At 37.3% G+C, this 144,179-nt stretch overlaps 1 protein-coding gene and 1 pseudogene across 10 annotated transcripts; one reads left to right on the forward strand and one right to left on the reverse strand.

Annotated features, from left to right (window-relative positions):
• Positions 1–11,315: 11,315 nt before the first annotated feature.
• LOC149818670 (calcium/calmodulin-regulated receptor-like kinase 2) lies at positions 11,316–118,869 on the forward strand. Of its 7 annotated transcripts, none has more exons than XM_089985041.1 (10): positions 11,322–11,425; positions 11,591–11,699; positions 55,857–56,213; positions 76,285–76,438; positions 81,560–81,686; positions 84,216–84,301; positions 84,382–84,453; positions 111,078–111,281; positions 113,231–113,311; positions 118,744–118,869. In XM_089985041.1, exons 3-10 carry the CDS (start codon positions 55,906–55,908, stop codon positions 118,852–118,854), a joined length of 1,143 nt encoding a protein of 380 aa, XP_089841167.1. In that variant the 5' UTR covers positions 11,322–11,425; positions 11,591–11,699; positions 55,857–55,905; the 3' UTR covers positions 118,855–118,869. The 7 variants fall into 7 exon arrangements, with proteins under 7 accessions (XP_089841163.1, XP_089841167.1, XP_089841166.1 ...); XM_089985040.1 differs by lacking the exon at positions 118,744–118,869 and adding an exon at positions 115,438–115,699; XM_089985037.1 differs by lacking the exon at positions 118,744–118,869 and having other exon boundaries at positions 11,316–11,425; positions 11,591–11,683; positions 113,231–114,081.
• Positions 118,870–133,141: 14,272 nt separating this feature from the next.
• On the reverse strand, positions 133,142–140,298 carry LOC149818671 (phosphatidylinositol 4-kinase gamma 5 pseudogene; annotated as a pseudogene). 3 transcript variants are annotated; one of them, XR_016427378.1, is made up of 3 exons: positions 140,027–140,277; positions 138,991–139,085; positions 133,142–135,833 (listed from the first exon to the last, which is right to left on the reverse strand). The product of XR_016427378.1 is annotated as a phosphatidylinositol 4-kinase gamma 5 pseudogene, transcript variant X2 (transcript). The 3 variants fall into 3 exon arrangements; XR_016427377.1 differs by adding an exon at positions 138,638–138,759 and having other exon boundaries at positions 138,991–140,277; XR_016427379.1 differs by lacking the exon at positions 138,991–139,085 and having other exon boundaries at positions 140,027–140,298.
• Positions 140,299–144,179: the final 3,881 nt, after the last annotated feature.

The following is a 144,179-nucleotide window of genomic DNA, read 5'->3' on the forward strand; positions in this document are numbered from 1 at the left end:
TCTTCTCAACCCCAAACCATCTCTGATTTTTTGATTTTTGACAGTAAAGCCACTGTCTGTAAATCATGTTTTTAAAGGTTAATATTGAGTCTAGAAGTAGTGTAATTGTTGTTTTCTGTGTGGTTGTTCACTTTGTGAAAGTTAATGAAATCGTCTAGAGTTAATCTAGCTGATTGAGTGGTCTTGGTGGTTGTTTCATGTGTTCAGATTGAGTTCTGTAATTTTCTAGCAGACTACAGTAGCTAAAGATAATGTTTTTGATCCTTTTAGGTCGAGTTTTAATTTGGTTTAGAGAGTCAAGTTGTTTTGTGCTTTGTATCTAGACTAAGTGGTGAAAATCGGCTAAGGATAGCTTAGCCTATCCTTAGCCGATTGTAATGTTGTGTCCAATTTTTATTCTGATATTTTTTTTTGTTAACAGTAGCTTAGTTTAGTGTTTTATATAGATTAGAATCATATACAGTCGTAGCTTAGCTTAGACTACATTAGATTTTTTTATTACCTTTGTTTTGTTAGTTGAAAAATTAATTTTTATTTGTAATTAGAGAAGTCGGGTTCAGTGTGTCAATGGTTGTTGTCTTCCTCATAGGAGAAGGCAGCCATGGCTGTAATTCAGGAGTTTAGCGGGTTTAGGAAATTCATTTTTAGGTCTAGATTCATTGAATTGCACTTGAGTCAATAGTTAGCTAATTAAGTTTTATAATCTTTTTAGTAATGTTTTCACAATTTTTGTGTTATTCCTAGGTAACCCTTGTATTTAGTTAGGCATTATAGTTAACATATAAATTAGTTCATCATTTCCGTTTTAGAATTTTGAATAAGGGGCATGAAAGGAATCCCATGTTAATGGGTGATTTTGATCTTAAGGGGGTTTCCATCTTTCGTGAGATATTAACTTGGTAAGTTTGGGTCTTATTTGAAGACCCAACCTAAAAGAGATTGCCCACCTTGCATTTTAGGCAAGTGCATTTACTTATTAAATTCGTTGCCTTAAATTTCAAAGGTTTGAATTAGAGAGAAGGTATCTCTCGAATAAGGATACCATCTTCTCAATTGGGAAGGTTAGTCAAACAAAAACGTTTCAGCCACTTGGGGTTGATGCTTTTGATTTTGAATAGCCAAGATATTTTTAAGGTAAGCATATAGAAAACTTGCCTAAATACCTTTAGCCTATGTTAAGTCATTTATTGCCTCTTCTTTCAAATTAGGTTAGTCATTAGGAATTAACCAAAGTAGTGTAGTGTAGTGTCTAATTAAGTAAGTCTAATATTTGCAATTAGTGGTCCATCTAGGAGGCGCATGGGCCTATGTCAAAGTCAACTTCCAAACCCTAATCCATCCCCTTGACTAACCCTAGTTAGTTAACTAACTCTAGTTAGGTCAACTAACCCTAGTTAGTTAACTAACCCAAGCTAAGTTCGTGTTAACTTTAATTTAAAGTTAGCTTTAGAATTAATTTTCGTGCTTTTAGTTAATTAGTTAGTTTACATTAATTCAGTTATATTAGGTTAGTTGATTTCATCAGTTTAAACATTTTAACTCTTAGTTGTATGTTAGCTTAATATAGTTTAGCATTTGCATGTCTTTTGGAATTTTGTTCTAGAAGTAATTCATATTTCTTGCAAGTAATGTAAGTAGTGCTTTAGATTTCATTTTCTTAGCACAATTAATTTAAATTATTGTTATTTAGTTAGTCTTAGGACTGAGAATGATTGGATGGCATATACTTAAATTAGCAGTGCATAAATGGATTTATTGAAAATGAATAGTGCACTGAATTCAAAATCAGATTTTTGCACCAACTTGCACTCATCATTTTATGTGCAATTTTTTTGAGTTTTTCCAAAAAAATTATTCTATTCTATTTATCTGGGTGTTAAGTGACTGCAAACCAAAAACCAGTTCATTTTGAGTTGATTTGGTTTGATTTTTAAGCGTTTTGCAAAATCAAGTTTTTCGCATTTTTAAATTCCAAGACAAGCGATCTCCAGAATTTTTATGAACTTGAAACACTTATATCCGGAGCTTTCGGATGAGTTTTTCAAATCCGTAAAGTCTGACAGATTCTTGAATCTGTCGGGAACAGAAAAAAAAATCATTAAAATAAGACTTCGTTTACCCCTTCAAACTCACTATTTTTTAAAAACCTATCAAAATTCCATTTTGCACTACAACGAGGGCAAAATAGGCATTTACTTAATTAATTGATTTTCGGTAGTTTTTCTCATTTTCCTGCATAATGTTGGTATACTTATAGTAGATAGTTTAGTTAGACTTTATTTAATTAGTTAGTTTAATTAGAAATTACATTTTTAGTTATTTTTGTTTTTTATTGTAATTTAGTTTAATAATTAGTTTAGAATTAGTGTTAGCGTAATTTCTAGAATTAATTATTGAATTGCTACTGACTGTTTATTTCTTTTGTTTAGGTTAGTAAGTTTACTTCAAGTCAACAGGTGTATACATGACGAAAGTGTGAATACACCTGTGGTGAAAAGATGAAAATACCCGATCCGGAGAAGACTTAGCAATCTGTTTTAGTTTATTTTTAATTTTAGTTTGTAAACTTCATTAGATTTGCAGTATTTAATTTAGTTGTAAGCATTGATGATATTAATAAATTACAATTTTTATAAATAATTTTGAATGTATCCCCTTCTCTGAGGATTCGACCTGTACTCGCCACGAAAGTGAAAAGTTGGCTTTTATATTTTTGGTTGACGATTTTCCAAATGATTTTATTGGAAAATAATGTTTTAAAAATACCATTGCAAAAGTTCAACCACTGATGGTCAAGGATTATCTGTTTAGAGAATTCAGGTGTTTCGGGTACCCAACATTATGTTATTTTGGCTTCCACAGTCTAGGAAAATAATGAAAGTTATTCTAAGGCTAAGGAAGGGTTGTAAAGGTAACCTAAAGGTCTATAGTAGGCTACGATATAATTTTCCAACTTAGACACATGATCTATAACATAGAGATGCCACTTGGCTTGCCAAGATAGCAAAGCGCGCAGACTGGGATGCTAAGGGAACTCAGGCTCCAAAGAAGGGATGGACGTCCAAACTTTGTAGGCCTGGTTCACTTATGACTAGAGACGTCATGAGAGAGGAGTCAGAGAATAGAGAGAGAAACGAGGAGAGAAGAGAAAGAAAGACGTTAGAGAAAGAGAGAAGGGGACGACTAGAGAGAGAGGTTATGAGAACTTTAAATCAATTAATCAATGCCAATAAACCTCTCCAAGACCTCTATAAATAGAGAGGGTTGGGATTAAGTCGTACTTACATAAAACTTTATTTAATTATAAAAGCTAAGAAACCAACTAAGCTAGGACTTCTACCTAACTAAGGATTCCATACTAATTAACCAAATCAATTAAGGGCTCTTAAAGGCAATTAACTAAACTTCTAGAGGAGCGATGTCCTCTAAGACTCTTCTGTCCTCCTCATGTGGGCCCCTTTACTAATTGACCTGCCTACTAGTGATATTAGGTGTTCAACTTCTCTTCGTTCTAGTTTGAACTTTAAACAATTAACTTTTTCATAATTAGAGAAGTCATATCAACTGCCATGTCATTAACTTGTGACCCACATAGTGTTGGTCAACCTTTAAAGGGCTCTAGAGGTGGTGTCCGGATCCTAGAAATTGAATTTGCATTGCCTTCTAAATTTTAGGTTGTAACACTCTTTGATATTTTCTCGATTGATTACACACTTAGGTTTAGATTTCTTTGATTCATCACCACATGATTTTGATAAAGTTGCATCATTGGATAGGTTAGATAAAACAAAAACATGAGGTTTGACAAAATCTTCCTTAACCTTGTTGACAAGAATAACATGCACATGTAACGAAGATAGCTTGGACCCTAGAAAAGAAAAAAAATGAATTTTCTCAGGTTTTTTATTTTTTAGATTTTTAAAATATTTTTATTTGTATTTTATTTTTAAAACTTTTTTTTTTGAGATTTTTCACTTTTTTTTTGTTTTTTAAAAAACTATTTACATAATCTAGGTTTTGTTGTCTTACCTAGGGCCATGTGGTCTTTTCTCCTCCATACCCCTGCAGTTATATTTTCACATGTCACAATCTTGCTCTGTACTAGATGATTTTCCGCAAGAGAGCGAGTAGAGTTCAGGTGGTCTCCCAAATTTTAAGGTTGAAGGCTCAACTCACGCAAAGAAAGTGTCAATCTGGTGTCATATGATGTAACTAGACCTTCCACTAGAATGATGGTGATGGCAATTTTTAAATGATCCTTTAGGACCCATGTAAGCTTTCTTTTTGCCTTTCTTTCTCTTAGGCCCCTCATAACCAAGTCCCTAGGTTTCCACTTTGAGCACTATTGTGAGAGGCGTCCTTATGCCCTCTTGGTTCTTTACTAGTCCCTTAAAATGCTGGTATCCCATGCACAAGGTAATTCTCCACTCCTTAATGTACTTTAACACTTGTTGATATTGTGGGTGGTCCCTAAGATGAGAATTACTTGTCTGTCCTTGGAGCTTGAATATCTTAGGCCTTTTGGAATTATCAATAATTGTCACTTAGCCTGAACTGGATGATGTTGCACTCATTATTGAGCTTGATGAGGGGGTGTTTCTTCCTTCACCCCCTTCACGTCTAGCTAGGTTTGTAAAACTCAAGATTTTTTTTTGGCAATTAAAATGAATAAATGATGAAGTTTATGTGCATCCATGACATGAGTTCTATTTCTTATTTTTTTTTAATTCTTGAATTATTTTTTTTATTCTCTTGATTTTGAATTATTATGAAATTAAGTCTCAAGTTATGAAAAACATTGCAAGAATAATTATAAAATTTAAAATATGTAAACTAAACAAGAAAGTAAATAATTTGTATATGTTTCGATTATGGATATTGGATTTGGATCTTAATCTTAGCATTTGGGTCTAATATGAATTTAGACCTTAAATTAGGTAGTAGATTTAACGAATAGTATTTGGATCCAACCCAATTAGGTTAGATATAATTCATGACATTTTGATCTAATTAGGGATGTATTGGACTGGATATAAGTCAAGATATTTGGATTTAATCTCATTGGATTGGACCCATAGGGTAACAACATCATTATTATTTCAATAAAAAAATTTGGTGGATCGATGGCTGACCTATTAGATTGGAATTGACCTTGACATTTATCATTTTGAGAGCATTGAAATCGACTATCTACACGCTCAAATTGGTGTTGATTTGAGTGTTTTATCATTGACCGAAGTTTATGCCTAATTGTAGGTCGAAAATCAACATTTTTCAACGTCAACTAAATTTTATTATCGATTTGTATGCGTATGATTAAATCTAAGACCACCGTGATGATTTATATTTCAAGGGGTATCAAAACAACTATTTAAACATCTAATTCAATTAAGTATTTGGGTCTATAGGCCTCTCAGAAGATTACCATGTCACTAAAGCCCAAGCCAGGGTAAGAAGTTTTCACTTTTCTTCTCTAGCTTAATTAATTTTGAAATCTTATGGATTAAAATCCATAACTTATTTTCTTATTTAATTAATAAAAAAGATTAATAGATATTAACATCTTATAGTAGAGATGAGACTCTTGCCTAAGTTCATTTATAAGTAGGGGACCTCATAAAGAGGATTAACAAGATTAGTTCTCTCTCCCTCTCCCATTTTCATTAGAATTTTTCTTGTTTTTCTTTCTTTTTCTTTCTTAGAGTTTTTTCAGCACTCATTGAAGCTTCTCCAAGGTGTTAGGATGGGAGATGAAGGTGATGGTGGTTTCAAAAATGCGTTTAATGTAGGATTCATCCTACTCATAGCATAGATCGAATGCAAACGCATAAACCATGCATCTTGCAGATTCTACGGGTTGATCCATGGTAGATCAAATCTAGAATAGGTTTAAAAATAGTTTTAAAAGTGTTTTTAATTCAATACCATACTTTAAAATGGATTTACAAAATTATTTTTGGTAAATGTATACCCAGATGACTAAACCGAGAAATCTGGTAACCCGAAACACATAGTTTTGTGTTTCTATGTAATTTTAAATGGTTAAATCTTTGTCTCCAGCAAGTTTGGTGTATATTTTCTTTCTTGCATCTGTTTATAGTATGAATCATGTTCCTGTTAATTTATTTTATGAGTTTTATGGTATTTTTACAAGCTAACATCTCAAACTAGTTATTCTATGTAAACATCATAATTTATTTTGATAGTTTAGATTCTAAAGCATGTATCATGATCATATGACGACTCTTTATGACTATAGATAATATTTAGATGTTTTTTATGTATTGATGCATGATTAAAAATTGATATTCCATGTTTATACTTGAATTTTCTCATGATTTATATTGTATTTCTCATGTTGTTTTAATTTTCTTGACCGATCTATTGTGGTAAAATATATATAGCTCTCAAATCAAATCTCTAATAGCCAAACCCTTCTATGGAGACCTTCTAGACATTTGAGAGGTGTCTTAGAAAAAAACTGGGCCTCATTGGTGGTATGAAAGTCAGGGTTATGACTGTTGCAACCCAAGACAAAATTTTTGTCATGTATGCAGACCGATTCTTGATAGTTGATTTTGCATGAACTGTAATAAATCAATGATTTCGAATTTATAATTGATCTTTGATATGTTATGCACATCCTAAAATAGATCTGAGAAAAATAAAATAAAAATACATTTTATTTTCTATAAATTTTAAAGACACACAAACTGTGAAAAATTCCAGATTCTGCAGAAAAAATAGATATTGAATTGTCTGAGATAGAACCGGTCTAGAAAATTTAGAAAATTCATATGATAGATTTTTTTAGCAAACTCAAATGATCCTGAAAGCTAACAAGGATACTTTTCACTCAAAAATTTGAGAGGATAAAATCACTCTCGAATTTGGTCTGGTGGCTACTTCTTTGGGAAGCAAGATTCTGAAAGGTTCTGTTAGAATAGAAAAATAGTTTCGGGTCCGTGAATTTCTATGGGAAAACAGATTTTTTTTTTGAGATCTACCACTTGGATTTGAAAGTTAGTAAGTAACCTCTTATATTATTGTAATTTTTTATGGAGTTATATCGGTTCATTTTGATAGTTTGTTAGACCCATGAACAATATGCAAATTATGATATTATACAGTTTTTATTTTTGAGAATATCTTGACTTGTGAATTTATTTTTCTATAATCATGTGCTTGCTTATGATATAAGATGTTAATAATGTATATGTTGATGTGTGATTTGCCATGAATATGCTATATATATGCATGTGGATTAATTGTGCATGATGGCATATGAGACTGCATGTTAAACATGAGAATTAAGCCAAGTAGTGTGCATAATCATGCATGTGTTATTCTATGAAATGTATAGTTCATGTTAAATTGAAATGAGTCTTATTGCATCATGGGGTGTAGTATGTGACATGTGTTATGTTGTAAATCGTGTGAGACATGCATACATGGGGCTCGAATGTGAGTCAGGTTCGGTGAAACCAATAGAGTGCTTGTGAGTATCTTATTTGGCTTTGTTAAATATACTCATATACACACACTTTAACTGGACTCATGGGTGCTCCTTACTGAAGAGCACATACCTTGAGTTGGGTTCAAATGAACTATGTTAGGACACCTCAATGATTATAGGAGGGTATTGGTTCTTACCTTGTGAGGCCATGGTTGGAGCTGCTTATAATGGAACTTGGGGTTGTTGAGCCTTGTGCGGAGTGCACCTAATGTATAGTTTAACCTATTATAAATAATACCTAATAGCTCATTTGTTCAAGTGCCCTACTTTGGAGAGGGTAAAAGGTACACTCATTGATTGACACATTTTGAGGGTATTGACACCTCAGTCATTAATGTAAGTGGCTGGGACTGCCAATTTATCTTATGTAGACAGTCAGAATCTATAGAGTAGGAACTGATTCCTTGGACCGCTATTAAGTTTTTCTCTCAATTAAAGACTGTTTCAGTAGATGTTTGACCTGCCGCTTTGAATCGATGAGTTAATTAAAATACAGAGCATAATAAACCCCCATATGATTGTTAAATAAGGATTAGGTCCTCAGTGTGTACCTTTCAATAAAGAAAATAAAAACAATACATTATATTAGGTTCACCAGTGGTTAAATGATTCACTGAATATTGCCATAAATTTCTATGCATATCATGTATAATATTTAGTTTTTGCATAAATTGGCGTACATGAATCGTTTTGATTATTGTCTTGAATACTAATGATATGATGCAGGTACGTTACTTGATGGCAAGAATGGATTATTGTGTAATCCTGCATGCTTAATTTATTATTGTTGTGATCCTTAACTGTGCTGAGTTTATATACTATGACATGCTATGATTTATTTGCATTGAGAAAGATGTATGTTTTATGTACTTGTATTATTTTCATGCCTATGTTTATGGTATTTTTCTACTGGGGTTGTGGCTAATGTCCCTACATTTTAATATTTCAGGTAACAAATAAGCTAGAAGGCGATGACAGGAGGCTCAGGTTGGCGTCAAGAGAGTCACATTCTTTTAGGCTTATTAAAAGGATTAAGCGATTTTATTTACTTTATTATTTTTCTTTAGTCCAGTAAACTCTGATATTTGAAAGACTTGTATTAAATTTGTTGTAATTTAATTAATAATTTGATTTAATTATTTTAGTCTTTCAAGTGTGTGTTGGTAATTGTAACCCGCCCAAGGTTTGAACCGAATCTAAAAAGAGTTTCTGTTGTGTTTTTAAAAAATGTGTAAAGGGAATTTAAAAATAAAAAATAAAAATTTCAGTTTCAAAAATTGGGGCGTTACAAGGTTGTACAGGGATGTTGTCTTTTTTTGTGATGACATCTTTGAGATAGGACCCTTTGAGAAGAACCTTGGTACATTTATTGTCTGGTGGATCCAAACAGATCATACTCATTTGAGGGTCATCTCGTAAAGTTTCTTGGATCTCCCAAGGAATTCACAATATGATAGTTTAAATTTTTCCAAAATTGAATGGTAAGAATGATGCCTTTATAAACCTACCCAACTCTTATTTTTAACTAGGGATGTATTTGATTAGGAGTAAAAGTTATAACTAATAACTTATCTAGGTGAAGCTTGTTGTCGAGACGAAGTTGAAAGTTCCCCCACACCAACCTTTTATCCACGTTTTGAAGTAATAAACTAGGAGAATAACCACTTTAAGGGCACAATTGGAAGTGAGAAAAATTCTCATAAGAAAAGAAAAGTTTTGATATGATAAGTTTTCTAAAAGAAAACTTCTCGCATGTTTGTGTAGCATGAGAAAAAGAGGCGGAAAATGAAAGAGATTTTTTTTTGCTTGTTTGTTTGTGCATGAGAAAATTTTCTCATGCTACTTAAAAAGTTGGTTATTCGACAATTCGGGCTCAGTAACAACAATTGCACAAAACAATTGGTCAACCCGAACGAATATAGCAATATGAAAAGAAAAAAGAATTATAGCAAAAAACCAAACAACTTAAAAACAACATTAAATTTGATATATATATATATATATATATATATATATATATATATATATATATATATATATATATTATGAAGAACCGATTCACAAATTTCAGATACATCTAATGAACGACAACAAGAAGATCCTGGAGTTAAGATAACACACAATTATGAAATATAAACAAGGGCCATATACAAAAGCAAAAAACAAAGCAAGAACCTAAAAAGGAATTTGTTAATAATAATAATAATAAGAATAATAATTCAAGCATAAATTGATTCAATTTAGAATGAAAACATTGATAGAGTCCATGAATGGAAAATTAGGCAATCATAGCAATCCTATATAAAATAAAGCAAAACCTAAAATTGTAAGTTACAAAAAGGCACTACATCGATTAACAAATTTGCATCATCATAGTTCCTAATTAATACCAGAAAAAATCTCCAACAAACAAAAACCAAACTATCAAAAACCTTAGATATCAGAAAAATGGGAAGACAAAACAAACCCAACGAGGACGAGGCGATCACAGAGCCACACCCAAACGTCTAGGTGTCAACGATCTTCCTCGATGCCTCATCAACCTTGATTTGGAGCTTCATCATGTCATGAAAGACATGGGCAACAATGAGACCGATGCTGACAGAGGGGTCATTCTTGTCCAAGGAGCTGCCCCCTTCTGCCACTGCTAATTGCGGTTGAGCGGCCAGGAGAGAAGAAGAAGTGGCGGGAGGATAGGGCACTGGCGAGGTCGTGGGGGAGGGAGGAGGAGGTGCTTGAGTGGGTGAGAGAGGGGGGTGTCTCTCCTGGTAGGAAAGTCTCCTATAGGAAAGATTCCTCCATCACCCTTGGAGGAGTCTTTCCTATCAAAATGTGTACCTTTTTAAAAAAAAATTAGAAAAATATTTTTGCTCGTTTGGAAAGGTTGAAAAATCGTACATTTTTTTGACCTCGGTTTAATTTTCTTAGAAATTTTCTGTTTTCTGAGAAAGATTTAGGAAAAGTGATGCAAAATGAAAAAACCATACTCTGACCCTTCCAAACTAGAGAAACTTTTTTGCTGAGAGAGTTTTTCTAAAAAGTACATTTTGTTGATAGAAATCATTCCTCCATGAGAGAAATGTTTCCTAAAAGGAGAAAATTTATTTTTACTCTCCCCAACACCCATCTCACCACATCTCACCCTATCTCAGCTTTTCACATTTTTCCACTTTATTTTTCTCATGCTACACAAACAAGCTAAAAACTTCTCATATCAAATATCAAAGACTCACATAGGCAAACTATCTTTTCCTATGAGAGTTTTTCTCTGTTCCACGTGTTCATGCGTTTGATGGTACGTGTAACACACAAAAAAAAGGGATAGTTTATTTTCAATAGAGAAAATTTCTTTGAAGACGTTTTTTTTCTAAAATCTATTTTACGGTAAATTTGAATAGATTACAAGTTACCGTCAAAATTATTTCACCTTCAACATTCTTTGGTCAAAATCACCACGCCTGCCCCTCACTCTCTCTCTTATTTTTTAGACAGGCATTTAGTCAAAATGGGGGGCTCTTCCTTTGGGAATTGAAGTCGAAGACAAGACAACAACAACCAAGTTAGACTTGGTCTTCACATCCCTCTCTCTGTGTGTGTGGATCTGGACCTTTATCAAAACCAAATATCCATGGATCCTTAGTGCACCTAGATTTGTATTGATCTTTCAAAAACACAACAGCCACCAAGTTAAACTTGGTCTTCACATCTGTGTGTGTGTGTGTATCTGGACCCTTATCAAAACCAAATATCCATGGATCCTTAGTTCCCCTAGATTTGTATTGCCCCTTCAGCAAGGCTAGAGCAACCAAGTTAGACTTCGTCTTCACGTCTCTCTCTCTCTCTCTCTCTTCCTTTTCCTCTTCCTAAAGCCCTAGTGAGAGAGAGAGGGAGAGAGAGGGCATGCTTCAGGTACGAATTTCACTCGAAGTCGGCATTTCCTTCTGGGCATTCAGAGCATTCATCAGAGCTCTTCTTTTTCTTCTGTTTTTGATTTTCTCTTTTTTTCTCCTTATCTTTGATTCCTAGCTTATGGGGAATTTTACTGTATTCTTGTTGATCTCTTCGAAAACATAGGTTATTGGATTCGGTGAGGCAGAAATTCAATGGATGAGATGAAATTCCTTGACGATTATGGTGCTAGCTGAAACGTCAAGAGGGTTCTTGTGGGTGATGATTTTCTTTGGTTGGTTCTTTTATATTTATTATTGTCAGATTTTGAGTTTCGTGGGGTTCTTGACCTGACGTTTCAATTTTAGATATCGAGTGCGCGCTGTGATTTTTGATGTTCGATCTTGAATTTTGTTTCCTGCTGCTTGATTTGTGTTAACAATATTTCTCGATCATTTCTATATCGAATGATGAGAATCAATGTTTTTCTTGTTCCAACTGTTTTTTGAACTCTTATTAGGTTAAAAAACCAAATGAAAAGTCGTTGCTTCCTTTTAAATATACTTCTGTGTATGTGCGTGAGTGCCCGTTAAGATGGGAGTGTGCTTCTCTAAGCTACATTGCTGTGAATCAACCAATAAATAGTTTGTTGTATGTCAGACCTTCAAAACACAATAGTTTGTGTATAAACATTAACATCATCTCGTGATGAATTAGCACCAGGGAAGGCATAGAAAAATGCATATGTCATAAATATGCACATCACTGCCCAGACAATTATTCTGGTCATACACGTTGTGAGATCAATATGGAGATCACTTATATGAATGTTCAAATAAAAGAAAAGAGTTAAACCTGCTGCACATAAAATGTGTATGGGCAATAAAACATGGATGTGTAGCACATAGTAAACTGGTAGTTCTTCAAACTTGGTATGTATTTGGGAGAATATTGGCTACCCTCGTCAGTACCCTCTAGCCGGTTTCCAACATTGTTTCTTTTTCTTTATTTTTCTTCTGTATAACAAGGCATGTATATATCATCTACATGGTTTTTTAGTAAGATCATGTTTTGGACTGTCTGATGATAGTGTATGCAAGTTTTTAAGAGCTTAAAAGATCAATATACAAAATGCACTGAAATTTTATAATTGAAAACAAAACATGTTTTTCTACTTGAAACTGCTTCATCAAAAGTGGAATTCCTAATAAACAAACCGTGCTAAATACATAATGGGTCAGATTGATCAAACAAAGCCACTGACCTTATATATTTGGTATCCCAAATCACAACTGAAATAATCTGAACCTAACCTATTAAAGACAAGATTAGACTTAGTCATTTGGTTAGGGTCTTAGTGGGGACCAAGTTCTACGCTGGATCTGAAGTGGCTCCAACCCAATTAGTTGGATCTAGGTGTTAAACATTTGAATAATGGTTTGAACACAATAAACATGGTTGGGTCTCTATGTTTTTGAAGAAAAAATAGATAGGTAAATATAAATAAGGTAAAAACTACACTTAGTCCAACCTGTTTTATCCCTTCCATTTTTTAGGTGGTGGGCCTCTTGACAAGGGAGGGGAAAAGATGCATTGGAGAGAGAGAGAGAGAGAGAGAGAGAGAGAGAGAGAGAGAGAGAGAGAGAGAGAGAGAGAGAGATGTAATATACGATAAAAAGATGGTGTACTTTTATTGCATGTAAAATTGTTGAATAAATAAGTGAGAAACTTGGGACCTATGTAAAGTTAGAGGGAGAGAGAGAGTACCAATGGAGTAAAAGAGATTACGTGAGGTGAGGAAATGAAAAAGCAAAAAAAAATTGAGAAGTGCGTAGGGCAAGTAAATGGGAGAGAGAGAAGGGAGGGAGGGCATTGGGAAGAGAAAAGGTTACTTGTGCATAAAGAAAGAGAAGGCTCATTAATATGAAGAGAGAAAAGAATAGAGGTGAATGAAAGAAGGGAAGGATATTGCTTGTGTGGGATAAGTAAATGAGGGAGAGGAGAGTAGTGCATGGGAAAGAGTAAAGTGCTACACATTAAGATTTTATAGGTTGGGAAGAGGGGTTTTAGTCACTTAAAATTTTGAGCCTCTCCAAAACATTGGGGCTTACATTTCATGGCGATCAACAAATTATTTTTTCGTTGGTAACAATCAATTATTCATTGTCTACTAGTCATAGATAGACCAAAGGTGATTGCTCATTGTAAGAAAGTGAAAAATACGCTACAACAAATGTCTCTCAACAAGTTCTCATAAATACACCATAAGAACCACAAAGGTTCACAAAGAGAACTTAAGAATACACACAACCCGAAACGGGTATAAAAATGAAAAATAAACAATTTTATTGATTTGAGATAAAAACCCAAAACAAGAGTAAGTCTTTACAAGGGGAATAACCCCATATTTATAGAGAGGTAGAGAGAAGCCTTAAGAGAGCTGTTGGACTCTCCAACGGCTCTAATAGAGCTGTTGGGGAGTCCAACAGCTCTTTTTGGATTTACCTTTTTGACTAGTCAAAAAGGTAAAGGCCAAATCAGTCCAATGATGGACTGGTTTGGCTAATTCTAGTTGTATTTTAACTAGAATTAATTAAACGAAAAATTCTAACTAGAAAGGAGATAAAACATTACATGTCTATGAGATTACATATGAGATATTATATGAGATTACATATTTTAACACTCATCACTTACTGATTGCTTAGGCTACTACCTACTACGTTGAAAGGCAAACATGCAAGCCCTTCAATGAAAAAGGTATTATGAACTCTATCCTTCTTAGATCCAGCATGCTCTCACTATTTTGAATAAGGACGACGAATGCATGAGATGAAAAACATTCTATGACTAAGATGGAATAGACCTGCTACTATTCCCAAGGTGCTGCTGCAATATGATGAGAAGCTATTCCCCTGGGAACAAAAGGACCAAAACTCTTTGCGCTCCACGAAAGACTTACAGGTTGCACTTTTCTGGTTAGCCCATAGGGATCAAACACCCATATTTCAGGGCCGTACAAACTTGTTACATGAAATGCACCAAACCCAAAGCAAGCCATCCAAAGCAAATAAATGAATTCCAAAGATGGAAGTAGGGCAGACAAAAAAAATGTCTCTCAAAGAATGACTCTAAAGTTCGATATTTCGATGAAAGCAATGTAGATGCTGTTAAATATCTCTCTCTCTATATATGTGTGTGTGTGTGTTTTTCTTTCCCTTTGTATTTGTATATATATATATACATATATTTAGATTGTATTTTAGGTTATTGTATGTATTTTTTTCTTTTTCTTATTTATTTATTTTGTAGTTTGAAATGCCTATTATGGGCATTTTTGTACATTGCATTTCTAGCCATTAGGCTAGCTAACGGCTAGCTCAACTATTCGTTAGGCTTATCTAATGGCTAGTTAAGCCTTCTATTGACTCCCTTCCTCTTGTATACATAAGGGGTCTCTCCTCCGCATTTGATATGCTTCTCTTAAGCATTTTGAGTTAATAAAATTATTTATTTTTTATGTTGTTGCCCTTTAGTGGGTTGTGCTTGTGCTATCTTTGGCGATCTTATATTTGCACCCACTTTTGTAATTGTGTAGCACTTAGTGACATCTATTTGTGCACATTCTTATTTCATTGCATGGTATCATAGCCAATAGGCTCTTGATCCTAGTGGTGGACCATCGTTGTGCTCGCGCCTCTTCTTGGAGAATGTACCAAAGCTTGAAGTGACCATCCTTCTTCATCACCTCACTTGTTCGTGATGGAGAAAGAGTCCGTGTTCGTTATGCTCATCAAGTTGAATGGGTCAAACTGTCGCACTTGGGCTTCCACTATGGCAAACCATATCTTGTCCAAAGGCCTCATCAAATACATTGAGGATGATTGTCTGGAACTTCAAGTCTTATTCACAAAAATTGTGGATGAGAACATAAGGTTCTTAAAGATGAAAAGGTCGCCGCCACCCTTGAGTTCGGGAAAAGACACATGGAATGGCAGATGTACAATGCTAAAATCTTAGCATGGATCGTGAGTAATGCGGATGTCGCCATACTTGATAGTGTGGCCCAATTCAGAATTGCAAGGAAGCATGGGAGTTCTTAAGAGACATGTATACTATGAAGGACATGATTCATTGATGAAATCTTCACAAGAGAATGATGTCATTAAAGTAAGGTGACAAAACCATCTGAGACTATTACAATAAGATGACACTCTTATGGAGAGAACTTAATCTCTTGCAACCTAAGTGGGAGACTCCCGGAGACCTTCACCTTAGACAAGAACAACTGAACAATTATTCATGTTCTTTAATGGTCTAAGGCTTGAGTTTGAGGGGCTGAGGACGATGTTACTCCGTAAACCCAAAATTCCTTCTCTTCATAAGACCCTAACCGAGTTGAGTATGGAGGAGGGAAGATTAAAGGAGGATAAAAAAGACAAAACAAATGACACCATTCTTGCCGCCTCCAAACTCGGTGCCACCACCAAAATATATAGACCTATATACTTTGGAAAACAAAATAATGGATGTTTAAGGAAGATTATTTATTATTTTTGCAATGAGCCGGAGCACATCAAGTCGGCTTGCTGAAAATTGAAGACAAAGGTGGCTTCAGTTGGAGACACCTCCTCTAAAACAAGCAATAATGCCAAAGACCTATCTATTGCAAAATTGGTAGAGGTTCTACAATTTTTGAAGACATCTACCTCTACTTCGGGTGTTGCGGTCTCATCCTCTTCTCCTCCGGGTATGTCACCTTGGATCCTTAACTTGGGTGCCTATTTTCACACAACTCCTAATGGGTCCCTATTATCTAATTATCACACCAATAAATTTTTTTCTAGTATTTCTACCACCGATGTAATTTCTTTAGAAATCACTAGCATTGAGGATTTAAAAAATGATTCTAAAAATTTCTTTGTTCCAAAAGTTAGAGTTATTCTTAAATTAAACTTAAAATTACTTTTTTGTTTCTCAAATATTTGATCATAGGTTTTAAATCTCCTTTTCATCTAGAGGTTGCTTGGTGCAATATCGCCAGTCAGGGAAGTTGATTGAGGAAAGCCATAGAAGAGAAGATTTATACTACATGTACTTTTATGTATTCCAAACTCTTTTTGTAACTATGCCCAAGAAAAGGATATTGAAACTTGGCATAGAAGATTAAATCATCCAAGTTTATTTAAACTATCTCATTTTCCCTTGGAAAAATTTTGTAATGAAAAAGAATTTGCTTGCAAAGATTGTATACTTGAAAAAATGAAAGCTTTTCCTTTTCCTTCTAGATCTTATGAGACTAATAAACCCTTTGAATTGGTCCATTCTGATGTATGGGGACCCACTTTAGTAATGTCTAAAGGCGGATTCTGTTAATGTTACTTTCATTGACGATCATACTAGATATACTTGGATCTCCTTAGGCAAAAATCAGAAATATTTTCTTGTTTTAAGGATTTTCATAAGTTTGTTAAAAATCAATTTCAAATTAGCATTCTTATTTTTTGTTCGGATTCAAGAGGCAAATTTTTTTCAAATGAATTCAAATGTTATTTAAAAGAAAATGATATTTTACATCAAAGATCTTGCCCAAAACCCCCTCAACAAAATGGTCTTCCAAAAAGAAAGCATAGACACATTATAGAGAGACTAATATAACATTACTTATTTGTTAAAAATGTTCCTAAAAAGTTTTGGGCCCAAGCCACTCTTACCGCCATTTATTTAATAAATAGAATGCCGTCTTTCACTTTGAAAAAACATTTCTCCCTTAGAAAAACTTTTCAATATTAAACTGAATTTCAAAAGATTAAGAATTTTTTATTGTAGATGTTTTGTTCTTTGTGAAAGAAATGATAAATTGTCTCCTAAAGCCATTAAATATATATTTTTATTATGGGGAAATCAAAAGGGGTATATATGTTATGACTTCAAAAATAAAAAACATTATATTTTTAGAAATGTTACTTTTCTTGAAGTTGAAAATGGATTTGAAAAAGAAGTTACTAAGGAAGATATTATTATTCTTTCTTATTTGATTTATTGCCTAAGGAAAATAATGAATCATCTAACATTAATGAAATTCGTATGAACGATGTTGATGATGATTGCATTACTAATGATCCTAGCAATGATAATGATTTTGATTGCATTACTATTGATCCTAGCAATGATAATGATTCTCCAAATCTTTCTAGAAATGAAGACTATTAACAAAACCAATGATGTTCAAGAGTTTAACGTCAATTCCCGACGTAACAATGAGGAACATCCATGTGCACTTGATAAGTTCATGCAAAACCAACCTATAGATAAGACCAAACTTAGAAGATTGGATCGTGTATCTAAGGCTCCTAATAGATTTGTGTTATATGAGTCTTTTTATCCAAAATATAGAGCTTGTTTATTAGCTATTCATGCCTTTCATGAGCCTTCTATATACAACCTATTTGGGACACACCCAATGATGCTCGTCTAAGAAAAAACAAATCATGGAAGAACAATTTTTTCAATTTATGCAAGGACTTAGACCCGAATTCGAACATGTGAAGGTCACCATCACTCATCGTGAGAAAGATGACCTCCACCTCTTCATGAAGTGTTGGCTGAAGTATGTATGAAAGAAACTAGATTGAAGTCCATGTTGAAGCCTAAGGAACCCAAAGACAATGTGTTGGCTGTCTCAAGACCTGGAGCCAACACCAACACCAACACCAACACCTATAAGCCTCCTTATTTCACAAAGTCCAATTTCATGAGGCAACGTAGTGATGAAGGGGGGAAAAAGATTGTATGTCATAGTTGTGGAGAACTGGGGCATATTAAGCCTTATTGCTTCAAATTTAAAGGGATGAGCGAAGAGCGACGAGTCTAGATGCATCACAAGAGGATAAAATTGAGACCAATGAGCATTCAAAATTCATTGGAACCATGTCGTTGTCCCAACTAGTGGAGGCTTTACAATCGCTTCTCAAGGGTTCATCCTCCTCCATTTTGGGTGTCGTGGTCTCCTCTAGGTAAGATTTTTTGGCTCTTGGACTCGAATGCTTCCTTCCATATGACTCAATAATTCTTTACTTATTGAATATAAAAATAATTCTAAGTAGATCTAATGTTTTTATCATGGATGATTCTTCTCTTGATAACAAAGAAATCGGTGATTTAAAAAAATTCTTCAAAATTTTCTATACCTGAAATTTGATTTGTTCCAAAACTCAATTTAAATCTTCTTTCTATTTCTCAAATAGTTGATCATGGTTGTAAAATCTTATTTTCATCAAACCAATGTTTGGTGCAGGATCTCCAGTCCAGGATGCAGATTGAGGAAGGACGTATAGAAGGAGATCTTTACTACATGGATCACTTGATCATTCCTAAAAATATTTTTTTGTTTCAATGTACAAGATTTGAAAATTTTTTGTGGCATCAAAGGCTAGGTCATCCTAACATATCAAAATTATCCAATGTACCACATTTGAGAAAATTTTGTAATGAAAATTTTGATTGCACTCATTGTATCCTTGGTAAAATGAAGGTCATTCCTTTTGAAGTGAGAACTTTTTTTTTGCTACTAAACCACTTGAATTAATACATTTGGATGCATGGGGTTCAACACCAATTGTATCTAAGGGTGGTTATGCTTATTATGTGATCTTTGATGATTATTCTCGTCATACTTGGATTTAGTTTCTTAGGCACAAAAATAAAGTGTTTGAAAATTTCAAAACTTTTCACAATTTAGTTAAAAATTTATTTGAAACTAATATAACTATTCAAAAACTTACAAAATTTCCCCTGATTAGCCTAGATTGAGATTTTTTTGCAAATGTTTTGTTACCATAAAAAATGACAAATTTATCTCCTAAAGCTATTTTTTGTGTCTTCCTCGGATATGGAGAAGCTTAGAAAGGTTTTAGATGTTATTATCTCAAAAATGATAAACTCTATTTCTTGAAATATGAATGTTTTGGAAAAAGATAGTTTTTTTATGAAAATGTGCCTAAGAAAACTAGTAATTACATCTTTCTATTTGAATTGCTTCCTAAAGATAAAGAAGATTCTTTGTGCATTGATATTATGAACGAAAAACCTCAATTAAATACTCTTGGTGATGAGAACCATGTAGTAGATGTAAATGAATTGTCAGTGATTCAATATAGAAGAATGAGCATTGATAGTGGGCCTAGTGCTTTAGAAAAATTTTCTAGCCTTAAGTCGCAGGAATCTAGTACCTTTAGAAGATTCACTAGGGAATCTAGATGTCCAAATAGATTTGTATTTTATGAGTCATTTTTCCTTTAATATAGAGCATGCCTGGTGAAAATTTTCTCCTACTTTGAATCCAATACGTATAAACAAGCCAAAGATATTCCTCAATGGATATATGTCATTAATATTGAGCTTAAAGTTTTAGAAAGATCTAATACATGTGCAATAAAAGATTTTCCTAAAGGGAAAAAGACCATGGGTTGTAGATGGGTATACAAGGTGAAAACCAAATGTGATGGCTACTTAAAATGATGTAAGGCTAGGATATTAGCTAAAGGTTATTCATAGGAATATGAGATTGATTATGATGAAACCTTTGCGTCAATTCTAACGCCCCAAAATTTCGACTTGTGATTTCGAAAACCTTATCGAAAAACCTTTCAAAGATTTAAAGTTTTAATTTTTAAAACTGACAGCGGAAGACATTTAGAAAGGAACACAAGTCAACAATCCTGGGTACGTTAGCTGAAAAACCATCATTCACATGTACAACACTTAAAGAAATTTAAGAAATAAGGCAATAGATTAAAAATCTGCAGTTTATTACAAAATGAGCATTTTATTCCAAAGTTCAATAAATCTAAAGAAAACTCCAAAAAAACCCAGAGCCAAGCCGCCAGCAGAAAGAAGATGAATCTTGATCCATGTTGCACCACGCCATCGGCTGCCAGTGAAGTCCTACTCCTCACCTGCTCATGAATTGGGTCAGTTTCATAACAAACCAGTAGGTGCACGAACAAATAATTAGAATGAAAATAAAACAGGACATTCATGAGATAAGCAGTTATGATATTTAAGCAATTAAAACAATTGTAGCCTATTCTAACAAATGTAATATGTGCAAAGAGCTGTTAGTTGAAGCAGTGTAAGTCATCTACAACTATTCATGAAGATATTCTTTAAGTTCTGATATTAACTGGCATGTGGGTACGCACAGACGCGAAACGTAGAAACAGCCGAGACCGATCCAGGGGTTTATTATGTCAGGTGTTTTCATTAACCCGGATGGCTGACTGAGTCCGCTCCTAAGGAGACGGTCAGTGACCAAGAGAGTAAATCCCCAAAGGCATTCGTGGCCCATGGATGCATCCAACTTCTGCAGAAGTGCCTGGGAGTTACCACCTAGGATAATTTATGGTAATCCTAATTCCCCTAACTCCGATGACTGGGGAAACCGAGTCTTTTGCCCGTGGGGTGGTTGTTAACAATCTGTCCATCGGAGTCTTTATACCATCCATCCTCTCCCTTGATGAACCGTGAAGATCGGATGAGTACGACGGGGGTTTCTTAACCGCCGCCCCATCCTGCATGCTCTGGTCTATTAGACCCACTCGAGCATCTTGCCTGTGAAGGCGAATGGTCACCATTTATGTGATCTCAGCATTGTGCTAATTGCACTCATTGAGGTTGCTATAACCTCATCCTCCAACCATCGCAACCCACATGGGACGTACTTATCCAAAAGTACGGTTGTACCTCCCTAGAGGTACGACTACGATGAGAGGGCAACAAATAATGTTTTATGATTCTTTTGGTTCATATATGACATGTATTGCTTTTCTGAGCAATTGGCCTGTGGAGGCCGATAATATCACATCAAAATCAATAAAGTGTTGATTTCCCACTTCAGGATACTCCATGACCTCACCTAAAATTCATACCGTACATGACTTAAGGTTCGGTTACAATAGCAATTGCAGTGGTGTTCTTTCCAGAATTGAGTCTATTCACAAAGTCTACCTTAAGTATGCAGTTTCAAAATAATAAGCATGCAGAACAGACAATCACAAGTTAAGTAATTCGACACGTAAACAAGTATGCCAATTAAACTACTTGATTCTTTCTAGAATGAGTCTAACCACAGAATTTACATCGAGCATGCAATTTCAAAAGAATCAAAATGAGTAAAACTCTGACCAGCCAATACTTCTTCAGATAAGCAGGTATGTAAAATAACTATTCTATCTCAGAAGTCTTATTTTATTTTGTTCATACAAACTTTTCGTGCGACTTTCCCCTACCTCGGGATGTCGTGCAGCTGCGTGCGTCTACGCGTGTAGATGATACGAGGCTCGGGCCGTGGAGCCAGAGCGGGGGGTCCGATGCGAGGTCTGCAACAGTGCTACGTTAATTATTATGCGGAGAAATAGAAAAACAAGCCTGCCTATAGGAAAAAAAAGAGAGGCAGCAGGGGTGTGCCCCTGCTGGCCGAAATCAGAAAGACGACAAGGGGTGAGCCCTTGCCTGCAGACAACCGCGGGGTGACAGGGGCTGAGCCCTCTGTCGAAAATAATACCGAGGCGGCAGGGGGGTCAGCCCCTGCCAATCGCAAAGAAGCGGCAGGGGCTGAGCCCCTGTCGGCAAAATAAATGTGGCACCAGAATGCTAAAGTGGCAGGGCTGAGCCTCTGCCAGAATAATCAAGTGGCAGGGGCTGAGCCCCTGCCAGCAACAGCCAAGTGGTAGGGGTTGAGCCCTTGCTAGAAACGGTTAGGTGGCAGGGGCTGAGCCCCTGCCTGCAATAAAAAGGTGGCAGGGGCTGGGCCCCTGCCGGCAAAAATGAATGTGGCAGGGGCTGAGCCCCTGCCAGAACAACCCAAGTGGCAGGGCTGAGCCTCTACCAAAACAATCGAGTGGCAGAGGCTGAGCCCCTATCGGCAACAGCCAAGTGGCAGGGGCTGAGCCCCTGCCAGAAACGATTAGGTGGCAGGGGCTGAGCCCCTGCCTGCAATAAAAAGGTGGCAGGGCCTCGACCCCCTGCACAGCGAATAAGAAATGGCAGGGGTCTCGGCCCCTGCCTGCCACAAAAAGAATGGTAAGGGCCTTGGCCCTTACCTGACGAGAATGGGGGAAATGGCAGGGGCCCCAGCCCCTGCCTGTCGAAAAATGGGGAATGGCAGGGGCCCCAGCCCCTGCCTGAAGAATTAAGGGATGGCAGGGGCCTCGGCCCCTGCCAGAAACACCTACGAATGGCAGGGGTCTCGACCCCTGCCTAGCAAAAATCATGGAGCCGCAGGGGGTGTCCGCCCCCCTGCGTGCCGAAGGTCAAGAGCAGCAGGGGGGGGGGGGTATTCCCTGCCCTCCCAGAGGCCAAGAGGCGGCAGGGGCAAGCCCCTGCCTGCCGGAAAATAGAAAACGGCAGGGGCATTGCCCCTGCCTACCGGAGATCGAGAGGCGGCAGGGGCTAACCCCTGCCAGAGAGAGAGAGAGTTCAGGACGGGGGTGACAGGGGGCAGCCGACCTCCTGTCGGATTCCCTATCACCCCTAGAGGTGAGGGAGTGTCGCAGCGCCATTGGTGCCCTGCCGGCACTCCGGCGCACCCCCAGAGGGAAAAGGGGACGAGAGGGGCCTTGCAGGCCACCTGTCGGCCCTCCGATGAGTACCGGAGAGGCGAGAGGGCGCGGCAGGGGCCGTGCGCCGCCTGTCGGCCTCCCGGCGAGGTGACAGAGAGAGGGGGGGGGGTGAGGAAGAGAAGAGGGAGGAGAAGAGAAGAGAGAGGAGAAGAGAGCGGCGTACCTGGGTGTGGTGGCCGGCGTCGGCGGCGTGCGCAGCAGGGAGGAACTCGGCGCAAAAGGGGCGAGGGCTGCGAGAGGGAGGCGTGACTCCCCTCGCCCTCCAACCTCTCTCTTAAAGGCCCAGGGGGGCAACCGAATGGGGAAACCCTCGATGGGTTTCCCTAATTTGCCCGGAAGCGAAGGGGGAGAAGGGGGGGGGGGGGTTGCGGTGCCCGAAAGCTCGGGTTTTTAAAACCCTAATAAAAAAAAGGGGGCCGGGTCGGGTCCGGACCCGACCCAGCTCGGGTCCAAACATTTTTTTTTAATGGGGTTTTACACCAATAGCCAAAATGGCTAAAGTTAGAACCCTTAAAGCTATAGTTGCTATTAGGAACTAGCACATTTATCATATGAATGCCAAAAATGACTTCTTAAATGGGGAATTGAAAGAAGATGTTTACATGGATCCTTCACCAGGATATGACATTCCAATAGAAAAGGTTCTTCACTTAAAAAATACTGTATATGGTTTAAAACAGGTTCCTATGGCTTGGTATGATAGATTTAGCTGTGTTACGGCTAAATCTTATTATATTGAAACTGTTATATTTGTTAAGAAATCTGATGCAGGTGTTGTTATCCTTCTTCTCTATGTTGATGACATGATTATTACTGGAGGAGATAACTTTAAAGTTGGTTATATAAAAAATATTTTAAAAAAAATTTTTGAAATGACAAATCTAGGTTTCCTTAGATATTTCTTAGGGATTGAGGTAACATATTCCTGCATGTGATTCTTTTCTAACTCAATCCAAGTTTGCCACTGAGATTATCCACATGTCCGATATTAAAGATGAAAAAAGGGTTGATACTTCTGAAGTTATTAATGCAAATATGAAGATCAATGATCGAACACTCTTGGAAGACCTCACTCCTTGTAGGCAAATGATTGAGACTCTTACTTATTTGACTATTACCCAACCTGACATTTCTCATATTATGCATACAACAAGCCAGTTCAACATTCACCTACAAGTTATGCGCATGATTAGATATTTATAAAATTTTGTTTCTAAAAGAATTTGATTGTCTTCCTCCTCTCCACTTGAATTAATTGCATATACTGAATCTGACTGGGGAGGAGATCCTAATGATAAATGTTGAACTATAGGTTTTTGTGTGTTTATAGGTGATTCGTTGGTATCTTGGAAATACAAGAAAAAACATAGTGTTTCTATCATCAAATGAAGCTAAGTATTGCGTTAATCGTGTGGTTGAGAAGATTGTTGAAAGACATGGAGGTGCATATGCAATTACCCTCAAGGTTATGCTGTGACAATAAGGGTGCCATATACATAGCCGACAATCATATATTTCATGAACGTGCCAAGCATATCGAGATGGATTGTCACTATGTTCGTGGAGAATACCTTAAGAAGACTATTATCCTGCCTCCGAGTTTTAATGGTTGATTTCTTCACAAAAGTGCTTTCTTCTCCCCAATTTCATTTCTTACTTGACAAACTTTCGGTGATCATATCGTAAGTTTGAGGGGGAGTGTTAAGTTGTAACATAAGTATAGATTTATACTTATATATATGTATATATACATATAAATATATATGTTTATATTGTTGTAATAGGTAAACCCATTAAGGGTATTTTAGTCAATCCCTCTTAGTGAATCCTTCTTCTCTAATATGTATGATCATTTTTCCTTTTTCATTACAAAATCAAAACCCTCGATCAAGCATTTTGGAAAAAAAATGCAATGAAGATGACCCAAGGGGGCACAGAACGATGGATGGTCAGACGGAGTTCGACAAAGTTTTAGGAGAGAGGACCACAAGGCAAGGTCATGCGCACCACCGTGGATGCCGCTAGATAGGCTACCGGAGTTCTGGAGTCCTCAACGTTGGACAGCAGACCGCCACTGGTGCACACTGTTGAGAGAGAGAGAGAGAGATTTGGGATTGGGGGTGAAGGGGGAGGGAGTTAAAGGGGTCGGGTACAGGTGGGCCACCCTGACCCTACTTTACACAGGGTGGGGTGGGCACTGACCACTCTAATCCGAACCTCCCTATTGGGAGAATTTTTGGGTCAATATGGCTCTGCTCCTGATTGGAAGAAAATGAAGACTTATCTAAAATAACCAAACTATAATCCATATGTGGACCACTTTCAGTCTCAAATTTGCATAGTTAGAGTGCTCTAATGTTGGGTGTTATTGAAAATGTATCATGAACATGTGCCAAATTATAAACAAGATCTCTCAATGAAAGATCAATGAACATGTGACCTAACTTTTTTGGTAGGATGATCACTGTTTATATATGTATATATATATATTGAGTAATGGGTAGGTGCTTAATGACATATGCTTAATATACTTTCTTAATGGGTTCTTCAAGATTTTTCGTTTTATTTTTAAATTCTGACCGTACAGATGTGATCTATGTACTTGATTTTATAGGGATCAGCTCTTGAAGTGTTCGATTCCGACACATGGGTGGGTTTTTATAAGGTTCGAAAAATTAACGGTCCAAAATCTTTGTAAAATTTTGAGGCTCCAAATATCTTTTTTTTCATCAAAAACACATGATTCAGGTGTGGATTCCTCATTAATCGACCATGCCCAACACATTTATGGGGTCAGAACTGCGAAAAAAACATCAGAAAAGCAGAAAAACCCATTAAGCATGTATCATTAAGCATATTTCATTAAGCACCTACCCATTTCTCTCTCTCTGTAGAGGAATGAAAACCTCCCCAATGAAAACGGTCCAAAACCTACCCAATAGAAATTTTTTGATGTTTTTTCCAAAATTCTGACCGTATAGATGTGTTCAACATGATTGGTTTACTAGAAATCGATACTTGAATAATGATTTTTGGATAGAAAAATGGTATTTAAAGCCTCAAAAATTTATGAAAATTGTACCCCGTTGATTTTTGAAACTTATAAAAACCTATCCATTTATCGGAATCAAATGCTCCAAGAACTAATTTCTATAAAAACAAGCATATAAATCACATCTATATGGTCAGAATTTTGAAAAAAAACACAAAATATCCAATAAAACGGCCATTGGGTAGGTTTTCATTTCTCTCTCTCTCTCTATATATATACACACTAGAAAAGCCTAATAATGTTTCCACTCCATTTTCATTACCAATATGTATCACGTCAAGATTCATTGCTAAAACCGAATCACACTATTATTATGGAAGTTCTTGGATCATGTGAAATCAGAGTAGTTCCAAAGCCATTTGCACCCTCTTCTTTCAGAAGCCAATATTGAAAATTGGCTATGGATATTTCACACGGTTAAAGATTCGTATAGACATAGAGGGGTTTGACGAGAAAGTTGTTTTGATCCAATCCATTCTTGGGGTTTGATAAAGAAAGAGTATTTTTCAGTGACCTAGCATGACAAAGCACTCTCCGGGGGCATTTTCTGTCGAAGATGGCATCTGTAATGAAATAAACGTGTGCACAAATAGATGCCACTAAGGGCTACATAATTACAAAAGTGTGACCTAGCATGACAAAGCACTCTCTGAGTGCATTTTCTGTATAGAACATGTCGAAGATGACGTTTATAATGATATAAAAGCGTGCACAAATAGATGCTACTAAGGGCTACACAATCACAAAAGTATGCACAAATTCAAGGAGCCACTTATGGGCAAAATACAAGATTACCAAAGATAGCATAAGCACAACCCACTAAACGGCAACAACACACAAAATATAAATAATTTTATTAACTAAAAATGCCTAAGAGAAGCATATCAAATGGGGAAAAAAGATCCTCTATATATACAAGAGGAAGGGAGCCGATGGAATCATTATATGATCAAATATCTCCAAGAAAAACACAATAACATGTAGTAGATATACAATTATTAAGGTTGTCTCCGAGAGACGAAGAAGAGGATAAGAAAAGCCTTTTAGTTATTGTGCTCTTTAAATATCTAATAATTCTCATAGCGGCAGCCATGCAGACTGAGGTGGGCACATGTTGAAACTAGCTTGCATTGTGCATTGCATGTGCTATGTCAGCTCTAGTGATAGATAAGTACATGCGAGATCTAATTAGTTGACAATAAGGAGTAGGATCTTCTAATAGAGTGTCATCATTGGTCCTTATTTTTTAATTGATTACCTCTGGAATATCTACTACCTTTTCATCTGTTAGACTTGATCTAACAATTATTTGAGATGTCAATTTCATTTGTGAGAGTACAAATCCTCTTGTGGATATGCAACCTCATTACCTAAAAAATATCTTAGAAAACCCAGGTCATACATATCAAGATTTCTTTTAAGAATATTTTTAATATCATCAATAGCCTTTTTATCACTTCTAGTGATAATCATATCAACATATAATAATAAAATAATTATACATGTTCCTGCATTTTTAACAAAAAAAAGCAGTATTAGTATAGCATAATGACCTTATTAAAACGATCATATAAGACTTTAGGGGAATGCTTAAGACTATACAATTTTCTTAAGTTTTAAAACTTTACTTTTATCAATGTCAAAATCGAGAGTAGGATCCATGTACACTTCTTCACTAAGGTCACCATTAAGAAAGACATTCTTGACACCTAATTGCAAAATTGTCATTTTTAAATAGAGGCTACGACTATAAGAGTCCTAATATTTGTCATTCTAGCTACCGTTGCAAAGGTTTCTTCATAATCAATCCTATTTTCTTAGCATTCCTTTTAGCCACTAACCTAGCCTTATATATTTCTAAAGTTCCAACACTCTTGGTTTTAACTTTAATTACCCATCTACATCCTATATTTTTCTTTTCTAAAGGAAGATTCACAATTTTCTAGGTTTTAGCTCTATAGAGGACATCCAAATCAACCTTCATTGTCTTTTATAAATAGTTATTTAAAAAAAAATAGAAGATAACTAAAAAAATGGAAAATAAAAATCCAAAAAATGGAAAAATAAAAAAATTTTAAACTAAAAAAAATTCTTTTTGTTGCAATTTTTTTATTATTTGAATGTATTTTGCCAAAGAAGTCATTGCATTTATGAGAAGTCCACGTGCACTTGATCTCTTATTGCATCATTAACAATGGTCATCTTCTTTTCATTTATTGTGAAGAGGATACTCGAAAGTAGAGCTCTTTATGAGAGGGCAATGTAAAATGATTGGTGAAATAAAAGGATAAATCTCTTTATGAAGCTTAAAAATAGCAAAGGATGAATCATACAAGAGTATGTACAAACTCATATTCTGTGGTTTAAGACCATGATGATCCACTTAGAGAAAAAACTCTTCAAATGAAAAGATGTCAAGACTACTTTCTGATTTGTTTTTGCTTCTCATCCTCTCGTTTGGTCAGTCTTGTGGACTTATTCATCTTTTGCTCTGTTACCTTTTGCTCTTAAGTCTTGTTTTTAAAGACCCATAGTACTCTTGCATGCTTTTGTCACCTTGCGTGCACTTATAGATCTTGTTGTGTATTTCCCATTTATGAGAGGCATCTTTTTGGGTATACATTTGCTTGATAAAAGTCCAAGCTTTATTCGCTCTTTCAATTTCTAAGATATTCTCATATGGTTCCTTACACATGCTTTCCATGAAGAGAGAAGCACTTTAGCATGGCGTACTTCTCATGCCTTATAGGTATTTTTGTAATCTAACAAAGCTTTATCTCTCTCTTTTCCTTTAAGTGTCTCCGCTTTAGTTACATCTTCTCCTACAACATCCTTGGTAAGATTAGGTTGGGGTTATGGAGTAGAACCATCAACCAAGTGCCACAATTCCTTCTCCGCTAAGATTTTCTTCACTGTGGTGACCCACTTGTTGTAGTTGGTCCCATCAAATTTGATGGGAACAACAATTATAAAGAAGAGAGAAAGAAATAAAAGGAGATGGTAAAGGAAGATGAAGTCAGATGATGACACACTTCCCGAAACAACGAACCAATGTTGCCCCGATCTCACGGTCCACCACGCGATCTTCAAATACAAATTACAATAAAAGAGCACCAAGGCTCTGATATCATGTAATGAAAAAGGAAAAATGACACAAGTAAATGCCTTTTATGGGCTTACAAGAACACAATAACACAATGACCACTTATGGGTCAATACACAAACACATGCATATAAGCCATTAGAAAGCAAATACCCAACCCAAGGGGAGTACCCCTTTCTATACACACTGGAGGCTCTATAGAGCCGTTGGGATGCTCCCAACAGCTATATTGGGCATTTGACAATAATGCCCATTACAAAAATATAATTTACAAAAAGCAGAAAAATAAAGGAAAAGAAAAATGCAAAATGACATATGTGCCCCTAATGGGCACAACTTATTACATATCAGTGAAATGTCTAAAATACCCCTAATTGGTATTGCCTAGTGCAACAATATGAACATACATATTTATACTTATGTTACAACTTAACACATTTTAGGGGTTTTGCCAGTTTTTTTTTTCAATTAGCATAATGTATTGTTAGGGTTTAGTTTTTTTTATTTAGTCTTGTTTGAAATAGCATGAATGTTTAATTAAGGTTTTAGTTTTTTTTTTCAATTAGCATTAGGCATGAATAATGAATTCTTGATTTTGGTTAGATTATTAAGGATTTTATTTTTTTTAATTAGCATAAATCTATGATTTTTTAGGATTTAGGGTATTGATTTGGATTTTTCCAAATGACATGAATTTGTAATTAGGGTTTTAAGATTTTATTTGTCCTAATTTCTTTTTAGTTATCATTAAGCATGATTTAATTAATGAATGCTTGATTTTGGTTATGAAACCCCTAAATTTGATTTTTGTTGGGATTTAAGTATTTTATCTTAGTTTTCCAAATGACAAATACTAAGTTTTTTTTTTCAATTAGCATTATCAACGAATGATGTTTGTTAGGATTTAGGGTATTGATTTGGTTTTTTAGAATGACATAAATGTTTAGTTTTGTTAAAAATGTAAATAAATACATATGTACGTATATATATATATATATATATATATATATATATATATATATATATATATATAACTAGGTTAGGATAGTTTGTTTTTTTAATTTTTGGTTAAGGTTGGACTAGTCAATACTTGTTGACTAGTCAACAAAAGAGTCGTTGGTGAGGTCCAACGACTCTTTTTAGAGTCGTTGGACCTCCCCAACGACTCTTTGGAGCCTCTCATCCTTGTGTATTCCTCTCAAATGTATGATTCTTGCATGGTTTATCTTCAATAAAATATTACTTTTTATTCTTATGTTGGCCACCTTTGACGGATTTTGTGTGTTCACTTTTTTGTATTTTGGTGGAACTCTTTTAAGTGTCCACTTTGGTGATTTGGTAAACATCTTTTGCGGAACTCATTTCCTTACATGGTATCAGAGCTTGGTGATCAAGCTGAAATTATTTTTGGTGCATTGGGAAGCATGCTACTCAAAATTTGAAAGTGTTGAAGTTATTTCACAAATCGTATTCAAGTGCTAGTGAGATCGTGATTGTGCTTCAAGTGATAGATTGGTGGTGCTTACTTGGTGAAGGAGTGTTTGTGCTCGTGATTGGTGTTGCTTGCTTGGTAGTGGAGTGATCTTCACCTTGTTTTTCTTCTCTTCTTTTCTCTTTCTATTCTTTTTCTTGTTCTCTTGCCCTTGTAAAAATGGATGACAATTAAAATGTCACTATAAAAGCCATCAAGCTTAATGACTCAAATTATGTAACATGGACTTCAATCATGAAGCACCTCATATGGGGAAAATGATTGTGGGGACTAGTGGATGAGATCAATCCAGAACCCAAACTAATCCTTGCCAAAGTAGAAGGTGAGAAAAAAATACCCCTTACGGAAGATGAAAAAATCAAGGCAATGGATACCTATGAAAAGAAATTGAAGGAATGGAGAATGGGGCATGCCAAGATTGTCTTGTTATATTAAGAAGTGTTCTAATCTAGCTAAATTAGAACATGCAAATAATACATGAGATTATCTCAAGAAAATGTATTTTCTTAAAGATATTGCACATGTGTGTAATTTGCAAGATAACATACAAAATATAACTTAAGGAGACGAGTATTAGAGAATACTATAATGGATTGTCTGAGCTTTTGGAAGAGTTAGCTTTCTTGAACAAAAGTGACATTATCTTGAAGCTATAGAACTCCGTCAAAATCAAATAGATGCAGAACATTTTTACCAATTCATTATCAAATTGAGATCAGATTCTAAATCCACCAAATCCGCTCTTCTTCGTTGAAGGAAAGTTTCCTCAATAAAAGACACTATAGAGAAATTAAGTATGGAGAAAAATAGGCTTAAAAAGAGAATTTTTAAGAGTGACGATGACTCGGTTCTAGCCGTATCTAGACTAGGAAACTATGTTCATACCTACAAACCGCCACACTATGGAAGGCCAAACGATGAACATTATGGAAAACAAGGAAATGAGTATGAGAGAAACAAAGTTATTTGTTACTATTGTCGAGAATTGGGATACGTAAAAACCTATTGTCCTAAGTTGAAAAAACCTTATGGGAAGAATGTTGCCTCTATTGGACCTCCACAAAAGTCAAGTGATGTAAAAATCACACAATATTCATCCATTGAGAACATGTCCTTGACATAACTAGTGAAGGCTTTTCAACCTCTATTTAAAGGAGCATCCACATCAACCAAAGTCGTGGTTTCTTCCTTCGGCTTCTCTGATTCTGGTAAATCTCTTTGGCTTCTTGACTAAGGTGCCTGTTTTCATATGATACCAAATGGTGATTGTTATCCGAATGTCATAACTCAAGCGAATAAAATGTGTTCACTGCCGATGGGACATCTCTTGAGATAAAATGAATAAAAAATTTCAAAAACATTTCTTAAAGTTTAAAAAGATTTTCTATCCCCAAAATTAGATATATTCTTAAATTAAATTTAAATCTTTTGTTTGTTTCTCAATTATCTGACAATGAGTGTAACATTTCCTTCTCCTCTCATGGTTGTCGGTTGCAGGATTGCCAGTCAAGGAAGCTGATTGGGGAAGGCTATAGAGAAGAAGGCTTGTACTACATGGGTTTTTTGAAAATACCGAAGAATACATTTTGTTGTAATGTTAAAAAATTAGATTTGGATTTATGTCTTAAAAGGCTTGTCCATTCTAATGTATCAAGATTCAATATTTTTCAAAGATGAAAAACTTTTGTAATTATGAAAATTTTACATGTGAAGATTGTATTTTTGGCAAAATGAAGTGATTATCATTTCAAGGAAGCACCTTTGTTTTTTCCCGACCATTTGAGTTAATACATTCAAATGTTTGGGGCCTATCTCCTATTATATCTAAGGGTGGTTTTGTATATTATGTAATTTTTGTGGATGATTTTATAAGGCATACTTGAATCTATTTCCTTAAACACATTTGAAGTTTTTTTATATTTTCAAATATTTCACAATTTGGTAAAAATAAATTCAAAAATAATAATTTCATCTTTTGCACTGATTCAGGGGGAGAGTTTTTATCCAAAGAATTTAAAGACTACCTAGATTTAAATGTTATTACATATAAAAAATCTTGTCCTTAAACAAAATGGTTTAGCAGAAAGAAAGCATAGGTATATTATAAAAACAACAAAAACTTTGCTTATTACAATCCAAGTACCTAAAGAATTTTGGGCTGAAGCCACATTGACTTCGGTTTATCTCACTAATAGAATGCTGTCCTCTTTTTTTAAAAATGTCACCAATTGAAAACCTTTTCAAACTAATCCCTAATTACTCTAGATTGAGAGTTTTTGGGTGTAAATGTTTTGTGTTTACCGATAAAAATGATAAACTTTCTTTTCGTGCTATTTCTTGTATCTTTTTGGGGTATGTAAATAATAAAAAAGGTTATAGATGTTTTGATTTTAGAAATAAAAAGCTATATATTTCAAGGAATGTCTTTCATAAAAAAAGAGGGGATTTTTTAAATTGAGAAGTCTAAATAAATAACTGAGCATTCTTTTCTATTGGATCTAATTCTAGAGTATGACAATTTTAATGTTGATGGAGATTGAGAACTTAGAAATGATATAGTTGAAAAGAAGCCATTATTCACAAACTGGGTTTGGATCTTATCCAAACTCAATTCGTATTTATCTAATTACAGATTTAAGCACATGTTCATTAATAGTATTAATGGCATATTGTAAATTACCTTTGTTGTATGATGGGTATTTTCGTACCCTAGTAATTGTAACACTGTGTATTTAATGGGAAGCCCAATATCGCAGCCTCCAATTGAGGATTCTGCAGCAGCTCTCACGTATTCTCCCTTCATTGCTTATTCTTGTGTATGACAGAAGGAACCCATGAATTTTATCATGGTATCAGAGCAACAAGTTCAAATTTAAGGATCGTGATCTTCTTATGAACATCCTGCAACGCTTCTTCATCCGGTAAAGCTTCTCCATCTCCAAGATTTTCTTCTTTCTTCTTACCTCTTCTTACCTCTTTCTTGATCATCTGTCACGTATTATTCCTTTCCTTTCTCCTACATTCTTCTTGTCTCTTGATATTAAAATCCAACGTATTCCTCTTCCAAAACTTGGATTTGCTCGCGTTAGCACATTTTTGATATTTTGTTTGCCTAATATTCTTCTTTTCAAGGCTTAAATAACATATTGCTGATTCTCTGTTCAAGTTTTCATATCATCATATTGCTGCATGTGATCTTATATATTAACAATTTAAGTAATCACGCAAGACCGGATTTGATTCATTTGATCTCTATGTGATTACAAAGCCTAAATAGGATCACGTCAAATTCTTTTGCTCATTGACGACACATTAGATTCAAATCTGTAAGTGATCTCAGATCTGTCTTGGTCAATATTTTGATTCATTTTCTATATTCCTTTCTGTTTTATACTGCTCGTCTATATTCTCACATATTTTGAAAGGAAATACGTTATTTTCAAAATAACGTGCTTCTTTGATTAATTTTTTAATTCAGAACAGATCTTTACTGCGTAGTTCTGGTTTTCTGCCTCGAGGTTATAAAAAAAAAGGGCGGTAGCAACAGAAATTGCTGATCTTAAGTTTCTGTTTTGAATTTTATAAGAATTCAATAGTAATTAAACCTTCTTATTCCTTCTTATTTTGGCAACTTCTTATTTTTTTGGCTTTGATAGAGTATGAACTCATTTCCTCACTCTCAGTCTGGTCTTTCCTCAAACTTCCTTAGTCAACTTGTGTCTGAGAAACTGAACAATTTCAATTTCCTAACTTGGAAGCGACAAATCATACCATTCATAAGAAGTCAAGATCTTTCTGGACATCTGGATGGTTTTTTTCTTGTTCCTCTAGAGTTCATACCACAAGAAGAAAAGAATGGCGAGGGAGATCTTTCGATTACCTATGCTAGAAATCCAGAGTATGTATCCTGGATGAAGCAAGATCAGACACTAGTTGCATATATCACTTCTACATTGTCACAGGAAGTACTTGTGGCCATTCCAGATGACTGCTTTGCCATGTAATTATGACATCGACTGGTTCAGACATATTCTCAAGTTTCTCAAGCCAGAGTATTATTTTTAAAGAAAGAGTTTCAAATGCTGAGGAAGGACTCTATGACCAACATGGAGTACTTGAACAAAATGAAGACCATTACAGATCAGTTGGCTATCGTGGGATGCGCAGTTAGTGACAAAGATATGTTGCAACAAACTTTGAGTGGGTTGCGATCGGATTATCATATGACAGTTACTTCTTTATTGTGTTTGCCAGATTTACCTACATTTGAAGATCTTCGTGCCAAGCTTTTACAGTATGAGATACCTTGAAAGGGTTTTCTGAAAATACTCATGTTCAAGTTGGAGCACACGATGTCCTTGCTACAGGAGTTGGCTATGGGCGAGGAAGTGGTAGGTATGATTTTTGGGAAAGAGGGGGTGTAATAACCTAAATTTTTAGGCTTTTATTTAAAAATATTATGGTATATATTTCATAACAATGTGATTTGGGCCCGGGATTCAAGTCGCGGATCCGGGATCCATAACGGGGTCTTTATATATGTATTTATCTCGTAAAACATATATGTACTTACATAAGTGCAAAATTTTTCAATTTGGCAAATTATTTAAGAGATAACTACGTATATAATGTATATATGGGCTTGGGATCCACATTTCGGATCCGATACCCAGATAGGATCCATATAGATATAGGTAAAATACCCTATATACTCGTATACGGGATTAAATATATATAAAAATATATATAATACATGAGTATTTTTAGGGGGATCCACGATTGGATCCATTTGGATCCAATCTATGGATCCATACCTAGTGGAAGTCAAGGGTCCGGTCGAGTTTGGATCCCGAGCCGCAGGTCGCAGACCCGGACCCGGCCCTCTCGATAAAAGAAAAGTATAAATAAGATTTAATTTAGAAGGCAAGAAGCTCTTGGACCCGGGTCGGACCCGACCTGGATCCGTAACCCGATAGGGTTTCTTTAAAACCCTATATCGGGCTGCTTTTATTTTTAAAGGGGGAAAGATCAAGAATCGTGCCTAGGGCACGATTCCTGCAATACCCAGCAAGGAAGGGGGGGGCTCGGCTGGCGTAACTGATCCCCACCCATCTCGGCATGGAAGGGGGGGGGGGGATCAGTCGATAAAAGGGAGTAACGAGGGGGTCTCTCCCTCGTCTCCCTCATTTCTCACTTCCCTCATCTCTCTCCCTTGATATCTCTCTCCCTCTATCGCTCTCTCTGTCGAGTTGGGTGGGAGGAGGTCGCCGGCGAGCTGCAGCAGCCCACGTCCACCATTGCCGACCTCCAGCGATCTCCCCGTCACGGCAGCAACAAGGAGCAGCCCAGCTTACCGTGCCTCCAACCTCCGACCGCCGGAAAGATCGCCGGAAAACCAGCGAACAAGGTACGGGCTCTTCCTCTTTTGAAATCGGGTGAGAAAATGGGTATGGACTGGATTCCCTGTAACCTTTTTGGGGAAACATCATCTTGGAATTCCTGTTCTTGTTCTCTTTTGGACTTTAAGTGGGTTAGATTAGAAAAAAAATATATATATATCTACGTAAGGATCACGGTCCAGATTTGGCATGATTTAAGGTTTTGTAAATACTGAAATGTTAGAACGATTTACATTAAGATTTGGGGAGAAGTTCTTATCTGCATCAGCACCTTGCTCACGCTCAGGACACTCATCATACACCTGTACAATGTCCCAAAAATTGATGTCCTTGGTTTATGTTCTTATTTGTTATTTCTTTTTCCATATAACTATAACAGGGGTTTGCATCTGCATGAAAATCAGAGTTACCTTGGACTTTTTGCAGCATCTTGATGGCTGGATCTGATATACATTTTTGAGGCTGAGAAATAAAATGAAATCTTAGATTGGTCCTTTTAAATTTGCACGGGTATATATATATATATTTGTGGGAAAACACAAAAAGAAAGTCTGTTAAATACCAATCTTTTTGGGTTGCTCTCGGTGACCAGTAGTAATAACTCCCGGTATGTAGAACTCTTGTGTGTTTATTAAAATAGGTCTGTCAACATACCAATTCTGGTATATATATATATAAATATATATATATATATATATATATATATATATATATATATATATATATATATATATATATATATATATATATATATATACACACACGCGGATCAGCATGTATATGTATATGTATTCAGGGCTGCAGTTAAAGTTTTCTGAAGTTTTTGATGTGATGATTCCTTGACTAACGATCCTGATTTTGTTTTTTTTTGATATACATTGCTTATGTGCTGATACTTGAAAATGGTTTACCTTGTGTTTAGTATAATTATGCGTTGCTTATGTTGTTAATCTGGAGATAGTGCATTGACTGTCATGCTTTTAAATCTGGTTATAGTTTCATGTGTGGAAAATTTCTCTCTCCAATCTGATAAAAAAAATTTATTTTGTTAATAGTTCAAAAAAAAAAAAAAATTTCTGATTTCATTTTGATTTTGGGAAGCAGGTTGAGGGCCTGATGTTAGGTATGCCATAACAATCTGATTTCTGACATGTAAAAGGGCTGTGGTTAAAATATATATATATATATATATCAAATTGGAATCTAAAATTTTAGTTGCCAATAACTTTGTTCTCCATTAGGGAGTGTTAAAGTTGATCAGTCTTGGACAGTCACTCAATCTGCAAGAAATAGATGTTGAATGTAGTAACTATAATAGTCTATGTATACAACTATCCCTATACGTGCTAAAGAATTAAATCTTTTCCCACGCCCCTATTAGTCATAAATATGCTGAATTAATGTAATATGACAAGGCTGCATCTTCTGCATGGGTGTACATTGAAATTATGCAGTTGGCAAGCACACCATAGCATGATTGTTCAATTGTTCATTTGAGAAGATTCGTAGATAGAGCATGAAATTGGCATGATTACATGATCATATGCATATGAGAATTGGTTTATTGCACAACTCAAAAGTTGCATACATGATTGTACATGAAAAAAAAACAGGTGGAAATTATTGCATAGGGGCATGCGATTGATGAGTTTTGCTTGTGAATGCATTGATGGCCAAATTGGTGTTAAAACATATGTAATAATACCATAATACCCGATAGGGGTATTATGGTCATTTCACAAAGTACCCCATAGGGGTACTTATTTTGTTTCTCGTATTTCACTATTTTTTATTTTTCTTTTTATTTTTCTTTTTGTATTTTTTGGATACCGAAAAGGGGCCCCACAATGGAGTCGTTGGGGCCCCCAACGGTCACATATGTGACCGTTGGGGGCTCCCAACGACTCTATTGGGAGCCCCTTTGGTCTCCTCTTCTTATAAATAGGGGGAACCCCCCATGTATGAGGTATGGCTCTTGAGAGCTTCTCTTCAATAATAGTGATATTATTTTTCATGTGTGTAGCCTTTTTATAAGGCCCTTTGTATATCCCTTAGTGGATTTTCTCTCTTGTGCTTGTTGCATTTGTCCGTGTGGGACATAGTGAATGCTTTAGCATTCTTGGTTTCTTCCGCTTATTTCATTACATGGTATCAAAGCCATAAGATCTTCTAAAGGTAAAATCTTGTCTCTCTCTACTTCCTTTCTTTCTCACATCTTCCTTGTGTAGCAATGGAAGTCAAGATCGATCTATCATTCAAACTCAATGGAAAAAATTACATGATGTGGGCATCCGCAATGGAGAATAATCTCAAAGGCAAGAAGCTTTGGGGTTATGTAATGGGAACCGTTCCGGAACCCCAACTTAAGCTCACAAAGATGGAAGGAGATCAAGAGAAAGCACTTGAAGGCGATGCTCGTCTCAAAGCCATTGAAGATTATAATCATCAAATGGAAGATTGGGAGAGCAACCATGCAAAAATCCTTGCATGGTTTATGAATAATGTCGAACTTAAGGTATGTCCAAACATTGCAAAATTCCGCCGGGCAAATGAAGCTTGGTTTTTTATGAAGGGTATGTTTACCCAAAAGGATCTTGCAAGAGCTTATTTCTTGCAAGAAAAAGTAAGAACCACAAAACAAGGCGACATGAGCATACAAGATTACTATAGTGCTCTAAATCCTTTGTGGGATGAATTGGCTCTTTTAGAGCCTAAATGGGTATCTATGGAGGATGTGGTTCTAAGACAAAAACAAATGGAACAAGGTAGATTGTTTCAATTTTTATTTGGGCTTCGTCCCGAATTTGAACAAGTGAGATCCTCACTTCTCCATAGATCCACGTTTCCTCCCTTAGAAGAAGCTATTGCCGAGATTACTCAAGAAGAGACTAGGCATAGCATGGGTAAAAGCATAGAGGAAGTTCTTGCCGTATCTAAACCCGGCAATCATGTTAAAACATACAAACCACCTCATTTTGGTAAGCAAGGGAGTGGTGGAAGAAAAATGATTATATGTCACCATTGTTATGAGCCGGGACATATTAAACCCGTTTGCCCAAAGCTAAATGGGGCATTCAAGCCAAAGGTGGCTTCCGTTGAAGAATCCACCACCAAAGAAGATGACGGCAAGAACGGGGATCTCAAAGACACTCTTGGACAAATCTCCTTGGCTCTTCAACAAATCTTAAAGGTCACTTCTTCCACCTCCGGTGCCGCCATTGCCTCATCATCACCTCCCGGTACGTACTCTTGGATTTTAGATTCCGGAGCTTCTTTTTACATGACCCCTCATGAAAATGCATTAACCAATGTGCACACCAATTCAAAAATGTCTTGTGTCTCTACGGCCGATGGAACTTTTCTCAAAATAAATGGTGTTGGAACTCTTGATTCTAAAAATGTTCAAAATTTTCTTGTTCCAAAAGTTAGAATAGTTCCAAAATTAAATCTTAACCTCTTTTCCGTTTCTCAAATAGCCGACCATGGATGTGAAATATCTTTCTCATCCCAAGGGTGCTTTGTGCAGGATCTCCGGTCCGGGAAGCGGATTAGGCAAGGCCATAGGAAGGGAGACCTTTATTTTATGGATAATTTAATGCTTCCAAATACCTCATTTTGTACTTATGTCCAAGACAAAAATATTGAAACTTGGCATAAAAGGCTTGGACATCCAAGTTACTCTAAAATGTATCTTTTTCCTTTTGGACACAAGTTTTGTAAAGAAAAAGATATCAATTGCAAAGATTGCATTTTTGGCAAAATGAAGTCTACTCCTTTTCCTATTAGATCCTTTGTGACAACAAGACCTTTTGAATTGGTGCATTCCGATGTTTGGGGGCCATCTCCGGTTCTATCTAAAGGTGGTTATTCATATTATGTTACTTTTATTGATGATTATACTAGATATGTATGGATTTATTTTCTTAACTTTAAATCGGAAGTTTTTAACTTCTTTAAAGAATTCCATGCAAAAATTCAAAATCAATTTCAAAGTCAAATATCCATTCTTAGATCCGATTCGGGTGGAGAATACTTATCAAATGATTTTCAAGCATATCTAAAACAACATGGCATTTGTCATCAAAAATCTTGCCCAAGAACTCCTCAACAAAACGGTCTAGCGGAAAGAAAACATAGGCATATTTTGGAAACCACTAGATCCTTACTCATTTCTAAAAATATTCCTAAAAATTTTTGGGCCGAAGCCGTGTTAACCTCCACCTATTTAATCAATAGGATGCCATCTTCAAAATTGAATAATATCTCTCCTTATGAAAAACTTTTTAATATGACACCCGACTACAATCGTCTTCGGATTTTTGGGTGTAAATGCTTTGTTCTTTTACATAAAAGAGATAAATTGTCACCTAAAGCAATAGAATGTGTATTTTTAGGATATGGTGAAAATAAAAAAGGCTATAGATGCTTTGATCATAAAAACAATAAGTTATTTGTCTCCAAAGATGTAACCTTTTTAGAAGATGAAAATGGATTTGACATATTGGAAAAATCAAATGAAATTGATTATATGTTTATCAATGATCTTTTAGAAGATTCAAATGATGACTCTTTGAGTCATCCGGAAATTTTAGAAAATACTCTTGATTCTCATGATAATGATGTATCATCAACTAATGGTGACAATCTTCAAGTATACACTCGGCGTGAGGAAGCCCAACCTATTAGTGCTTTAGAAAAATTCTTGCGGCTTAATGAGCCCCTAGAAGAAACCTCCCTTAGGCGTTCTTCTAGAGAATCCATTCCACCAAATAGGTTTGTCTCATATGAAACTCTTTCACCTAAATATAGAGCTTGTCTAATAGCCTTGCATTCTTACTATGAACCCTCCCATTATAATCAAGCAAAAAGTATACCTCATTGGGTTGAAGCAATGAAAGTTGAACTAGATGCTTTAAATAAAGCTAAAACTTGGGAAATAGTTCACCTTCCTCCAAATAAGAAAGCTATAGGATGTCGATGGGTCTACAAAGTCAACACCAAAAGTGATGGTTCCCTAGAGCGCTATAAAGCTAGATTTGTTGCTAAGGGATACTCACAAGAATATGGCATCGATTATGAGGAGACTTTTGCTCCCGTGGCTCGCATGACAAGCGTTAGAACTTTAATTGCGATAGCATCATCTAAGAAATGGCCTATATTCCAATTAGATGTTAAAAATGCCTTTCTTAATGGTCAGTTGAATGAAGAAGTATATATGGATCCTCCACCGGGAATCAGTGTTAACCAAGGTCAAACCCTTCGGTTATTAAAAGCCTTATATGGTCTTAAACAAGCCCCTAAGGCTTGGTATGATAGATTTAGTGCTATCATGTTACAATTGGGATTTCGCTCATGTTATACTGACACTGCTCTTTTTGTTAAAACTGTAGGTAATAGTATCATCATCCTTCTGCTTTATGTTGATGATATGATCATCACTGGCAATGATGAAAGCGGTATTCTTAAAGTTAAAAATATGTTAAAACATAATTTTGATATGTTTGATCTGGGTTTTCTCAGGTACTTTCTTGGCATAGAAGTTGCATACTCTCCTCGAGGGTATATACTGTCACAGATGAAGCTTGCTGCAGACATATGTTCCAAATCTGGGATTTCAGATGATAAAAATGTGGAGACTCCCAAGGTTATCAATGCTAAACTACGACTGAAGGATGGAGTTCTGCTGGACGATCGTACGCCCTACAGGCAACTCATAGGCTCCCTCACCTATCTGACTATCACCAGGCCCGATATTGCTCATGCTGTGCACTCTGCAAGCCAATTTCAGCATGCTCCTACATCTGTGCATATGAGTGCTGTGCTCCGGATCATTCGATATATTAAAAATACTTTGACTAAAGGGCTATTCCTATCCTCAATCTCTTCCTTAGATTTACTAGCTTATACTGATGCTGACTGGGGAGGAAACCCAAATGATCGAATCTCAACTACTGGCTTTTGTGTATTCCTAGGAGATTCGCTAATTGCTTGGAGGTGCAAGAAACAGCAGAAAGTCTCATTGTCTTCTACTGAAGCAGAATACAGGGCTATGGCAACCACTACAATGGAGCTGGTGTGGCTTCGAAGTCTTCTTCAAGATATGGGAGTCGAAATTACCGGGGCTTCGAAGCTTTGTTGCGACAACAAAAGTGCTATCTACATTGCCAGCAACCACACTTTCCATGAGAGGACGAAACATATTGAAATGGATTGTCATTATGTACGTGATGAATATCTTCGTGGGACAGTAACACTGCCATATGTCACTTCAGAATATCAACTTGCTGATTTCTTCACCAAAGCCCTGCCTGCTCCTCGCTTCTTGTTCCTCCTTGGCAAACTTTCGGTCATTCCCCCGTAAAGTTTGAGGGGGGTGTTAAAACATATGTAATAATACCATAATACCCGATAGGGGTATTATGGTCATTTCACAAAGTACCCCATAGGGGTACTTATTTTGTTTCTCGTATTTCACTATTTTTTATTTTTCTTTTTATTTTTATTTTTGTATTTTTTGGATACCGAAAAGGGGCCCCACAATGGAGTCGTTGGGGCCCCCAACGGTCACATATGTGACCGTTGGGGGCTCCCAACGACTCTATTGGGAGCCCCTTTGGTCTCCTCTTCTTATAAATAGGGGGAACCCCCCATGTATGAGGTATGGCTCTTGAGAGCTTCTCTTCAATAATAGTGATATTATTTTTCATGTGTGTAGCCTTTTTATAAGGCCCTTTGTATATCCCTTAGTGGATTTTCTCTCTTGTGCTTGTTGCATTTGTCCGTGTGGGACATAGTGAATGCTTTAGCATTCTTGGTTTCTTCCGCTTATTTCATTACAATTGGATCATCAGGGGCTGGGTGAGCCTTGAGAACCAGTTGTTCTCTGATTTAGTTAATTTGATGCATTACAACAAATCAAATGTGATATTAATGTTTTACCGCACTGTTCTATGTTGTCATGGGCTGTGGTCCCGTGAAAAGCTTAGCATGCTGATGTGCAAGCTTATGTTATTAATTCTGCATGTAAATTAGCAAATGTAAAAGAAACGAATTAATAACTAGATAAAAGAAAATAAAGAACAGTGTAATTCACTTTCTCCTTGATGTCCCCGCTTTAGTGTGGGAATCTTGGATGCTGCGGTTTAGGGGAAACCGTGAGGATACAAAAACTCCGTGTGCGTTTTGTTGCCCCTGAACCCGATATTGAGGTTCTTCTCCTGACCATGGTTTTAGGGAGAACCCGCCACTTTACCCGGGAGTGGTGTGTTAGTCACAGCTGTGAGTTTGTTTTGGTATACCAAGAAAGTGGCGCCAGTGGATGCTGTTTTCCCTGGTGTCCCCGACTTTGGATGCTGTTTTTCAAGGTTCCGATGGATGGTGCTGTTTCCTGATATCGGTCGAGGGCTAAGTTTGGAACCCGGTAATAAAATACAAATTGTGTGAAGCTACCCCGGGAACCCTACTTAACCTCGGGGATTGTACCCGTTTGGTGTATCCGCGGGCCACTGTAATTAAAAAGAGGAACTTAAGGATGTGTGCATTTAATAGGACATGCATATGGAAAGAGGAAAACTTAAATGGAAGATAATAAATGGTTCATGCATTGCACACAAATCATGCATATTCCTGCTATGCATTAGTTCATGCATATTTACCTGTTCACTTAGTTGTTTATGTTGATCATTGTATGATGTTGATCTATTTTACATTTAATTGCCTTATTGATTAAGTTATGATCAATGTTGCATATTTCGTGTTCCCTCCTGTTAACTGTTTAATTATGCATGAATGGTTAATTGACTTAAGAATTGAGTATAATTGTATTTCCTCAAATTATTACATGGATCTTATTTATGCTCTTTTTCTTATTTGATTCATTAGGGAAACTTGTACGCAGAATTCTTCGAATTTCTGACCCTCTTATTTTATTGGTTTTTCCCAGGCACAGGTGATCAGTGAAGTCGACTAGCTTCTGAGAGATACGAGGGTCACATTTGTTTCAGACGACTTCACTTACGGACAGAGTGGCTCTACTGTTATTTTCTTTTAGTTCTTCTGATTTCCTGTAGTTTGATATTTCATTTTTGACATGGAACATATTACCTTTATTGATTCATTAATAAAAGAATTCAGTGGATTGGTTATGATTGATAAATGTAAGTTGTTTTGTGGTGTGTGGTTATCCAACTGAAATTGGAACTGTAGGGACCCCAGGTCTCTGGGAAGTTTTCCGCGACTCTTTAAAAAAAAAAAATATTCCGCATTTTTCAAAGGTAGGAGTTGGGGTCGTTACAGGGGGTCAAGAAAGAAATGGACAAGGAAGTCGTGGAATATTACCTACACCCAATATTCTTCCAAATGGTCAGAGACAAAGATCAATACCCACCTGTTTTCTATGCAATAAAAGGGGGCATATCAAAGCTAATTGCTGGTTTAATCCCCAAAATAAAGGCAAACAACCAGAGACAAGAAAGGGGTCAGATAAATTGAAGAACAATGACAAAGTCAAGGAGTTGTTACTATCTATTCTAGCTGAATTGAATTTAAAACAAAATGATCAGGGCACTTGGTATGTCGATTCTGGTGCAACCACTCATGTCACTGGTGATGCTGGTAAGTTCCTAACTCTTGTTTCTTATGCTGGTAGAAATAGTATAGTCACTGACGATGGATCTCACCATCGTATTTCTCACATTGGAAACTCTGTCATTCCTATGTCTACTTCTCTTGCTCTTTCAAATGTCATTTATGCTCCGAATATCAAGAAAAATATTGTTTTTGTCTCTAAGCTTGTAGATGACATTAATGCTCTAGTTGAGTTTACTCTTTTTTTTGTTCGTGTCAAGGACCTTCACATGAGGGAAACATTCGTTGAGGAAAAATGCCAAGGGAATATGTACGTGTTCCAAGAGAATCCTTCCACCTTGAAGCTCACATCATCATCTTCTTCAGTCCTTCCTAAGAATGTTTTTAGTGTTTCTTAGTGTAATAAGCTGAATCTTTGGCATGGTCGTCTGGGTCATTGTAATAGTCGTTTCATTGAAAAGCTTGTTTTAAATGTCAATGATAAAAAATGTTAAAGTTGTCTCCAATGTAAGAGTCACGTTCTTCCATTTCATTCTATTAATAAAAGAGCTTCAAGACCATTTGAAATCATTTGTTCTGATGTTTGGGGTTCGACTTTAGTTCCCTCTATGTATGGCGTCAGATATTATCTTATTTTTGTTGATAGCTATTCTTGGTATACATGGATTTTCTTTATGAAATGTAAATCTGAAACATTCAAGTTATTTCAGAATTTTCATTCCTTTGTTCAAAATCAATTCTTTGATAATATCCTTTGTTTCCAATGTGATGGAGGCAATGAATTCTCTTTAAATGACTTTATTAATTTCCTCCAGACAAATGAAATACGTAGGCATGTGTCTTGCCCTCATACACCTCAACAGAATGTGATTGCTGAACGAAAGCATCACCATATTGTCGAGAGTGCAATGAGCATGATGCATGATAGTAACCTTCTAGTTACTTTCTGGGCAGAGGCGTTTCATTCAGCAGTTCATATCATAAACCGATTGCCCATGAATATCCTGGAAAACAAATCACCCTGCTTTTCTTTACATGGTATTCATCCAAATTATCATGATTTGCGAGTATTCGAGTGTGTATGTTATGTTCATGTTGACAGTTCAATGCAGATACAAGTTTTAGGATAAGGCCTTGAAGCGCAAATTTGTGGGTATGCTGATGATTATAAAGGGTACAAATGTTATGATCCCGTGAGCAAGCGTATCAAAATATCCAGGAATGTTGTATTTGATTAATTGAATTTTGACCACAATGCTAACACCCTTCCTGCAATTGAAGTTTATCATCCCTGATTGAACTCTGATCTCTTTTCTAGTATTGATGATGTTTGTCCTTCAGAATGTAATCACAGAGATGAGGGAAACATATCTGATGCTGCACAAAGGACTCAGGAAAGTGTCATTTCTGATCATCTCTTGCCTTTCGAAAGATATAAAGGCATTGTTTACTCTTGACGTGAGAAGGGAATTCTCCCCAATTCTGATCAGGAGATGCATTCTTCTGTTCCCAGAAGATCCACTCGACCTCGACATCCTATTGATAGATGGGTTGTAAAAACCAGTAAAAAAAATTAAAAGAGATCGGACCCGGGTCGGGTCCAGACCCGACCCGGATCCAACCCGTGCCCAGCCCCTCGAAAACTCCTTTTTCAGAGGGGCTGGCAGCCCACGGCAGGGGGCTTCTCCGGCGACACAGGGGGCGGGCCCTGTGTGCGCCCCCTCCCTATTAAAAGGCGAGAGGGGAGAGGGGAGGGCCTACGAGCCTCCCCCGACCCCCGACTCTCTCTCTCATCTCTCGTCTCTCTCCCCTCTGTCTCTTCTCTCTCTTTCCCCCTGACTCTATCTCTCGCCTCTCTCTTTGCCGACGCCGGCCAACCCCCCTTCACGGCACGACCTCTCCGGCGAGCCCCTCTTCACGGCAGCCCTTCCCGGCGACCTCATTCCCCTCGGCAGCCCAGGTAAACACCCCCCCTCTTTTCTTTCGTAGATTCGCCGGAAGGCCGGCAGGTGGCCGGCGGCCCCTGCCGAGCCTTCCTCCTCCTTTTCTCGACAGGCAAGGGGCTCCGCCCCCTTGCCTTCCTCTTTTCTCGACAGGCAAGGGGCTCCGTCTCCTTGCCTTCCTCTTTTTCGACAAGCAAGGGGGCTCCGTCCCCCTTGCTTTCCTCTTCTTAGCAGGCAGGGGGCCCCCTGCCCTTTTTAACATTTTGGCAGGGGCCATGGCCCCTGCCCTTCCCTTTCCACGTAGGGGCCGATGGCCCCTACCCTTCTCCTTAAGAGAGGAGGTAGGAGCCAAAGGCTCCTACCTTACCCCTCGGAAACCAAGCAGGGGCCATTTGGTCCCTGCCCCTCTTTTAACCGACAGGGGCCAGAGGCCCCTGTCTCTTTTTCTGTCGAGCAAGGGCTCGGCAGGGGCCTTTGGCCCCTGCGCTCCCTCCTCCCTACTCGTTCCATTGGCAGGGGCCATCGGCCCCTGCCCCTTTCTCTTTTAAAAACCTGACAGGAGCCGAAGGCTCCTGCCCCTCCATTTTCTTTTAAAAAATTTCAGCAAGGGCCTCCTAAGGCCCTTGCCCTTTTCTTTTTTTGAGACCCGACAGGGGCCTCTGGCCCCTGCCCCTTTTCCTGTCAAGCAAAGCTCGGCAGGGGCCATTTGGCTTCTGCCTCATCTTCTGAGGGCCGCAGGTGTGCATTTGGCCCCTGCGACCCCGTCTCTCTCTCTCTCTTTTTGCCTTCCGATAGGCCAACAGAAGGGGGTGGGAAGCCCCCCTTCTTTTCGAGGTTGGAGAAGCCGAGTCTCCTCTCTACCTTTGCTCGTTTATGCCTTTTAAAATCAATTTTTTTTGCAGTTTATGCAACGGAGCCCGTTCGCGCCCCGCGAACTAAACCGACGATCACCTACGTTCGTAGACGGCTTCATTCTCGCAATACCCCAAGGTAGGAGAAGTTGCACAAGGACTTAAATAATTAAATCAAGCTTAAATAATTAAAGATCGAAAGGACTTAATGATATATTTATATACATATACGTATATAAGTACACTTTTTATTCAAGGACGCGGTTTCGCGGTCCTTGTCCTTCGCTTTCGCATTTCCTATTTCTGTTGCCGTCGCGCTTTGCGCCCAGGCTTTTGTTTTACCAATTACTACTTACTGTCTTTTAATTCAAGGACGCGGTTTCGCGATCTTTGTCCTTTGCTTTCGCATTTTCTGTTTCAGTTTGTCGTCGCGCTTTGCGCCAAGGCTTTTACTTTCGTATTTACTGCTTACCGTCTTTTAATTCAAGGACGCGGGTTCGCGATCCTTGTCCTTTGCTTTTGCATTTTCTGTTTCCGGTTGCCGTCGCGCTTCGCGCCCAGGCTCTTGCTTTTCGCATTATTGTCTCTCATTTTTGCCTTGCCATAGACTCAACGTATTCGGGAGGAATACCTATTCCTCTTTTTACCCGATATGTTTTGGGAAAACCCTTGATCTGGGGCAAGATCAAGTTGTTGGGTGATGGGTTCATTTGTGAAGCCCATTTACCAAAACCAGTGTCGTGACTTACATAGCACCCAGACACTGCATCATCGGATGTCAGATTCGAGAAAATCACATGCCATATGTTGGCAAGTTGTGTGTCATTTCGAAAGATTTGAAATGTTAAAATAGCTTTTAAAAACATTATATCTTTGCGAAACACACTCCCGAGGCTCCTATTAAGGACCTGTATCCCTTTCCTCGTAAGTGTACTTCTTGAACATGCGAGACATGTTAGTACTACGACGATTGGATGAGAGAGTCTTATGACCTCGATTAATGCTTAGTGCATGTTGTTGAAAACACATATAAAAGTGAGATCGCCTTTATAGGCAAGATGCTCGTTTCGGTCTAATGGACCAGAGCATGAAGAATGAGGCAACAACTAAGAAACCCCGTCGCGCTCATTTCAACCTGGCTTCGTCAAGAGAGAGGACGAAGGGTACCAACTCCGATGGACAGTCCATTTATGGCTTTCTTAAAGGGCAAAAGACCCGTTTTTCCCTAGTCATCGGAGGTTAGGGGGAGGGATAGGGGCTACATAAGTTAGCCTAACACTTCTGCAGAAGTTGGATGCATCCCTATCAGGCCTTGGGGACTTACTCTCTCGACTATCGGTCGTTTCCATAGGAATATGATTCAGTCAGACAACCGAGGTATACTAAAATACTTAACATAATGAACACTCGGCTTGGACTCGACTGTTTCGACTCACGTGCCATGTATGAACCAACATGGCCGGTTATCAAGTAATAACTAAATTGAGCATGCTCACCCTTTTCAGTTTGTTGTACTTAGCTTATTCCTCCAGTCTATCTGCTTAGTTTGCTCGTTATTACCTGCTGCATAAATTATCTATGCCTAATTTAGTTCTTTCTGTCTTTGTACTCTCCTGCTAGTTTTTCGCAAAACTAACCCATTTCATGGGTACAGGTGACAATTAGGTGCATCAGGCGATGGCGCGACTGCGAGATGATTTAAGAATCCACTGTTTCTGCTCGTAGTTCTTCTCCTGGACATTTTGTTTTTTTTTATACTGTTTTCCCTTGAGGAAATCCAAATTTTGTACAAACTTGATGCTCACTTTAATAGAAGAAATGGTTTTCTAAGTATTATTACAGATCGTCCATGGTAAATCTTTGTTTTCTCGCTAACGTGCCAAAGGTTGTCAAACCTGCCCTTTTTCTTTTAAAAGAAATCGTTTCCGCTGATTTTTAGAAATAAACTCTGTAAAGAAAATGAATTTTCCAACTATTTCAAGGAAATTATAAGGTTCGAAATTTTGGGGCGTTACATGGGTAAGTTATGAGAATTTCACTATGGATTTTCAACTCTTCTTAACCTCTTTAGGTAAGGAAGATCAACCCACAACATTTTATCAAGCCGCAAATTCTAAGCGATGGATTGAAGCTATGAATGAAGAAATGGAGGCTCTTCATGAATGTGGCACTTGGAAGATTGTTCCTAGACCACATGATCGAAACGTGGTTGGGTTCAAGTGGGTGTATAAAATAAAGTATAAACCGGACAGTACTATTGAGCGATATGAGGCTAGACTGGTTGCCAAGGGATTCACTCAGGAGTAAGGACAAGACTATGATGAGACCTTCAGTTCGGTTGTGAAAATGGGTACTATTCGCATCATCCTATCATTGGCTATTGAGAATCAGTGGATTATTAGTCAACTGGATGTAAAAAATGCATTCCTACATGGAACTCTGAAGGAGGAAGTGTACATGGAGCAACCCACTGGGTATGCAGAAGGGAATTCCAAAGAATATGTGTGTAGATTAAATAGAGCTATATATGGTTTGAAGCAAGCCTCTAGATCTTGGTTTGATAGTTTTTCTCTTGAAATAGAGAAATATGGTTTTAGTCGATCTCTTCTTGATCATTCTCTTTTCATATTCAAATGTAAAGACACAGTTACCTTGTTATTGATATATGTAGATGACATAATCATTACAGGTAACTCCAATGAACATATTAAGCGGGTCAAAGAACTCCTGAACCATAGGTTCAAGACGAAGGACCTTGGTAAACTGCGATATTTTCTTGGAGTAGAAGTTGACAGAACTATTGAAGGCATGACCCTTACCCAACATAAGTATACTATTGATGTTCTCAGCTAAGCAGGTATGAAAGATTGCAAGCCTCGAAGCACGCCTAGTGTACTTCATTAGAAACTCAGTTCCCAAGATGGAGATTTGTATGAGGATCCTACAGGATAGTAGGGATTCTTCAATATCTCACCTTTACTCGCCCTGATATTGTCTATTCGGTCAATCAAGTATCTCAGTTCATGCATGAACTGCATATTGGACATATGGAAGCTGTTAAACGCATTCTCCGATATTTGAAATGAACTATTGGGGATGGTCTTTTGTACAGAAAGAGTATGAGTGAACATCACATGCATAAACTTCTTGTTTACATAGATGCAGATTGGGCAGGAGATCCAGATGAGCGCAGGTCAGTCTCAGGATAGTGTGTTTTCGTTGGCCTAAATCTTGTCTCTTGGAGCAGTAAAAAACAAAGGGTTATTGCCAGGTCGAGCACAAAAGCTAAATATAGGTCAATGGCAGCTGCTACAGTTGAAGTAACATGGATCAGACATCTATTGACATAAGTAGGAGAATCGATATCTAAATATATTCTCTTATGTGACAATCAAAGTGCCATCAACATGTTCTTCAATCCTATCTACCCCAGTTGTGCCAAGCATATTGAAATTGATCAACATTTTGTAAGACAGAAAGTCGAAGAAAAGGAAATTGAACCAAAATTTGTTCGGACTATTGATCAAGTTGCAGACTTGTTTACCAAAGGGCTTATCAAGAACAAATTCTAGATGTTGAAAGGCAAGTTGTTCATGGTTCAAAACCATGTACAACTTGAGGGAGGATGAAAATAAGCCATCATTCATAAACTGATCCAAACCCAATTCGTGTTTATCTAATTACAGATTTAAGCACATGTTCATTAATAGTATTAATGACATATTGTAAATTACTTTTGTTGTATGATGGGTATTTTCGTACCCTAGTAATTATAACAATGTGTATTTAATGGGAAACCCAATACCGCAACCTTCAATCGAGGATGCTGCATCAGCTCTCACGTATTCTCCCTTTATTGCTTATTCTTGTGTATGATAGAAGGAACCCATCAATTTTATCAATAGTAAGTGAAGAACAATCTGGTGATAATGGGAATAGAGGAGCAATCTCGTAAGGATCAAAGTTGTATACAATATTCCAGTCGTAGTGATTCAAAACCTTCATGTACGTTAGAAAGATATACTAATGATGAAAACCAAATGGAAACACAAATTAGATCATCTAGAGTTTCAAAACCTCATGAAAAATTTGTGTTATAACTCATTTTCATCTAAGTACCAAACTTATATTGCACTAATACATTCATATGTAGAACCCTCAACCTATGCTCAAGCAAAAGAAAACTCTCAATGGGTAGAAGCCATGAGGGTAGAGCTAGACTCTTTATAAAGAGTAAATACTTGGACTATTCAAGACATTCTCATAGGAAAGAAACCTATAGGTTGTAGATGGGTGTATAAGGTTAAAACCAAGAGTGATGGAGCTGTTGAACGATACGAAGTTAAATTAATTGCCAAGGGGTTTTCCAAAAGTATGAAATAGACTATGAAGAAACTTTTGCCCCAGTTGCTAGGATAACCACTGTTAGAACCTTAGTAGCCTTAGCCTCTGTGAGAAGATGACCAATATAACAGGTGAATGTTAAGAATGCATTTCTTAATGAGAATTTGGTTGAAGAAGTTTATATGAAAGTACTACCTGGGATAACTATTCTTAAAGGAAAGACTCTTCGTTTAGATAAAGCCCTATGTGGTCTTAAAGACTTAAACAAGCACCAAGGGCTTGGTATGAACAGTTTAGTCAAATTATGCTTGATGTTGGATTTCAGTCTTGCCTGACTGACATAGCTTTGTTTATTAAGATTTCTGATGTAGGTGTTATTCTTCTTCTCCTCTACATGGACGACATGATTATCACTGAAGGGGACAGACAGGGAGTTGAACACATTAAAAAACTTCTTAAAACACATTTTGAAATAACTGATTTAGGTTTTTTAAAATATTTTTTTGGTATTGAAGTTGCTTATTCTTTTAGAGGGTATTTGCTGAATCAATCTAAATTTGCTCTAGATATTGTTGTTAGGTCTGGAACCTCAAATAATAAGAAGGTTGACACTTCTGAAGTTGTAAATACCAAAATGAGAATTGATGATGGAGAACTACTTGAAAATTTGACACTCTACAAACAATTTATCAAAGCACTATCTTATATTCAATTACGAGACCTGACATAGCACATGCAGTTTACACAACCAACCAGTTTCAACATGCTCTCACCTCTGTTCATATGGGAGCAGTTTTATGCATTATTAGATATATCAAGACTTTCATTCATCGAGGCATTTTCTTATCTGCTTTTTCATCTTTAGATTTAACTACTTATATTGGCGCTGACAGGGAGGTGATTCCAATAACAGACACTCAACCACATGTTTTTGTGTTTTCTTAGGTGAGTCATTGATCTCGTGGCGATGTAAGAAGCAACCAAATGTCTCTCTCTCCTTGACTGAAGCGGAGTATCGAGTCATGACTACGATCAATATTGAGGTAGTCTGGCTAAGAAGATTGCTAGCAGACACGAGCGTTCAGTTTAAAGGAGCATCACAAATGTGCTGTGACAACAAAAGTTACATCTACGTCGCTAACAACCGGACCTTTCACGAGCGAACCAAACATATTGAGATGGACTTTTACTATGTACGAGAGGAGTATCTACGTGACACTATCTATCTTCTCTATGTTACTTTAGAATATCAGTTGACAAATTTCTTCACCAAACCTTTCGTTGCTCTTAGATTTCACTTTCTCTTAGGCCAATTTTTGGTTATCCAACCGTAAGTTTGAGGGGGAGTGTTAAAAATGTAAATATATATATATATATATATAACTAGGTTAGGATAGTTAGTTAGTTTTTTAAATTTTTGGTTAAGGTTGGACTGGTCAACACTTGTTGACTAGTCAACACAAGAGTCATTGGGGAAGTCCAACAACTCTATTTAGAGCCGTTGGACCTCCCCAATGACTTTATAAAGCCTCTCGTCCTTGTGTATATATAAGGGGTGAAACCCCTCTCAAATGTATGATTCTTGCATGGTTTAACTTAAATAAAATATTATTTTTTATTCTTGTGTTGGCCACCTATTTGTGGCTTTTGTGTGTAAGCCTATTTGTGGCTTTTGTGTGTTTACTTTTGGTATTTTGGTGAAACTCTTTTGAGTATTCACTTTGGTGATTTGGTGAACATCTTTGGAGGAACTCATTTCCTTACAAGTTTGTGGTTTTAGTTTTCTTTTGTTTTTTTAATACCATTAGGCATGAATCTATGAATATCTTGTGATTTGATTTTGGCTAGAATATTAAGCATTTTTTATCAATTAACATAAGTGCATAATTTATGATGTTTGTAGGAATTAAGGTTTTGATTTGTTTTTTTTAGAATGACATAAATGTTTAGTTTTGATTTTAAGATTTTTTTGTGTTTTTTTTAATTACCATTAGGCATGAATCCATGAATATTGATTCTATATTAGGTTTGATTTTGATAGAAAAACCATAACATTGTGATTTGATTTTGATTAGAATATTAGGTTTTTTCTATCAATTAGCATAAATGCATAATTTGTGATGTTTGTAGTAATTAGGGTTTGGATTTAGTCTTTTTTAGAATGACATAATGTTCAGTTATGGTTTGAGGGGTTTTCTATGTTTTTTTTTCAATTACTATTAGGCATAAATTCATGAATATTGCATGATTTGATTTTTTTTAGAATATTAGTGGTTTTTTTATCAATTAACATAAATGCATAACTTATGATGTTTGTAGTAAGTAGGGTTTTTATTTTTTATTTTTAGAATGACATAAATATTTAGTTATGGTTTTAGGGTTTTTCTATGTTTTTTCAATTATCATTAGACATGAATCTATGAATATTGCATGATTTGATTTAGTTAGAATATTAGTTTTTTTAATTAGCATAAATGCATAATTTGTGATGTTTGTAGAAATTAGGATTTTAATTTTGGTTTTTGCTCTAGGTGTGTTTGTATGCTTATATAATTTAGTTTTTTTATTCTGTACTTAGCAAGGTTTTAAAACTCGCCGAGTCAACTCGGTGACTTGGCTGGCTCGGCCCTCCCACAAGTCAACCCGGCAAGGTAAACTCGGTTTGCGAAGACTCGGGCGAGTTCTGGGCACTTTCGTTTTGGGATCCTATTGGTATTGATGTTTCTAAATGGTCTGAATCAGAGTTACCGGAAGCACACTTCCCCGATACGCGCTTCGGAAGCGCGAAACGTCGCGCTTCCAAAGCGCGTGGGGAAGCGTCCCCCTTTTTTGGGAAGCGCGCTTCCCTTTTATGGGAAGCACGCTTCCCCACGCTTCCCCCTCGCTTCCGGTTCGCTTCCTAGGTCGCTTCCGGTTCGCTTCCGAGACGGTTCGTAATTTTCTTCTAAGTGGTCCCCCGCTTCCTACATTTTTGAAAGTGCCTCGCTTCCCGCTCCCGCTCCCGCTTCCTTGACTGGTAACTCTGGTCTGAATCTTTTACAGCTACTTAACAGTACCTGTTTCAATTATTTTTAATTTAGTTTCTAGCTACACTCAATGTCTTATTTATCTTTCTATAGTCTGAACATTTTGGTCCAAAATTTCAGTTGGCTTTAGGGCCGGTCTGGAAGTTCCTAATGTGATTTTTTTGTCTTTGAGGAGTCTCAATGAGGCTGCAGTTAGAAACAAGCCCACAGTTGTGTTTGTGTATGTCCATTGTTGTGCCCTTTATTTTAGATCTATTGGAATGAACTCTTGATGATGCAAATAAGGGGACAGATTTCAAAAAAAATGAGTGTATTTTCTATTGAGTATAGATTCATATCTGGATTCTGGAGTGTATAGGGGCATTTTTTTCCCGTTTGCCCATGTATGCATTTCTGTCCACAGAATAACTGATGGTTACTGAAACTCAATTGCTCCCCTGCATATATTGTTATTTTACTTATTAATCAATTAAACTAGTAATTAAGTCATTCTACAAACCTTTATATGATTAAATGATAATTTATATATTGTTTTTCTTTTAAAATCAAAAGTTAACAAAACCTAGTCCGAGTCACGAGTCAATAAAGAACGAGTCGAGTCCCGAGTCACTGGGTTTTAAAGCCTTGGTGCATAGTTAAATTCTAGGTGCATTTTGTGCCCACCCTAGTTTACATTTCTTTCCCCACTCCTGCATATCACTAATCCTGTGATAACTTTGTTTTATAACTAATAACTATAGATCCAAATAACTGAGTTTTTATGCATGATTGGTATCACAGCATTTGGAGAAAAAGTTACTGTTGGTTTTCTTTGTAGAACTACACATCTGTTTCTTTGGTCTGTTTGGAAGAAGGAACTTTCTTTCAGATATGCATGGTACACAAACACACCACACACGTATGTGTGTGTATGCATGTCATTTGTGCGCATGCATCCACATCTTTTTGTGCATTCTTTTGGTCCTTTCAGTGTGCTTTATTGACGTGATCTTTCGTACATGATTGTTTTTGACATACGGCGACTGTGGCATGCAGCGGAATTGCAAGATGCTTTCTTCTCTATACCACCAAAAGATACTGAGGAATGGAGCAACAAATTAGTCTGATCGTAGGCATTTGTGTCGGTGTGGGCATTGGACTTTTAATGGCAATTTGTGCATTCATCATCATCAGGCTGTATAAAAGGCGTTCTCGGCTTGAACATCATGCCAGTGAAAATAGCAGGGCATCCCTTCCCAATCATGTAAATGAAATTGATTCAAGTTTAGCACTCTCAAATGCCCAGTCTTCTCTTGAATTGCCAACAACAAATCAGGGTTACTGGCCTTGGTGGAGAAACCATGATAAAAAGCAGCTCTTTTCTGGCTCTGGCATACCAAGTTATTCTTACAAGTAAATCTTCCAACTTCTTCTTTTGATTTTTCAGTCTCTTACCTAACTCTTTATCCAACTGCGAGATGCTTGTATAGCCTGCATGTTCCCTGTAGATGCCGGATGACCTGACATCAATATTAAACACTGACCTACCACAACATCTTGGACATTGTTGAAATAGTTAAGCATGGCTGTCAGTCAATGACTTTATATATGTTGTTCTTATGACAGTGAGTTTTCTTATGTCATGATATGCTGGTATTGGGTGGTTTATCATTTATGACTATTTCTTCCTCTAAAAAAAGGAAGAAAAGAAAAAAAACAGATAAAATGTATTCTTGTTTATGAATGAACCTGGGTTTGTCTTTGTTAACTTGTAATCATGCACTGGGACTTGGAGTCTTAAGCAAGGAACACCCACAACCCCATGCACACTCGCACAGACACACACACACACACACACAAACTTACACATGTGGGTGTCCTTTCCAGAAAATTTCTATATCCATGTCAAGCATCTGTTTCTGTGTCCTGTGACTAGATGCAATGTCCCTCTTTTACATAGTTGTCTTTCACACGTACTGATCTTATCATGCTAAGGATAGTTTAATAGTTAGTGTGGTGGTAAAGCTATACATACCGATAAATTTATGGATAAATGAAAAAGTATCCTAGAGTAAAATAATCTTTATCTTATTGATCATACCTTAATAACTATGACGTAAAGGGCAAAAATGTTCATAATAATAAAACTTGGAGTAAATGGAATGTAAACCGGAGTTACCGGAAGCTTTTTAGGTAGGTGGGAAGCGCTCTTTCTGGAAGCTTGCTTCGGAAAAGTGATACTCCTCTATTCCGAAACTTCATGGGAATCTCGATTCCCACACACTTCTTCTATGCTTCCCACACACATGGTCTATGCTTCCTATATGCTTTTCTCACATTTCTTTTCATGTTTTTCATGTATTTTCTCTTAAGCTTCCACTCACTTCCCATGTACTTTCTCTAAATTGATAACCATCATTGTTAGATTTTAACAAAAATTTAACTCTTTTACTAAAAAATCATGAAATATAAGAATGATCAATCTTATTTTAGTTTTTATTTGTTTCTTGTTCGATTCTTGTTTGGTTACCATATTGCTTCATTTTTTATTCATATTTCGCTTTCAAATTGATACTTCACTTTCTGCTTCCTATAAATTTTAAAATGCCTCGCTTCTCGTTTCCGCTTCCCGTATCATTTCCCGCTTCCTAGTTTGACAACCTTGATGTAAACAATTATTAAGGTTAAAAGGTCTTACAAAAGGGTAGGATAGTCCTTCTCACCCATGAACATATGCTTAACCTTAACTGGACTAACATAATTGTGAAAGGATGAAAAAAATACTTATATGCAAAACTTTGCAAAAAATACCTGGGTGTCTACATTCAACCAAAAGAAAAGTTCTTCTCTAACATGGATTAATATTATGTCATTTTATTTTTTTCTTTTGTTTTTGGTATTAAGCATTCAACACTTTGGTCTTTTCTCATGTTTACTAGCTCCATTTTCTTTCTTCCCTTGACAGTTGATATATGAGTTTGTCTTTGGGTTTTCATTCAAATGAACGTGTGAGTTCACTTTTCTGATATAAAATTCATCACTAATTTATTTTGATATTCTTGCATGTTTCTTATGTTTGGCAAAAACTTTTGGCTTGTCATAATATGAATTTGTTGCCCAGAAGAAGCTGGGGTACAATTTCTAAAGTGCTTGCAATGGAAGGCTTCATTGACTCTGGTGTGTGCCATTCCACAATTAGTCCCAAACATGTGTGATAAGCGACCAACTCTTTTCTTGTTAAACATATTTATCACATCTGTTTTAACATTGGAAGATGTTGAGCATGTTAAAAATTGATGATAACTAGTTTCTCATTCAACTCTATACAAGCAATATATTGAAAATCACTACCCCAATTTTCTTACAAATCTTTGAGTCTGCTGACATTTCTACATGCAAAAACAAGTGCAGACTGCAAGCCATGATACATGTTTATACCAGCTAAAATTCTTTCAAGGTTCCAATCTATGTCACAGGGACTCGGCTAATAGGCTGCCGCACTAGGTGCGGTAAAACCCCCCTGGGTGGGGGTCATTTTTGTTCAAATCTTTTTTCTTTTTATGTTGGTGAAAGGCAGGGAAGAGGAGAAGAAGAAGAGAGACAGAGAAATAGAAGTAAGAAAAAGAGGAGAAACAAAGAGAGAGGTGCCTTATTCTTCTCTTGCAGAGAGAGAGAGAGACAGTGGTGGGGTGAGGGTTACAAAGAGAGAGAAGAAAAGAGGGAGAGAGGGGCGGTGGGTGAGGATTACGAAGAGAGAGAGAGAGAAGAAGAGAGGGAGAGAGGGGCGGTAGGTGAGGGTTACGAAGAGAGACGCAGGGGTGGAGGTTACGAAGAGAGGGAGAGAGAGAGACGGTGGGGTGAGGTTACCTAGAGAGAGAGAGGCATGGGGGTGGGGGTTACGAAGAGAGGGAGAGAGATGAAGTGGGGTGGATTTACCGAGTGGGAGAGAGAGGCTGTGGGTTGGGTTACTGAGAGAGAGATGTGGGGGTTATGAAGAGAGAGAGAGAGAGAGAGAGAGAGAGAGAGAGAGAGAGAGAGAGAGAGAGAGAGAGAGAGGTGATCCGATACCATACCCAGAAATCTGGTCAAAGTCTGGTTTCACCTGTTGAGACGTGACATCCTTTCCTGGATTCACGATCTGGATCAAAATTTGGTCTATGCTGAAGTTATTTTCTGTTTGTCATGTTTTATTATGAGTGTTGTATTGTATTTTTCAGTTTTACCCCTTTCTTTGTATATTAGATTGTTGTTAATATAGGGCAATACTATAAATGTTCATGTAAATTAGAAAGTTTGTTTAATATAAGGAAAAGAGCCCAGACGTCCATGTACGTTTTGGGGTATTGCAACATCTTCTCCTCTCCATCATCTTCTTCTTGCAAGCAAAGATCTAGTTTTACATGGTATCAGAGCGGGTCTCTTATGAAAGATGAACGTCGAGGTAAGATCGAAAATCTTGGCTGCAAAAAAAAAATCTCCTTTCTCAAATTTTGTTGTCTTCTTCTATTCTCTGTCTTTTTTCCTTCTAAAAAAAATCTTGGGCCTCCTTCCTTTCTTTGCTGTCAACATATATTCTCCATCGGTCTTGATCTACTTCTCTTGGGTTAAAATATTTTTCTCCTCCTTTCTTTCAGATGTGAACCTCGTTCCACATCTGGAAGTTTTGTTCTTGGAAAGAAAACTATAGTTTCTATTTTTTTTTTTAGATTTGTAAAATCTTGTTTTGGTTTTCATATATGAAAACGTCTTTCTCATCCTTAACCCATTGATTCGATTTTTAGATCTAGAATATTCTGTTGATTTTCAGATCTGAAGATATCTTGTTTCTTTCAGATCGGAAAATAAAGTATTTTATGATCAGGGTTCCATCCAAGACACATGACATTTATATTCACGGGAAGAAATTTGTCTTCATTAGTCTAATTTCAGATCAAAAAATAAAATTAGTTATATATATATATATATTGAGATTTGATATATCTAACGTGCAAAAAAAAAACTACTGCGAAAAATCATTTGGACTTTCAGTGTTATTTTTCTTTACTTAGCTTCATCTTCTGTTATTTCAAATTGGTCTTATTCTCTTTGTCGTTCATGCCCATTTTCTTTATCATTCGTGCCCCTCATGGAATCTTCGGTGTCTTCTTCCCTTTCAGCCAGTTTCTTGAATCAGCTTGTTTATGAAAAGCTTACCAATTCTAATTTTCTTACCTGGAAACGTCAAATCATCCCATTTATTCACAGCCAAGATCTTTCGGGTCACTTAGATGACTCGGTCCCGACCCCACCAGAATTCGTTGTGTAGGAAAAGAAAGATGATAAAGGGACTGTTGTGACCACTCATGTTCGGAATCTCGAATATATTTCTTGGATGAAGTGGAATCAAACTCTTGTGGCGTATATTACTTCTACCTTGTCTTAGGAGGTTCTGATCAGCATACCCGATGATTGCACACTGCCATGGAACTCTGGAGTAAGTATAAACCTATTCTCAAGTTTCTGAAGCCAAGATTATGTTCTTAAAGAGGAAATTTCAGAATCTCAAGAAAGGTTCCATGCCCATAATTTAAACTTAAACAAGATAATGCAAATCACAGATCAATTAGCTACCGTTGGATGTGTAGTCTCTAATATGGATAAAGTGTAGCAAGCTTTGAATGGATTGGGACCAAAGTACACCGTTGTCCACACCACATATTATCATTCCTACTTGAGCTGCCAGACTTTGAGGCTCTAAGGTCGAAGCTACTCATGTTTGAAATGAACATGTCAGGAGGCTCAGAAAGCAACTCCTTCAGTGCTAATGGCCATAATGTATTGATAATTGATTCCCAGTATGGTAGAGGTTGGGGAGAAATGAGAGGTGGTAGAGGATGTGGTCGGTTTGGGAACTAGGAAGGTCGAGGTCTACTTCCACTTCCAAATGTTCCACCTCTAACAAATCAAGGAAGAAGAATTCTCACATGTTATGTTTGCAAAAAGCTAGGCCATGTAAAGAAAGATTGATGGTATAAAGATGATCCCAGATATAATTCAGAAGCTAAAAATCAAGGGAAACCAACAGATAAAGTGGGAGATGTAAAGGCAAGTTCAGAGTCCCAAACACTGGTGGGTAGACAACTTCTATTGGCAACACTTGCAGGGCTCAATTTGAAGCAAAATGAATAGGGTGTTTGGTATGTCGATTTAGGAGTCGCCAATCATATTACTGGGGATGCAAGTAAATTTTGAAACTTGATTCCTTATGTTGGAAATGATAAAATCATTACTGGGGATGGAACTCGCCACTCCACACTCATACTGGAGTCTCTAAGTTAGTTGATGATACCAATTCCTGTGTTGTTTTTACCTCTTCTTCCATTTATGTGAAGGATCTTCACATGAAGAAGACTTACACTGAAGGAGAAAGGCGGGGAAATATCTGTGGCTGGATTCAATAAAGGCTTGCAACAGTCCAAGAGTCTTATTTTGTCTTCATGTTTTGTCAATGAGTCAATGTCGGGTGATTCTAATCTTTGGCATAGTCGTCTTGCACATTATAATGAAGCTTTTATTAGAAAACTTGTTTCTAATAAGTTGATTTCAGTTTCTAGTGAGAGTCAGGATTGTCAGACTCAAGTTTGTCATAGTTGTCAAGTGTCCAAGAGTCATGTACTTCAATTTGTTTTCATCAATAAAAGGGCTTCTAGACCTTTTGAGATTATTCACTCTCCTAATTGTTCATCTTCTGGAAGTCGTTTCTATGTGATCTTTATTGATAACTTTTTCCGATACACTTGGATATATTTCATGAAACATAAGCATGAGGTTTTGGACATATTAAAAAATTTTCATGCTATGGTTCAAAATCAATTCTCCTTGTTCATCTTGAATTTTTAGTGTGATGGCTAGGGTGAATACTCCTCTAATGATTTTATTGAATATCTTAAGATGGATGAGATCAATCGAAGAATATCATGTCCTCGACCACCCCAGCAGAATGGCCTTGCTGAGCAAAAGAACAAACTTATTATTGAGAGTGATTTAGTGATGATGGACAAAGGATGCATTCCTACTTATTTATGAACAAAGACATTTTACACTGCAGTTCACATTATAAATATTCTGCCAATGAAAATAATTCAAGACAGATCTCCATATTATGAACTTTTTTGTAGGCAGCCCAACTATGGATTCTTGAAGGCTTATGGCTGCATTTGTTATGTGCACATTGATGCGACCTTAAGGAATAAATTTGATAAAAGGGCACATACCTGCAAGCCCGTTGGTTATGCTGATGAATATAAGGGATATCGATGTAACGATATTCAAACTAAATGCATTCACATATCGAGGAATGTAGTTTTTGATGAAAGAAATTTTGACAGCAAAGGGGATGATTACGCAATAGTACAAGCAGCTAAATATTATCGGCCTTGGCTGAGTGCTGAACTCTTTCCAGCAGAAAGTGATGAATCAGCCCAAGAAAGCATTGATAGTGATTTATGTGGAACTGCGTTACATGAACCGCAAGCTGGCATTCAGCAGAATGATGATCAAAATAACCAGCTGAAGGGCAAGATTCAAAGGGAAAGTGTAAAGCCCAAAAAAATTATGCAACGATACCTCTGAACTCGTGGAAGTAGAGGCTGAATCAGACACATCCATTGCAGCATAATATAACCAGCATTGAAGGCAGCCATATGCAATAAGATGTGAGGAGATCCAACCGAATCAGACATCCAGTAGAGAGATGGGTTATGAAAATTTCAGTATAGATCATCAATTATTCTTGACTGCTGTCTTGAATCATGAAGAGCCCAAAACGTATCATATTGCATCAAAATCGAATAAGTGGATAGAAGCTATGAATGAGTAGATAAGGGCGCTATATGAGTGCCAAACATGGGACATCGTTCCAAGACCTGTTGATAAAAATGTTGTGGGATCGAATTGGGTTTATAAGATTAAATATAAACCCAATGGAAGTATAGAAAGGTACAAAGCCAGGTTGGTGGCAATAGGCTTCCCATAGGAATACAAGTTGGACTGTGATGAAACCTTCAGTCCAATGGTGAAAATGGGGACCATACGCATTATTTTATCTCTTGTTGTTGAGTCTGGACGTTAAGCCAACCTGATGTTAAGAATGTATTTTTACATGGAGACTTGAAGGAGGAAGTCTATATGGAGCAACCTCAAGGATATAGTAAAAAAGATTCCTATCAATATGTATTCAAATTAAATAAGGCTATATATGGTATTAAGCAAGCATCCATATCCTGGTTTGAGAGCTTCTCCCTTGAGATTCAAAGGCATGGATTTGTCAGATCACAACTTGATCACTCTCTTTTTCTATACAAAGGTAAAGGCTGGCTAACTATTCTACTCATCTATGTAGATGATATAATACTTGCAGGAAATTTTGAGGAGCATATAGCGGAAATCAAAGAAATCTTGAGTCGTAGGTTTAAGATGAAGGATCTGGGTAAGCTGAAATATTTCTTGGGAGTTGAAGTTGATAGAGGAAAGGACAAATTGGTGTTAATGCAACATAAATGTGCTATTGATTTACTTAACAAAGCCTACATGAAAGACTGTAAGCCTCTCTTAACTCCCAGTCCAATAAAAAACTTAGTCGTGATGAGGGAGGTTTATATGATGATCCTACCAAGTACAAGAGTATCATGGATATGCTACAATACCTTACATTCACAAGGCTGGATATTGTTTATGCTATGAACCAAGTGTCACAATACGTGCATGTTCCAAAAACCAGCCATGTGAAAGCTGTCAAGAGGATACTTCGGTACCTGAAAGGCACTTTGGGTGACGGTCTGTGTTACAAGAGAGGAAGTGAAACAAATAATGTTATGACCATAATGGTTTATTCAGATGCGGATTGGGCAGGTGATCCAGATGAACGAAGATCAGTTTCAGGATATATCGTATTTCTTGGAACTAATATTGTTTTATGGAACAGTAAGAAACAAAAGGCACTTGCACGATCTAGTACATAGGCTGCAATGGCTGCAACAACTTCAAAGATAATGTGGGTTAGAAACTTGCTTGAGGAATTAGGTCAAAACTGTTAAAACATATGTAATAATACCATAATACCCGATAGGGGTATTATGGTCATTTCACAAAGTACCCCATAGGGGTACTTATTTTGTTTCTTTTATTTCACCATTTTTTATTTTTCTTTTTCTTTTTATTTTTGTATTTTTTGGATACCGAAAAGGGGCCCCACAATGGAGTCGTTGGGGCCCCCAACGGTCACATATGTGACCGTTGGGGGCTCCCAACGACTCTATTGGGAGCCCCTTTGGTCTCCTTTTCTTATAAATAGGGGGAACCCCCCATGTATGTGGTATTTCTCTTGAGAGCTCCTCTTCAATAATAGTGATATTATTTTTCATGTGTGTTGCCTTTTTATAAGGCCCTTTGTATATCCCTTAGTGGATTTCCTCTCTTGTGCTTGTTGCACTTGTCCGTGTGGGACATAGTGAATGCTTTAGCATTCTTGGCTTCTTCCGCTTATTTCATTACATGGTATCAAAGCCATACGATCTTCTAAAGGTAAAATCTTGTCTCTCTCTACTTCCTTTCTTTCTCACATCTTCATTGTGTAGCAATGGAAGTCAAGATCGATCTATCATTCAAACTCAATGGAAAAAATTACATGATGTGGGCATCCGCAATGGAGAATAATCTCAAAGGCAAGAAGCTTTGGGGTTATGTAATGGGAACCGTTCCGGAACCCCAACTTAAGCTCACAAAGATGGAAGGAGATCAAGAGAAAGCACTTGAAGGCGATGCTCGTCTCAAGGCCATTGAAGATTATAATCATCAAATGGAAGATTGGGAGAGCAACCATGCAAAAATCCTAGCATGGTTTATGAATAATGTCGAACTCAAGGTATGTGCAAATATTGCAAAATTCCGCCGGGCAAATGAAGCTTGGTTTTTTATGAAGGGTATGTTTACCCAAAAGGATCTTGCAATAGCTTATTTCTTGCAAGAAAAAGTAAGAACCACAAAACAAGGTGACATGAGCATACAAGATTACTATAGTGCTCTAAATCCTTTGTGGGATGAATTGGCTCTTTTAGAGCCTAAATGGGTATCTATGGAGGATGTGGTTCTAAGACAAAAACAAATGGAACAAGATAGATTGTTTCAATTTTTATTTGGGCTTCGTCCCGAATTTGAACAAGTGAGATCCTCACTTCTCCATAGATCCATGTTTCCTCCCTTGGAAGAGGCTATTGCCGATATTACTCAAGAAGAGACTAGGCATAGCATGGGTAAAAGCATAGAGGAAGTTCTTGCCGTATCTAAACCCGACAATCATGTTAAAACATACAAACCACCTCATTTTGGTAAGCAAGGGAGTGGTGGAAGAAAAATGATTATATGTCACCATTGTTATGAGCCGGGACATATTAAACCCGTTTGCCCAAAGCTTAATGGAGCATTCAAGCCAAAGGTGGCTTTCGTTGAAGAATCCACCACCAAAGAAGATGACGGCAAGAACGGGGATCTCAAAGATACTCTTGGACAAATCTCCTTGGCTCTTCAACAAATTTTAAAGGTCACTTCTTCCACCTCCGGTGCCGCCATTGCCTCATCATTACCTCCCGGTACGTACTCTTGGATTTTAGATTCCGGAGCTTCTTTTCACATGACCCCTCATGAAAATGCATTAACCAATGTGCACACCAATTCAAAAATGTCTTGTGTCTCTACGGCCGATGGAACTTTTCTCAAAATAAATGGTGTTGGAACTCTTGATTCTAAAAATGTTCAAAATTTCCTTGTTCCAAAAGTTAGAATAGTTCCAAAATTAAATCTTAACCTCTTTTCCGTTTCTCAAATAGCCGACCATGGATGTGAAATATCTTTCTCATCCCAAGGGTGCTTTGTGCATGATCTCCGGTCCGGGAAGCGGATTGGGCAAGGCCATAGGAAGGGAGACCTTTATTTTATGGATAATTTAATGCTTCCAAATACCTCATTTTGTAGTTATGTCCAAGACAAAAATATTGAAACTTGGCATAAAAGGCTTGGACATCCAAGTTACTCTAAAATGTATCTTTTTCCTTTTGGACACAAGTTTTGTAAAGAAAAAGATATCAATTGCAAAGATTGCATTTTTGGCAAAATGAAGTCTACTCCTTTTCCTATTAGATCCTTTGTGACAACAAGACCTTTTGAATTGGTGCATTTCGATGTTTGGGGGCCATCTCCGGTTCTATCTAAAGGTGGTTATTCATATTATGTTACTTTTATTGATGATTATACTAGATATGTATGGATTTATTTTCTTAACTTTAAATCGGAAGTTTTTAACTTCTTTAAAGAATTCCATGCAAAAATTCAAAATCAATTTCAAAGTCAAATATCCATTCTTAGATCCGATTCGGGTGGAGAGTACTTATCAAATGATTTTCAATCATATCGAAAACAACATGGCATTTGTCATCAAAAATCTTGCCCAAGAACTCCTCAACAAAACGGTCTAGCGGAAAGAAAACATAGGCATATTTTGGAAACCACTAGATCCTTACTCATTTCTAAAAATATTCCTAAAAATTTTTGGGCTGAAGCCGTGTTAACCTCCACCTATTTAATCAATAGGATGCCATCTTCAAAATTGAATATTATCTCTCCTTATGAAAAACTTTTTAATATGACACCCGACTACAATCGTCTTCGGATTTTTGGGTGTAAATGCTTTGTTCTTTTACATAAAAGAGATAAATTGTCACCTAAAGCAATAGAATGTGTATTTTTAGGATATGGTGAAAATAAAAAAGGCTATAGATGCTTTGATCATAAAAACAATAAGTTATTTGTCTCCAAAGATGTAACCTTTTTAGAAGATGAAAATGGATTTGACATATTGGAAAAATCAAATGAAATTGATTATATGTTTATCAATGATCTTTTAGAAGATTCAAATGATGACTCTTTGAGTCATCCGGAAATTTTAGAAAATACTCATGATTCTCATGATAATGATGTATCATCAACTAATGGTGACAATCTTCAAGTATACACTCGGCGTGAGGAAGCCCAACCTATTAGTGCTTTAGAAAAATTCTTGCGGCTTAATGAGCCCCTAGAAGAAACCTCCCTTAGGCGTTCTTCTAGAGAATCCATTCCACCAAATAGGTTTGTCTCATATGAAACTCTTTCACCTAAATATAGAGCTTGTCTAATAGCCTTGCATTCTTACTATGAACCCTCCCATTATAATCAAGCAAAAAGTATACCTCATTGGGTTGAAGCAATGAAAGTTGAACTAGATGCTTTAAATAAAGCTAAAACTTGGAAAATAGTTCACCTTCCTCCAAATAAGAAAGCTATAGGATGTCGATGGGTCTACAAAGTCAAAACAAAAAGTGATGGTTCCCTAGAGCGTTATAAAGCTAGATTAGTTGCTAAGGGATACTCACAAGAATATGACATCGATTATGAGGAAACTTTTGCTCCCGTGGCTCGCATGACAAGCGTTAGAACTTTAATTGCGGTAGCATCATCTAAGAAATGGCCTATATTCCAATTAGATGTTAAAAATGCCTTTCTTAATGGTCAGTTGAATGAAGAAGTATATATGGACCCTCCGTCGGGAATCAGTGTTAACCAAAGTCAAACCCTTTGGTTATTAAAAGCCTTATATGGTCTTAAACAAGCCCCTAAGGCTTGGTATGATAGATTTAGTGCTATCATGTTACAATTGGGATTTCGCTCCTGTTATACTGACACTGCTCTTTTTGTTAAACATGCAGGTAATAGTATCATCATCCTTCTGCTTTATGTTGATGATATGATCATCACTGGCAATGATGAAAGCGGTATTCTTAAAGTTAAAAATATGTTAAAACATAATTTTGATATGTCTGATCTGGGTTTTCTCAGGTACTTTCTTGGTATAGAAGTTGCATACTCTCCTCGAGGGTATATATTGTCACAGATGAAGCTTGCTGCAGACATATGTTCCAAATCTGGGATTGCAGATGATAAAAAGGTGGAAACTCCCGAGGTTATCAATGCTAAACTACGACTGGAGGATGGAGTTCTGCTGGATGATCCTACGCCCTACAGGCAACTCATAGGCTCCCTCACCTATCTGACTATCACCAGGCCCGATATTGCTCATGCTGTGCACTCTGCAAGCCAATTTCAGCATGCTCCTACATCTGTGCATATGAGTGCTGTGCTCCGGATCATTCGATATATTAAAAATACTTTGACTAAAGGGCTATTCCTATCCTCATTCTCTTCCTTAGATTTACTAGCTTATACTGATGCTGACTGGGGAGGAAACCCAAATGATCGAATCTCAACTACTGGTTTTTGTGTGTTCCTAGAAGATTCGCTAATTGCTTGGAGGTGCAAGAAACAGCAGAAAGTCTCATTGTCTTCTACTGAAGCAGAATACAGGGCTATGGCAACTACTACAATGGAGCTGGTGTGGCTTCGAAGTCTTCTTCAAGATATGGGAGTCGAAATTACCGGGGCTTCGAAGCTTTGTTGCGATAACAAAAGTGCCATCTACATTGCCAGCAACCACACTTTCCATGAGAGGACGAAACATATTGAAATTGACTGTCATTATGTACGTGATGAATATCTTCGTGGGACAGTAACACTGCCATATGTCACTTCAGAATATCAACTTGCCGATTTCTTCACCAAAGCCCTGCCTGCTCCTCGCTTCTTGTTCCTCCTTGGCAAACTTTCGGTCATTCCCCCGTAAAGTTTGAGGGGGGGGTGTTAAAACATATGTAATAATACCATAATACCCGATAGGGGTATTATGGTCATTTCACAAAGTACCCCATAGGGGTACTTATTTTGTTTCTTTTATTTCACTATTTTTTATTTTTCTTTTTATTTTTATTTTTGTATTTTTTGGATACCGAAAAGGGGCCCCACAATGGAGTCGTTGGGGCCCCCAACGGTCACATATGTGACCGTTGGGGCCCCCAACGGTCACATATGTGACCGTTGGGGGCTCCCAACGACTCTATTGGGAGCCCCTTTGGTCTCCTTTTCTTATAAATAGGGGGAACCCCCCATGTATGTGGTATTGCTCTTGAGAGCTCCTCTTCAATAATAGTGATATTATTTTTCATGTGTGTAGCCTTTTTATAAGGCCCTTTGTATATCCCTTAGTGGATTTTCTCTCTTGTGCTTGTTGCACTTGTCCGTGTGGGACATAGTGAATGCTTTAGCATTCTTGGTTTCTTCCGCTTATTTCATTACAAAAACATGCTATGTTCCATATTATTCTGTGATAATTAGAGTGCTATTAAGATCTCTCTTAATCCCATTCAACATGGGAGAACTAAGCATATTGAAATAGATCAACATTTCATTCAAAGCAAAATTGACAATGGAGAGATTGAGGCCAAGTTCATTGGAACGGAAGAGTAAGTGACTGATTTGTTTAGGCTTGAGTAAACAACGGTTATGGTTTTTAAAGAACAAGTTGTCCATGGTTCTCACCATGCACAACTTGAGGGAGGCTGTTGAGATGTGACATCCTTGCCTGGATTCACGATCTGGATCCAGATTTGGTCTATGCTGAAGTTATTTTTTGTTTATCATGTTTTATTATGAGTGCTGAATTGTATTTTTCAGTTTTGCCCCTTTCCTTGTATATTATATTGTTGTTAATATAGGGCAATACTGTAAATGTTTATGTAAATTAGAAAGTTTGTTTAATATAAGGAAAAGAGCCTAGTCGTCCCTCTTTTTGACGTTTTGGGTTATTGCAGCAGCTTCTTCTCCTATCCATTATCTTCTTCTTGCAACTAAAGATTCGGTTTTACACCACCTGGGTCCTAACCAGACCCGACCCATTGACACCTTTAGGTGGAGTTAATAAGAGAGAGAAAATAGGGGTTTGGGTATGAATCTAGATCCATATTTGATCTAGACCCAAACTCTCGCACCCCCGCACCCGCACCTGCACCTATGTGACATAGGTTCCAATTGAAACTTAGTCCAAACCTCATTCCATGACATTGTCCTAGACAAAGCAACTAGATATTGGCCCTTCCACAACTTGTCTTCGAAAGAAAGTTAGGGCTTTTTAACCCCCCTCCCCCTTTTGAAAAACTTAAAAATGGATTTATTGTCTCGAACTGTATTAACATTGTATTCTATGTCACAGGGACCCGGCCAACTAGGTGCCGCACCCGTGTCGATGCAACGCAACATGGATGCGGGTGCGCACCCGATGCGGTCAACGCACCCAGGCTCATTTATGTCCAACTTTTGAACTTTATATATATATATATATATATATATATATATATATATATATATATATATATATATATATATTTTGCCGCACCCCCGCACTCAAGTTTTTTGAAAGTGCTGCACCCCTGCCCCTGCACCCGCACCCGCACCCGCATAGATTGTATTACATTGATTGCATTCTTTTTATCTTCCCTTTTGCCACCATTGGTCCTAGATTTCAACTATAATTCAAATTTATCTTTTTTGGTTATCACTCTTTGTGTTATGTTAGGTATCTCAAGGAGTTTATTGCCATAAGAGCTGACCAGGATAATATAATTAGGAGATTCTATGATAACTATGAGCTGTGTATGTTTGTTCTTATCCCCTTTTTTTCTTATGCTTCTCAATCTACTGTGACATTTGCTCCCATACAGTCAGATTTATGGGATCCTTCACCTTCAGTCTAGGGTTCACTTAATATCACCTTCATTAACGATTTGGTGACACTAACCTTGTTCATAGTGGTCTCTGTAGTAGGTGAAGGCTGCATTGACTGTGGTTTCTTTTAGAGGTGAGCCTTCCTGATGAAAATATAAGTGACAGAAGGAAACCCCAGGAGAGCTTTTGTATTTGATGTCTTTCACATGCACGGAACTTGCACCTGGGATCTCTTGATTAAGATGCTGCAATTGAAACAGATTTTGACCTTCAGTTGTAGTCTTCTTATATTTTTGCGCTATCCATATATTGATATAGATGGCTACATATGTGATATACACTTTCAAGCAGTGAAATAAATTGAATAGGTCGGTGTATATGTGGTCATTCTTGAATCTTGTGTAATGAAATAAGCGGAAGAAGCCAAGAATGCTAAAGCATTCACTATGTCCCACACGGACAAGTGCAACAAGCACAAGAGAGGAAATCCACTAAGGGATATACAAAGGGCCTTATAAAAAGGCAACACACATGAAAAATAATATCACTATTATTGAAGAGGAGCTCTCAAGAGCAATACCACATACATGGGGGGTTCCCCCTATTTATAAGAAAAGGAGACCAAAGGGGCTCCCAATAGAGTCGTTGGGAGCCCCCAACGGTCACATATGTGACCGTTGGGGGCCCCAACGACTCCATTGTGGAGCCCCTTTTCGGTATCCAAAAAATACATATTAAAAAATAAAAAGAAAAATAAAAAACAGTAAAATAAGAGAAACAAAATAAGTACCCCTATGGGGTACTTTGTGAAATGACCATAATACCCCTATCGGGTATTATGGTATTATTACATGTGTTTTAACACCCCCTCTCAAACTTTACGGGGGAATGACCGAAAGTTTGCCAAGAAGGAACAAGAAGCGAGGAGCAGGCAGGGCTTTGGTAAAGAAATCTGCAAGTTGATATTCCGAAGTGACATATGGCAGTGTAACTGTCCCACGAAGATATTCATCACGTACATAATGACAGTCCATCTCAATATGTTTCGTCCTTTCATGAAAGGTGTGGTTGCTGGCAATATAGATGGCACTTTTGTTGTCGCAACAAAGCTTCGAAGCACCGGTAATTTCGACTCCCATATCTTGAAGAAGACTTCGAAGCCACACAAGCTCCATTGTAGTGGTTGCCATAGCCCTGTATTCTGCTTCAGTAGAAGACAACGAGACTTTCTGCTGTTTCTTGCACCTCCAAGCAATTAGTGAATCTCCTAGAAAAACACAAAAGCCAGTAGTTGAGATTCGATCATTTGGGTTTCCTCCTCAGTCAGCATCAGTATAAGCCAGTAAGTCTAAGGAAGAGATTGAGGATAGGAATAACCCTTTAGTCAAAGTATTTTTGATGTATCGAATGATCCGGAGCACAGCACTCATATGCACAGATGTAGGAGCATGCTGAAATTGACTTGCATAGTGCACAACATGAGCAATATCCGGCCTGGTGATAGTCAGATAGGTGAGGGAGCCTATGAGTTGCCTGTAGGGCGTAGGATCATCCAGCAGAACTCCATCCTCCAGTCGTAGTTTAGCATTGATAACCTCGGGAGTCTCCACCTTTTTGTCATCTGAAATCCCAGATTTGGAACATATGTCTGCAGCAAGCTTCATCTGTGACAGTATATACCCTCGAAGAGAGTATGCTACTTCTATACCAAGAAAGTACCTGAGAAAACCCAGATCAGACATATCAAAATTATGTTTTAACATATTTTTAACATTAAGAATACCACTTTCATCATTGCCAGTGATGATCATATCATCAACATAAAGCAGAAGGATGATGATACTATTACCTGCACGTTTAACAAAGAGAGCAGTGTCAGTATAACATGAACGAAATCCCAATTTTAACATGATAGCACTAAATCTATCATACCATGCCTTAGGGGCTTGTTTAAGACCATATAAAGCTTTTAATAACCGAAGAGTTTGACCTTGGTTAACATTAATTCCCGGCGGAGGGTCCATATATACTTTTTCATTCAACTGACCATTAAGAAAAGCATTTTTAACATCTAATTGAAATATAGGCCATTTCTTAGATGATGCTACTGCTATTAGAGTTCTAACACTTGTCATGCGAGCCACGGGGGCAAAAGTCTCCTCATAATCGATGCCATATTCTTGTGAATATCCCTTAGCAACTAATCTAGCTTTATAACGTTCTAGGGAACCATCACTTTTTGTTTTGACTTTGTAGACCCATCGACATCCTATAGCTTTTTTATTTGGAGGAAGATGAACTATTTCCCAAGTTTTAGCCTTATTTAAAGCATCTAGTTCAACTTTCATTGCTTCAACCCAATGAGGAATATTTTTTGCTTGATTATAGTGGGAAGGTTCATAGTAAGAATGCAAGGCAATTAGACAAGCTCTATATTTAGGTGAGAGAGTTTCATATGAGACAAACCTATTTGGTGGAATGGATTCTCTAGAAGAACGCCTAAGAGCGGTTTCTTCTAGGGGTTCATTAAGCCGCAAGAATTTTTCTAAAGCACTAATAGGTTGTGCTTCCTCACGCCGAGTGTATACTTGGAGATTGTCACCATTAGTTGGTGATACATCATTATCATGAGTATTTTCTAAAGATTCCGGATGACTCAAAAGATCATCATTTGAGTCTTCTAAAAGATCATTGATAAACATATAATCAATTTCATTTGGTTTTTCCAAAATTTCAAATCCATTTTCATCTTCTAAAAACGTCACATCTTTGGAAACAAATAATTTATTGTTCTTATAGTCAAAGCATCTATAGCCCTTTTGATTTTCACCATATCCTAAAAATACGCATTCTATTGCTTTAGGTGACAATTTATCTCTTTTATGCAAAAGAACAAAGCATTTACACCCGAAAATACGAAGACGATTGTAGTCGGGTGTCATATTGAAAAGTTTTTCATAAGGAGAGATATTATTCAATTTTGAAGATGGCATCCTATTGATTAAATAGGTGGAGGTCAACACGGCTTCAACCCAAAAAATTTTAGGAATATTTTTAGAAATGAGTAAGCATCTAGTGGTTTCTAAAATATGTCTATGTTTTCTCTCCGCTAGACCGTTTTGTTGAGGAGTCCTTGGGCAAGATTTTTTATGACAAATGCCATGTTGTTTTAGATATGATTGAAAATCATTTGATAAGTACTCTCCACCCGAATCAGATCTAAGAATGGATATTTGACTTTGAAATTGATTTTGAACTTTTGCATGAAATTCTTTGAAGAAGTTAAAAACTTCCGATTTAGCATTAAAAAAATAAATCCATACGTATCTAGTATAATCATCAATAAACGTAACATAATACGAATAACCACCTTTGGATAAAACCGGAGATGGCCCCCATACATCGGAATGCACCAATTCAAAAGGTCTTGTTGTCAGAAAAGTTCTAATAGGAAAAGGAGTAGACTTCATTTTTTCCAAAAATGCAATCTTTGCAATTGATATCTTTTTCTTTACAAAACTTGTTTCCAAAAGGAAAAAGATACATTTTAGAGTAACTTGGATGTCCAAGTCTTTTATGCCAAGTTTCAATATTTTTGTCTTGGACATAAGTACAAAATGAGGTATTTGGAAGTGTTAAGTTATCCATAAAATAAAGGTCTCCCTTCCTATGGCCTTGCCCAATCCGCTTCCCGGACCGGAGATCCTGCACAAAGCACCCTTGGGATGAGAAAGATATTTCACATCCATGGTCGGCTATTTGAGAAACGGAAAAGAGGTTAAGATTTAATTTTGGAACTATTCTAACTTTTGGAACAAGAAAATTTTGAATATTTTTAGAATCAAGAGTTCCAATATCATTTATTTTGAGAAAAGTTCCATCGGCCGTAGAGACACAAGATAATTTTGAATTGGCGTGCACATTGGTTAATGCATTTTCATGAGGAGTCATGTGAAAAGAGGCTCCGGAATCTAAAATCCAAGAGTACGTACCGGGAGGTGATGATGAGGCAATGGCGGCACCGGAGGTGGAAGAAGTGACCTTTAGAATTTGTTGAAGAGTCAAGGAGATTTGTCCAAGAGTATCTTTGATATCCCCATTCTTGCCGTCATCTTTTTTGGTGGTGGATTCTTCAACGGAAGCCACCTTTGGCTTCAATGCCCCATTTAGCTTTGGGCAAACGGGTTTAATATGTCCCGGCTCATAACAATGGTGACATATAATCATTTTTCTTCCACCACTCCCTTGCTTACCAAAATGAGGTGGTTTGTATGTTTTAACATGATTGCCGGGTTTAGATACGGCAAGAACTTCCTCTATGCTTTTACCCATGCTATGCCTAGTCTCTTCTTGAGTAATATCGGCAATAGCCTCTTCCAAGGGAGGAAACATGGATCTATGGAAAAGTGAGGATCTCACTTGTTCAAATTCGGGACGAAGCCCAAATAAAAATTGAAACAATCTATCTTGTTCCATTTGTTTTTGTCTTAGAACCACATCCTCCATAGATACCCATTTAGGCTCTAAAAGAGCCAATTCATCCCACAAAGGATTTAGAGCACTATAGTAATCTTGTATGCTCATGTCACCTTGTTTTGTGGTTCTTACTTTTTCTTGCAAGAAATAAGCTATTGCAAGATCCTTTTGGGTAAACATACCCTTCATAAAAAACCAAGCTTCATTTGCCTGGCGGAATTTTGCAATATTTGCACATACCTTGAGTTCGACATTATTCATAAACCATGCTAGGATTTTTGCATGGTTGCTCTCCCAATCTTCCATTTGATGATTATAATCTTCAATGGCCTTGAGACGAGCATCGCCTTCAAGTGCTTTCTCTTGATCTCCTTCCATCTTTGTGAGCTTAAGTTGGGGTTCCGGAACGGTTCCCATTACATAACCCCAAAGCTTCTTGCCTTTGAGATTATTCTCCATTGCGGATGCCCACATCATGTAATTTTTTCCATTGAGTTTGAATGATAAATCGATCTTGACTTCCATTGCTACACAATGAAGATGTGAGAAAGAAAGGAAGTAGAGAGAGACAAGATTTTACCTTTAGAAGATCGTATGGCTTTGATACCATGTAATGAAATAAGCGGAAGAAGCCAAGAATGCTAAAGCATTCACTATGTCCCACACGGACAAGTGCAACAAGCACAAGAGAGGAAATCCACTAAGGGATATACAAAGGGCCTTATAAAAAGGCAACACACATGAAAAATAATATCACTATTATTGAAGAGGAGCTCTCAAGAGCAATACCACATACATGGGGGGTTCCCCCTATTTATAAGAAAAGGAGACCAAAGGGGCTCCCAATAGAGTCGTTGGGAGCCCCCAACGGTCACATATGTGACCGTTGGGGGCCCCAACAACTCCATTGTGGGGCCCCTTTTCGGTATCCAAAAAATACATATTAAAAAATAAAAAGAAAAATAAAAAACAGTAAAATAAGAGAAACAAAATAAGTACTCCTATGGGGTACTTTGTGAAATGACCATAATACCCCTATCGGGTATTATGGTATTATTACTTTTATTTTAACATCTTGATGATAGAAAGGGGAGGTAATTTTATTGAAGTTATTGCTATTTATCTCAAAGTTGAAAAGATTCTTGCATTTTGTCCTCATGTCAGCATAATGCCCTTCTCCAAGACCCTGTAGAACTGCATTATATACTGTTTTCATAATGTTGTTCTGGGATTGCTTTCTGTTTTATTATGTTATATCAACCTTTGACTGGGTTCGGCATGAAGTTATGTCTTCATATTAATATCATTCTAAAATTGCTGTGTTCAGGGATATACAAAAGGCCACCGAGAATTTCACAACCATTCTTGGACAGGGATCTTTTGGTCCTGTGTATAGAGCTGTGATGCCAACAGGTGGAGTGGTTGCTGTGAAGGTACTGGCATCTAACTCGAGCCAAGGCGAGAAGGAGTTCCAGACGGAGGTTAATTTAGATTAAACTTCAAACAAGTAGAAATTAACCTGGTTTTGCTGCACCTAGATTTACAATAGGAAGTGTTATTACATGATGCTTAAGTGGGCATCTGCACTATTCTGAAAAAAAAATGTGGGCATCTTCTGAATATCCTGCTCTATGAATCCATGCAAAGCATTCATTATGATTTATTGTGTTATGACCAACTAGGCTGGACAGATGAAGTTGTGTGGTAGTATTTCATATATCCTTTCTTTTTTCATATTTTCCAATCATATATCCAGTTGCATAACTGTTTCTCAAGAAAATCTTATATCAATGGGTGCATGAAATTCATAAATATGTGTGGTCAAAATTTGTAGATACTGTGACTGGTGATATTGAGTTGCCTTATTTTACAAATGTTGCCCTGGTAATCAATGTTACATTCTTCTTCTTTTGTTTGTTAAAAAAACTATATTTGTTTAGCTATATAAGAAATTCTTAAGCTACTTGCCAGTGAATTGGGTTCATCTTTTGTTACATGGATCTGGGTTGAGTCATGGATCATGGGCTTGAATCCATTCTCATGGTCCATAATCAGTGGGCTTCTTTGGGGGTTAAAGCCATTTACCTTGAAAACACCGTAGCACATGTACCAAATTTAGTGCATGACCTAAAATAGGGGATTTGGCCATGCAAGGGTTATCCGTGCATCATGGGAAACATCATGCACCTTGGAAATACCAAAGGACATGCACTGTATTTGGTGGATGACCTAAAACAGGGTTTTTGGCCATGCATGGGTTATCCATGTACCAAGGGAACCCAAGGACTTGTGGAAGGCTGTGCAACCTTATCCAACTCATGCCCATGGTTAGGTATGTCTCGATTAGGCTAGGATCACGTGAGGACCAAGTAAAGGGGTTTATAAAGGGGTGAGTCCTTGCTTCTTGTACTACACATGAATGATGGAATAGAAGTTTGGGGCTTTGGTTTTAGTTGCAACCCTTAAGTTTCCTCTCTCTCTCTCTCTCTCTCTTCCTTCTTGTTTACAACTTTTACTAACTTTGTTTAGTGGCTTGGCTGATTACTGTGTCTTAAGAATATTTTGGGCATCTAATCTCAAGTGCTTCTTTAGGGAGTTCATGTTAAGCTGTACATGTATATATATATTCACATTGTACATATATACATATACATATATATATTCATATATATGTGTATATATATATTTTTATAATATTTCTAATGTTGTAATAGGTAATACCCATTAGGGGTATTTTTGTCTTTTCACAGTATTGTAATAGGTTGTGCCCATTAGGGGCACACGTCTTACATTTTTTTATTCTTATTTTTTCTGTATTTTGTTTTCTATTTTTTGTTATGGGCATTTTGGTAAAATGTCCAAAGAGTCGTTGGGGAGATCTCAACGGCTCTTTGAGCCCTCTAAGAGTGTATATAAAGGGGGTGCTTTCCCCTCTTGTCTCAATGCTTTTCTAAGCATTATCTCATAATAAAGATCATATTTTTTAAGTGTTTTGTATTCTTTTGTATCCCATTAGTGGCTATTGTAATCTTTTGTATTAGCCATTGTTTGACTTGTGTATTGTGCCTTTGTGAACTTGTGTTTGAGCACTCTCTTGCTGTCTATTGTATACCCTTGGTAGCTCTATTTGTATTCCTCTTGTTCCCATTACATTTTACTGTGTCATAATCAAATTATAGTCAAAACTCAAAAGTGCTAGTTGGAGGCTAGGTGCCTAGGGACCAAAAATAGAAAAAAAATCATTTTTTTTTAAAAATTACAATAAGTACTTAAAAATAATAGATAATATATATTCAACACAATTTATGAAGCTAAAAAAATGTAACTTAAAAAAAAATCATTAACGAATCTAAACAATTAAACATAAATTCATTTCTAACATTCAGCTCCATCCAAACAAACATTTGTTTAGATGCATCACCTAGGGGATCACAAAAGAATAACATTATTTAAAATAAAAATACAAAAAACATAAAAATAAGAAAAAATACCGAAAAACTTAAATATTTCAAAATACACAATCGAAACATAATTATAATGTTTTAAGTCTTATAAAAACAAAAACAAATGTAAAATACCAACCTTGATGCCCTGTTAGATAGCAACTTTGCCACTAAAAAATATCATCATATTCAGCACATGCATCTTATTAGTGGCAGAGTTGATATTTTACTGTATACAGTTATGTGTTATTCCGTTGAAATTGATGGTATTGCTGTAATGTTTGTTTTGTGTAAAACCCTTTATGTAAGTTACCCTAACAAGACATTATGGAGCAACCCTTCTTTATCGAGTAAAGTGTTAGGGGCCAAATCGGCTGCACAAAATTCAGTTCTACCATGATTTACATGGTATCAGGGCCGTAAAGAATTCAGATCTAAAGGTTAGTCCAATGATAAGGATAGCAATGATGAGCTTATGTGGGTGCATGATAAGGAAGGTCTACACTCGGTAGCGTCTTGTTATGAGGTACAGGGCGCCCCTTCGGTCACAGGGTTGCCAAAAAAGAGCCTTTGGGAGAAGGGGTTACCCCCAAGATCTTTGTTTTTTGGATGGTTGGTGTACACGGGAGAGTTAAAACTGAATATTTTTTTGCAAAATCTGGGTTTTAAATTAGCAAGTAGATGCAGCCTATGCGAGAAGAGCGTGGAGAGTACGGTACACCTCTTTGCTGATTGCAGCTGGTTTAGGGAGATGCACATCAAGTTTAGGAGGAATGCATCATCAGACCAGCCTTGTAGCCCGCTGATTTGCAACAAAGTCATTTTTGAGGGAGTTCTCCCTAATTTGCAGGCAGTTCAGAACCGAATTTTAACCATGGCAATGATGGAAATGTAGATTATTGCGCCTTGCACTGCATGAGGAATACTGTTTTGACAGGGAAACTAGGAAGGTGTTTAGCCTTTTATACATGCTTTGTATTATATGTAAATCAGCTTTGTAAGATGAACATCGAATGAATAAAAAATATTTGCCTTTTCTCTAAAAAAAGGAGAGGTTTTTTAAGGGCAGCAATTAGTCATCCATTATTCATATATAGAAGAGGAGTGAGTGTTGAGATAGTGCCCGTGTATGTTGACGATATTGTTATTCATAGGAAGTTTATTGGATCTCATTGATGATGTGAAAAGATTTTTGCAGGATAAATTTTCTATGAAAGATCTGGGTTAGTTAAGGTATTTTCTTGGCATTGAGGTTGATAGACAGGAAAGTGAGTTAAAGCTAACTAAACAGAAGTATGTGCGTTTGATATTTTAAAAAGATATAACATGCTGGATATAAACCTGTTGATACCCCTTGCAGTATCAATAAAAAGCTGTCATGAGTGTTGATAAAAGATCCAGAAAAGTACATGAGCATGGCAAGAGTATTACAATATTTAACAATCACAAGGCCAGATATAGCATATGTTGGGAACCAGGTTTGTCAATTCATGTATGCTTCCACTACTGTGCATATGGAAGCCCTCAAAAGGATTTTGAGATATACTAAAGGTAGTATTGCTCATGGACCGGTTTTCTTTAAAAACGATTCTACAAATTATGCAATTCAATCAGTTATGGCTATTTTGATGCTGATTGGCCAGGAGACCTAGATCAGTGAAGATCAATCACTAGTTATTATGTATTTCTAGGCAAGAATCTCATTCCGTGGAAAAGTAGAAAACAGAAATCAGTAGCTCCATCCAGCATAAAAGCTTAATATAGAGCATTAGCGCAGTTATATCAGAAATTATATGGATTAGAAGCCTTATGTCAGTCATCCCCACATTTTCAGATTCAATGCAATTTTGTTAGAGATAAGATTGAGTCTGAAGAAATAAAAGCTAAATTCATAAGCTCAGATCATCAAGTTGTCGATGTATTCTCAAAGGGCGTATCAAGCATGAGGCATCATTATTTAAAGAGCAAGTTGTATGTGTTCCAGAACAATGTACAACTTGAGGGGGCGTGTTGGGAAGTAGTGTCACATTACACAGGGGAAGGTTGGTAATTTTGCCATCTAACGTGGGACACTATCGTCATATTCATCGCAGGCATCTTATTAGTGTCAGGGTTGATATTTTATTGTGTACAGTTTGTTTTATTCTGTTGTAGTTGATGGTGTTGCTGTGGTATTTGTTTGTGTAAACCCTTTATGTAAATTACCCTATTAGGGTATTCTTTATATATAAGACGTTATGGAGCAGCCACTCTCCATCGAGTGAAGTGTTAGGAGCCAAATCGAATGCACACAGTTCAGTTCTACCATGATTTACAGATTTGTGCTGGCACTTGGGTTGTGTAAACCCCTTATGTAAATTACCCTATTAGGGTATTCTTTATATGTAAGATGTTATGGAGCTGCGGCTCTCTATCAAGTAAAGTGTTAGGGATCAATGCACAGAATTCAGTTCTACCATGATTTACAGATTTGTGCTGGCACTTGTGGGTTCCTGGCACGGTTCTTTTTTGTATCTCCCTATGCTATGTAATTTCTGCTTAGTTGGTGATCTTTTATGACCTTAACTGCCTTTCTGGAAATCGCACTTCTAAGCATTTCAAATGTCTTCTACTTGTTAATATCTCTCTCTCTCTCTCTATATATATATATATTGTATGTTATGTAATAGGTAATGCTCTCTAGGGGCATTTTGGTCTTGTTATTTTCATGTAACTGTCCACTAGCAACAGTATTGTATTTTTATTCTTTATTTTATTTGTCTTTATTGTATAGTGTAGGGGGTCTATATGATTGTTGGAACAGTATGTTTAATACTTAAGTAATAGGAGTAAAACATACAGTTAGAAGTTGATTGGTATCAATTGAAATTGCCGATTTTTGTTATGTGATATGGTATTGTTGGTTTATGATTTTGGGATTATGCTCAAGATTGAGGTGAATTATATGAATAATCATATGAAGTTACTCTTGTTGAAAAGTGTGAAAATCTCCAAGTAGTTTGTGGTATTGAATTACAGAAAGCTTTTTCTGTTTTACTATGACAATTTTCAAAGCCAGATTTCTGTGCAGTGTCTTGTGGAATTATATATCAGTACTTTTATTCTTTCTGTTGATCTGGTTTGTATCAATTGTTTTGATAAAACTGATTTTCGCATTAGGTATTTTTGCTCAGTAGGCTACATCATCGGAACCTTGTTAATTTGGTTGGCTATTGCATCGAGAAAGGACAGCGCATGTTGATTTATGAGTTTATGTGTAACGGGAGCTTGGCAAGTTGCTTATATAGTGAGTTTACGCTTCTATTGTGAATGCCTGTTAATATTTGCATATGTTCATGCATATGATAGACGGCTGTTTCGAATCTGTCTTTTGGATTTCTATTGTTGTAATTATTTGTTCAGAGGTGTATATGTCATTTACTTTTCATTATATTGATTAGCAGGTTTTCTACTTGTGGTCGCACCTGTCCTGCATAACCTTTTGTCTTTGACTGGGGGTCTTCAGCAAACTGATTCGCTATATCTTTAAAATCATGGGAGATCTAGTTAAACATTCACCTGTTTATCTATCTATGTGCATGCACACACATACACTCTTGTAATGAAATAAGAGTGTGTACAAGTAGATGCCACTAAGGGCTACAAGAATACAAAGTGTGCACAAATACAAAGCCACACAAGTCAAATACAAAGAGCCACTAATGGGCAAATGCAAAGAGCCACAAAGCCACACACACGATAAACACACAAAAATCACTCAAGAGAGAGCTCACAAATATATATTTTACTTCATAAAATGTTCAAGCAAAGCACACTTGAAAGGGGGGTAAAATGCCCCTTATGTAGACAATACACAAGGCAAAGAAGGGCCCATTTGGTCAAATGACCAAAAAGCCCAAACAGAAAAATAAAAAAGACAAAATAAGAAATAAAAAAATAAAATAAAAGACAAATCTGCCCCTAATGGGCAGGACCCTATTACCTCCAGGATGAGTTTGTGCACACGTTGGGCTATTAGGTGAAGCACCCTATTTTTGATGTGATGGTTGGCGATGTCACGACTTTGAAGTGTTGTAAAATATGCCATGATACTTTGTTGAGGCTCCAAGGAGCCAATTTTGAGCTTGATCTATATGTGCTTTTGATGTGGGGTGTGGACGTTGTTCTTGGCATGTGTTGGCTTCGTTCCTTAGGCACAATGACTTGGCACTTTAGCAAAATGTATATGGTTTTCTGGAAGAGTGACACCATGGTCATATTGAAGGCTCATAAGCCTCCCTACCACGGGACTGGTTCCAGCCAAGGGAGCCGTCAAGTTGTTTAATGGGTTGGGTGAGGCAGCTTGGTTAGTGATGCAATCGGTTGCCCTACTCGAACATAGGGAGCATGAGGAGTCGGTTCCACCCGAACTCTAAATGGTGTTGGATAGCTTTGCTGATGTTTTTGGAGAGCTAGAGGGGCTTCCACCTTGTCATACTTAGGACCAAGGTTGCCAGACTAGAAAGCGGAAGCAGGAAATGATACGGTAAGTGGAAGCGAAAAATGATGCATTTTAAAATGTATAGGAAACAGGAAGTGAGGAATAAAAAATAATATAAGAATTGAATGGGAATTGAAATGGAACACAAATAAAAAGTAAAATAAAAGTGACTATTCTTAAATTTCATGATTTTTTAGTATAAGAATTAAATTTAAAAAAAAATCTAAAAGTGATGATTGCCAATTTAGAGAAAACACATGAAAGTGAGTGAGAAGAGTGAGAGAAAACAAATAAAAAACATGAAAGGTAGAGTGAGAAAACATATAAGAAGCATAGATGAAGCGTTTGAAAAGCATAAGAGAAGCATGGGAAAATTGAGATTCCCATCAAGTTTTGGAACCGAGGAGTATCACGGTTCCAAAGCAAGTTTCTGAGAAGTTGTGCTCAGGACCATCATGTGGTGTTGGTGCCTGGGAGTAGGTTCTGAGCAGCTCAGTTGAATAATCCAAAAGCAAGGCTTTTGGTGGATGAGCAATCCTGACCAAGGTTACCAGACTAGGAAGTGAAAGCAGGAAACAAAACGAGAAGCGAAAGAGAGAAGCTAAGAATCAATTTAAAAGCGAAATAGGAACAAAAGAGGAAGTAATATGGGATCAAGTGTGAAGTAAAATGCAAATTAAACAAGAAAGAAATAAAAATAATTATTCTTAAATTTTGTGATTTCCTAGTGTAAGAATTAAATTCTTCTCAAAATCTAAAAATGATGGTTGCCAATTTAAAGAAGGTACATGAGAAGGCAGCAGGAAGTGTGAAAGGAAGCACCTATAAAACATAAAAAGAAGCGTGTCTGATCCAGACATTGTAATGTGTTCTCTTTTTGCCGCTGCTTTCTACTGATTCAAAAGAATCCCTAAAAGATATTTTGTCATAAAATGTGGTGATTGCTTCTAGTGATTGTTTCATGTCTTACTGAACTTTATGTCAATTACCAGGCAGGGAAATCAAGATGTGATGATCCTTTTACAGATTATCTGATCCAAAGCCTCAAGTTTTTTTCAGTGACCAGTACCTGTAGAATGCATGAATTTTTATTGGTTACCTTCTTACTGTGGTATTTGCACTTGTCAAAGTTAGTCTAGATGTGTAACGTGCTATTTTAAATAGAATGGGAACCTATGAGTATGGGAAGTGTAATTTCATCTCAGTAGTTGAAGTACATTCATGTGTTTGGAGGCAAACTTTGTCATGTATTTAGAGGAAAGAACCCAAAATATCTGTTTTATATTTTATTTGGATGCTTATTAATTTAAGTCATTGTATTTGCTGTGTATATAGGCGAAGGTCAACACAGTTTGAGTTGGGATGACAGGCTTCAAGTAGCTCTGGATGTTTCTCATGGAATTGAGTATCTTCATGAAGGGGTATGTCATCATGGTTGCTTAGCAAGGCATCAATTAGCAACAAATATTCATGGTTTTGACTATAAAGATGTTTGATTCAGGCTGTACCTCCTGTCATACACCGGGATCTGAAGTCTGCTAACATACTGTTGGATCAATCTATGAGAGCAAAGGTGAGAAGATAATGGCTGTTAAAGATCTCCGAATCTGGTAAATCAGTTTGTATATTCTCAGGATCATATTTGATGATACATGAAGGTGCAGGAGAGAGTGATAAGGCTGGAAAATTACACCTGATGTCTGTTAAAGTAACTGATTAGAGATGTAGATTTATACATTTACGAGTACCAAATAGAAATATTATGCACAATTTAGTATACGCATCATGAACTAAACACCAATATTAAACCTCCAAAATGTCCAGATATGTACTTTATGCAAGAAATTTAAAACTGCAGCTCTACCTCAAGATGATAAGGTCAAAACAAGTTCATGTGTTCTGCTATTTCTTTTGTGATGTTGTTTGGATTCATTGTTGTCTCCTATTCTATATACTGCCCTGGAGCTTGCTAGTTGAAGCGTCTGTCACACTTTTCTTTCATCATCCACATTAACGAGAAAGGTATGAGATGATTTGGCTGGATGGTGTTAGAACTCTTTGGAGCCATATAATGGACCAAATAGGCTGATCCAAATTGAATATATATATATATATATATATATATATATATATATATATATATATATATGGGACCCAAATACAAAAACTATGCTATCAAATCCTTGTGAAAAGGTGAACTCCAGGTTTACCTGCGCAAGGAAAAAAACGAGAAAAGAAAAAGAGGGCTTCTGAAAGTCACGGCTGATTCTCACTCGTGACCGATCTATTCAAAACATATGTAAAATAAAGATTAGGGTACAGAAATACCCTTTAGTGAATATTTAAAATTACAACATAGCACAACCCATATGTGGATACGGGTCTGGATTGGATCCAGATCCATAAACGATTCTTTTCACCCTCCCTCAAGTTGTACATGATCTTGGATCATGAACAACTTGCCTTTTAACATCCAAAACCTGTCCTTTGTTAATCCTTTTGTGAATATATCTGCAACTTGTTCTTTTGTTCGGACAAAATTGGGCTCAATTTCTTTTTCTTCAACCTTTTGCCTTACAAAGTGTTGATCTATCTCAATGTGTTTTGCTCGACTGTGATAAATAGGATTGAAAGACATATTGATGGCACTTTGGTTGTCACATAGTAAAAATGATCGAGCAATCGATTCTCCTATCTCTGTGAGAAGATGTCTTATCCATGTAGCCTCTGCAGTCGCGGAAGCCATCGATCTGTATTCGGCCTCTATGCTTGATCTAGCTATGGCTTTCTGCTTTCTACTGCTCCAAGAAACTAGATTTGACCCAAGAAAACTGCAATAACCGGATACCGATCGACGTTCGTCTGAATCACCTGCCCAATCAGCGTCAACATAAACAATGATCTCATGTGCGCCTTGATTCGGCTCACTCTTTCTGTATACAAGGCCATCGCCGATAGTACCTTTTAGATATCTTGGTATTCTCTTAACTGCCTCCATATGTGATGTATGAGGTTCATGCATAAATTGAGATACTTGATTGACAGAATACACTATATCAGGTCGAGTGAATGTTAGGTATTGTAACATACCTACTATGCTGCGGTATCTAGTAGGATCTTCATATAAGTCTCCTTCTTTAGAACTCAGTTTCTGATGCACGACACTTGGGGCTGCCAAGGGTTTGCAATTCATCATACCCGCTCTACTGAGAATATCCACTGTGTACTTGTGTTGAGTGAGAGTAAGTGTATTACGTGTCTTGTCGACTTCCACCCCAAGGAAATATCATAGATCTCTGAGATCCTTCATTTTAAATCTCTTATTCAACAATTTCTTTACTTCCTCAATATGAGTTTCGCAGTTACCTGTAATGATGATGTGATTTACATATATCAATAGGAGTGTGGTCACACTTTGCTTCTTGTAGATGAATAATGAATGATCAAGAAGAGACCTAGACATTTAGATAAAAAAAACATTCTTTGGTAGTTCCAAAAAATCCATGTAATATAGTCTTCCTTCTCTATGGCCTTCCCCAATCAGCTTCCTTGACTGGCGATCCTGTATCTAGCAATCATCAGAAGAGAAGGATATATTACATCCATAATCAGAAATTTGTGAAACAGATAAAAGATTCAAATTCAATTTTGGGATATATCTAACTTCAGGAATACAAAAACTTTTGGATTTTTAAAAACTTTCAAAACATCCTACTCATTTTATTTCAAGAGACGTTCCATCTGCTATAAAAACCTTTGATATATTTGAGTTATTTTTAAGACATTCGGATAAACATTTAGCATTTGGGGTCATATGAAATGAAGCACCAAAATCTAAAAGCCAAGGAAGGTTACCTGGACTGGAAACAAATGTGACTGCCAGTCCAGTTGAGGCTTCAGTTGAAGAGGATACCCCTTTGAGAAGAGCTTGAAGAATCTCCATTACTTGAGCCATGAAAACTTGTGCATCTTGATATTTAGACTCGGTTTCAATAGATGCAACCCTCTTCTTGTCTCACCTTTTAGCTTTGGGCATTGAGGCCTATAATTTCGCATTTCATGATAGTGGTGGCAAATAACTTTTCTTTTATTAAACTCTCCATTTTGTCCTATGAAATGGGGTGGCCTATAAGTGCGAGTATGATTCCCTGGTTTAGATACCGCTAGATCGAAATCATCATCAGATTTTGGAGTACTCTTTCTAAGACGATTTTCCTCCATGGTTAATTCTTCAATAGTGTCCACAATAGTGAGAATTTTTCCACAATGAAGGAGGGCCGATTTGGTGGATTCAAACTCCGGCCTTAACCCATTTACAAACTGATAAAAGTGTTCCATATCGAGTTGCTTTTGGCGAAGCTCGATATCCTCAGCACAATGCCATTTTGGCTCTAAAAGAGCCAATTCTTCCCAAAGTTCGGATAACTCATTATAATATTCACGAATGGATTTGTCACTTTGAGTCATTGTTCAAACTTTCTCTTGAAGATTGCACACATGTGCAATATCTTTAAGAGAATACATATTTGTAAGGTATTTTCATGCCTTATCAGCATGTTCAAACTTAGCAAGGCTAGAACATTTTTTAATGTCTACGCTTAGAGCCTTGATTTTCTCCTCTTCCGTTAACGGAACTTCCTTATCACCCTCTTTCTTGGTGAGGGATAGCTTGAGTTTCGAATCGGAACCATCCACGATTCCCCATAAACCTTTTCCCCATATGTGGTGCTTCATGATTGAAGCCCATATTACATAGTTTGTGTCATTCAATTTCATGGGTATGATGGTGACTTTATCATTGTCATCCATCGTTTACAAAGGTGTGAAGTAGAAAAGATAGAAGAAAAAAGAAAAAGAATAGAGAAGAGGAAAAAATACAATACAATGCCGTTAAAGTCCCTCTTCAAATGAATCCTCTTGTAGCCGATAGTGAAGTGGTAAAACACTCTTCCGGCAAGTGATAAAACACTTCTCTCCAAGTGACGAGACGCTTTTTTAAGAACAAGGTGATAACACACCTTTGCACAAGAAGCACGAAAATCAAAGTGGAAGCTTTTCAAGATCTAATAATTTCGTAGCTTTGATACCATGTAATGAAATGGTGCTCTTCCAAGAAAGCACTAGAATTGCGCAAGTGAAGTGTCTAAAAAACACTCTAAGCAAAACCCACAAAAGGGTAAATATGGAAAAAGACAATAATGCAAGGAATTTATTCATAAAATGAAATGCTTAAAAAGCATTTTGGAGAGGTATTTTACATAAGGGGCTGCACCCCTATTTATACAATAGCAAGAGGGAGAACTCATAAGGAGCTCTCCCTTCTAGTCGTTGGACTAGTCTAACGTCTAGAATTCTAGCCGTTGAACTAGTTCCAACGACTAGAAGTTTGGTCAAGTTCCAACCGGAACTTGACCAAATTCTATTATCTAGTTCTAATCGAACTAGATAATAAAACAAAAGAAAAAAATAAAAGGAAACAAAAAAATATTTATATACAAATATAATATTATTATTATTATATATATGTATTTTATATTTTAACAAGTGGTTTCCCCAAAATCAATATACCACACTCCCTTGTCATTTAGTGTTATTGTTATTTTTGAGAGAGCTGCCAATAAGAGTTGCACATCTCCACTAAACTTATTTCCTTCAGTCTCCCTTTTTTATTGAATATTAAGGTTTTTTCCTTTGTTCTGAGGATTTAACCAACAATCTACTTTAATATGCTCCTTCTTATTGCATAAGAAGCATGCAGGGGCATTTCTTGGATTTCCTGCATTAGAATTAGGAGACATGTTTGGGGTAGGAAGCAACCCACACCCCCCTTGCCCATATCAACCTCGACCTCTACCTCCTCGATAATTGTTTTCTCCACCACGACCTTGCCCATAAGTCAGTCCGGTAGCCAAAACATTTTGTGAGTTTGACTGTCCACTATCATCATCGGAGAGGTTCTTCAAACTAATCTCATAGTGTAAAAGTTTGGCCCGTAAATCTTCAAAAGTAGGTAAAACGGGTAAGCATGTTAGGGACATGGCAAGAACATGATAGTCTGCCCCCAATCCACTCAAAACTTCTTGTACTTCATCTCTGACTGAGACCACACATCCAACAAGAGCCAACTGATTTGAGATGCTCTTTACCTCGTTCAGATATTCCATGACGGACATGGTTCCCTTCTTTAAGCTGAACAATCATCTGGGATCGCAATCAATACCTCCTGAGATAGGGTAGAAGTGATGTATGCGACTAACGCTTGGTCTCTTTTCATCCATGCCGTGAAATCAGGATCTTGAACAATCCTAGATGAGGCAACCCCTTTATTATCCTGTGCTTCCTGCGTGATAAATTGAGGTGGGGCTGGAGACGATCCATCGAGATGTCCAAAAAGATCTTGGCTTCGTATGAAAGGAATTATTTGTCTTTTCCAAGTCAGAATTTTTGAATGATTGAGTTTTTCAGACATGAGTTGACTCAGAAAACTAGAGGAAAGACCCGAATGAGTGGACGACGAATCAATGCCTTTAATTATGGATTTCAAAAGAAATCGAACTTTTCAGATGTCAATAAAACAACAAAAAAGCAATGAAGATCCAATCGTGCTGAGAAGGAAGGAATAAAATCCCCCCTTTTTTTGCAGATATTAGTTTTGGTTATGCAACAGAACTGCAACACAATTTTTTATAAGATTCCAAAATGCCAAAATAATATATGGCATGATTCCCAAGAAGGCGACGTCAATAACAATCTGAAGAAAAGAAATAGAAGAGGGATAAAAACGAAGAATAAAAACAATCTGAAATAAAATCAAATTTGGGGCAAGATCTGAATGTGTCAGGAAAATAGATATTAATCAACCAAGAAAGTCAAGAAAAATAGATCAGATCTAACATGATCTGATTTTGGGATAACCTTTTAATTAGACAAGGTAAATGATGCTGATCTGGATAAAAAAAGATCAGATCTAAAAGAAATCTGCGTGAACAGAAAGCAGATTAAGTCTCAAGAAGAGCATAATATCAAATCTGACCTGATCAGATTTGTCTTAAAAGAGATGAAGAAAACGAGACGAGTAGAGAGAAAACAAGAAGAGTAGAGGGAGAATGTAATAACCCAAAATTTTGAGTAATTTTCATGCATATTGGGTCGACTCTCGTTAAATGGGGGACAGGGCCTCTCCCTTTTCCTCCCGCCGCCTCATCTCTCACGCTCTTCCCGGTCGATGACTCCGACCACCTGCTGCCGCCGTGTAAAACCCGAAAATTTTATAAAATTAGGCAAATTGGGCCTAGATCCAAATTGCAGATTCAGGACCCATAAAGGGGTTTTCCGCATATATTACCTCGTAAATTTGATATGTACGTATAAGTACAATAATTTTAATTAATTAAATAATTCGGAGAATAATCATTCAATAGGGGTGCGTAGATGGGTATGGGATCCATATACCAGATCCATATATATATATATGTGTGTATAATCATAAATAATTAATATTAATTATAAGAAAATTTTGGAACAAGGGGGTCGGACCCACAGTTGGATCCACCCGGATCCAGCTAAGGATCCGTTACTATTGACGAACCGGGTCCATTTTGATAATGGACCCAGCGTCGCGGGTACAGGCTGGGACCCGAACCCGACCCTCTTGATTTTAAAAGGGGGAAGGTAGGTTTTATTAAGGCAACCCGATAAGGGTTGCCCGATACCTTCAGCCAACGTTAGGGTTCCTTCTGGGAGAACCCTAACCCCGATCGCAGAAACAACAGGGGGGTTACGCAGGGCGTAACCGACCCCGCACTCCTCGGCAAAGGGAGAGGGCTTGGGGCCGATAAAAGGGGGGAGTGGAGAGGGGGTCTTGCCCCTCTTCACTCAGCCTTTTCTCTCGGGCTCTCTCTCTCTGTCAGTGTGCATCGAAGAGGAGGAGGTCGCCGACGAGCAACCAGCAGCCATCAGCGACTGCAGCGAGCTCCCCGGTCACGGCAGCAGCAAGAAGCGACGCCAGTCGGTCCTGTTTCACGTCCCCAGCCTCCAATCACCGGAAGGATTGCCGGATAAGGTACGGTGCTCCTTGGAATCGGGGTGAGGAATCGAACATAGGTTCGATTCCATGTGGGGGTTTGAGTGTAGGATTTGGGGTTATGTCAACCCAAAACCTAAAACCCCAAATCTATGATTTGGGGGTTTCGGATTTTTCCTGATGAGGGGTTCGAACACGTGTGTGTGTGGAGGGGTTACCGTGAGTAACAAAACAAAAATTTTGTTTTTGGGGGTTTTATCTTTGTTATTTCGGCTGAATGGTTGCTGGAAATCCACCGTGAGGGGAGGATCTGGGGTTTAGGTGCTTGGGGAGCCCCAAACTGTGAACCTTTGGTAGTAAGGTGGTTGTGCTTTTACATACATATCTATTTCAAGTATGCCTTGTGTGGTTCAAAATTTCTTTTGGGGATTTTCGATTATAATGTAGGATCTGTTGGGATTTCTATGTAACTTTTATTTCCAGCCTGTTGTTATGCAAAAATCTATATCTCTTTAATGATTAATTCTCGATGTTTAGCATTTTTTTTTGTGAGTTTATTACTTTTCTGTATTTCAATATGCTGTATGTCATAGTGTGGAAAGGGCTAAAGATATTTATGCTTTTTTTTGGGTTTTTGTATCAGATCCTTTGTTTTTTTAGTATAAAACTTATCCTTCATTTTGTGCATACAGATTTGATACATTCTTGTTTAACATATCAAATTTAAAAAGAAAATATTTGAATATGTGTAATGTTCATCATTCAAAGATGATTGTTGTGATATTCTCCTTTGTTGGAATGATGTAAATGACTGTTGGATGTGGGAGATATTTTCTGGAGGTTGATATTTTATGTTGGTAAGGGCGGGCTAAAAGATGAGATTAAATTTTAGAGTACAATGTAACCTTGAGTCATAGACTTTGAAATTGGCAGCAGGTTTGTTGAAGCGTGCAATGTTGGAAGTCTTGATGGGTTAGGGGAACCCAGAACTCTTTTTAAGTGTTAATAGAAATGAGTCCGGTCCAGGTGTTGTGTGTATGAATAAAGCAACAACTTGTTCTATATGTTTGGCTATCTTGTGAAATCGTCAGTCGTATGGTGTAATAGGTATACTGATATATATACACGAGGATAAATGTAAATGATAACATATGAAGACTGAGATCTGGATTGACATCTTCAGGATTTGGAAACCAAATTTAGTTACTAGGAAACCTCTCTAACTTGGATGCAGCAAGGATGTTGGTTGCCGACTTATGCATTTATAATATCATTAATTAGGGTTATTATAAGATGAGAATTCATTGGTAAATTTGAAGTTAAATCATGCTACAATGAGCAGTTGTATTTGATGTTTGGTCTTATTGGACAGGCACAGGAATGTTCCAGTTCTAGGTATGAGGTATTTATGTGGCTGGTCCTATTTGGGAACTAGCAATGCTGTAATATTCCTTAAGTCGAGGAAATGGATCATACACTATAGAGGTAAGGCTACAACTACAAGGTTGCGACAGTGCTAGCAGCTGGGTTGTGATCAAAACATCTATTAACAGGATGTGTCTATGGCATATTTGTGGTGAGCTCAGAACTAAAGGACAATCACATGAATTAACCGCAACATTGAAGAGTGACTATGGAGGGCTAGCATCCTTTTATCTGAAATTGATGATGAATAAGCACATTACTTATGAGATGCAAAATGGTGCATCTAAATGGCAATGTCACTGTTGTGAAGAAGAATACCAATCAAATCCATAGTGTTGCTGGGTATATTTTTGTAAATAAACTATAAGTCATTTTATGTATAGAAATTCTTTTATAAGTGTTCATTTGACTACAGTAGTCTTAATCAAGGGCTTTATACTCAGTGTCAATATTAAAGAAAAACTATTATGCTTGCATTGCATTTTTGGCTTCTTGCAGTACTGTTTCCAACCATGCATCTCTTTCACAACAAATTAAGTAGTTGTGAAATACTCTCTTGGAACTCACTTGGAAGCATACCTCTTAGCATATTAAAGTCAAAGTTTTCAGAAATATTGTTTATATTCTCTTAAGCTTCATTTGAACTTGCTGAAAAAGCTTTCCATCAGTTGAAAAGGGAAAGGAAAGAAACTCAGCTGATTTAGGAGTACTAGCTGTGAAGTTTTGTTTGAACTGTGGATGTTTCCTTTTTAACTGTTGATGATGCAGAAATTTGATTGTTGATCTTTTAATGACAAAGAAATGGCTAGCTGAAATGTCTATTTTGACTAGCGTTAGAACCAGTTATCATGACCATTGTGCAGTTTTTGACAATTTTAGTTTTGTTGTTTTGTTATAAGTATTGAGTGGAAGGATAGCATAAGATCATGGGTTGTGTGGAACCCTGCCAAGCCCAGCCGAATGGTGCTGGACTATATTTTTACAAAGGAAAATATGGTAGATGACATTTTCTAAACTGTCCATGCTTGTGGACAAATGACGGGTTGATTGAACCCTTGTTCATGTATAATATGGCTCATATGGAAGCTTAGCTTAGCACTTTAATTTTTGCAGAATACTAGCTAATCGTGTTAGACCTGGCTATTTGCATACAGGTGAATGAAAATGCTAATATGCTTAGACTTGATTTGTTGTGCTTGATTCGGATATCGTTGTCTAGTTGTTTTCATGGGCATGGGCAATCATGAAACTAATGCTTTATTGCTTGAATCTACATGCATGGGTGTTCACATGATATAATAAAATTAATCAAGGGATGACAACATACATTTTGGTATAAATATGTGAATCCTTGCACATGAATCTTTGAAACCATGCTTGTGAGTCTTGTTGTTTCATGTCCATGGTTATATTGGCATATATGGATGCGAATTTGGATACACTTGTCGTGGAGATTTATGTTTTCACTTGACTGTTATGACTATGGTACACATGAGTGTGAGCATGATTCAATTATTAGTAAGTCTTCTTGAACATGTACACTTGATTTATGTGTGAAATGGTACATGTACACTCACACACTTAAAGAAACCATGGATTGGTTAAGACCCATATGTGATATAGGTAACACACACATATTGAAAATGCATATGAATGAATTATGACATGTATATGTTTGGGTTTATATTTGCATGAATATATATGCTTTTGGCATTTTGGCCTAGTGTTATAAATGAAACACTACTTGGTTTTATTATGTGATGCACCGATGGTCTATGGGACCATCACCGGCCTGGAGAGCCGTGGGTTTGGTTTTTTTTCACATATGTTTCTAAATGCATCACTTAAACCACATAAGATGGTTTGGCACATGACTACACTGTTTTAATGGTTTATACGGGCTGGAGTCCCGAATGGGTCCCCGCAAGGGAGGATGCGGGTTTTCACTTTACTTTTGCATATGGTGTTGCAAACTTAAAGAATGAAATTTAAATAAAAATATAATGAATAAGAACAATGTAATATACTTTCTGGGATATCTCATCTGGAGTATGAGAATCTTGGATATCCGGTCTTGGGGAGACTGTGAGGATACAAAAACTTCGTGTGCGTTGTTGCCCCTGAACCCGATATTGAGGTTCTTCTCCTGGCCACGGTTTTAGGGAGAACCCGCCACTTTACCCGGGAGTGGTGTGTTAGTCACAGCTGTGAGTTTATGGTACCAAGGAAGTGGCACTTGTGGGCGTGGGGTGTCCCTTGTGTCCCCGACATTAGATGTGGAGGTCTAATGTTCCGATGAATGGTGATGTTTCCTAATATCGGTCGAGGGCTAAGTTGGAACCCAGTAATAAAATACAAATTGTGTGTTAAGCTACCCTGGGAACCTACTTGACCTCGGGGTTTGTACCCGTTTGGTGTATCCGCGGGCCACGGTAATTAAAAAGAGGAACTTAAAGATATGTGCATCTAATAGGGCATGCATATGGAAAGATGAAACTTAAATGAAAGATAACAGAAGAAATCATATATTGCACATAATCATGCATTTTTCTGTTATGCATTAGATCATGCATGTTTGGATCATTCTTGATATCATGACATCATTTGGTGGTAGCATACGCTTTACTTTGTGAAATCATGCTGAAAGGTTTGGTTATTTAGTTATTGATCTATGACACTGCTTTACTGTGCTTGACTGGTGAGTTATGTAATTATTGGTAGTTATGGATATTTGAATGTTGCAAACTTTATATCTGTACTCACTCAAATCACTGCATGAAATCTTATCCATGTTCTTTCTTTCACCTGGTTTCTTTAGAAGTAGCTGTGCTCAGAATTTCGGTTCTGACACCCTATGTTGTTTTTTTCACAGGAAATGATGAACAGTGAAGTTGGACATGCATCTGGGGATGGATGAGTTATACTTGGGCTTGTCAGCTTCAGTAGAGGACACAGTGGATTTTTCTTTTGTCTTTTAGTTCTTTTAATTTCTGCAATTGTTACTTTACTTTCAGTTGAAGAAAACCTTGTCTTTGAAATTTTCTTACTCATTAATAAAAGAGTTTTAGTTGGTTGCTATGGATGATAATTGCACCTTCGTTTGTGGTGGTTGGGCTATCCAATGGAAAGTGGAACTGTGAGGACCCCGGATCTCTGGGAAGGTTTCCGCAACTCTTAGAAAAAAAAAATTTATTCCGCATTTTTAAAGGGTCTGGATTGGGGTCGTTACACGCCGTCGCCAGCAACCAGGGCCGTCGGCAACATCCTTCTCGCAGCAACGACAATCACTTCCTTCTCTCGACTTCACTCTCTCTGCTACTCGCATCCCTCTTTTTCGGTTTCACGCACGTCGACGGGAGCTTCGACCATTTGCTGCCGCCATCGCCTGCGACCAGAGTTGCCAACGACCTTCCTCTTGCAGCAGCAGCTACCTCCTCCTCCAATCGCCGAAACAGGTAGGGTTTCTGTATGCTTTTCTTGAAGGTTTGTCGTGGCTCGTGTGGGGTATGGGATGTCAGAACCCCAAATCAGTTAATCCGCAGGGAGGGGGTGTCGGTGACGGAAATCTCAGGTTACTGGGTTGGGAATTGCCGATGAACCCCTAATCCCGAAACCCCAAATCGTTGATTTGGGGGTTTCGGTATGTTTGTAATAAGGGGGTTTCTTGACTCTACGGTTTGGTTTGCTCGAAAATCCCAAATCATCCAATTTGGGAAACTCGATAACTACGACACCCTAGTGTAGATTTTGGGTTTTCCCTGTTAATGCTTATTCTCTGTTAAGAAAGTGAGTTGTGGGATGTCGGGTTGCCGTGAAACCCTAGTGGGTCGGTTGCTAGAAAACCCCAAAATAGTTTGTCTTGGGGATCTTGGCTGTCAAGAATGAGTGGATCTATTTCATGTTTAGATTTGAATCAATATTTTATGGTTTTGTTTTATCAGACCTAAATGGACGTTACCTTTTCTTTACTTTCCTCTCAAGTTTCCTTTGTTTCTAAAGCTTTCCTTTATATTGTTATTTCTTTTGCATTAGATAAACCACAAAATATACACGGATAATGAATGAAGATTTGGGCTTCATTCTCGTATTTATTTTATTGAGCGAACTTATTATGTTATAAGATGGCCTCCTAACATTTTGTTATTTCTCATTTAATTAAGTAGCAATTCCTGGTTCTCTTTGATTATTTTGTTGGAAAATCCTGTTTCTGCATTATTCGGTTATGAGTAGGTCGTCTGCTTACAGCCCCATATGAGAATTTGCAGTAACTATTGACCTTTGAGGACAACTCAATGCCAAATACACTGATTTATACATACAGAGTCAGTTCACCTGTGATTGGTTGCACTACCTTTCAACCTCAAAACAAAATTAGGGATTTTAGTTGATTATGTACTTAACCATGGGAATACCTTGCTCTATCTCTGTAATTGCTTTATTAGAAAGCCTTTGTATCCCTTCGATGACTGCTTTGAAATTTTGAAACTATCAACATTCATGAAGTATTTTAAGTTCAGCTGAGAGTTATAAAAGTCCAAAATCATTTTATTCTTTACCCATTAAAAAGGTTTAAGGCTTCTATCAATGCGAATGACTGATTCTTCAAGGAGCCATTGTTTCTGCTTGACATTAAACTTTGTGTTCTTAAAGCAAATCAAAGATGGAGAACTGTTAGTATCAAGTCAACTGTTGAATGACCAATGGCTGATAAAGAGCCTGGTAGCCACAAGGGTGTAGGAAGCAGAGTATCATTGATTTCAAATGTTCAAAGTTAGAACCTTGCTACGTGATGTTTTTCCAAGTGGTAATGAGACTTGAATGAACACATGGTTATTAGGGTAGTGGCTATCATTTTGGACTTACTGCTGAAAATCATGACTTGTAGCTTTTTGAGAATATGTCTTGTTTGGAAATCAAAATGCCTTTTAAAATCGTCAACTGATGTATGAACGATCATATATGCACTTAATTAGAACAATGTGGCAGCATGGTTTGTCTGGCTGAGACAGAAAGACGAAATTTGTTTTATGGGGAAAAACTTTGGGTTTTAGCACGGGGTCAGTGTCTAAGCATGTACATGACATACATAAGTTAATTCAATGTTAACAAATTTATGTTGATAACTCTATCTGTTATTATATACCTAAAATTGAGTTTGTGAATATTTAATGGCACGTGTTAGCATGCTTTATAGTTTGTAACATGTGAGGTATTTGGTGTTTGTTAACATATTATTGCAAAGTTGGTTTTGGAAAGTGCATACATGAAATCAATGTGTGTTTAGCATGTAAAATCATGCATAAATTTTCTCATGTACTTATGAATTATGGACGAATGCATGTGTGTTAAGTGCTTACATGAAAACACTTGCACATGGATGGTGAACACATGCATATGATTGTGGAAGTTCATGCACATTGTTAAAATGGTATGGATGAATGTGCATTTGGAATCATGTTGGTATTATTGCATACATTGCAAGTTGTTATGATTTTTGCATACGATACATCGATGGTCTAAATGAATCATCACAGGCCTGGAGAGCTTTGAGCTTTGGTTCGCTCTTTCTTTAATTGTTTAAATGCATCGCAAAAAAAAAATCATATTTTATATTATTGTTCTATATTGCACTGTTCAGTGTGTTTCCACGAGCTGGAGTCTCGTGATGGTTCTCGCAGGGGTAGATGCGAGCTTTTGCCTTGTTTTTGCATGCTGAATTACAAAACTCAATAATTGGCTTTTAATAAAAAGATAATGAATAAGAACAATGTAATATACGTTCTGGGATATCTCATCTGGAGTATGAGAATCTTAGAGAGTCGGTCTTGGGGAGACTATGAGGATACAAAAACTCTGTGTGCTGAAATTTTGTCTCCTGAACCCGATATTGAGGTTCCTTCTATTGGCCACGGTTTTAGGGAGAGTTCATCACTTTACTTGGGGGTGGTGTGTTGGTTACAACTGTGAGTTTATTTATGGTACCAAAGAAGTGACACTTGTGGGCGTGGGGTGTCCCTGACATTAGATGTGGAGGTCTAATGTTACTTGACCTCGGGGATTGTACCCGTTTGGTGTATACGCGGACAACAATAATTAAAAAGAGGAACTTAAATTGTATGCATTTAATAGGGCATGCATATGGAAACTTAAGGAAAGATGATAAGAGGATTCATGCATTACACATAAGTCATGCATTTTTCTGCTATGCATTAGAACATGCATATGTTATCTGTTTTCTTAATTGTTATATGTTTGGTGGATGCGTGATGTTTAACTTTCAATGTATGCTAAATGTCTTGTTGTACTAAAATTGTGCATCATTGTATGGTTTAATGTTTCTTTATGCATAATGGATGCACCTTGTGGTATGAATGCGTACCTCAATTATGATTTGTCATAATTGCATTTCTCTGAATAATTGTGTGGATTCATATTGTGGTTGTGGGATATATAAATGTTGCTATTAATGTTACCTGTCAGTTAACTTCTGATAAATTGTTGACGGTCGTAGCATAGATCTTTACTTATCCTTGTATGTGTCGAAAATCATACATGACACCCATATCAGATACTGGATTCATGATGTACCACATTAAAAGTTACAAATTTCCTACTTAGACAGTTATAGTCTAATTTCTATAAATTTTCAGGTGAAGAGTTGGAGTTAGGAGCGACTGCGGGATGAGGCTTCGATCGAGATTTTTGGATTTACTGTTCGAGGGATAGTGTGAGGACTCTAATCTTAATTTTCATTGATATTGAAATGAAAAGAATGTTTTGGTCTTGCTTCACATGTAATGTTTTGGAATGCTTAGCCCTATGGTATGATTGGTTTTTGCTGTTTCAAAAAAAAAATCCTAAAAAATTTGGGTTAAGATTTCGGGGCGTTACAGAGAAAGATTAGGGTTTGAAGCTAAGTCACATGGACTCGACTATAAGGTCGACACACCTGCGTCGATACGCCCCGATATGGGTGCAGACACGGGTGCGGCTTCGGACACGGGGCAAACACGGTCAACCAAGTGTCAGACTCTGTCAACGCACCGGGGCTGAGTTTGTCCACATTTTGGACTCGGTCAACTTTGATCGAGTCTATTTTTGTCCATTTTTAAGGCAAAAGACGTATAAAAACTAAAAAAAATCGATCTTTATATATATATATATATATATATATATATATATATATATATATATATAGCCGTGTCCCCTAATGGGCACAACTTTGACCGAGTCTTATTATTGTTATATATATATATTTAAATATATATACATATATATAGCCGTGTCCTCGTGTCCAAAAATTTTGAAATTGCTTCGCACCCGTACCCGCACCCATGTGACATAGGTTTGAAGGTAACCCAGATCTGGTATAACCAGATTTGACGTGAAAAAGAAGAAGAGAAAAAGGAAATAAGGACAAAAGAAGAGAAGAAATGATACAAAGCTAACCTTCAAGCCCATCCCAATAAGCGCAGATCGATTCCATGCTGCTCTGATACCATATTACTTTTACCAACAGGAAGATAGAAGGAAGAAGACAAAGAGGCTGCAGAAAAGTCACGTCTAATCTAATGATAAGTGACCTAAAACCTTTACTTTATATTGAGCACTTTACAAATATTAATATGGATAATAATGTCCCTAAACAAGAATACAAAATACAGGATATAACAAGTACAAAGTATACAAAACATAACCTATGGCACAGGGACTCGGCCAACTGGGTGCCACACCCGCGTCGACGCGATGCGGGTGCAGCACCCGGTGCAGTCAACCTGACCTTGGGTGCGTTGACCGCACCCAGGGTCATTTATGTCCAACTTTTAGACTATATATATATATATATATATATATATATATATATATATCTTTTTTTTTTTGCCGCACCCAAGCTTTTTGAAAGTGCCGCACCCCCGCACCCGCACCCATGTGACATAGAACATATCATATGGATCTGGACCATATATGAATCTAGAGATCCATATCACGTCTTAACACTAGGAACACTGCCCTTCGTATGAAAAACTGTGACCCATCTTGGTGCAACATGAAGCTTCACATGTTAATAAAGGGAGTGACGATCATCAAAGTAAACCGGTTGAACTTCTTAATATTAATGTGGGATCAAATAGAGGTTGATGGCGACAAAATAATTTCAGATCAAGGGGTCACGATAGGAATTATGGACAAGGGTGAAGAGGATTACTTCCCTTATCGCAACATCAACAACAAAATTTTCAGAATTTTTGGCAGCATCAAAATCAAAATCAAAATCGTGTATGTCTTACCTGTCAGCTGTGCAAGAAAAGAGGGCATAGTGCAGTCGACTGCTGGGATTTGCCTAGTTATGAAGTAGCGGCTGAAGCGAAAAAGGTGGAATATAATACCAACTATGCTCAAATTCAGCAAGGTAATGAACAACAGAACCATGAAGCTTTAGCTGCAGCGTTTCAGCAAACACAGGTGGATTCAACAACAAAAGGATCTCAGGATAAAGCATGGATTTTTTATTCAGGAGCCAACAATCATGTTACATGTGATGAGGGTAAGATCTCTGAACTTAAAGTCTATACTGGCCATGGTAAAATTATTACAGGTGAATGAACTGTTCACCCCATCACTCACTTAGGAAAAGCTCATGTTTCTAGTAGTCCTAAACTTCTAACTTTGTCTAACATCTTTCTTGTTCCGGGCTTCAAACATTATCTTGTATCAGTTTCTCAACTTTGTCAACAAAATAACTCCTGTTATTTTTACTCTTTCTGTGGGTGTGAAGAGACTGGATTCAAAGGAAACGTACGCTGAGGAGGAGAGAGATGGGAACCTATATGTAATAAAAGAAGCTTCAAAGTTTCCACTGCTCTTTTCAGAGTCTCAATCTATTTTCAAACCATCGTTTGATCTTTGGCACTGTCGCTTTGCTCATTGGGGTCACCCTTTTTTGCGATCCTTAGTCAATTCTGGTTTAGTGTCTGGTCCCCTTTGTAATAAAGAGTTGATGATGAAGAATTTGTGTCCTAGTTGTCAAGTATGTAAAAGTCATCAACTCCCTTTTCAAGTTATCAATAAAAGGGCTTCTTTTCCTTTCGAAATCGCTTACTCTGATGTTTGGGGCTCAACTCCTGTTACTTCTTATTCATCGAGTAAGTATTATGTAACGTTCATAGATGGGTATAGTCGCTATACATGATTTTTTTTCATGAAGCAAAAATCAGAAGTCTATGGCTTGTTTTGTTGTTTCCATACCTTTATGAAAAATCAGTTTGGCCGAAACATTACCCATCTGCATAGTGATGGTGGAGGTGAATATAGTTCTAATGTTTTTAGAGTATTTACAAAATCATGGCATAGTACATCAAAAATCGTGCCCTCATACACCTGAACAAAATGGCATAGCTGAAAGGAAGCATCAACATATAGTTGAGAGTGCGATGACGATGATTCATGCAAGCCATACTTGTTTGGGTTTGTGGATCGAAGCTTTTCATACAACTGTTCACATCATAAATAGATTGCCGATGAAAATTTTGGACAATAAAATGCCTTATTCAGTCCTTTTTAAGAGAGATCCCTGTGTGGTTGAACTGAAAGTTTGGGGCTGTGTTTGTTATGTTCATGTTAATGATTCTCATCATAACAAATTCCTTCCTAAAGGATCAATATGCAGATTTGTCGGGTATGATGATGAATATAGAGGGTACCACTGCTGGAACCCTGTGAAACGTTGCATAACTATATCCAGGCACATCATCTTTGATGAGAACAATTTTGTTTTTAAATAAAAGGGTCTTAATTCAGATAAATTCTCTATGCTTCCTCTATATAATTGTGATCTACAAGACTGGAAAAATATGTCCATGCTGCAGGACACTGACCTGTATGGTCATGAAAACCACAATGTTGATTTGGGAAACAACAGTCCATGCACAGATATACAACAAGGAGATGCAGCTGATTCTGTGTCTCAGCATGTTTTTTCTAATGATGAATATAATATTGCAGCAGTAGATCCATTTTAAGAGAATACCTCTATCCCATATGATAAACGGTATAGACAGGTCTATCAAAGAAGAGCAAAGGAAGTGGTGGACAACTTTGTTCAGCAGGAAACAAGTCAGCATGCTCATGCAAATGTTGAGGTAAACCCTGATACTGGTCAACAAGAATCACATGCTGAAATGCACAGATCAACCCGAGAATGACATCCTATTGACAGGTGGGTGAGTTATAATGACTTTAGTCTTGATTATCAGATATATTTTCACACAATGATGGAGATCCAAGAACCCAAACATTACTTAGAAGCAGCAAAAGACTATCATTGGATTGAGGCCAGGAAGGAAGAAATGTGTGCATTGCATGGGTGCCGAACATAGAAGACAGACCTATTGGCAAAAATGTGGTTGGTAGCAAATGGGTGTTCAAGGTACGGAAGTATAGAGAGGTATAAAGCTCATCTTGTAGCAAAAGGGTACACATAAGAACAATGACTAGATTATGATGAAACTTTCAGCCCTGTGATCAAAATGGGAACCATACGGTTGGTGTTTTGCCTTGCCATGATGTATAATTGGAGAACGCATTAGATGAATGTAAAGAACGCTTTCCTTCACGGAGAGCTTAAAGAAGAGGCCTATATGGAACAACCTCCGGGCTTTGCAGAAGGGAATCCGACGAGTAAAGTGTGCCTTTTACAAAGATCATTGTATGGACTGAAGCAGGCTTCAAGAGCCTGGTTTCAAAGATTTTCCAATGAAATCCAAAGATACGGTTTTCAAAGAAGTCATGTAGACTATTCTCTCTTTACTTTTATTGGAAAGCATAAAATTACTATCCTTTTAATATATGTGGATGATATTGTGATTACTGGAAGTTCTGATCAGCATGTGGCAGAATTGAAGGAATATTTGAAAGGGAGTTTTCAGATAGAAATGTTTTTCGATTTTCTGATAATCAAGTTTTAGTACGATATGAGCCGTTGAATATTTTGTCACTGTAATAACATTTCTAAACATGAAAATTACATCATCTAAAGCGTGTTTTGTACTAAGTAAATGATATAAAATGCATTTGTAAGTTCAAATAATGCAAACACTTGTGCATAATTCCTTTTAAGCTGTATAGGATATTTAGGAGGTAAGACCGTTTAGGACCTAAGCACTATTCAGAGAGAGAGAGAGAGAGAGGGAGAGGTTGGTGTGCATGGGTTAGGTGTGCATTTCCTGAGTGCTATGGTGTTAGACATTGTTTTCCAGCGATGCAGCCATATGTATGTGTTCAACATGTTCCATTTGTTAGGAAATGGCCATTGGTTTGTGTTTTTTGATGAAAAAAGTATGATTTTATAATGTTTCAAATTGAAAAAAATTATGCCATTGATATTTTAACTACTAAGAAAACCTGGTTATATGTTGGAATCCAATAATTCAGAAGCAAGTCCCTGTTAGAATGTGTTATTTTTCTTGTACATATATATATATATATATATTGATATGTTAGTAACTTTATTCATATATTGTTTTTGTAATAGGTAATGCCCATTAAGGGCATTTTTGTACATTTTTTTCTAGCTGTTGGAGTCAGCCCAACTTGGGCTGGTCCAACAGCTAGCTCAACTAGCCGTTGGATCAGCCCAGCGGCTAGTTGAGCTCCCTCCTTCCCTCTTCTTTGTGTATATATATATATGCGGGCTTTGTCCCACTTGAGAGCATGTTTCTCTTTAGCATTTAATAATAAAATATTTATTTTTTATTTGTGTTTTCCTGCCCTTTATCAAGGACTGTGTTCTTGTATTTGCCCATAAGTAGTTCTTTTGTATTGCCTTAGTGGCTTTGTTTTTGTGCACTACTTTTGTAAGTGTGTAATCCTTAGTGGGATTTGTATTGTGCACATCCTTTGTATTTGATTACAGTCCCTATTTATTTGGCCATGTAGTGTGTGGTCAGAATTTAAAGAAAAATAAAAAGCAATGGTGAAAAATTGAGTGCAATATATATAGGGTTAATCTAACATTAAACTAGTGTTTAACATTAGAGGAATTCAACCTTATTAAAAATAACTAAACTACCCTTGAAAGAATGGTAATTTTTTAAGGTGGATGGTTACTTTTTGGGGCATTATAGGTCTTTTAATCTTGGAGGGAATTGAAAAGTCAAACACCTTTTCAAAAAAAGTAACTTTATGAAGCTATCAAAGTTATTTTTTGACCTCAAAAAGTAACCTTGCATTTTTAAAAATGCCATTATTTTAACGGTGTTTTAGTCATTTCATGAGGTTGAATACATATAATGTTAAATACAACTAGTTTAATGTTATATATATATATATATGTGTGTGTGTGTGGGGGGGGGGGGTAAATATTGACTACTAGCGAAGGTAAGGAACTAATGAGTAGAAATCACTCTTTTCTTACAAAAAATTCTAATTTTTTGTAGATCAAATGTTACGGATGTGATTTACATGGTTTGTTTAGGAAATTTGTTTTGAATCATGTGATTATGACAAGTAATTAGTTTTTTAGAGGGGTCCAAAAATAATGGCCCACATTGTGCCAAAATTTCATAACTCAAAAGATCCAAGGCTTGATCCTGAGCAAACAAATCATGCTGAACACATCTATGTGGTTAGATTAAGTCTATACAACTTGCACAATGGGGTGTTTTGGGCAGTGACCTAGATCTGCTCAGAGTCACAGACCAACTTGAATAAAGTCCTTGTTCACAGTCTTATGTAACTTCTATAGGTCGTTGCCCCTAATCCTTGCCATGTGAATTCTCTCGGTTCATTTCCAGATATCTGTGCCAAAGTCACACTTGGTACTGTTAAATTATGTATATATAAATATATATATACATATACTTATATATATACATTTGTATATATATAAGTATATATATGTATATATGTATATATGTATATATGTATATATACATAATATCTCTTTTTCTTTTTCTGTACAAACCAAAAACCCGATAGGGGTGTTTTGGTAAATCCACATGTATTTTTCTTTTTGCCTTTTTTTCCTTTTTTCTTTCTTTTCCCCTTTTTCCTTTTTCCTTTTACTTTTTCAGTTTGACCTTTAAAGGACCATAAGGGGCCCCACCAATCTAGTCGTTGGGGCTCCCAACGACTAGAAGGGAGCCCCCTTTATGGTCCTCCTTTAAGCTCTCCTCCTCTATATATAGAGGAGGCTCCCCCTTGTAAATGTATTGGGTTTTCACCCATCTCTTCCTTTCTTCAATAATATCCAACTTATGACTTTGAGTCATTTTTGCTTTTGAGAGTTTTTGTGTGTGCACTTTTAGTGCTTGTGTTCTTGGCTCTAATGGTCACTCTTAAAGAGTGCCTTTTGCTCTATTGGTGCTTCTGTCTCTTTTCATTACATGGTATCATAGCTCGGTTGGTGATTGGGCTTCTCTTTGTTTCTTGGAACGTGTGCCTCTCAAATTTTTGAAGGAAGGATATTTGGTGTCGATGGAACGTGATTCTAAAGTGGAGCTTTCTTTTAAGCTAAATGGGTTCAACTATCTCATGTGGGCCTCCGCTATGGAAAATCATCTAAGAGGTAAGAAACTTTGGGGTTTTCTTATGGGAACTACTCCCGAACCCTCTCTTGTTCTCACTAAAATCGAAAATGAGATTGAAAAAGCTTTAGATGGCAATGAGCGCATCAAAGCTATTAATGACCATCAATCCAAAGTTGAGGATTGGGAAAGTAACCATGCCAAAATTTTGGCATGGTTTATGAACAATGTTGACCTTAAAAATTGTGCTACTATTGTCAAATTTAGAAGGGCCAATGAGGTATGGTTTTTCCTTAAGGGTATGTATACCCAAAAGGATCTTGGTCGACAATTTTTTTGTCAAGAAAAAATTCGTTCCACCAAACAAATGGATATGAGTGTCCGGGCTATTTTAGCTCTCTAACCCCTCTTTGGGATGAACTTGCTCTCCTTGAGCCTAAATGGGTGGCTCAGTAAGATATTGAGTTAAGAAGAGAACAAATTGAAAAGGAGCACTTTTTTCAATTTTTTCATGGGCTTTGCCCGGAATTTGAACAAGTTAGGGCATCTCTTCTCCATAGAAGCAAAGCCCTACCTATTGAAGACGCCCTTGCCGAAATATGCCAAGAGGAAACTCGACTTGGCTTAAGTGTTAAGAGTGATGAAGTTTTGGCCGTTACTAGGCCCGGATCAAATGTTAAAGCATATAGACCTTCTCACTTTAACAAAAATAGTAATGGGCCTAGAAAGGGAATAATATGCCATTATTGTAATGAACCGGGACACATTAGACCAGTTTGTCCCAAACTTAAGGGAAAAGTAGCCGCGGTTGGAGAAAATTCTCCAAAGAAGGAAGAAGAAAGTGCCAAAGAGGGAGATATCAAAGAAACTCTCAATCATATCTCCGAAGTTCTTCAACATCTTCTCAAGACTTCTTCTTCAACATCCGGAGCCGCCATCGCCTATTCTTCATCACCTTCAGGTATGTGGATACTAGACTATGGTGCTTCTTTTCATATGACATCTCATAAAAACTCTCTTTCAAATATTTTTTCCGAACCTATATCCTCTTATGTTTCAACGGTCGATGAGACATCATTGAAAATTGAAAGTATTGGAACACTTGATTTTAAAAACTCTCAAAACTTTTTCGTTCCTAAAGTAAGAATCGTTCCAAAAATTAATTTAAATCTTTTTTCCGTTTCTCAAATCACCGATCATGGATGCCAAGTCTCTTTCTCACCTAAAGATTGCACCGTGCAGGATCTCCAGTCAGGGAAGCTGATTGGGCAAGGCCATAGAAGGGGTGATCTCTATTTTATGGACTTTTTGACTCTTCCATCTAAGTCATCTTGCAATCTTGTAAATGACAAAAGTATTGGAATTTGGCATGAGAGACTTGGCCATCCAAATTTTGTAAAAATGTCTCTTTTTCCGTTTTTGAATAATACTTGTAAAGACAATCACATGACTTGTAAAGATTGCATTTTTGGGAAATCTAAAGCTACTCCATTTCCTCAAAGAAGTTACTTTACCACTCAACCATTTGAACTTGTTCATTCCGATGTTTGGGGACCTTCTCCTATTTTGTCTAAAGGAGGATTTTCGTATTATGTGGTCTTTATTGATGACTTCACTCGATTTACGTGGATTTACTTCCTAAGTCGCAAATCCGAAGTTTTCTCCTTCTTTAAAGAATTCCATGCGATGGTTAAAAATCAATTTTTGGGAAATCTATCTATTCTTAGGTTCGATTCGGGAGGCGAATATATGTCCAATGATTTTCAAAGCTATTTAAAAGAAAATGAAATTTGTCATCAACGTTCTTGTCCCAACACTTCGCAACAAAATGGTCTTGCGGAAAGAAAGCATAGACACATAATAGAAACCACAAGAACGTTATTAATTTCAAAAAATATTCCAAAATCCTTTTGGGCCGAAGCGGTTCTAACCTCGACATACCTTATCAATAGAACCCTTTCATCTTCTTTGAAAAATCTTTCTCCATTTGAAAAACTTTACAATATGTCTCCCGATTATAAAAGGCTAAGAATTTTTGGATGTAAATGTTTTGTTCTAACTCACAAAAATGATAAACTTTCTCCTAGGGCTATTGAATGTATTTTCTTAGGATATGACGAAAAAAAAAAGGTTATCGATGTTTTGACATACTTAAGAACAAACTTTATATCTCAAAAGATGTCACATTCCTTGAAGAAGAAAATGGTTTTTCGCACCAACCAAATGAAAATATTGATTATTCCTTTCTATTTGACTTGTTGCCTCAAGAAAACATCATAGATAATCATATTGATCCTAGTGAATCTCTTAGTGAAGATCTTTTTGAACATCCAAATGATGATCAAAACTTAGAAGAAAATGTTTCAAGACAAATACAAGTCTACTCTAGAAGAAATGAAAGGAATCCTCCTTGTGCCCTTGAAAAATTCTCTCAAAGTGAGTCGACCGAAGGAACCTCTCAAAGAAAATCAAATCGTATTTCCAAAATACCAAATAGATTTGTTTCTTATGATTCTTTTTCCCCTAATTTTCGAGCATCCCTACTTGCTCTTCACTCCTTTTATGAACCATCTCATTACAATGATGCTAAACAATATGCTCATTGGAATGAAGCTATGGAACTAGAACTTAATGCTCTTAAAAGGGCGCAAACTTGGGAAATCTTTGATCCTCCCAATGGCAAGAAACCCATTGGTTGTAGATGGGTTTTTAAAGTAAAAACTAAGAGTGATGGTTCATTAGAAAGATATAAGGCTAGGTTGGTAGCCAAAGGATATGCCCAAGAGTATGGGGTAGATTATGATGAAACTTTTGCCCTAGTTGCTCGAATGACTAGTGTTCGAGCTCTTATTGCTATAGCTTCGGTTAAAAAATGGCTAATCTTTCAACTTGATGTCAAAAATGCCTTTTTGAATTGTAATTTGAATGAAGAAGTTCATATGGAACCACCTCCAGGTATGCATTTAAATGGAAAAATTTTGAAATTAAAAAAGGCCTTATATGGACTTAAGCAAGCTCCTAAAGCTTGGTATGACATGTTTAGTAATGTATTAATCAATTTAGGTTTTTCTTCTTGTATACTGACACTGCTCTTTTTGTTAAAAAGACAGGTGACTCCATTATTATGCTTCTACTGTATGTTGATGATATGATCATCACTGGGAATGACAAAAAGAGAGTAAATGATGTAAAGTCTATGTTAAAAGAAACGTTTGATATGTCTGATCTTGGATATTTGAGATATTTTTTAGGCATTGAAGTGGCTTATTCCGCGCGATGATACATCCTATCTCAAATTAAATTAGCTGCAGAAATTTGTACCAAATTAGGAATATCTGATGAAAAGAAAGTTGAGACTCCCGAAGTTATCAATGCGAAGCTGAGACTTGAAGATTGTGTTCTTCTTGAGGATCCAACCCCCTACCGTCAGTTAATCGGATCCCTCACCTATCTATCCATCACACGTCCAGATATAGCTTATGTGGTTCATGCAACAAGCCAGTTTCAGCATGCACCTACTTCGGTTCATATGGTGGCCGTGATGAGAATTGTGTGATATATCAAAAATACCATCTCCAAGGGACTCTTCTTATCCTCTTTCTCATCTCTTGAATTGACTGTTTTTACTGATGTTGATTGGGGAGAAAATCCCAATGATCGTATCTCAATTACGGGTCTTTGCATTTTTTTAGGTGAATCTCTCATTTCGTGGAGATGCAAGAAGCAACAGAAGGTCTCACTATCATCTACTGAAGCTGAATATCGGGCTATGGCTATGACAACTATGGAAATCGTATGGCTCAGAAGTCTCCTTGGTGACATGGGCGTTCCCATTTCCACTCCCACCAAGCTTTGTTGTGATAACAAAAGTGTGATATACATTGTCAGCAATCACACCTTTCATGAGCGGACCAAGCATATCGAAATGGATTGCCATTATGTTCGAGACGAATATCTCAAAGGGACCATCACATTACCATATGTCACTTCAGAATATCAACTGACTGACTTCTTCACCAAGGTGCTCCCAACTCCACGATTCATGTTTCTTCTTGGCAAACTTTCGGTCTTCTCCCCGTAAAGTTTGAGGGGGCATGTTAAATTATGTATATATAAATATATATATACATATACTTATATATATACATTCGTATATATATAAGTATATATATGTATATATGTATATATACATAATATCTCTTTTTCTTTTTCTGTACAAACCAAAAATCCGATAGGGGTGTTTTGGTAAATCCACATGTATTTTTCTTTTTGCCTTTTTTTCCTTTTTTCTTTCTTTTCCCCTTTTTCCTTTTTCCTTTTACTTTTTCAGTTTGACCTTTAAAGGACCATAAGGGGCCCCACCAATCTAGTCGTTGGGGCCCCAACAGTCATATTTATGACCGTTGGGGCTCCCAATGACTAGAAGGGAGCCCCCTTTATGGTCCTCATTTAAGCTCTCCTCCTCTATATATAGAGGAGGCTCCCCCTTTATGGTCCTCATTTAAGCTCTCCTCTATATATAGAGGAGGCTCCCCCTTGTAAATGTATTGGGTTTTCACCCTTCTCTTCCTTTCTTCAATAATATCCAACTTATGACTTTGAGTCATTTTTGCTTTTGAGAGTTTTTGTGTGTGCACTTTTAGTGCTTGTGTTCTTGGCTCTAGTGGTCACTCTTAAAGAGTGTCTTTTGCTCTATTGGTGCTTCGGCCTCTTTTCATTAGGTCCCTCGTTAGAACCTTTCAAGAATCATAGTTACACGTGTTTTCACCTGATCTGAACTGGTATAAAGAAATTAAATATTAATTAGATTTTTTTGAAATCTAAAAATTCTGAAAATATCTAAAATTGCTAAAACTATAACTTAAATTTTCTTAGCATTACATGCAGAAAATGTTATTCAGATTTTATAACATTTAGGTTAACATTTTATAGCACTATAGAACGTAGATATGTATAACCAGTGAGAGATACACAATCATTAGATAAAATCACAGATTGATATTCCAACATGATAAGGAAAAAATGAACAATTTGGAAAAAGAGATTATAGCAATTATCTCCAGGTTTTTCATATGATAATCACTCTTTCTGGTCCAAAGTTTATTATTTTTTAAAATATCTGTTATGTTGCCTATTTTCTTTTGTAATTCATGGTTTGTCTAGTTTCTATTGATAATATTCCTATAACTTCGTCTTTCGTTCTAAAATATATAAAATTCTCTTCAGGTGGCTGATTTTGGATTATCTAAGGAAGAGGTTTTTAGTCCTCATCTTTCTGGATTGAAGGGCACATATGGTTATATTGACCCAGAATATATGTCAACAAATAAGTTTACAAAGAAAAGTGACATATACAGCTTTGGCATTATCCTTTTTGAACTTATTACATCAATCAACCCCCAGCAAGGTCTGATGGAGTATATTAATCTTGTAAGTGTTCTTTCCTTTCATGATATTGCTTTTTAGTTTTTGAAAGAAATTCATAATAGTGCTTTAGTGTTCAAGTTTTTATAACTGCAAAAACTTGACAGATTCAGGTATTTCATCTATTGACCTGAATAAAAAGTTTGCAGCGATTTATTGTCTTTCTATGCAAATTTTGTTCTGCTTATCTCCTTTAAGAAGCAACAGAAATTATTCACTAGCTATTGTTTTATTAAAGATAATACCTTCATCAGGTAGTGAAGTGATTGGATCCATCAATAACTTTACCAACTTGTTTGTATAAAGCAAATTCTTAGTCTGAGTCATATAACACCTTACGCAATACTGATTTGTCACATATCTCCTGATCTCTGTCACGCATCTGGATGTGATCAGATTAGTTAGAAATTGAGATCTAGAAAAGAGGTTATGGTTAAGATTTGATCCCAAATAAATATGAAGAGGCTGGGGGTGTGAAAACACCCTCCCTTTTTTACTTACATTAAAAGTCAAAAAGTGGACAAAATCTTTGCTATAGACTACTGACTAGTTGACCAAGCTGGGATTAGTCAGTTTACTAAAGCCTAGCCAACTAGGAGTCCTACGACCAGTCCCGCACCTAGTCAACCGGCTAGGTGCACTTTTGACTACACAATACACAAGAATGGACCCTGTACCTGGTAATGTGTAGACCAGAGTTGCCAGTCGAGAAAGCGGGAGCGGGAAGCGATTCTGGAAGCGAAAGCAGAAGCAGGAAGCGAGACACTTTCAAAATTTTAGGAAGCGGGAAGCGTGGGACCACTTAGAAGCGAACCAAGAATTGTCTCGGAAGCGACCTAGAAAGAGAACTGGAAGCGACCTAGGAAGCAAACCGGAAGCGACCTAGGAAGCGAGGGAGAAGCGAAAAAAGAGAAAAATAAATAAATAAATAAAAATACAAAAAAATGAAAAAAGGGAGAAGCAAGCTTCCCCTAAATGGGAAGCGTGCTACCCCTAAATTGGGAAGCACACTTCCCTTTTTTTTTGCGCTTCCCAGGATGTTTCAGGGAAGCGCGCTTCCCCACTCCCTATGATGCTTCCGGTAACTCTGGTGTAGACTGCAGAGGTTGGTGGAGGTCTTGAGAGTTTTGATAGTTAATAACTTGATATTTTAACTTTGATAATGATTGGTATCCTTTGTTGATTCATTAGCCTTTAAATCAATGGTGAGAAGGGAGTAAGGCCTTGTCGTTGGCTATGGAAGGCCTTCCTTCCCTCCTTAAACTAATGAAAAAGTTTTAATATGATGTAAATAAGAATGTTGGCTGAAATACTATTTTATATTTTGTATTTTAATTCAATTATTTTATCCAAAAGAAACATAATAAATCGAATTACAATGACATTTGAATATATCATGTTTAAAATATTTATTCTTTTGTTAACGAGTTTATCATAATTTACTGCAATAAATTCATGTGACTATGGGTATAGATTTGTCTATTGTGTTTCAGTCAATGTCTTATGTACATAGTTATTGTTGTTTCGTTCAACATAAATGTGATTCTTTGATTGCATAATGGTGCATTCATGATTTTTCAGAGAAGCGTATCTTAAAGATGGAAGAGGATGAATCATAGAAGATCATGGAATCACATATTGCACTTTAACATTCCTATAATTGCTTCCCTTAGTTGTATCTCCTCTGCATCTGTCAAATGTTTTTTCTTCATGGACCGGTTAAATTTGTTGGATGTAAATCATCTGGGAAATTTTACTGGGATAGTTTCTTCTGTTTTCATAATTTGAAACCTTTTATCAAAGTCGTATCTATTTGTGCATATATTCAATTTTCAGTGCACTGGTTCAGATAGGTTTTCTCTGGTGAACTTGCTTTGCTTCTCGACTTGATGTATCTTAAGTCCTATTTCTGGACTTCTGTTTTCTCATTTCTGGTTGGTTATTTTATTTTTTAGGCAGCCATGAATGATGATGGAAATACAGGCTGGGATGAGATAATTGACAAGCGGCTAGTTGGAAAATGCAATCTTCAAGAGGTCAGTATTCTTGCCACCGTAGCGCACAAATGCATCCATAAATCACCGAGGAAACGCCCCTTGATTGTCGATGTTTCACAAGTTCTGGCAAGGCTAAAACAAAAACGACTTTCTAAGAACGACTCCATTTCCCTTGCTCGAGGTGATTTTTCTCATGTCATCAAAAGGATTGAGAGTCAGCAGATTGAATTGAGCAAAATCACCAGCGAGAAAGAAAAAGGACGGGATTGTAGCAAAACCTAGTCTTCATATGCCACTTCTGTATGGAGGTTTCAGCTGTTCAGCAAACAGTGGCGGACGAGTGGAAGAGGGAATCAGTGTGAGGTCCATAAATTTGTTTCCCCAGAGCAGGCTGGTCTGATCATTTCAAATTCTTGTGAATAGAGTTGATTGTTAATGGAAATCAAGTTCCTTTCTTTTTCTCCTTTTTCTGTTTTCTGTTCTTGGTGAAAGCCAAGGTGGGAATCAACCTCATGGTGGGATTTGAACCTGAGATGGTGGGACAATACCTATCCAGCTATCGGGTTCAACACAAGGAAATCAAGGGTTTCATTGTCATTTTGGAAGATTGTGTGGCAGTGAGTTTGGGATTACTGATCGTGCTTGGTGTTCCACTGGCGCTTCTTCTTTGCACTATGGATATGCACCAAAGATCAATGTGCTCTTTGCGTCCTTTTTTCCTAGGGAAAGAAAGGGATCTTTTGTCATGTTATGTTTTCTGTAAATATTCTTCTCGAGAATTCTTAATATTAGATATCCATATTTCCGAATGTCATAGTTCCTTGCTTGATCATCTTTATTGTTTGAAGTTCATTGTTATGGGAATTTGAAGGTGTGTACCTGATATTTTGCTTGAAAAAGAAAAAAATGATATGGTGACCGTGATACACCTCAAAACGTCAACTTGTGCTGTTCATCAATTGCAGGATTTTATCTGTAAGCATGCGTGAATGCATGAAACTCTGCTGCCAACTTTTTTTTTTCTGCCTCGTGATAGTAGTGGTAGTGTTTTTGCTTTTTTTAAATTTTACTTTAAATTATCTTTTTTTTCTTTAATGTGAATGCATCAATATCAGGATTTTTACTCAATTTTTACTTTTTACTTCAAGCAGCCGTAACACTCGGGCTGTAAGCAAATATCTGTTTTCTCAAAAGGAGCCACGGCTGACTTGAAATTCTTGAGGAAGATCCTGACACCATCATTAGGAATTCCAAGCGATTGTCAGTAAATGAGAAATAACGGGGGCATGCCCACTGTCTCAGGGCATGAATTTCCTTGTCCTTACCAAAAAATCAAATGCAATTTTTGGGGACCCAGAAAATAATGCATTATTTTATGTGGAAAATGACTGGTATTGTATGGTAAAAATGGGAGGGTGTTGTGTTCTCCCCCGAAGACGGCCATTAGCCACAGTGTGTGTTTGGGGGTCTCAATGAGCGCCACGTATATAAGCTTGTAGGGTTCGTATTTTCATGTTTGTCGGCATCACTTAGCATCGGAGTTCGGTGCGGTTGCAAAAACTTAAGTGCCCTTTCTTGCTATTCTCGCCATGAAATGATGTTTCGAGAAAATAACAAAAATGTTCATTTAAAAAAAAGAAAATAATGGTTCGAGAAAAGGACAAAAATGACCCTTATCCAAAAAGTCGATGATGATGTTAACTCTTTAAAGTTCAAATGTTCCGTTTTTTCCCTAAGCAATAAATTTTTGCACCATTTGCTATAACTGAAGTTCCCCTTGACGACGCAAACTTTGTCATCGTCTGCTGCCACTGGAGTATCAGCCTTTGTTGTCATCTCGAGTCTTGGTTTTCGCCTCAATTTTTAGGTTGTGTTATAACACATTGTCGCCTTGTCCTTCATGCCTTGTGTTACAAAACATTCTCGGGTTCGTGATCTATTGGTTCAATCATTGGTGTGCGTCATAGGGGCATTTGTCGGCCATCTCTTTTTACAGTCTTCTCTTCTTTTTTGTTGTCGTTAGATATTATGGAAGAAAGCAATGACGCATAAACATTTCAACAAGTGTCATTAAGCCATCATGAGTACTTTTTTATGTCATCATGCTATTGTTGAAAAACGTATGTCATTGTGAGTGCCATTAAAGCATTGTTTTGTTATTGTAGGTGAATCTTGTTCTTTCGATGGTTGAAAACTTATCGATATTTGTAAGACGTTGGGACCTATTGACAAGAATGCTTGTTTACAGATGCGAGGAAGGGCCTCTACCCCATCCAGTATCCTCCATTTACTCAGTATATGTAATGTATTGCAAATTGCGGTTGTAGTAACATACTACTGATTTGTGAGATATTTTTTTGTTTGTTAATATCTATTTGTCAGCTATTATGCTGAATTTTTGTATCGATTTGTAATATATTTTATGATATGTATATCGATTTGTAAGATATTATGTGTTTTGTATTGTCAACTTGTAAGCTATTATGTTGAATTGCTGTATCGATTTGTAATATATTGTGCGATATTTATATTGATTTATAAGATATGTGTTTTCTAGTATCGATTTGTAAGATATTTATAAAAAGACTTTTAAAATGTGTGTGTGTGCATAAAAACATTGTTACGCGCTTGCGGTGGTGATTTTCGTATTCAAATCGCTTCTCATTTAGCGATTTATATTGAAATCGCTTCACAACATCGTAGATATAATTAAATCGCTATCGTCAACACACATATACGGCAAATCGTTGCTTTTATTGGCATGGTAAGTAACAACTCAATGCATAGTATAAGCAAATAATTAATCGTTGTTTGTATAGTGTGATTCATTCAATCGTTTCTTTAACTTGCTTAACCTTATTGGTATTCATTGTTATATGCGTCTTGAATAAATTGTAGTAAACATATGTGCTTGCTAACACAAATTGATATCTTGCTTATAACAATGGTGAGCTTATCATCTGGTTGTAATGAAGATGATCTATCTCAATCATTTAAAAGATATGGAGAAGTGAACATCTACACTAATGACGCACATGAAGAAGTGAACATGTGCACTAATGATGCACATGATAACAAGGGTGCAAGCATTGAATTCACTCTTGACTTGAATCTTTCAGCAGAAGAAATGCAATTCGATAATGAGGTAGACGATCGTGACAGTACACTTGATAAAGGTGCAGGCACTAGGAATGTACATGATAATACACCTGACTTTGTTCCCGTAGAAGGAATGCAGTTTAATAATGAGGATGCTGCATATAAATGTTACAATGATTATGCCTTAAAATTTGGCTTCAGTGTTAGAAGGCATTCTTGGTCAAAAAATGCACACAGTGTCGTGGTGAGAAAGATATATGTTTGTTCTAAGGAAGGTTGAAAGAAGTCAAGTGAAAATCCAACATGCAGCATGCTAGAATCAAGATGTGGATGTCCAGCGAGAATGGTGTTAAGAAGACTTCCGAATGGAAAATATATAGTTCATACTTTAATCAGTGATCATAACCATGATTTATCTGCTTCATTTATGACTCTTATATTAAGGTCACATCGTAAAGTAACTGAAGCACATGTTGCAATTGTTGAAATAGCTGATAGCGTCGGCATTGCACCAAGAAAGATATATAATTTGTTCGCACACATAGATGGTGGTCGCGAGAATATGTCATTCACACCTATGGATCTAAGAAACCACTAGAGAAGAAAGAAGAGAAATAACATGAAGAATGAAGAAATATGTTCTTTGGTTGATTACTTACCGAAGAAATTAAGCATTGACCATGGTTTCTTTAGTGCAATGCAACTGGATAAAGATGGATATGTTGTGAATATGTTTTGGGAAAATTCAAAGTCAAGAGTAGATTATGAATGCTTCAATGATGTACTTGTTTTTTATACGACAGTGAAGATTAATACTGAATAGTGGTCATTTGCACAGTTTATCAGAGTGAACCATCACTCACAAAGTTGTATATTAGGCGGCATTTTTTTGTATGACCAGACCAAATAAAGCTTTGAGTGGTTGTTTAGAGTATTTACACAGTCAATGAATAGGAAGCAACCTGAAGTTTTACTTACAGATGGTGATCACGCAATTGCGACTGCAGTGTCTCATGTGTGGCTAGATGCACATCATCGCCTATGTTTATGACATATCTTTCAAAATGCAGCAAAGAATATAAGACATATTTAATCAGAAGACAAGGTTTGACAAAAAGTTTACAAGGTATGTACTTGAGAGTGTAGACGAGGTAACCTTTATGTCTGATTGGGAGGAAATGATTCAGGTGTATGACCTTGAAGACTGTCTGTGGTTACAAAATTTATATGCAGAAAAAGAGAAGTGGGCATTGACATATGAAAAACAATACTTTTGTGCAGGTATGATAAACACACAAAGAGTTAAATCTATGCATGTCACACTGAAGAAAACTTTGTATTCATGTTTAACAATGTTTCACATCATGAAACAATATGAATTATTTGTAGATGGTCTTAGACAGAATGAGCTTGAACAAGATGTGAAATGCTTTAATACACGGCCTGTAACTTTGGACATGAAAATATTGATGCGACCTGCAGATCTGTATACACTAACTGTATTTGAATGGATTAAAAAGGAAGTTATACAAGTCATGAATTGCAACATAGAAGGACATGTGTAACCGAGAATATGCATAAATATCATATTGTATGAGAGGGAAAAGAGCATCATAAAAGGCAAGAAGCACGTGTCACGTACAATGTTGACAACGAAATAGTTGAATGTACGTGCAAAAAGTATGAATTCAAAGGTATTTTATGTCGTCATGCATTAAAGACGGTTAATCAAGAGAAGATATAAGAAATACCTAAGTCATATTTAATGCAAAGATGAAGGAGACAAGCAAAGATTGAACTACTGGATACATATAACGTCAGTCAATCTGATGTTGATGAGAAGTGCCGCATAGCCTCCCATTACCAACAATTATGTAGGTCATTTATGCATGTTGCAGATTTGACATCGAAAAGTGAAGAAGCCTATGTATGCATGAGAAAAGCATCAAGGGAGTTACTTAAAAAGATGCAGTATTTCACCATCAGTCTGTTGCAGCTCATGAAGGCCAGTCCAAAAAAATGGTAGCGAACAACGGAGGTAAAAATCATGCTTTTCTTGACACTCCAGAGAAGTTGCGCCAAAGGATAAACATCATCTTCAACAAGTCAGGTGTGAACATTGTAGATTATGATAGAAAAATTCATCAAGCAAAAGGTATCAAAAGAAAACCTGCCTCTGATCGCAGTCGTCAGAGGACAAAGGGTGCTCTAGAATTGGTTGGCAAGAAAATGTCTAAGAAACAATCAATCTCTAAGCAAAAACAACCAAGCCCTTCGCATGAACAAGTATGTAAGACATTATATTGCTTTCCATGTAAATTGCATTATGTGAAGCTTAGTAATATCTAACTTGTGTAATTTCCAATATGCAGCAATACCCTACGGACATAATTTCCAACGTTGTAACCTTCAATTCTCCCGACCAGTTTTTTCAGAATGATAGCTTCAGTTTTACAAGTCTTTTGATATGTAATCAATGTTGAGAGGATGTTTGCATTTCTTGTGAAATTTAATGTAGTGTCTTATATTGTTCTGTTTCATGACATGCTCAAATCAATTCAAAAGTGAGCTATAGAACACAAGAATCACATGTGAATTCTGTTTAAGTCTTACCATAAATTTAGTTGTCATGCCTTTTTGCATGACCCAATTTCCACACTGTCAGATTTGTTAACAATTTAACAAAATAGAAGGTGAATATGCTTATACACTGGATGGTCTTATTAAGAAAGAGTTTTTGGATGAAGTCATTTTCATGAATCGTGAGCCACAAAAATAGAATTGTCAATATTTTTGTGGATCACCGTTCATGAAAATGGCTTCATCCAAAAAGCTATGAAATAAAGGAATCGCGTGTGAACTTTGTTTAATAATGTATCTTTCACATGTATAAATCCTTGTAATATATATTGTTCACACGTATAAATCGTAGTTAGTAAAAATCATGAAAATCGAGAATTCAGTGCTTATACAATTAGTGAAAATCATTGTCTCATCTAGCCTTCACATATACAAATCATTATATATAGACTGCATCATCCATATTGTATGGGAGGGCCTCTACAATATCCGGTATTGTTCGAGAATAATTCATTCACAAACAAAGCCACATGATGTACAGACTTAGTAAAGAATAAATCGATATTAATTCAATGACACAAATCAATGTAACTTTATAAATACAAATCGATTTCGCTCACAAAGACTAACAAAGACATATCGTTGTTGTGATAACTTCATAAATACAAATTGATTTCGTTTACAAAGACTATCAAAGATATATCGTTGTCGCAGTAACTTTAAAACTACAAATCGATGTGATTTATAACTGCAATTATTTACAAAAACACCTAGTTTTTTTTACCTGACCACAATGGTTTGGCTTAGATAAAATATATGACCATCATCATCAAAAAAATAGATATCATCACCAGTAGGTAATTAACGGGATGTCTAATTGTATCAAAAAATAGATATGTTTGTGTTTGTCTATGTGAATGATATCGATATGTAATATAACAATTTACTCATAATGTTTTGCAAGTGTTACTTTGGATTTATACTTTACTAAGACTACACATCGTGTCAATGCCTGCACACGTGCGTAAAACCCTAATACAGATTTATAACCCTACCCTACCCGATCCGACTCGACTTGACCCGTTGTCCAGGTCTAAAACTCTAATCTATTTAACCTCTCTTCCTCTTTCTTTTCTGCGGCAACACAACTTCTTCTTCTTTTTTCTCCTCCACCTTCTTCTTCTTCTTCTCTTTCTTCTTCTTCTTCCTTGTATTTTTTTTTCTTCTTTGTTCTTCTATGTTCTTTCTACCTGTGCTTGATAGATGGGGTTTGATGCTGATAACGTAGTTATTTTACACCATAAGGAAAGATTTGTATAATCTTTGATGATGATTATGGTGGTTATCTGCATGATAGACAGAGGGTGATGCAGATGCCCATTTATTTGATTTATTGCTACTGTTGAACCCTATATTGTTTGCAAACCATATTTCACAGTTGGAAAAATATATGTATAATCTTCGATGTACTTCATGACAAATACATAAAAGTGATTTATCATGTAGCCCCTCGGCTCCTACAAGAGAACGGTTCATGACCTTAAGTTGTAAAGTTTATTGTCAAGAGTGCACCAATGATAGAGTCTCTAAGAATCGGCCTCAATCCGAGGAAAATGATGCAATGGGCTGTCATTACTAACGAGCATGTTTGCTTGCAAAGGATGTATCATCAGTTGCACATAGAATCGCTTTGCAGCATAGAAGGACGCGACGATGAACGATACATATATTTTGATGATCTCTTTTATAAAAATTTGAGTCTCTAAAAGATAGATATGCGTTCCACGTAATTGTCCTCCCATAGATATTGTAACTAAATACTAATATTTTTTCTATATGATTGTGGTTGTAAATCATGTGGATTTGTAGTTACAAAGTTACGACGAGAACAATATGTCTTTGTTTGTATTTGCGAACGAAATCAAATTATATTTAAGAATTTAACTCATTTTGTATCATTGAAGTAAAACCCAAAATCCTTAAACCCTCAACCCCAATCACCCGTAAAAGCAATTAGAAAATATCGTTGACATAGACATTGCCCGTAAAAGCAAATCGTGATAACACGTGGCCTTCATACGTCATTATGTAAATCGTGATGGTACTTATGGTTCACTTAGACAAAGCTCATTGTCTAAAAGACAAACTTCATTGTGTAAATCGCGATGGTATAACGATTTACACAATGACGTCTATGTCGGTTACAACTGGATGAAAAATGCTCTGTGCATGAGTAAAAATCATGGTGAAATTGCACTGACAATGCTTGTGCAAATCGTGATTGCCGTTTATGAATGTTTGTGCAAATCGTTTTAGCCTTATATAAACGTTGGTTCGATTTTAATTTACGAAGGTCGATCATTACAACTATTTTTTCAGTGACATTTGTGTGATACATTGATTAAAATAGATTTATACACTTATAAAAAGTCACGTTAAAGAAAATAACTCATTTCCACTTTACATAATGCTAATCGCTTTTATGATTTTCAATTACGAAGGCCGAACATAACAACGATTTGCTTTTACTATATAACAGTCCAACTTATTCGTTGTGTTTAGTGAAATTGAAATTTTATTTATTTCAACCTAGAGATATTTACATAATTTGTATACATAGTCTTACAATTTTTTTTATACAAAATTTGGTTGTACAGTCAATAAAATCTGTTAGAAGTTGATGTACATCATATTACTCCTGGGGGGTCGCGTCGTTTGTTGCCTTCTAGGTATTCTTTTTTGCTGAGTTTTTTTCTCTTTCGCAATTAGAAACTCTGTTAATTTTCCTCATAGTTCTGTGCGGAATCCAGACATATCAACTTGCAACAAAAATGTAATGTGACACAAATACCTTGTTCGTTCACATCATGGCCATGGTAGGTCACAGTAAGATGTCCAAAGTTGTAGGGTGTCCATATAGTCATGATTACATGTTCCTCGAAGGGGATACAAGGATCTTCAGAATGTGAGGAGGTAAGCTTGTTGATCTTGTTTCCAAACTCGACAAGAACATCATTTCTTGATTTGCGGACCTTTGACCAATTTGGGGGTCGACTAGGCCTCTTTACAAAGGCTGAAATTTCTAGTTGTTCCTTCTCAACCCTAGCTTTGGTGAGACGTCATTCTAAAGTTTGAGAATTTGAAGTCATGAGCTCATTCTGTATTGCATCCATAGACTTTTTTCTTGATTGTGTTTATCGAGGTAGGTTTGGCCCAAACCTCGCGAATGATATTCAGGTCCTTGCACATTGACAGTCCAATCTCTCTTAAGAGTCCATTTTTTAAGGTGACCCTAGTGGGTGTCCCAAGTCAATGCTCGTGCCACTAGACTCACTTTAAATCTTTGCCATTGGGGGGTTCTAAGGCGCACCCCTAAACTATTTTTGTGGATTTTCACTAGGCTTATAGTTTGCCTTTCTGGTGTTTTTAATTTATGCCATGTGTTCTTGTAGAATGAAGAATTAATCTTCTCTCATTTCACCTAAAAGCTCTGTGATGCTCATGAAATTAATTCAAAATGAATTTGTATTTTCCTCTTTCTGGTCAAGTTGAGACCATTTGATTTTTCTAATGCTCTTTTCCAATGTTGTGTTAATATGAGTGCAATTTTTTAACCATGTAGTAGCATTATTCCTCACCTTGTATATTTCACTGGCCCAAGTCTATAACTTGGGTTTAGTTATTGTAATACAGGATCAGGTTGTAAAGGTTGAGCCTCTCTTACATAGAACAGTATGCTCTATGTGACGATTATCTACTAATAGTTTCAAATGAAGAATATCATTGAATCATGCATGTTAGAGAAATGATTACAAGAACTTCGGGTTGTCTGCCTTGATGCTTCTATAAACAACTTGGGTTGAGATAGTGACACCAAAAAAAATGAACGTAATCTCTCTCTTGTAATGATGAATTTGTGACCATTCTTCCCACTGTTTATTTCAAGAAGTTTCTTGATCTGCATATAGATCATCATGCGAGTTTGAGAGAGAGGGGGAAGGAGTTTCTTCCATGTGCTGAAGTGAAACATCTCTTGTCACGTTCTTAGTGGGCCCATTAAAATCTGGGTTTGAACCTAGGTTTGGGTTAGGTTCAGTAGGTCAAACAGGGTTAGGTCTATGACTGATTCTATTTGGTTATGACAGGTTTTGGGAGAAAAATGATTTCTCCTAATTGGCTAAGCAAAAATGACTAATGTTTTATGACACGTGGGGGAAGGTTCTATTAAAATTTTAGAGCCCAACTCCATGGAGTTCAAGAGTTATGAGCTCGGGAACAGGCTGCAGGGTACTAGGTTTATATTGAGTTTGGTTTGAGTTTTGGGTCTAGTAGGGTTCAGTAAAAATCACGGCTCTATTGAGATATGTTTTGATGCTAATTTTTTAAGTGTAGCTTGGGGACATGTGGGATCACCTATGGTTAAAAATTAAAGGTTAGAGCAGGTCAGATTAGTGATATATGTCTCAGAGAAGTTGAGTTAAATTTTACAGTTTATTTTACAGTTATACAACATGTAGAATAGGTTGGGTTTTGAAACCGATTCGAGTCTAAGGGTTGCAAACGTGAGTTTGGGCTGAGGCTAAAGATGGTTTGACTTACTAGGACTTATAGAGGGTCCTTTGAAAGATCTGCTATAGGTCTATGGAGAAGATAGTCGTTTGGATATAGGATGGTACAACAGAGGTTCGACCACAATCAAGCTTGAGTCCACCTTCCATTTGGCTTGGGCCAATTACCAAAAGCCCGACCAAGGTGGGTCTGAACTTAATACAGCAAGGTTACACAGAGGGTGCAATGTGAGAGGGGGGCTAAAGGCAAAGGAGAGGGAAGGGAGGAAGGCCCAAGGGCCAAAGGAAGAGAGAGAGAGAGAGAGAGAGAGAGAGAGAGAGAGGAAATAGAATTCTATTTCAAAATATCAAAGCGCTTTAAAGAGGGTATATATAGGATGTAGAGAAGGTATTTACACCTCTCCAAAAGTTTCCAACACAATTTAAAAGGAATCTAAAAAGAAGAAAAAGACTCCTTGATCACATCATAAAACTAAGTACCACCTTCCAAGCCCTTACCTAAAAATAAGTAAGACCTTGTTGACTTAGCCAAAATTAGGGACACCAATTCCCATTCCCTTTTACTTCCTTCACACGTTCCCCAAGGCTCCCTCCAATTGGAGGTCTACCTCTATGTGAGCCTTATAAGGGCCATCTGGTCCTAGGTTGCTTTCTAGATCAAGGTCTGTCCAAACAGATATGGTTTCTTCTTGTTCTATCTCGTCCAATGCCGAATTGGATCTGAGTTCCAAATGCAGAATGAACACTCAATACTAAATATTGTACATGGCTAATGTTGATATGACACCTCATAGGTAGGTCCTGCTACAAAATGAAACTTGGATTTGGATCCGCAAGGAATGGGTTCTCATCAATTGCTTGGAGCGCCCTACTTAGATCCATTTGGGAGAATGAGTATGGGTCGAGGTCTTCAAGACTCAAATTTGCTTTACTTGACAGGAGCAATGAATCTGAAACAAGGTCCTATAGAATTTGGACCGTATCAAATCATGACCTCTCAAGCTTTAAACATAATGCTCTACGAGACTCCATTATCTTTGTCTGTCAAATTAAAAGACAAGCTAGTGTTTACATTCAGCATGCTTTTGCATTGACTCAATGTGCATCTGCTATGCCCAACGAACTAAAGTTCACTAACATGGATCAATCAATGTCATAACAAATTCAAAGTAATGGCATGGAACATTAGTGCGTTGGGACATAGTTAGTCCAAGAGAGATATTGCTGAAAGTATAAAAGACAGTTGTTTCTTTAAACCAAAGTATCTCTAGTCTTATCTAAAATTCAGTAGGCATTAAAAGTTTTGTTGATTCTTGGGCTTGCAGAACTTTGCTTCTTTGGATCCTAATATGTGGTGTAGGTTGGTATTCGCTGAAAACCATAATTTTTAGATTGACCTGATTTTGTCTTATTGAAAAACTAAGATCCTTGATCTTTTGGATAAAAATAAAGATGTCATTTTAAATGCCAAAAATAAAGTTAAAGTAAAATAACTCTGAAATGAACAGAAAACACTAGATTTTAGTATGCGACTCCTAACATGAAATAACTCAGTCAAAATCAGAGTCAGTATTTTATTAGCGATTATCAATTATATTATTGAGAATGTAAGTAACGTCAGATCCAAAAAACATAAGAGTAAAGGATATGAAGCATCGCATCGTTCACCACCCACAATGTACGAAAATAGATTGATGGTGGTTACAAACAGCATAAATGAAACATACAACTCATCGTCTAAACCACAATGGACAAAAATAAAAGATTGTGTGTTGTAATATATGTTTAATCTCATTACAGTCTTAGAAAACTACAGAAAAGCAAATGCAAGCCATGCAATGAGAAATAGAGCTTAATAGCCCCACAAGAAAAGATAAATAATAAACTGCCGAGGTGGTGTCCCATGTGGTAAGCGGGGTCCTGTGTCAAGCTGAAGGCCCAGGATCGAATCCCTCTGCCACATGCGGTGGCTATTGTTCTGGTAGGAGTCAGCCTAACCCTAGCTTGCCTTAAAAAAAAACACAAATAACAAAAGTAAATGAAATGAACTAACATAAAAACCAACAAAGAAAATGGAAAGCATGAACATAGGTAAGAATAAAAAACAACCCACATTGCCCTGTTTTTTTAAATCTAGTAAAGGACTCTGAGATGCTCAAACCCTGCGTTAGAAAATCTTTTATGAGATGTTCATCAGGAAGACAACATCAAAAGTAGGCCACTGTCTGGCACGTTGATGATGGTATTTTCTACACAGAACCCTAAAAACAAAAGAAAACATTTATAGGTTAGAGAGACAATGATCCCTATGCAAAAAACACACCAGGAAAATTGGATAAATTTACAGGGAGAGGGAGTAGTAAATGGTTTTTACATGAAAACCAGGTGTTGAACGTTTGGATGACACCAAACCTGGTTCCAATTGAAAAAACTGGTCCCACCCAGTTTTTCCATAAGGAAGCAACCTGATTTATCATGTTACCTCCTAAGACCCCCACAACCTCATTCTCATTTCCACCCCTTTCCCTTCTACTTTTTAACCAACCTCAGGCTGGCCAGAAAATGGTCATCCTGGCAGAGGCGGTACCTTGTTGGTTATTTTTCAGTCAGTTATCGGATAGAAATGGCAGGAAATTGTCCTTTTTGTTTTCAGCAATGATTGGCCATTTTCGGCCATCTGTCGGCTGAAAAATAGCTCGGCCAACACCAGCTAGGACCGGCCTTGCTAGCCGATGCCAACCAGGCCAGTGCTAGCTGGTGTCATTCCAGCCAATAGATGGCTGAAAATGCATCCTTTTTTTTTTCAATTTTATATGATGTCTATCCATTTTCCAGCCATCTACCAGCCAAAAAATGGTTGACCTGGCATCAGCCAGCATGGCTGGTATGACTCCAGCCATTTTTCAGTGGGTGTGGCTGGAAAATGGTAAATGATATATATGTAGCTTTTTCCTCTCTCTCTCTCTCTCTTTTTCTTCTCTCTCTGCTTGATGTTTTTGGGAGAGAGTCTCGTATAATTCAAGAGGGCTCTTTAGGAGGTGACGCCCCCCTCCCTAATTAATTTGGGATAGAGTTCTACCAAAAGGTAGAACTCCTCTATCACGACTGTTTTTAATCTATATATATGTATATTCTTTTAAATGCAACTTTTAAATTACTCTTTATTTTAAAAGTTTATATATATATATATATATATATATATATATATATATATATATATATATATATATATTCAAACTCAAAAACCAAAACCCTAAAGCCAAGCACTTGAAACTCAGGTTTTTGGCAAACCAAGTTTGTCAAATACCTGGTCTAGAGACAAAACCAAGTTTTTTAAAAACTTAGTTTTGCCCCCTACACTACAAGAATTATGTGGATTAACGATGGATGTTATCCGACGCTAATCCATCGCAATTCCGTCACTGAACTGTTTAGCGACGGATTGACAACGGCGTAGCGATGGATAGCGTCCATCACAATTTTTTGGTCGCTAATTAGCGACAGAACTGATATGCCGCTACTTTCGTCGCTAATTCACAACGGATTAGCGAATGTCATGATCCATCGCTAAATAAGAACTGATTTGGTTTTACGACATATACATATTCGTTGCTAAAATTTAACGATGAATAGGTATTTGTCGCTAATTTAGTGACGGAATAGTGATGTATTACATTCTGTCACAAAACATCGGCTGCTTCAGTTTTTGAGATAGATAAATATGCGTCCCTAATTCGTCGCTAAATTGGCGACAGATATTATCTGTCGTAAATTTAAAAAAAAAATATTTAAAATATAAATATCAAAAAAAATTCTCGTTATACAATTTATATAACCTGTGTATAAAAAATAAAGTACACATAAAAAATACATAGTAAAACAAATTTAACAACCCAGTATAATCCTCGCCAAGTTCTAATTAGTTGCAAGTGAGTATATACAAAGAGTTTAGTTTGAAACAACAAGTACGTGAAACAAATTCAACACATGAATCTAATCCTCGCCAAGATTCGAAGCATCATCCTCTTCATTGTCTCGATCTGCCCCTTCATCCATGCATCTATCAGCTCCTCTACGTTGATCATCTCCAGCATCCTACAAGAGAACCGAAATGTTAGTATTGATAAACAAAATATAATAAAATAAATTATATGTAATGCACCTAATCTAAGATAATCAAAGTAGCATGGCTGAATGACACATAGACTAGCAATAAAGTGAAGGACATTAACAGAATTCAGAGGTTGTCAAAAAACTTTCATAGTGATTCAATCATGCATATATGTATTATAAGGCTGTCAAAAAACTTTCATAGTGATTCAATCATGCATATATGTATTATAAGGCAGTCAAAAAAAATTCATAGTGATTCAATCATGCATATATGTGTTCTAAGGTTATCAAAAAAAATTTATAGTGATTCAATCATGCATATATGTGTTCTAAGGCTGTCAAAAAAATTATACTTATTTAATGTACTGACACTTGCCATTGCAAATTCAATAAAATTGTCAACACCATCCATATATTCAAGCGATACCTCATTATCAACTATCCTACGGTACATCCATTCACGGTTTGCAGTCATTTTGTCTTATGATGTTACGGATATTATCTTAACCAGTTAAAAAAGAATTATAATAATGCTATGATGAAGAAAATATTTAATTTATCATGCATTGATGGTGGATGTAATAATTTGATATATATATATATATATATATATATATATATATATATATATATATATATATAATGACTGATTTCTCCTTGTTGGTTTGCTATAATTTGCATATTATAGGTCATAAAGTCTTCATTTTGCTTGTTGCTTGTGTTGAGTTGGTTAACACTTTGTTGTGGTTTACAAATCTGTTAGAAATTTTTGTTTGGTGATTGTTGGTGAGCAATTTTTTTGTTTCAGTTAATGCATAAATTTTCTTCTCATTTCTACCACAAACAGGCTTAACATAAAATGTAATTTCATGAATTATTATGCATACATTGATAATTCAATATTTTCGTGTGTAACACCATCATATCATATTTACACGCATCACAAGGATATTTAGAAAGATGAAATCACATTCACAAATACGATATATTCAATTTAAGCATGTTTCATAATATAATTTTAGATGAAATGCATAATCGAATCGAAAATAACTTCATGCAAGCATGGATAGTCATGTCAAACATTGCAATACATTCAGTCATTCATATCATAACAATGTCAAATATGTATATGCAACAAACACACTCCAATATCCCGCTAACTACAACCATGATTAGCGTAGAATCCGAACTACAAAAATAAGAGCACTTCTATTCTCATGTATTCAAATCATGCTCAGTATGATCTTCAAACTTCAGCAAAACAACCATAGATATCCACAACTAAGTGAGCATGTGAGTAAAAAAATGTTGCATCCAAAAAAGTAAATAATATGTGATGCGCTTGCATCACTTATTCACCACGGGTATTTACCCGATTTGCATGCTTTTGCATTTGCATTTTTCTTGTTTCTTTTTGCATGATATTTTAAGCCGCATGCGATGCTTAGCATTAAGCATCGCACATTTTGCTCTGCTACGTACCTGTAATACACATTTATATAGGCAATACAATGCAATTTCTAACATTTAGATTCCTATCATATAATATGAATCAATGTAAATGATGAAGAAAATAACAATCCCGACCAGTCGGTTCCGCACTCACGCATCTGCGCTTTCGAAACCTCGGTTGGGTCGTGTGACCAGGAAATACATGGAATCAGACAGCAGAGAAAAGAGAAAAGAAAAATGCTATTTCGAAATGGTGAGGCCCCCCTTTTGATCGACACAGAAAATTCTAGATTTTTGAAACATACCCACATATTACTAGTAACTTACACATAAAAACTAAAATCCGCAATCGTGATATCAAGATACAGAGGAATCTGGTTCTCAAAATAAAAAAGGGAAACTGATTTCTCAAAACAAAGAGGGACGGGGCTACGTTTTCCCCAAATACACAATCCCGCAACCAAAATCCTCTTTCAAACGGATAAGCAAAAGAATAAACAGGGAAGGTAAATGGGGTTTTACCGAATTTCTAGGAGATGGCTCCGACTGGACGGAATTCGGTGGAGCTCTGGTGAAGGAGGGAGGAGTGGCTGACGGCAGTCTGGTGGTTCCCGACACTGGCAAAGGAGAACCGCTGCGATGGAGGATTTCGAAAGAGAGGGAATTGTCGAAATGGTATGGCGATGTCGCAGGTTTCGACAACGACACGTCTCACAATTGAGGTGCCCTCTAGTTTGCGCTCAAATGGAGAAGGAACGAAGAAGAAAGGAGGTGAGAAGAAGAGGGAAGATGAGGGAAAGTTGATGTTGCAGGCGGGTCTCACAACAGCAGAGATGGGGTTAGGGAAGAGGGGGCTCGACTGGTAAAAAGATTGCTCGTTGTTGGTTCTGCACAAACAGGGGGAAGGAAGGAAAAAGAGGGAGATGGTGTCATAGCAGCGGCAAAGGATCAACCGCCAGTCGGCGCGCCAATGGGTAAGAGAAGAAGGTGAGGGGAGGAAAAAGAAGGGGGGAAATCAGGCTGCGTGAGAGGGAGGGTGAACAGGAATGGGAAAAGGAAGATGAGAAGTGGAGGGGAAGATAGCATCAGAGGGAAGAGGCCGACGACGGCCCACAATGGTGGTGCCCTTTGGTCGGCATGGGTGTTGACGACGATGCGGCTCCGGCGAGGCCGCGGGCGGGGAAGAGAAGAGGAAGGAGAAGACATGGGGAGGGCGGCTGCATACAGTGAAAGGGAGAAAAGTGCGAGGTCTTCGGAGCGAGCTGTCAGATGGTGGGTCTTCGGAGAGCGGGGACAGAGAAGGCGAGCAGCGGGGTGATCGGCGGAAGAAGAGAGAGAGAGAGAGAGAGCAGGGGGAGAAGATAATTTCGTGCCCTAGATGGGCCGTTTTACATCTAAAAATAGCAAAAAAAACTGTCTCAAAATTCATCGCTAATTAGCGACAGAAAAATTATGTCGCAAAGTTGCGATAGAGTTTGAGACAGAATGTTTTTGTCGCTAATTAGCGATAGATTTTGAGATAGAATTTTTTCATCGCTAATTCCGTAACTAATTCCAATTTTATGAACGACTAATTTTTTCTAACTAATGCATCACAAATTTGCAACGAATTATTTTTGTCATAAATTTTTGTCACTAATTAAAGTTTTTCTTTTAGTGCTATCATCCAAATGGACCCTTGATGTGTTTCACTCTGCCCAAAGACATTATTAAAAAGCTAAATTTGATTAGTGTAATTTCTTATGGAATGAATATGGCGAACTTAAACATTTGAATTTTTTGTCAAGGGACAGTCTCTGAACCTGTCTTTGAAGGTGGACTAGGATTGCGCCTTTTAAGGGATATTAATATGAGCCTTGATAAAGCTAAATGGTTGATTGTCACCAATATGTCCAACCTTTGATTGGCCTTATTAAAGTGAAATATCTTCACCAGGTCTTTCACTTTAATAAGGTCCTCTATCGGCTGGGATGACACAAACATTAGACGTGGTATAATTGTTACATAACAGACAGGACATGTGTTATGTCTGTTTTGTTCTTTAGTTTTGTTCAATCTTGGACAAACCATCATACAAGCCCTTATGGATCAAGACTGGACACATGGACACAAGTTGTGACATGCTATGGCATGTATAGACTTTTTCCTTTTTTTATAATATTTTGAATAGAAAATATGTTTTTAAATATTTTTAGTCATTTGAATAATTAAAAAATTTGTTTCCACGTATATCATTTTTTTAATATTTTGAAAATGCATGTATCAAATCCTGGTTGGTGTCTGTATCTATGTAATCGCATAGAACAATCACCAATACATAACTAGTGTTAGATTCCAAAATAAACTGAATAGATTAATCTTGGAAACATAATGCATCCACTGTTTGCTTTGAGAGAGAGAGTTTGTTCTTTGATCACTGCATCTAGCATGAAATATTGATTGCATAAACTTACCCCACCTCTAATGAGAAGCACCTGTAAATGCAAGTTAAATCATTCATCTTTTCTTAATCACATATTAACCACCAGAACTTATGCTCAGCAATGAGGCTTTTCTCAAGAGTGTTTTTTTTAAGTGGATTTTCTTGCAAAAATCTCAGAAAAATCTTGGATGTTTTAAAAAAATAAAATTAAATTAAATTAAAAAGGATAGAAAACATATAGCTTTTAACAATAATTTTTAATGAAAACACAAAGAAATAATAAAAAATTTAAATCAAACAAAACACAATTAAAAATATACTTAAAATATATAAAAATAAGATTTTTAATATCATGATATTATTGGTATATTTATATTATAACAACTATTTGAAAATATCGTGATATTTCTGACTCCGACCCCGGTTTGGAAGGTTGGTAATGGTGTCAGGTCCGACACTATTCACTATCAGGCCTTCCAGAACGAGATAATTACTAAGCAAAGATATCTGTGAGTTCATCGATAGATCCTTTCCCCACTAGGTGTGTCATGTTCAGCCCTGCTGTTCAGGCTTGTAGGAAAGTGAGGCAGGTTGTACGGTAGCGATATCCAGATGCAGCAAGGGAGGATAAGATCAGGTGCAATATGATTGCACAAATATTTGTGCATTAAGCACCTGATCACCCTCCATCTTGGGGGCAGGGCCTGTCAGTTGTGGGGCCCAATGCATGATGGAGGGCAATCAGGTGCTTAATGCACAAATTTTGTGCCATGTAATTGCACCCGATCCGGACTCATCTAACACTATGGCAACCATCATCACACTTGAGCACTAAATCTGCGTGGGAGTTCATAAGGGACAGAGGTGAACGCTTGTCCATTGCAAAACTCATATGGGGGAGAGAACACGTTCTGTATCAGTTCGTATGGCAATTTCCAACAGGCTTCTAACGCAACAAAGGCTCAAGAAGTTTGGTATTTGCTTTAATAAACCAATGCCCCTAGTGTTGAATAAAATAAGAGATATGGCGCCTTCCAAAAAAAAAAATAAGAGAGAAGGTAGTAGCTGCCGGGCTTTCAAAGTGTTTTTTCATGTTTACTGTACAGATGTGTTCTATATGCCTGATTTTATAGAAAGGAAACTTAGATCATCAGATTCCGATACGCAGGTAGGTTTCTACAAGGTTTAAAGAGCCGAGGGTGTAAGATTTTCATAAATATTTAAGGCTTAAAAAATCATATTTTTTTAATCAAAAAAACATGATCTCCTGCTAAATCAAACGTGTTGAATGCATATGTACCGTCAGATTTAAGTAATACATGAGAAAAACCCTTTGAAAGGCCAATTAATAGCAACCAAGGCGAATGCTGCAATCACCTTTTCATTCTATGCCAAATTGCCGCTTGCATTTGGAGACAGGTAACCTGGGTCAGATCCAGTCAAGGTCCTACCCAGCTGTCTGAAAGAGCATGACAACAATTGGACCAAGGCTAACCAGATGGTGTTCTTGAAACAGCTAAGCCACACGTTTCCAAGAATCCAGTACACAAACTAGAGCAGATAAATGATCAACAGTCAACATCAGTTAAACCGTAAAGCTAAAGCACGACAAGTTTAGGCTCATGGTTAAATAAACAGCAAATATTGCAACTCATAAATCTAGAAAAATTTCTCAGTCCAAGTTACAACGCTCGGTACTCTTCATATTTTCTACCTCTGTACATTTTTTTTTCTGGTTTTATTCATATGACGTTTCTGGTGTTGGTGGGTAGCCATAGACAGAAATAAACAAGGAAAAAGAAAAGGAAGCCCTATGCATCTCCTTAGCTGACGCTACTGATGCATCTTCTTCCATGAGGTCTAGAAGAAAGAAAATATTTACACCATGGACACCAGCAGCAGAACCCACATCTCTCTCTTATACAACCACCTAACTACTCTTCATTCTGCAACTAAAAACAGAAGAGATGTCTAGAACTACAAACAAACTGGCCACCTTCAACAGTTCTTTTTTTACAAATGAACTACAACCCATCATCAAACTTCTTTCTCCCTCTCAAAACTGGCAGGACGTACCCAGCCTACTCTGGTTTATGCTCCTACCTTTCCTATTCACAAAAGCATCGTGCAATAGCTCCTTGAACTTGTGCAGGAATGACCCCCATTCTTGCAAACTCATGTCCGAGAGTTTCACAAAGCTTGCCCCAGCTTGGACCTGTTCCTCGGCACTCCGTCTGTTAGCAACAGAAACAGAGTCATCTCCTCTAATGCCCCCATGGTGCTGATACTTACCAGTGATGCCCATGCTTTTGAAAGATTTTGAGAGCTTATAGACAGAAGAATTTTGTGCAGTAACCACAGCCGCTTCCTCTTCATCAGCCTCCATTTCTTCCTCTTCTATTGTCTCATCCAATTTGGACAGAGGGTTTAAGACATTTCCACCCTTTGGAGAAAGAAAACTCGAAGCAGGGAAATGTTTGAATCCGATGTTCAAGTTAGGAACAGAACAAGAACCATTATAAGATTTGTTCTGATAGTCAACTTCTAACAGTTTTGGCTGCCTGAATTCTTCTTCACAGTCGATATGGAACTGAAACTGCTCTGAACCATTCTCTTCTTCTTCAACTTCATCTTCTTCAAGGTCATCAGATAATGATTCTAGATCCACAAGCTGCCTTGCTTCAATACAAACAACCTCAAGCTCACTAGGCTCCTCTTGCAACCCATGAAACTCACGGCTCATCATTCCCCCTATCTCTGAAAGGCAAAGTCCAGAAGCTGCCGCTTCCTTCAGAAATATGGTGCACAGAATCAGAACACGTAGGCATGCCTCCCGAAACATTGGCAGTTCCGCTTTGAGCATCTCTGCGTCCTTCTGTGGATCAAGCCTTGCTATGTACTCAAGTTCATCGTCAGAGAATGGAATTGATGCTTGAGGCCAGTGCAGCCATTCAAAGTATGGATCCTCCAAGTCTTCAGGAAGGCACATCCCATGGTCAATTGGGATCAGCTCTACTTGCCCAAACCTTCCAACCCTATCAAGCTTCCTAACTAATAGATTTCCTGCATGTCTATCAGTATTTAAAATTCGGATGTCCAGTAACCCAATCCTATGCACAGCAGAAACTGGGAAACTAGATGTCCCGTAATCACCTGCATCAAAATCATGGGGTATAAACTGCTGGAAAGAAGCAATCTTGCTAACTTGGCTTCTGTTTTTTATCAGGTTGCCGTTAACACCTTCATTGATGCAAAAAACCGAATGAGTGGCCTTCACAAGAACGGTAGGTGGCACATTTGCAAAATTACCATAATCGAGAAGATATGCTGCAACTTCTCTCATCCCAGTCTCACCCACTCTCACAGACCTCTTCAGACCTGGCTGACCAAGAGCTTTACCCACAAAACCTTTTGGGTTATTAGGAGCAAAGGGTTCTTCATCAGTGGGTTTCACAATAGCAACATTTTCCCCTTTAGTGTTTCTGAAATAGTAAGCGCCACCAAGGCCACCTCGGACAGGAATTGGATCTATCCCGCTTTTGATTGCCATGACAGCATCCTTAACCAGTAGCTTTGTTTTGGTGCATTTGTCAGAGCAGCACAATATCTCGATTGGACCACTACGGTCTCTGTGCTGAAGATCCTTGGCCGTAGGTGACAGACAGGGCGTAGAAGAGCTCCTGTGAATGCCATTCTTTGTGAGACGCAGGGCAGCATCATTTCTCACAGCACTAAGATCATTCTTCAACACAAGATCACCAAAGGTTAGAGAACTCTCTTCTGTTGGCACATGGAGAGCTAACTGCATCTTCCTCTTCAAAGTGTGGGCATTGTCACCTCTATCCAACTCAATTCCCAAAACACACCCAGTGTCTGTTTGAACAAATACACGCCTTCGCCCAGCAGGCTTCCCTTCGCTTCTCTGCTGACAATGGTATTCACTGCTGAGGGCACCATTGAAGACTGCAACAGCCATTTGGGTTTGAACAGGACTATCCAAATTAGGAGACATAGAAGGAATACAGAATATTGTCACAATCAGAAACGCAGCCAACAAAAGGTTTTGCTCCCAAGTGGGTGACGAACTCCAATGTTATTGTTGACCCTGCTTCAATGATGGAAGGATGGATGGTTGCAGCAACAATCATGAAGGCAGTTCTCAAAAACTGACACTTGCTATCCTCAGACCCTAACCAGTAAGATATAAAAATAGCAATCCGAAATTAACAGAAAGATTGCTACATTGCAGAAGCCATTTCATTCATTATGAAACTTGAAGATTCCTTTTCCATCCCCATTTATACATCATATGGTGTAGCTGTAAAGCCTGTAACATGTTCTGTGAACATCAGAAAATGAAAGTGTTGAATATAAAAAAAACATCCAGTTCTTTTAAATAGTTAGAAACATGAGGGAATATAATCGATGAACCCTACAGGACTAAAACAATATAACTTAGAAAAATAGCGAATGCAAGTTAACAAAACAAATAGCTTCAAAAGCAATAGAATTTTGAAATCAGTTGTTGTGGAATCAAAACAAATCCTGCATGAGATTCCAAGCAGAATAGATAAAAAATGGCATTCCTCAGTGATGATGAACATCACAAACACACCATATTCCCAACACTGTCAAACACATCAAATTTGTTCTGTTTAATCATAAACATGATTTATGGACAAACAAACAAACCTGTTCTTTTAGACATCGTTTAACTACTAATGTTCTCCCATCCTAAAATTCAACAGACACTTAATCAATCCTAAAAGATCAAGTGCTTGACAACTAGAAGCATAGGCGAAGTGAAAATGTGCTAGTTTGCCCTCCAATCTCCACATATAGAAATAGTTGCCCTCACAACAATTCATTAAATTAGCTCAATTAACCAATATCAGCAATGAATTCAAATTTACTGCTCCAAATTCAAAACGCGTTAGAAAATATATGGCTCCAAAATTTCCAATTTATTGTAGTAGCATAGCATTTAATCTCTCTCTCTCTCTCTCTCTCTCTCTTTTTTTTTTGTGTGTGTGTGTGTGTGGGGGGGGGGGGGGGGGGGTATGAATCCTTCTCTATTCTGTTTGAGAAAGGCAAATTGTTCTTCCGAAGCTAGAGCAGTAATTTCAGTTTGACATGGCATGACACACATAAATGTTGATTGACACCACAACTCTCATGCAAACAGTCAACACTATGTTTGACACAGCATGACACCAACATGAACACTGTTGACCAGAGACACCACAATACCTCATGAAAGCAGTCAACATTGTGCCCCTAACTTAGATTGTGTTTTTCATGACCTTTATATTTTTACTTTAGAAGTTATCACTTTCTTTCAAAGTTTGTTACTCATTACATACATTTTAGTTTCCAAGTTGTATTCACTTTCTTAATGTTCATAAATCATGATGGCTTAGAACTGTTGTTCAATTGACACTTTGAAGATAAAATTTATGCCCAGTTGATTTCAATTTTAAGATAAAGCTCATAGCTTGTTGTTTCGGTCACCTAGCTTTTCAAGATCTCATTCCATACAATGCAAGAAGCAGAGAAGTACATGTGCATCCCATATTATGGTATAACAAGCAGAACACACATCTTATATTTTCCAAGAATGCTTCATACGGAAAGGTAAATTCACTTTGGAAACACGACACCAAAAGTCACAATTCTAAAGACTGCTTCACACACACACACACACACACATGTGCGAAAATGCGCACGAGCACACACACACACGCATGTTTTGAATGAGAGGCTTATTTTCATGTGTGAAAATAAATCATGATATTTCAAATTCCATGAATTATTTCTGTTAAGCTTTTTTGCATTATATTAAAGGTAATATGATATTGAACTTATCATTATTTATTTATACTATGGAATTCCTAACCTAAACTAGTGAAGTCTTATTTAACTTGGATTTGGTTTTAGATTTTCAAATTCAAATGTGTTCAGACAGACATTGCATCAACAACCAAATCCAGATATTAGACTAGTTAGGTTGAATTTTGGTAATAACAAGATCTAGATCCAATGTATTTAGATTAAGTGAACAAGTCTGTGTTTGTGTGAGTGAGAGAGAGAGAGAGAGAGTAAAAATAAGCAATGATTGTAGGTGAGAAAAACTTTCTTGGGAACTAAAGTCAATGGGGTGAGGTCCAAGTTTAAATCCCATGAAAATGGCTTTGAGAAGGATGTATTTTCATTTTGGCTAAATAAAATAGATCCAACATTTGGTTTGCATATAGAGTTGCATAAGAAAGCATCCATAGTTCCATACTATATGAAAATGAATCAATTCTTATTTTCCAAACATGCCCTTGATTAAAGCTAAAAAACACCCCGTAAATTCATGAAAACTCACGCAATTAGAGGAAAAGGAATTTTGTCATAAAAGGAAAATATCCACTACATCATACATAAAAAAAAACTGCATCAGATTAAATCAGATTCAAGCGTTCAACAAATAAAATCAGAAAAAGGATGGAAAGCTTTCCTAGAACAAATTGAGAAAGCTTCCACAAAAGCTGTACGCATGCAAAAAGGATTTCAATATCAATTCAAAAGTGAGGCCTGAGGGAATGAAAATCTAAGTCACATCATGCATGTATATTGGTCTAGGCATGCGAGAGTACATATGTATATGAGTAGTGTCAGATGTGTCCACAAACATGTCTGTCTGACCACATACAAGGGAGCACACCCAGCAGCACCTGACACATTGGGTTTCGGACCACCGTCTCTTAAATAGACAAAAACCATAAAAAAGAAAAATAGGTATCGTCTTTAAACTCTCCCACGTCTTTCCAATTCTTACCCAAAAAAAACTCCAAATAAATTTATTTATTAAGGACCCCACAACACCCACAGACAGGAACAGTTTAACAATGAAGAGCAAAACCTAATGCAGCCATGAACCATATAGTTTTAATCCCAACCTGGCTCCAAGACCTTACACTAAGAGCAGTAAGGTTTAAAGCACAACCATTGAAAACCAACTTTACAAAATGGTCCGACCACTTCCAGACTGGCCATCCCACTGGCTCTGTCAAAAGTGGCTCTTAAAATATTGACCAAGACCTTAAAATTATAAACTTCTGAAAGGAATAGACTCGGAGATTTCACCTTTAATGCACAGAAGAGATACATAGAGGATCCTGCCCTTCTTAAGCAACCCACATGGTCTTTGGCAATTTACAATAACTTTAGATAATAACTTCACAACTGGCAACCTAAGTCAACAAAATCTGCAATATCGATTGAGAACCATGAAATGAAATATCATATTGGTAGAAGACAGAGGTACCCATCCTTCCTTAATGATTTCTCAAATTCTTTAATTCCACAACACTGACAGCAAATTCCCCAAAAAATCCCATTTTCAGCTAAATAAAGTACACTGAGATCTACATCCATCCCTCAGATTCAACAACTATTAGAAACAAACAAAAGCACATGTTCGCGTGCCAAAAACTCACTGAGATCGTTTTCTGTGGTTCATGTAGAGAACGCATTCAACACCGACCTGAAACTAATCCACTCCATTGAAGCAACGTGAAACCCTACCAATACACTGCCATATCATAAAAAGATCGTGTTACTGGTTCTCCCCCTAGAACATTGTGCATTCACTCCATCGTTAAAACTTAAAGAGAATTACTGCTATTTAAGATCTCTCGAAGAAATTCAATGACACACCAAAATCCTAACAAGTAACAACTGACTGTTACAAACACAAAGAATATAAACACATCTGATACACTTTGTGATCATGCATGCGATAAATCAAAACTCTCAAAGGAGCAATTCGGTTGTTCAGACTCTAAGAAAAGGAATTCATCTGAAACATGAAAAAAACAACATGCTACACCGAAATAATAGGCAGACGAAGATATCTGGCTTCGCCCCCAATTTCTACCGCAGTTTCACCATTTACTTACACAATTCAAACTCAAAACTCACAATATACCAAAAATGAAAAACGGAAGAACTCCAGAAATTTAGCGTGTATTTTATGCCAGTATAACTCGATCCAATAAAATCAAACAGATCTATCCAATACCCTAACTCTCCATGCAACCGGAATCACGAATAGAACGCTTAGTCCAATCCTCAAAAATATACTCAACCTCTGTAATTAATCGAAATAAAATCGCTAGAAAAAAACCCGCTAATGAAACTCACTTGGTTGCACTATAAACCCAAACTAAAAAATTTCCATCTTTTCCAACCAATACAACAAGAAACCCAGAAACTTCCACCCAAATCCACAAATACTCGCCCGTCCCATCCAGCTACATGCATTACATAATCCAGAATCAGAATATGCACACATCTGTAGAGATCTTCATTTCGTAAGAGTGAACTTCCCAAAACTAAAAGCATCGGACATCGCGAAACCATCAGAATGCAAAACATAGCAATTCCGTCCATAAATTTGCAGAAAAAACACTCAGATCTACAAAACCTCAAACCAAAACAACGAAAACAAACAAGAAGAGAGACCAATCTTACGAAATCCTGGAAGAAACCCGCAAGAATAGAAGGATAGGAACGATAAACAGATCTCTGTTAGCTAACTCGTCATCTCTTCAGCCATCGATCTTGCCAGAGATTGGAGATCGATGACAGCGTTTCAGAGCGACCTACGGTCAAGATCTCTCTCTCTCTCTCTCTCTCAAAAAGAGGGAAGAAGTACCAAGAGAGAGAAGGAGAATCTCTTCCGTCTGCAACGATCCCGAAAGGGCGGAAGGAGGAGAGGAGAAGAAGAGGAAACCCTCGCCTTCGTTCTCTCTCTCTCTCCTCGGAATCTTAACTCGACGGAAAGCAAGGGGTGAGGGGGGCTCCACCAGTGGTTAAGAATTAACCGCGGTTAACTGATCAGGTTAACCTCCCCCCGTCGAAGCCTCTAGAATCCCGTGCATCTCTTCGTCGGATCCGCCTTCCACGTCCTGTCAACCGTCCGATTGCAAGAGGGTCACCCCAATCGTACGGCCACTGGGGGGGGCGGACAATACCTGAGGCGGTAACGTGGCGGACGTCCATTGGGAGAAGCGACATGCCGCCACCCTAGAAGGACGGGTGGGGCCCTCACGAGGAGCTCCTTGCCGGTCAAAGGTCCACAAGAGGACGGTTAAAACCCTGGGGAGAAAATGGTTTAAACTACCCCTTCCGGTTGTAAACATGCAACTGGATCGGGTTTGTTTCGATCCGGGTTCGGTATCCTTCTTCTAGATCCAATTTATTTGAAAGGTGCTACCCGAATTGGATTTGCATGTATCAGGAGAAATGGGATACAATTAACAGTGTGAGACTTTTACCCATAATTGATAACCTGTAGGCAAGATGTCAATGAATCAGGTTGATTTAAATATCCAACCACGATTAACTTTTAGTTGGATTCAGTAAAGCATTCCAGATCCCAACAAAATACGGGCTAGATACCATACCGTTAATCCAAATCTGAATTCCAACTCAAAACCTGAATACATGTAAAAGTGTATGTAGCAAGGTCACGGTTTTGTATCTGGATCCAACTCTTGGGTGGAAAGAGGCCACATCCTATTAAGTGGGGATGCCAATAAATCGGATTTTATCCACATTACACCAAATTCAATTCCGTTTAGTTGCGTTTGGACATCCCATTATATTCAAATTTGACGGATATGGTTATTATTTTTTGCTACTGAATCCGATACATATTCTAATTTGATAGATATTCAAATCCATTTACATGTAAAAAAGCGGACCTGCTATGAGCTTTTCACAACCAAATCCAAATGCAAATTTGAACCCATTTAACGAACAACCGATTGGCTGAATATGATATTGGCTACATCCGATGCGTACCCGAACCATTTACATCCCTCAGACTAGTTCAGATTCAGCACAGCCAATATATCAACATCCAAACGCTTATCCAAACCCGGTTAGGCTAATTCTTTAGGACAGGTGACGCCCATATCCGAACCAATCTCTTTTTTTCAGGGCAAGAAGGTAATTTTTCCGTACCATCGTTGAGACGTTGATTTTTTGGGAATGTAAGGCTTGACCGTTGACTTTTTAAATACGTTCAGAGGCATTGGTCAGATGCATCCGAGTCACGAGTCTGTCGAGAAGTAACTGGGTCCGGGCCAGCTAAGTTGCTAGCCGATCCATTTTCATGATACGGTTGATCAATATACGGGTTCAGAAATACCATAGCAAAAGGTTTATCCACATCCGTATCTCATGGACAGGAACAGTCGGGTCGGAAGTAGACTGATCATGTTCGGTGCATGTTATCTTAAACCGGACCTAGACATGGACCCATCTCCCACAAGTAAAAACCAAGCCCCACCTGATCATGTGTATATCCCTTTTCGTGTCAAACGGAGTTATAAGATTATTATCCCAAAAGATTCGGGTCTTTTCAGATGGTTCCCATCCACGTCGTGACATCAAAAAAAGGATCCATTCGGTTCCGGGTCTGGTTAAGCATCCATTTTTCCATCACCAGAAGTTCATATCCGTCCCGCACCGTCTCGATGACTCGATGGTCCCCACGTCGGGACATTGACCAATAGAATCACAAATAAATAAAAGTAATATGATCATTTAAAAAGTGCCATTTGCAGAGTCTTTTGTATCCCGAAATGCACGGGCTTCACCAACCGCCACGTGGATTCGATTCCCTTGGAGCTTTTGGTGATGAGTCGGCTTCAGATATGATCGCCACGTGTCTTTCTCGTCTAAAGTGGCAGCCGAATAAGCTCTCATCACATTCAGGGGGCGACGTGCGAGCGACCTTTCCTTGTTTCCTTATGCCCAGTCCCATTGTCTTGGCACCAGAAGGTCAATAATACCCTTCACAATACCAATAATGTCCCCGATATCCCCTAACAACTTAGCTGCTGATCTTATGGTTCGATGGTAGAGGCCCTTATATAGCAGGTTTACTCGGGGGACGAGGCTTTTGCTTATTAAGTACAACAGTAGGAACCGAACCATGACCTGGTTCCCCGGTTCGCTTGCGTGCCAATTCGGCGTTCTATGGCCTGATTTGGTGAATACTCAAGTAACTTACACTAAAGCTAAGAAATCAAATTCCCATGAAATAGTGTATGAGTACCAAGTGCTGCAAAGTATAGCAATGCTAATGCAAGCCACATTGATTTAAACAAACAATTTCAACAGAAGAAAATGATAAGCCTTCTTAATCTACATCTAATTGCGGAAAAAAATTGCTTAACAGGATGAAAATTGGTTGCCAGCACATGCACCACCATCAATTTCTTGCGTTGACAAAGGTGGTAGAGCTATAACAGCCATCTTCTTTGAGCAGTTTTTTTTTAAAACTTAGACAGCACCTTAAACCATGATTAAGCATTGATCAATAGATTCAATACTATGTTGAGTCTCTGGGACATGTCCGACAATTGTGAAATTGATAGGGAAATAATAGACTTTTCAACTTTACGTTCATCTACTGCAATTTCTTATTTACTCCATCGTGACAGCGCGCGATGGGGCCCGCTCACTGTTTCGCGGGCCCCACTCCCACGTTTTGTTTTATATTACTTTTTCGCTTTTTGTTAAATGAAATGTTGAATACTATGGGTTCACTCGTCTGTGACTCGTTTCGGGTCGGACTTTCGGTGGGCGCTGCACGGCGGACAAACCCACACTGGAGACCCATAGTTTTGCGACGATGCCAAGTAGGGTGGGGTCCAAACCTGACCTAACCCGAGCTACGAGCCAAAGGAATCAGATTGGCCTACTGTCTGCGTCAGTGGGTCAGGGGTGTCACCGTGTTAGGTTAGGTTGGGTCATGGGTGTGGGTGGGACGTATTATGATCCAATAGGATCTGGACCTGGGTCCATGTCAAGTAATACTAGGTTGAGGAATGAACTTGTGTTGTGCAGTACCAAATGGGGTATAAATCTTATAGGATCTAGCAATGTTGTTAAAATCCGTTCACTAGGTCAATCGGATTCTTTAAAAAAAAAAGATAAAATCTAATCGAATAGATTCAAGAGCGGTCTTTTTTACCATCAGATGAGACATGTCATTAAAAAATAAAAAAAAATATTACAAAAATTCTTTAACTTATTTAAAAATATTTAAAAATAAATTGAATTGACCTTGAATCACCTTTTTTTATCATCTTTGGTAGGATGACAGTGGACCGGAGGGGGGGGGGATGGAGGTTAAAATCAAAACCCATGTAGGGATGGAGGCGGGGATGAACTTATGCATTTCTCCGCCCCGTCCCCAATCCTGTTGGTAAAATAACTAAAATACCTTTAGGGATGACATTGGATCGGAGGGCCCCACCGTGCCTCGTCCTCTTTGGATCGGGGATAAAGGACGACATAAAACGAAGATGGAGGCGGGGATGAAGGTTAAAATCAAAACTCGTGTGGGGATGAAGGCAGAGTGGAGGGCATAATTTTGAGATGGGGGTGGGGGTGGAGACCTTGTCCTCCACCTCCGCCCTTGTCCACTGCCATCCCTAATCTTTGGGCCGATCCGATCGAAAAGATGTGGAGTATCAGACAAGAAATAAGCTTGTATGCAGGTACAGGTCCAAAACTAATGGGACCCACCCATCGACAACCTTTTGCAAGACTTTGTGTTTTTGGTTTTGCCACATAAACATCAAACAGTGGATGAAGAATAAAAACA

This window comes from Nuphar pumila, chromosome 13 (assembly GCF_984573655.1).
Source record: "Nuphar pumila chromosome 13, dmNupPumi1.hap1.1, whole genome shotgun sequence".
Classification (NCBI taxonomy): domain Eukaryota; kingdom Viridiplantae; phylum Streptophyta; class Magnoliopsida; order Nymphaeales; family Nymphaeaceae; genus Nuphar; species Nuphar pumila.

What these genes read in the sequence shown, in the direction of transcription:
- LOC149818670 (XM_089985037.1), top strand. Translation starts at nt 55,906, where the DNA reads ATGGAGCAACAAATTAGTCTGATCGTAGGCATTTGTGTCGGTGTGGGC. An exon ending in CTTGGCAAGTTGCTTATATA is followed by an intron (nt 81,687 to 84,215) that starts GTGAGTTTACGC and finishes CTGTGTATATAG; the next exon opens with GCGAAGGTCAACACAGTTTG. An exon ending in TGATGGAGTATATTAATCTT is followed by an intron (nt 111,282 to 113,230) that starts GTAAGTGTTCTT and finishes TTTATTTTTTAG; the next exon opens with GCAGCCATGAATGATGATGG.